We start from the raw sequence: 144,179 nt of genomic DNA, 5'->3' as shown, positions 1-144,179 counted from the left end.
ATGGTGTGTCAATGCTACTACAACTTACTTCCTGGGTCCTAGAAATAATCATGGTGTGAGTAACCCATAAACTAGCTCCTGACACCCCACCCCACCGTCCACCCCCACCAATAATTTGTTTTCCATTTGAACAAATCAACCAAAATCACACAATTAACTCTTTAATCATAAAATACTACACTGTGCAAAGAAAAAAAAATAATCATATTACAAGCCATAAACCTGAATTGACTCTCTAACAAATGCACACAGCAACCATGGAAAAGAGTGGGCACAAACTTACATAAACCTAGCAAGGAGACATATGAGTAAGGACACCCATGTGTTACTTGGTAATTCATGACTCTAGCCTTCCGACCTTGATCTTATTGGTCTACTTAGGGTCTACTTATTACATGCCAGAAATTACCTGCTGGGTAGGGCCACTTACCTACCTGGCTACTCTACTTAAACTATTTTTTGGCCAGGCTCTAAATAGTATTACATTCTTTTAGCAAAAGCGGTTCCTCTGTGCTTAAGACCTGTTATTCAGGTCAGTTCTCTTGTCTGGTTTCTGGGATTTTTTCCCCCCTCTCAAGCCACAGATATCAGCAAAGTGCAAGACATATAGTTCTCTGAGGTATTTTTCCTCTCTCAGGCAATACATGGAAGAATAGGGCAAAGCAGTCACCTCTCCTTTTTCCCATACAGCTCTGTTAAGCAGCAGAGGATTCTTGTTCCTCTAATAACTTTAGGTGTCAGGAACAGAAGCAAAGTTTGCCTTCCTATAGTCTGATCAACAAAAAAGAAATTCAAGCTCTGGTATAGGGATTCTTAACATTTCGTGTAATGGACCCCTTTAAATATCTGGTTAAGCCTATAGATCCCTTCTCAGAATAATATTTTAAATGGATAAAATAAAGTACATAGGATTAGAAAGGAAACAAAATTATATTGAAAAACAAGTCAGCTTCTATATCTCTATATAATAAGGCTTTATGGGCTCTTTTCAGCTCTCAGTTTGTCTGCTTTTGCATGAACCATCTGCTAAGATCATAGAAGTGACTCACTTCTATTTTAGGAGAAGAAACCAAAATTCATGTTTCTGTCATACATAAGTAATATATAATTTTCACATAATCATCAAATAGTTATAATTATCAGGATTTCCCAGCTATCAACCTCAAAGTTCTCATAATACTCATATGTAACTCACATTCTAGGAAATCATTCACTCTGGCAATCTTTGCCTCCATTATATTCATTTCTCTACGGGCTTTCTTTTTTTCATTTCCTTTCAGAACTGTCTGTGTTTCTCCACAAGCACTTTTCCCTGAGGGGTTGCTTTTTCTCAAGTCATCTCATATTGTCTGTATTTCTACATCTTTTTTAAAAAATTAAAATTGTACAAATCAGAATGGAGCAGGCCCTCATATGGATATTTATGGACATTCTTGGCCAAAATCATACTCTGACTAATTATAACATCAAAGGAACTCTGAGTTCTCAAGTCTCTACCGGTAGAAATCACACGCTAACAAAATGAAATGATTTCAAGTATAGTTTGAGTAACAGGTTCTACATTTTTTGTCTGAAAACTACACTAAGTTTAGAGAGGATCACAGGAAGGTAGTCACACCATGATGTTTTATTTCAGCTCTAGCAATTCACACAGATTAAGCATGAGAGAGGGTTGCAATCTGTTTAGGAAAGAATACCTACACAGAAAAACAACTGATTCTTTAAAAAAAAAAGACATGTTTGCATTATAAAGATAGTAGTTGGAACTGTTTCATTCCATGATTAACAATAAAATGAGAAAGAATATGTCCTAGGTGATTTGCTGTCAACCTCAGAAATTCTCTAATTTAAATCCATTGTGGGGAATAATCTAGTTGAGAGTGTTTTTGAAAATGTAAATGGTAAAGGGTCATAGTAGAATTCTCCACTTTACAACCAGAAGAGTATTAATATGAAGGAAGACACATAGTATCAGCAACACCTATATTCTCAGTATCAGAAAAAAAAGTGATTAAAAGTATCATTGAAAGCTACTGGAAGTCAAGGAGAGCTTCCTAATTTGGGTCTGCTCTATTTGCAAGTAGGATAAGTTAAGGAAACCAGGTACACTTGAGTACAATTTCTATATTCTCATTAACTCATAAAAGGATATCTACAATATGCAAAATAATTTCTATACTAATTTGGTCTACAAAGTAAGAAAGTTCTACTCTTACACTATAAAACCTAGTAATCAGATCCATCAGAAGCAATACTAGTTATACAGTTACACAGTGATAATTGAAATAAAGTTAGTGAAAAATGTGCTATTATTTATCTTCAACCCAATTCTAATACTGATAGAATTAATTCAATTTCATAAACATTGATGAGATGCCAGCTTTGTCCAAAGCACTGTATTAGGTAATCAGCATCCAGAGACAAAAAGAAATTACCTACCCTGAAGAAGCTTTCATTTTCCTGGGGGTATGCAACTTTTAGAAAAATAATTGGAAAAGGAAGAGAACAGTAATAATGAGGGGCATCTAAAATGCCTTCACATAAAAGGTGGAACCTAAGATGACCTGCGAAGGAAGATTTCTAAGAGGCATAGTAAAGAAAGCAGTGTATTTCAATGACAGGAGTCAACTTCTGCAAAGATGAAGAGAAAGCACAGCTAACCAACCATTCACTGGCCAATTCAAGTGGGGCACAGAGCATACAAAGGGGATTAACATAAAATAAGGAAAGACAGTGGGATATAATGGAGAGAGGTATCAGTTTGCTATCAGAAGACCTAGGGTTCAAGTCCTGGCTCAGATTTCCTACCTGTGTGAACTTAGGCAATTCATTTAACATCTCTGGGCTTTACTTTGCTAAACTATGAAATAAAGATATTGAACTACATGATCCCTGAGACTCTATCAAGTTATAAATCTATGATCCTAAGTCTCTTTGAAAGTATTCTTTGTTATATGGGATGACTCTTTGGGAGAGGGAAAATGAGAGTGATACTAGAAGTTAAATGATATAAAAACAATTAAATATATTATGAAAGACACATTTTAAAAAAGATATCATTAATTAACTTTGGCAAGAATAGTTTCAGTTGAATGATGAAGTTGGATGCCAGAATCCAAAGGGTTAAGAATGGAAAGAGAATAGAGGAAAGGGAGACAGCACTTGACATTTTTGAGGTGGCTGTAGTACCAATGAAAAAAAAAAGTTATGAAAAGTAGCTTGCTCAGTATTCTCTTTCTGACCTTTTCTTTAAGTAGGCAGAGTTCATTTCAGATTTCCTAAAAGTGCCCGCACTACTTTAGGCTTTTTTTATATAAGCTCATAGGATCATTCATTTCAAGTTGTTTTAGTCCAATTTACCAATTTAACAGATAAGAAAACTGAAACCAAGAGAGATTACATAACCTGCCCATGATCTCTTAGCTAGTAAGTGACAGAACTGAGTTCTCCAAATCCGTTATCAGTGTTTCTCTTCACTCTGTCATGCTGCTTTCCCGACTTCAATTTCTGTTAAGCACATATTCTCCAAATTATCTTACTGACTTTTAGCCATCTACATTTTGCTAGTACAAAATGCATTGTGTTCAATGTTCAGCAAATTAGCAAACCTATGTAGGAAGACAGAGAAAAGTGAGGCTTTTATGGTTTTCTGAATGTTTATCCACAGAATTCAGTTTCAGCTTACAAACAGTTTTGTGAATGTGCTTATTGAACCAAAGTTCACTGTTCTTTTTATATTTCAAAATCAAGTTTACATTTTGTATATGACCATGCAATCAGGCAAGCCACAGTAATTTTCTTTCAAAAAATAATTTCAACCAACTCCATAGGGCTCTGGAAATAACTTCTGAGTCACTTAAAATGGGAATTGAATGAAGACAAAATAAAAGTTTCATTCTAACTCTTTATACTTACATAGCACTATTATAAGAGACACTAAAAAAGAGAGAGAGAGAGAGAGAGAGAGAGACACTTCCAGTATAGTGTTGCTGTTTGTTGTTGTCTTTGTTGCTGCTTCTACCTCTGTTGTTGTTATTGTTTTTTCTAAGCCATGATCCTAAATTATTGTACATGTAGTAGCTAAAATCAGGGGTAGGGCAGCTGATATTTGGAACTGGAACCTGTGAGTGTCATCTCATGGAACATGTAGGGAAATGGTTCTATGCACTGACTCCCTCTGGGGGCCCACATGTTCTCTGACTTGGCTGTAAAAAACTTGTACTTTGGGATTACTAGAGATACCCCAGGGAATATGCATGGGGATGGGCCTGAATGAAGGGTGTGCTGAAGCCAGCACCAACAGACTTACTAAAGCCAGTTGTCAAATTTTCACTGTACACATTTACACCTAGGACATCACTAAACATATAAACATTTAAGGGCTTAATTTATTGTTTTGTTGATTTTCTAGACTTTCAAAAGTGATGAAGAAAATGTTAATAATGAAAATTAAATTTAAAAGTGCTTCATGGGCACAATTTTTTTTTCAGAGAGTTAAATATTTACTTGACTATCAGTGGAATGTATTATGGTCTCTTGATAAAGGACATACATTATCAGATATTCTTGGTTGTTGCCTTGGTCACTGTGCCAGTGGAAGGGATTCAGTGGAAGGGTATGTATTATTCCCAATATTCACTGACTACAAACACTATTAAAGTGACTGACACAGGCACCACAGCATGCTATGCTTAGAACTTGGTCAGATATCAAAGACACAAAGGTCATCCAGTGCATCCCTGGCTATCAGCAGTCATTCTGATTTTTGTCTTGCTCCTGAACTTTGATGTCTCTGGAAGAAAGAGTGAGACTGGGAACTCTGACTCACTTGAATCTAATTCATGAGTCAAGACATCATTCTGTGATGTCATTGGCCCCCTTCTAAATGAAGGACAAACAACACTACTGAGTGTTGCCTTCTTTTGTAAACTCTGCCAATTTGCTGCATATGAGGCAAAACTTCAGATTTGTTTTACATTTGTGGTGTTCTCAGTATTATTGATACCTAGCAAGCTTTCATATTTGATTCATCATAATTATTTTTGCAATATTTTTTCATATCCTCTGACGACTTATATATTAGTTGTTCAGTTATTTTTAGTCATTTCTGACTGACTCTTCATGACCCCATTTGGGGTTTTCTCGATAATGATATTGGAATTGTTTGCTATTTCCTGCCCCAGCTCATTTTACAGATGAGGAAATTGAGGCAAATTGGGTTAAATGACTTGCCCAGGGTGACAGAGCTAGTAAGAGTCTGAGGCCAGATTTGAACTCAGAAAGATGAATCTTCCTTTTTAGAAAATTCCAAGAAACTTGTCTTTGATGTAGGGGCACTAGCCAATGCATAATCCTGCTAAGTCTGAAAGTAATAATAAAATCAGCCAGTGAGTTCAAAAACCATTTCTTAAGGCCAAGCTAGAGTCTGAGATAGTTGAGTTGGAAGTTAGATGGTGAGACAAATTTTTACAGGTCAGTCTCAGTGTCTATATCCTTAGTAGTTCAGTTTATACCCATCATCATGTATCTCATTGTATACAACCATTTTAGAATGTGCAGATGTCCACTATATTGCTCTTGACATTTCCTGCTCTACATTAGAACAGAAGAAGGTTCGAGTTAGTTGGGTAAGGGGTAAAGAGGAAGAAGCTATTTCTAAGTATCCTCATGGGGTCAGTGGTGGCCCTTTCCACCCAGTTATTAGTGACCATGGGAGAGTACTCATCTTCATCTTCTTTTAGGTCATATGTATTTCATTCAACTAATCAATATGTGGGGGCAGCTAGATGGCACAGTGGATAGAGCACTGGCCCTGGAGTCAGGAGTACCTGAGTTCAAATCCAGCCTCAGACACATAACACTTACTAGCTGTGTGACCCTGGGCAAGTCACTTAACCTCATCGCCTAACAAAAAACAACAACAAAAAACAATTAATCAATACACATTTGTTAATATCCTATTAAGATATGCCAAATACTATTTTAAATTATAAAGCTACAAACACAAATGTGGAAGAGTCTCAGTCTAAAAGGAGCTTATATTCAATCGTGTAAAGTCATCACCATATTCTTTACTGATTCTTGCAATTTGGAGGCTTATCTACCCTCTTTTTTTTAGGGTTAAAAAAATTAGCATTAGGTGAAAACTTTTAGAGAACCCTGGCAGTGTTCCATATGGTTATACTATCTAGGCTGTACTAGCTTTCTCAGATTCAAACCACTAAGGCTTCACTGAAATATTAAAATATCACTATGTATCCATTTTTATATGGGAGTAGGAAAAATATATTTCATGTGTATTTAAAAAAAGCTTTTAAGTTCCAATACCACTTAAAACATTGATGATCTTTCCATTTCTCTTCCAATTAGGGAAAGGGTGCAGACATGGATGACTGCCCATGTAAGATAGCAGGTATGGCAAAACCAGCATGGTTGTAGCTGAGGGAAACTCAGAGCTCCACATTTGTTAGGGTAATAGAGAAAAATTATATATACATATATAAACATATAAACATATTTTATTTCTCAGATAAAGTGAAAACTGATTCAACATACAGATGTTTGATTCTTTGATGCCTAAACAGCCCTAGGTAAACAGATTTAACAGGCCTCAGCTGCATGAAGTTAGCTCAGGTAGACAGAAGATTTTATGATCTCATGAAGTTGAAAGAACAATTGAGTTTTTGTAGTAATTGCTCTATGAGAATCCTTGCAAAATGAAGAGGAGTCTGTAGTAAAGGTTTACTTTGCTTGAGCATAAGTTCTACCAAGTTCCATAATAGGAATTCCATCTCCCTCTTCTCTATTTCAGAAGTTGTCCAGGAAGAGAAGTTGGGTGATAACCCTAACATGGTGTCTTTTTGAAACTTTTAAGTCAGATAGCATGCAGTCTGCCAGATTGGCTGTTTTCCATGAGCTAGGTTGTGTTTAAAAAAAAAAAATCTTAGACTTTATCGAGAAACCACAGATAGCTATAATTTGTGTGGCTTTTATAGATAATTTATGACTTTTGCACTCAAATTAATGGCCCGTAAAAAACTGAAAACAGCAGGGTTAGGGCCAGCGCCTGAAGGGAGGGTTCCCTCTCCCAGCAGTCAAGAGTGTGCTCAGTACTGACTGGGGTTTCAGCAAGGGCTTTCATGTCACCATGTAAAGTTTCCTTTGCACTAAGAGCTTTTGTTGGTTGGGAGATAAATCATCTGCCTCAGAGTCACACCCTAGCTAATCATATTCTTCCCAGGATAACTGGGAATTTTAGTAGAGGAAAAGAGTGGGGTGTGTATGTGAGTGTGTGTGTAGAGTGAGATTCCTAATTTTGTCCCTCTTTTACTCTATGGACTGGAAATAGTACTAGAATCCTTCACTCAAAACACCCACACACATTCATGCAAAACAAATTAGGACACTTCAATAAAACAGGAATACATGTGTAATTTTCACTTGACCAACATGCCCCTCTCCCACTCCTCCCCGTACCCCCTCCCGCACCTTTTATGGCTTTTAAACAGTTAATATCACTTGCTTCTGTTTGCAACGAAACCCCACAGGAAATGAACAGCCAAAGTCCAAGATGAAAAGAGAAAGCAATTTTCTGGGAGGAGAACAAGAGTAATTGTGAGGTGAAAGGGTAAGAAACCAAAAGGTGTGTGAGAAATCACATATGAAACTGGAAGTCAGAAAGTGAAAGGAAAAGAAGCAAATGGAGAAAAGAAGAAAAGAGGAGAGACAAAATGAAAAGTGAGAAGAAGCTATAGGAACAGAGACAAGAGAAATTGGAAGAAGAGAAAAGACAAATGCTATATATTTAGTGTTCAAAGAACAAATGGTGGTCAAAGTGGTTAAAATTTCATGCTAAGAAAAAAGGACACAAACCTAATTAGAATATTGTTTTAAGAACACCTTATTTATGAAGAAGCAAATACATAAAAATATGCATATCAGAATATGATGGTTTTCATTACTTCCCTTTAAATCAGATATTTTTAAACTGGTCTGTATTATACACTTAAGGAATATCTGAACTTGGATTGAGGGGGACAAATGACATCTTTTTTTTTAAATAAACTCCAACAATTTTTTTTAAAAATTCAGTCTTTCTAAAATTGTGTTGATTTAAAAAATAGCTTATTTTTTTCTAATTGAATGTAAATTTTTTTAACATTCTTTTAAAAATTTTTTGAGTTCCAAATTTTGCTCCTCCTACCCCTCCATTGAGAATGCAAGCAATTTGATATGTTAAACCTGTGTAGTAACGCAAAACATATTTCCATATTATTCATACTGTAAAAGAAAATAGAACAACAAAAAAAGAAAAATAAAGTAAAAAGAAGTATGCTTCAATTGTCATTCAGACTCCATCAATTCTTTCTCTGGAGATGGACAGCATTTTCATCATAAATCCTTTGAGATTGTCTTATATAATTGTATTACTGAGATTAGCTAAGTTATTGACAATTGGTCATTTTATAATACAGTTGTTATTGTGTACAATGTTCTCCTGGTTCTGCTCACTTTATTTTGCATCAGTTCACATAAGTCTTTTCAGGTTTTTTTTTTTTTCTGAAATCTAACTGCTTATTATTTCTTATAGCACAATAGTATTACATTGCAACCATACAGCACAACTTGTTAAGTCATTCACCAATTGATGGACATCTCAGTTTCTATTTCTTTGCCACCAAAAAAAAAGTGCTGCTATAAATATCATTGTATAATTATGTCCTTTCTCCTTTTTGTTTTTATCTCTTTGGGATACAGATCTAGCAGTGGTATTTCTGGATCCAAGGTTATGCACAGTTTTATAGCCTTTTGTATATAATTCCAAATTGCTCTCCAATGGAGTTGGATCAGGTGAATCACTCCACCAACAGTGCATTAGTTTTCCAATTTTCCCACATCCCCTCCAACATTTTCATTTTCCTTTTCTGTCATATGAGCCAACTTGATAGGTATTAGGTAGTACCTCAAAGTATTTTTTTAATGTATATTTCTCTAATCAATAGAGATTTAAAGCAATTTTACATGACTATAGATAGCTTCAATTTTTTTCTTCCGAAAACTGCCTGTTCATATCCTTTGACCATTTGTCAACTGGGGAATGATTTATATTCATATACATTTGATTCAGTTGTTTACATATTTGAGAAATGAGGCCTTTATTAGGGCAACTAGCTGTAAAATTTTCCCCTAGTTTTCTGCTTTCCTCCTAATCTTGACTGCATTGGTTTTGTTTATGGAAAATCCTTTTAATTTACTGTAATCAAAATGATCTATTTTACATCCTATAATGCTCTCTCTCTTATTTGATCATACATTCTTCCTTTATCCATAGATCTGAAAGGCAAACTATTCTATGATTCCTTATTTTGCTTATGGTATCACCCTTTAGTCTAAATCATGTAACCATTTTGACCTTATCTTGGTATATGCTATCAGATGTGGGTCTATACCTAATTTCTGCCAAACTGCTTTCCAGTTTTCCAGCCAATCTTTGTCAAATAGTGATTTCTTGTCCCAAATGTTTGGACCTTTGGTTTATCAAACACTAGATTACTATGGCCATTTGCTTCTGTGTATCATGTACCTAATCTATGCCATTGATCCACCATTCTATTTCCTAGACAGTACCAGATTGTTTTGAAGATTACCACTTTATAATACAGTTTGAGATCTGGTTTAGCTAAGCCACCTCCTTTTATTTATTTATTTTATTAATTCCCTTGATATGCTTGACTTTTTGTTCTTCCAGAATATTGTTATTATTTTTCTAGTTTTATAAAATAATTTTGGTAAATTGATTGGAACGGTATTGAATAAGTAAATTAATTTAGGTAGAATGGTCATTTTTATTATATTTAGACTTAGACTACCCATGAGAAATTATTATGTTTTCAATAGTTTAGATATGACTTAATTTGTGTGAAAAATGTAATTGTGTTCATATAGTTCCTGGATTTGTCTTGGCAGGTAGATTCCCAAATCTTTTATATTGTCTATAGTTATTTTAAGCAGAATTTCTATATCTGTCTCTTGCTGCTGGACTCATTTTTTCAATTATTTAAAAATCATTATTCTGAGAAAGGAACTCTAGGTTTCACTAGACTACCAAAGGGTTCCATGACACAAAAGAGGTTAAGAACTTTGGATTAAAGAAAAAAATCAAGTCAGGAATCCTTCAAATATCAAGCAACTTTATAGTACCTCAACATTCACTTAAAGCTCATTAACTACTTGAAAGAAAGGCAGACAGAGGATCTCAAAAAGAAATATATGAAAATTGTAAAATGTGATTCATTTTGCAAAGAACTTGTGAGGAAGATACATATTGTTAAAAATGTATGGCTTTTGGCCAAATGCTATGATAAAATTTCCAAAGTAAAAGAGAGGGATAATTCTTCAGAAAATGTTAGAAGATTTTCTTCAGAATAGAATTTAAAAAAAGTTTTTATATATGGAAATTTAGTAAATTTGGAGAGAGGGTTTGTGAAGAGAGTCATTGAATAAATAAATTTTTGGATACTGCCTAAAATGCCTTAAAAATTGAAATTGTTTTCCTAAAGAGTTACTAGAAAAGAAAACATAGAATTAAATGTCTCATTTCCAGAAAGTATGAAGAGAACAGGGTTTATAGTTGCCTACATAAAGTTAGGGGGAAAGAATCTAATACATTAAAATGTCTATAATCTTAACTAGTTGCCAAATAGAAATACATTTTGATATATATTAACTTAGAAAGCCACAATTTAACATTATCTATGTTGTATTCAGTTATGTATTTTGTTAAACATTTCCCAATATCATTTTAATCTGTTTTGGCCATATTGGGAGTTTTGCAGTCTTCATGCTATCTGCAGAGAATTTGTCACCTCCAATAAGCTAAAGCATGCAGTTGGATGTGTCAAAAATATGTATCAGCATACACATACATGCATAGATTTATAGATTATTAATAAATCACAGAGGAATAAATCAACATGCATTTCACCTATTTTGAGGGAGGCAGTGGCATCTACAAATGGGGGATAATGAAAGGCTTCATGTAGGAAAGGGCATTTGGGCTAGTCTTTGAAAACAGCTAAAGATTATAAGAGGTAGGGGTTTTCCTCTAGTAAATGAACTCAAATCAAAGGATCAAGCTGTGCAAAGATAAATGGAATGCTATCTGTGAGGAATGAGAAGGCCAATTTAAGTGAACTATGGAGTTTGTTAGAGATAATGAAATATTGGTAAATTTGAAAATTTGAGCCAGGTTGGGAAAGACTATGAGAGAGAGACAGAGAGAGAGACAGAGACAGAGACAGAGAGACACACAGTGAGAGACACAGAGACACAGAGAGACAGAGACAGACAGAGACAGAGAAAAAGTTACTATTTTATTCTAGAGATAATATAGAGAGGCCTTTGCTAATGTTGCTTGTCACTCCCTCTATTCTGTACGTAGCTTTTGTATACATAATTACTTATATGTCCTCCCAAGTAGAATGTGAGCTCCCTTATGGACTTTTTTTTTCCTTTGCCTTTCTTTGTATCCTGGCATTTAGCACAATGACTGGCACAGAGTGACGAATAAATAAATTCTTGTTGAATAATTACTGAGCAAAAAGTTGACATGAACTTGGGGGATGTCACCTTAGAAGGTGCATGGAGGATGGATTGGAGAAGAGAGAGACCTGAGGCTGAAGTCCAACATGGAGGCTGTCATCATAGACCAGGTAAAAGGAAATACTAGGGTACCCATATTGCACATTAAGAGAATGGAGACAGATATGAGAAATGTTATGGAGGTAAAATAAACAAGACATGAACATTGATTGAATATAAGAGGTAAGGGAAGATGGCTACAAAGTTACAAGCTTGCATGACTAGAAGGATGGTAGTATACTCAATGGAAGTTGAGATTAGAAGAGAGGTAGGCTTAGGGAAAGATAAGTGAAGTTTTGAACAAATTGAATTTGAGATTCCATTGGAACAACCAATTCCAAAATGCTCATAAATATTTGGTGATGAGAAACAAGATCTAGCAGTCATCTGCATAGAGATGATAGTTGAAACCACTGGAGCTAATGAGATCACCAAGAAAAAATATAAAGAGAGAAGAGAAAGGAATCTAAGACAGAGATTTGAAGTATACCCACATTTATGAAAAGGATATGGATGAATAAAGATAGCTAGATGGTACCTTAGATAGAAATCTGGGCCCTGAGGCAGAAAGATCTAACTTCAAATGTAGCTTCAGAAGCTAGCTGTGTGACCCCAGGCAAGTCACTTTGCCTTTGTTTGCCTTAGTTTCCTTATCTCTAAAATGGGGATAATAATAACACCTACTTCTCAAAGTTATTGTGGGGCTCAAATGAGAAAAGATTGGTAAAGTGCTTACTTAGCACAGTGCCTGGCACATAATAAGTGCTATATCAGTATTAGCTATGATGGTGATAATGATAATGGTGATGATGATGATGATGATGATCCAAGTAAGATTAGGAATATATGTATATATATATTGATATATATTATGTGTATTTATATATGTATATATATATATATATATATATATATACACACAAATAGCTAAGAAGAGAATTGAGAGCAGTGTCATGAAAACCCCGTGAAGAGAAAGCATTCAGGAAGTCAATGTAATGAGGCAGTACTGGGACTTAGAAGAGGCTATTTATTTGGCACTTAAGTAATGGATGATAACCTTAAAAGGAACAGTTTCTGTTGAGTGATAATAGCTAACATTTTATATAGCACTTTAAGATTTGTAAAGTGTTATACATATACTATCTCAATTGATCCTTGTAGCAACCTGTAAAGGAAGTGTTACTAGTACCTACTTTTTATGGATAAGGAAACTGAGGCTAAGGGAGGTTAAATGGCTGGCCCAGGATCACACAGCTAGTAAGTGTCAAATTCAGTTCTTCCTGAATACAAGGCCACCACTTCATACATTGTGCAATCCAACAGCCAGATTATAAGGCATTGAGAAGCAAATGAGAGTAAAGGAAGCAAAGCCCATGAAAAGAAGGAGAAATATAATACAGTAGCTTCAAAAGAAGACAGGGTCAAGTGAAGAGATTTTTTTAAGGATGGTAGAGATCTGGTTGTGTTGTTAGGCATCAGGGAATAAACCAGTAGATTGAGGGAATGGGAGATTGAAAATTAGAAAGAGAGGAAAGGATGATTGGGGGCAACTGCTAGAGGATATGGGAGAGGTTGTGATCAAGGACATGGTGAGGAGAAGGGCCACTTCAACAAAAACTGGTTTAAAAGAAAAGAGCATGGAGGTAATGTCAAAGGGCTTTGAGGTATGGAGTAGGGGAAGAGATAGAATTTGCTAATTAAATAGACCTGAATTTCAACACAAAGTGGAGCACCTGGCATACCTCAATGTCTAAGAATTGTTGAGAATAAGAGTAAGAATAAGAATAAGAATTGTTAAGAATAAGTTGATTCCAATTTAAGACATCCTATATTACATAAACACCTTTGGTGAGTGTTGATTAACCTGTTTTATGTCTTGATTGAAGTTAATAATCAAAAGAGAATGTAACAAAGTTATCTCTGGGGTTGCATTTGTTAAACAATCACATATGAGAATAAGCAAGTGTTAGATGAATTATTAAAAAATAAGGAATCACGGCTGAATTTTTACCTTCAAATGTTTTTGCTAAAAGCTTAGAAATAAAATTTGAACTTGGATTCTCTATACATTCTTCTGTAATGCCTCCTCTACTTGCATTTTGCATATATAAATGTTCTTGGAATGTTTAATATTGGAGAAATAGACCAGAAATCATTATGGCAGGCACCATCAGTCTGTCCCTCTGTCTCCATTCCTCCCAGTTACTATATTAATAGGAGGGGGAAAAAATCTGAGAATTGGTTTTGTTAATATTTATTTAAAACTATTTCCCATGAGGCAGAGCCAAGATGGCAGAGCAAAAGCAGTGATGTCCTGGAGTTCTCCCCCAAATCCCTTGGAATACCTGTAACTACCTGTAAAAGATCTAGAGCAGCAGAAACCACAAAAAGACAGAGTGAAACAAATTTCCAGCCAAATACAACCTGGATGGTTGATGGGAAAGGTCTGTTGTGCCAGGTTAAGAGAAAAGCTCAGTTCAGTGTGGGCCATGCAGGCAAACACTGGGCCACAGAAAATCTAGATCAGGCCTCAAGGGACTGAATCACTGGCAACTGTTGCAGTTTCCAGACTTCTCAACCAACAAATGACAAAGACAACTTAGAAGGTCAATGAGAAAGGTCTGTCTGACCTGGGTGAGAGAGAAGCTTGGTGTGGCTCTGGTCCTGGAGCAGCCCCAGGGTGGTGGAGGCTGTGGCTGCTTACAGAGCTCCCAGATCACAGACAGTGGTGGGGATTGAGCGGTGGATCAGTGGGGGATTGCATGGATCTCTTTGCTGGCACCAGGCTAGGAGGAGTGCTGTGCTGGCATGGCAGAACTAGCAGCAGCAGTGGAGAGGGAATCCTTCTCACAGTTCCAAGGTGGAAAAGAGTGCTTTGGTCACTCATAGACAAGAGCACAGGGCAGGAAAGAAGGAACACCTCTCCTCTGATCATACCAACTTGGAAGAACTGAGAATTTGCAGATCCCTAGAAGTATCTCTAAAAACAGCTGCACAAAACTCCTAAAGCTTGGGACACTACACCCTCCACACTGGAAACAAAGCCCTACCTTAATAAAAATTTTAAAAATCAAGTAATTGGCTGGGAACATGAGCAAACAACAGAAAAAAACTGAGACTATAGAACTTTACTTTGGTGACAAAGAACATCAAAACATGCAACCAAAAGATAACAAAGTCAAAGCTCCTACATCCAAAGCCTCTAAGAAAAACATGAATTGGTCTGAGACTATGGAAGAGCTCAAAAGGAATTTTGAAAAGAAAGTAAGAGTAGTAGAAGAAAAATTGGGAAGAAAAATGAGAGAGATGAAAAAAATGATGAAAAATGAGTGAACAACTTGCTAAAGGAGATTCAGAAAAATAGTGAAGAAAATAACACTTTAAAAAATAGGCTAACCCAAATGGCAAAAGAGGCCCAAAAAGCCAATGAGGAGAAGAATGCCTTTAAGAGCAGAATTGGACAAATGGAAAAGGAGGCCCAAAGCTCAATGAAGAAAATAATTCCTTAAAAATTAGAATGGAGCAAATGGAAGCTAATGACTATATGAGAAATTCAGAAATTATAAAACAAAATATAAAGAATGAAAAAATAGAAGACAATGTGAAATATCTCATTGGAAAAACAACTGACCTGGAAAATAGATCCAGGAGAGATAATTTAAAAATTATTGGACTATCTGAAAGCCATGATCAAAAAAGAGCCTAGACATCATCTTTCAAGAAATTATCAAGGAAAACTACCCTGATATTCTAGAACCAGAGGGTAAAAGAGAAATGAAAAGAATCTATCAATCACCTCCTTAAAGAGATCCCAAAAAGAAACCTCTTAGGAATATTATAACCAAATTACAGAATTCCCGGGTCAAGGAGAAAATATTGCAAGCAGACAGAAAGAAACAATTCAAGTATTGTGGAAACAAAATCAGGATAACACAAGATTTAGCAGCTTCTACATTAAGGAATCAGGGAGCATGGAATATGATATTGTGGAGGTCAAAGGAGCTAGGATTACAACCAAGAATCACCTACCCAGCAAAACTAAGTATAATCCTTCAGGTGAAAAAATGGAAATTTAATGAAATAGAGAACTTTCAAGCATTTTTGATTAAAATAGAAGAGCTGAAGAGAAAATTTGACTTTCAAATACAAGACTCAAGAGAAACATGAAAAGGTAAAAAGGAAAGAGAAATCATAAGGGACTTATTAAAGTTGGACTGTTTATACTCTCACATTGAAGGATGATATTTGTAACTCATGAGATCTTTCTCAGTATTAGGGTAGTTGGAGGGAATATAAATACATATACATATGCATATACATATACATACACTTATATACTATATATATGTGTGGGGGGGTATACACACACACACACATACACAGAGGGCACAGGGTGAGTTGAATATGAAGGGATGACATCTAAAAAAAATTAAGGGGCAAGAGAGGATTGTACTGGGAGGAAAAAGGGAGAGGTAGAATGGGGTAAATTATCTCACATAAAAGATACAAGAAAAAGCTCTTATACTAGAGGGGAAAGGGAGGAGGTGAGAAGAAATGAGTGAATCTTATTCTCATCAAATTTGGCTTAAGGAGGAAATAACATACACACTCAATTGGGTATAGAAATCTATCGTACCCTACAGGAAAATGGGGAGGAAAGGGATAAGAGAGGGGGATGGCAGAAAGGAGGGCAGATTGGGTGAGGGGGTAATCAGAATCAAACACTTTTGAGGAGGCACAGGGTCAAAGGAGAGAATAGAATGAACAGGAGGGAGTGGGATAGGATGGAGGGAAATATATCTAGTCTTTCACAACATGATTATTATGGAAATGTTTTGCATGACTACACATGTATGATCTATATCGAATTGCTTGTTTTCTCAATGAAGGTGATTGGGGAGGGAAGAAGGGAGATAATTTGGAACTCAAAGTTTTAAAAACAAACGTTAAAATTGTTTTTACATGCACCTGGGAAATAAGATATACAAGCAATGGGGTTTAGAAATCTATCCCGCCCTACAGAAAAGTAGAAGGGGAAGGGGAATGGGAATAAGAGAAGGGGGCAGTGATAGAAGGAAGGGCAGATTGGGGGAAGGAGTATTCAGAATGCACACTGTCTTGGAGCAGGGGCAGTGGAAAGATGGGAAGAAAATCTGGAACTCAAAATCTTGTGAAAGTGAATGTTGAAAACTAAAAATAACCTAAATTAAATTAAAAAATATTTCACTTTTACTTGTTCGTATCAAAAACACCTTAGAGTTATGTGGGTTTTTCCCTCCTATTTTTTTGATTACTTGATTTTTCATAATAGGCAGAGTAGCCTAGTGGAAAGAATGTTGTATTTGGCCTGAGAAGATTTGGTTTTAAAATCCAAACTTGAGCACTTTTTAATTCTTAAGATACTGGGCAAGTCATTTGATCTATTCCTCACAGGGTTTTAGGAAGCATTTTGTGCAATGTAAAGCACTTTAAATTTTGAGTTATTTGTTATAAGTTCTTATTATAAAGAGTCAAAATATGTCTTTAATACATGAAAACATTTCAGAGTTTCTAAGATCTTAACTATCAATTTGCAAATATTAGTTGAAAGTTACTAAAATTAGTATAAAGCCAAATTTATTTAAAAGTTAGATTACTACCAATTTGAAACATTTGTATTTTACCGAGTAAGATTTATTCCTAATCTTCTTCATAGAATAAATTTCTATGACAATTTATCCCCCATCTGAAGTTAGAACCCTTGGAACATTAATTTTACTGTTATCTACTCAGATTATAGATTTCTTTGAAGAAAACCTCACCAATTTAATAATGAAATTTGATAAGATTTAATCAAAGAAAATCCAATAGAAGTAAATATGAATTTACTAAATATTAAAAGGAAATAGAAGATTCATTTAAATAATAAGCATTATTGTGTATTTTAAATGTTGTTTGATTTATTCATAATTTCTTATGAACATATTTATTGTGTAAAATAAAGCACCCCTGTTAATCTGGATCACATATCTGATATGTAATTAATCTTCTATTTAGGAATCCTAAAAGTGATCAACATAAAACATGGAAAGCAACTTTAAATCATTAATGAAGAAGAGAATAAGTATCCAATCTGCACTGTAACTCTTTTCTCTATAACATTATTTTAGTTATTATATCAATAATATATCTTTGAATTCTATTCTTACAAATAAACTTTCTTTTAAGTACATATCACAGAATTCTTACTAGAGAAAGCTATTCTGGGCTCTTTTCATGTTTGCTCTCCTCCTTTGAACCTGTTTTCCTTTTTTGATACAATTGCAAATAATGCTAGCCCAATCCCCCCAGAGATATAATCTACAGACATTAAAAATGAAATGAGCTAGAGTTTTAAGAATAAGTCTGTGAAAAATCCAATAAGAAAATAAAAGCTATAAGTAAGTCTATCATAAAAATCTAGGAAAAGTTGTTTCAGAAAAAGTAAGTGTGGGGGGAGGGAGAGGAGGAAGAAGGGATTTCAGAGATTCTCTGCCATATTTACAGTATAGCTTTAATTGATAGCTAGAAGCACTTCTCATTGGGTTAAAAAATGAACAACAAAAAGATATTCAGTATTATGCAGCTTCGACCTTTAATTCAACTGTGAAACAGTTTCCCACTGCAAACTTCCACTCCATTTATGAATTTGGGGTATGTGTATGTGTGATATGTGTATGTGTGTGCTTACAGAATAAAAGTAAGCAAATAATTTGTAAAATACATTTGAGATTATAAGTAAGAGTGAGGCAGCTAATAACAGCTCATTCAAACATAATAATCAAAATAGCTAGCATCAAAGGGCTAACTCAATATTACCGCATACTATGTAACAGCAGCATTTTACAGGCAGCACAGTGATATCATGATCAAGAGCTCAAGAGAAAGATTTCAATTAAAGGCAGCATAGCAGCATGCTACTAAACACACACAGCACCATGCTAATTAAAGTGCAATAAGCCAACAAAGACCATCAAACATTATTCTACCAAAGGCAAAATAGAAAGCTGACGGACCAACGCAATTGTTTTCTAATAAAAACAAAGAGCCAATACATGACTGACTAACACAATCAGAAAGAATGAGGGTTTTTAAGATCATAGAATAAGGCTAAATATTGAAATTTAAAACCCACCCCTGATATGGGGTGGGCAGAAGTAAACAGAAGAAAAAAAAAACTTATCCCTAAGTTTCCCCAACAATAAGACCAGTATAAAAGCAAGTTTTGTTTGTTCCACTGAAGTTCAATGCATTAGTGAGGTATCTAGATCTTATACTCCTTCTACATCTCTAGTAAATTAATATAGTTGAAATATAAAATTCTTAATTTCCCCTTTCCATTTTCATTGTTCTTTAAATCACTCATTTTGAGTTCTTTTCATTTAAAATACCAAAATAGTCTGAAACCTGCATCCTGAAGTAAGTGACTGCCAGATAAACAGAAAATTCAGATCAGTGAACAAAATAGGACAATCTTAGAAATGTTGTTGTTTGTCCTTCATTCTCAAAGAGGGCCATGACCTCAGGTAGGTGATGCCATGACTTGCAAGTGAATTGGATTTAAGTGAGGGAGGGTTATGCAAAATTCCCAGCCTCACTTTTTCCTCTGGAGCTATCTGGGTCCAGTGGCAAGATATAGATCAGGATGACTGAAGATGGCCCTAGATGCAGTGGGAGACCTTGGCTTAAAAGAGCCAAGGTCTTTCCCAGTTCTCAGTTTGACTGAGGCAATGCCCAACCATTGATTAAGGCTAGGTAAGAAACAAACCAAAGAATGGCCTCTTTTACCTAGTCAAAAAAAAATCATGGCATGATATAGATCAGGACAACTGGAGATGGCTCCCGCCACAAACTTAGAGAAGGTTACTAAAGAAGTAGATTTAACATGCGCATTTGCCATCCTTTAAAAATGAAACTAGAAATAAATTTTTGTGGCAAAAGTTGAAGTTACTGAATAGATTTTAACCAATGGAGCAAATTAGTGTATAGATATAATGATCATTTTAACTTTACAGTGCTATAATCTGGTGGTTGTAGGGCACTGTTGGCATCAAAGCACCTAGTGACATTCTAGAGCAACTAGAAAAATGGAAACATAAGAATTTATTTAGAAATATCATGATGGTTGCTTGAAAAGAAATTCCTAGTTAGATCCTGAAAACAAAATAGGACATTAATAAAACTGAAAAAAAACCTGTCAATGGGGGTGAAGATCCTCAGATGTGCAGTATGCATTGTAAAAACAATTAATTCAATCTATGAAACTAGTTAGTGTCTATGTACTGTCCATATATTCCACAATTAATGGTTGACAAATATAGATAACAATCACCATGATGTTAAAAATGGAATTCTTTTCTTTCATATTTGAATGACCAAGTAGATGAACTTAGCTCTCTGAGCCTGCATTTGATCTCCAAAAGTTTGAAACCACAGAAACTTAGGCAATTATGACATCTTAAAATACAAACAAATTACATACTCTCACATGTTACATAGTACTCTAGGGAAGTAAGCATTTCCTAGTAATCTAAAATTACTTTATTTTGTATGAACTGGTCCAGGATGAAGTAAATAGTACAAGAGAAGAATCAGCACAATGGATAAAGTAATATAAATGAAAACAAAACTGAAAGGGAGGCCAACTCATAATTTTCAATAACTAGTCTTTGACCTGGAGAACAGATGATGAATGAATAAATGAATGAATAAAGTATTTATTAATCACTTACTACATGTGGATACAAATACAAAAGTAACATAGTCTCTACTGTCAAAGAGTTTACATTTTAATAGGGGCAGAAAACAAATGCAAAGGACTGGTGCCTGAGGTATGGCATTCTGGTCAGGAAATTATGGTGCCTGAAGTCATAGGGATGGGAGTTGATATGCCCTTTTCAAGAATCTATGGTAGTACTAATTTGATTATTGTTCCTAAACCATGTTGTGAAAAGAGGGTGCTAACAGTATTGCAATAAGATGGCCTAGAATATGATAAATGGTCTGCTCTGACCTAGAGTCAGTTAGATATAGTGGGATTTGTGAATTTGCACCTCTTTCTTTCTAGATGAGAGGTTATTAAGTGTTTTTTTGATCTTATTTAAAAATATTTTGCTAATGATTACAATACAACTTCTTTTATATCCCTATGTATGTTATTGTATGTGTTAAAATATTATTTTGAGAAAAGATCCATAAGCTTCATTAGACTGCCAAAGCGCACATATACAAAAAAAGTTCAGAACTCTGTCTTTATAGCAGCAAGAAGGGTGAATATTGGTCATATCAGATTACTTTCATTTTAAATCACTATTATTACATTAATACACATATATAGTCTTAGAATTTCTGACAACTATATCAGCTGACTAGTTTGCAGCAATTTCGATCACATGAATGAAAATACAAAAGAAAAAAAGTTTTGTCTTTCTGGTGTTTCTGCAATGCTGTAATATCTTCAAGTTGAAATGAGTTCACAAATAACTATGAAGCAGCAATAAAAGAATACCACACCAACATAAGGAATACATATCTATATGTTTGCTTTAAGAAAAAAAAAATGAGTTTGAAAGTCAGGATTCAAAGGAGGTGGTTTCCTTAGCAACAGAAAATAGGTGAAAGCTCTCAGGAATGAGCCTTCCACCCATGCTTCTTTTGGGTTTGGTGATATTCCTAAGCTCATATGGGAAATATAGGGTGAATTCATCTAGAAGAAACAATACTATTAGTTAGTGAGCATCTGCAGCATTTCTGAGCTGGCAAAAGTTTTCCGGTTTTTTTTTTTCCCTGTTGTGACAGTAGTATTAATACTAGAAAATGGGAAAGAGCTTTCTTTGTAAATCTCCCATCTTTTGTCTGCTTGTACAATCTCAAGTCTAAATAAACAAAAAAACAAAAACAAAAAACTCTACATAGAATTTAGCATAGCCTGGAAAGCTCACCCCAAATAATGTAATTCCCCCAAAAAGGGACAAGGGTGGGTAGGGGTGGGGTAGATTTTGCTTAAGGTAACCAGATAGGTTAACTGTAAATCTGACTGAACTAGATAGTTCTGAATTTGCTTGACTCTATGGTAGACCTCTCTGTTGCTCAGTCTGATACTCAGAGATACACAAGACATGGAGTTAAACTGTGTTAAAAGATCTGATCTATGACAGAGAGAATTGTCTTCTCTTATAATACATTCTTTCATCCATGCATCCATCCAAAAACTATGTATCGATTATCCATTATACCAGTATGGTATAATGGAAAGGGTCTTGGAGTCAGAAGAAATGGTTTAAAATTCCAGTTCTGCCATTTACTACCTCTTTTATTTCATGAAAGTCAATTCTTTTTAGGAGACTTTCTCATGTGGAAAATGTGAACTTGGATAACTTAATCTCTAATTTCCCCTATGATCATGAAACATGGATGTAAGGATGGAGGGATGAGGAGAGGGAACATGATGGACTTGGAATCAGAGGAGTATGGATTCAAATCCTGACTTTGGTACTTACTACCTTTGTGACTATATCACAAACTCTTTGAGCCTCAGTTTCTTCATCCTGTAAAATGACAGCAGACTATATCAAAGCTATCAAACTTGATCCACAGGTAGGCAAGCAGTTCTCAAAATTTCTGAGTCTGTGGAATCAGAATAAAATGCAATTAGGAAATGTTTAACAAAACAAATAAAAATACAATAAAACATAAAAAATGTAAAGTTGCGGTTTTCTAAAATGATATGCAGCCCACAAGAAACTATTTCTATTTGATTTTGACCCTACTGGGTTAGATACCATCTAAGTTTCCTTCTAGTTCAGAATCTATGTTTTTATGTTCCTATTATAGACACTTGAAAAGGTACTGGACTGAGGGAAAAGAAGCTATAAAATGTGTGATTCCTTCCTTTGGGAATCTGAGATCTGCTTGGGAACTCCATCAGTAAAGATAAATAATCAATAAAAAGAAAAGTATACCACAATTTAAAAAAAATATAATGTAAAATCTAAAGGGGAAGGAGAGACAGAGTAAAAACAATGTTGAAAACTAGATGGAATCATTCAAGTAAATCTTATCGGAATAAGAAAGTTCTGAGTTTGATTTTGCCAGACACTGATTTTTTAGAGGATAGGGGGAGAATAAGCATGGTACTATGGGTGAGGGGAACATAAGAAGAGACAGAAAGGCATCCCTGAAAAATGAGCAAATTGTAGTCATTTGATTAACCTGACAGTATTGAAGTAAAGTTGGTAAGAACAACAGGCTAGAATGATGTCAAAAAAGATGATTTTTCTTCAAAAACTCTTAGTTTCACTTATCTTCTTTTCTAGTAATTTTTCCAATGAAGATTTTGAATCAGTTCATCTTTTAAACTGTTATGTTATCATCAACCCATGTCATGGATAATATTTTGGGAATGAGACCATGGGGCTGAAAAATATAACACAGAATTATAAACATAATTCTAGGCATTATTTAATTAAATTCAAATTAACACTGAGGGTTTCACTCTGTGCTAGGCACTAATATTTAAACTCAAAAGCAATAATTAAGTGAAAACTATGAACCAGAAAGTTGTTAGTGTCCTATTACGAATGTTGCACAGTAATAGAGTACTGGATTTTGGAGGCAAAAGATCTGAGTTCAAATCCTGGTTCTTTTATTTACTACTTTGGGCAATTTTTTTTAACCTCCAAAGGGCTGTTTCTTTTCTGTAAAATGAGTGGCTGTACTGGAGGGTCTCTAATCTGGTAGTAATCTCTAATAGTTATACCAAAGCCTAAATATTTTGACTTTCTTTTTCATTTAATTTTTTTTCAGCCCTTTCATTAAAGGATGTCTGGTAAAATTCAGCAGTTGGAGCAAGGAAGACCTGGGTTTGAATCTACCTCTGACGGTAATTAGTTGTGTTCTGCACAAATTGTTTGACTTCTTTAAGCCTCTGTTTTCTTTTCCGAAAATGTAGGAATTAGACTCAATGATCCCTAAAGCCTTTGCCCACTTTAAACCTATACTCTATTCATCAAGGCTTATTTAGTCTTCACGGGAAACATATCAAAATTAGATATGTGAATGCTATTGTATTAATTATCTTAGATGGGATTTTTTCTTTAAAAAATTGAGTAGTATTATTTAGTTTTTTTTCCAGAGATTTAATATGCAAGACAAATGTCTGTTTGTAATAGAAAGACAGTTCCACATAGTATTGCATTAATTCCAGCAACTTCTTGGCTTGTCCCAGATAGTCTTACTTTGAACAAACTTTCTAACTTTTGACTGAATGAATCTTAGCTATAAGGTATAACTGATGAAATAATTGCTTCTATCTTCTCAGCACCAAGCACAAGGTTTTGCATATACAGGCGCTTACTATATAGTGGTTGTATATGTGTTTCATGCTTTAATACACATGGTGGGAAAAGAAAAAAAGAAAGTCAAGACACTTGGGATGTCATTGCAGATATGGAGACTGTAAAGGTCCAGGAAAGACAGAGGAACAAAGATCATACTCTGAATACACAGTGGAAAGTATTGCCAAACCCAAATAAAAATATCTCAATTTTTGGATAATTTCTGGTTTGTTTGTTTTGCTCTGTAAAACACAGGTGATCTTACTTTCTTCCTAATACTTGTCCTCTCCCCCCTTACTTTTCATTCTTTACCCATTTAGGAAGCTGAAATTGACTTAAACATGGCACAGGGAGAAAAGGCCAATAAGGAATGTTCTACATCTCTCTTCTTTCCTCCCTCCCCTCCAACCTCATCTTGCCCCAGGAGGATGATCTTGAATACAGGTGTGGGTAATCAAATATATAGTCATCTAAAGAGGAGAAACTTCTCCCAGAAGGAAAGAAGAACTGATTTTGCCCTGGGACTTCCTCAGACCTGATAGAATAAACTTACTCTCCTCTGAGGTGACCTCTCCCTGGTGTTATTGAGATTATGGAAGTTTTGAGAATCATTTTCCTTATATATCTTTGTGCTTCTGCATAGGTAAAACAAAGACTTCAGTATATACTAAAGTGGTAAGTGTTCCATTATATATATATACATATATATGTGTGTGTGTGTGTGTGCATGTATATGTATATGCATATGTATATGTATACATATATATATATGCATCTATATATAGATATAGATATATTTTAGTCTGCCCAAAACATCCACCTTTGAAATTCCTACACAGTTTTTAATCCATTGTTATAAGCCTTCTGGATCAAAGATGTTTATATGGTTATTTGAAACTAGAAGTTTAATGAGGTAGGTAGAAGTAGTGGTAATAGCAGCAGCAGCAGTAGTAGTAGTACATATTTATGTGAAGTTTTATCATTTATTAAACACTTTTACCACAACAACCCTATGACATACATAGTACAAATGTTATTATCACCAGAAGGGGAAAGACCACTGTGTTTAAGGAAAGGTCTGGAAGTGATGATGAAAAACCAGGAGTTTTAGCACTGCTTGATTCTGACATCTTGATTTGAAGGCTGGGAGAAAAGGTCTGGCTATCAGCAGTGAGTGTTACAAGGGATGTAGTGTCACTAAGGAAATCCAGGTTACTGTTAAAATGAGGAGTTAAAAGGGCAGGTAGGTGGTGCAATGGATAGATCACAGGAGGACCTGAGTTCAAATCTGGCATGACACATAATACTTACTAGCTGTGTGACTCTGGGCAAGTCACTTAACCCAAATTGCATCACAAAAAAATTTAAAAAAAGACTTAAAAGAAGGCCATTTGAAAAGTTTGAGCATGTTAGAAATTATGTTAACAGTACAATGCAAGTTTCTAAATTCCCACTGGAAAAGTCAGATGATGAATGAATCTGACTAATCAGGGAGTGAAGAATAGGACCAGAATTGAGAAGGTATACAATTGAAGATTCAGGAGATGATAATATGGCCATTTCACTTAAACTTGAATAACTGGGATTGGGTGTCCATCACATCAAGAGGTAGATATAAGGGTTAATCCATGCCAGAATCTGAGGTACACATAAGAATCTTGAAGTTTTGGCATATACCTCTCAAGGTTTCATCCCAGGCATGCTTCATATCCTTGATTCTAAGAGCAAGTCTTTAAGTTCTTGGCATGTTATCCTTCTTCATTTTATCATACCTTCACCATGTCTTAGATTTTCAAAATTCACAGCTTAATTTACATTAATTAATAAATTTTTTGACTTAGCTTGTGTTAGCAATATATTGGTGACTTTAATCAGTGTACTGTAGTGGAAAGAAAGCTGGCCTGGGAATGAAACCTGGCTGCGTAATTTTGGGCTAGCAGTGTAATCTATGTTCCTCAATTTTGTCACCTGAGGAAGCCAATATTGTACTATATGATCTCCCAATGTTATTTTTAGATCCCGGAGTTTATATTCATTTGATTAAAGAGGGTAGCCTTTTTCTAGCAGTATTGTGTTTTGTCTCCCAGATTTTCATATCCCTATTAATTTTGGACTTGGAAAAATCTACTGTCTAAATACTGACAGGGTCTCTCTCATCACACTCTATGCCATTTGCACTTATCTTCATCTTTCTATATTTAAAAAAAATGATTCAGTTATAGAATCAGAATTTTGAGTGTAAAAAGATTTTAGCACTCATGTAATCTCCCCTACAATTCCTACTTACAAAAACAACATTTAAGGGCACAGTGTAATTCAAATAGACTATTTGCTGATAAGACTAACTTATTAAGAGATTCTCACATTATTAACAATTTTATGAAATAGAATAGTAGTTCACTGAAGTTTAGAACACCGAAAGGGGAGTCATCATCTTACACCTTTTTATTGAGACAAAATCATGCAATAGGCAGGATTCCGTAAGACCATAGGATTTAGAGTTGGATGAAAACTTAAGGATCAATATCTGGTCCTACCCACTCATTTTTCAGTCAGAAACTGAGGCCCATATGACTTAAATGATTTGTTTAAGTTGTAATGGTATCAAAACTATTCTAAAAGAATGAAGAGCATAAATTCTTTGAGGAGAGAGACTATTTACTATTTGTTTTTATATTTCCAGCACTTAATATAGTGCCTTAGTCATAATAGGTATTTACTACATTTTTTTTCTTTTAATTTAATTGAATTGAGTTGGACTTTGTAGGAAGAGAGGGCATGGTAAGGGGAGTTAAAAAATAGAGAATGAGAATATTGAACAAAACAGTCAATGTTGGCACATCAAAATCAACTTTATGTCCTATGATTCAACCTAGTGACCCTAGATACAACAAACTCTCTCCAAAATCCTCATTTGTAAAGATTAACATAGCCCAGGAGTTATGCCTGGATATTGAATAAATATAGCTCAAAAACTAAATGATAGATCTGTTGTTGAGGTGAATGACAGGAATCACTCACTCACAGTATATCAAAATCTCTTATTAGCTGATAGGACACTTATGAAAGACCTAAGTAAATGGATAATGCACATTAAGTTAAGTATGTCCATTTTCTATATGCCAGTGTTCACTCTGGATTTTTTAATATATGACTTGCCAAGCCCCTGGCATCTTACAATGAGCTCTGGTGAGGTAATCCACCTTCAATTTTTTTTAAAAGTCTATCTAGGTAAGACTCTCGAATGTGGATTGAGCCCCTGCCAGCCACAGCAGTAATCTTAGCTTTCCACAGTGGCCTCACCTCCCCATCTCATGCTCTAATGAAGATAAGAGGAATTTCAGGAAGATGGAGTCACAGTGGTTGGTAATATCAGGTTACAGAATAGCATCTTGCATGGGGATTTGTAGTTTATGACACTCACCAAAGACTGAAAAAGCTAAAAAGGGAGATGAGGGGAAATAAGACTGAAACACTAGAAGAAATGCAATAAGGATAGCACAATTAAGGTAGATAGCTGAAGGAGAAAAAAGACCACAGGATGGGAGAAATTATGGGGTTAGGGCCCTGGAATAGAATAAGTTCAAGATAGCTGAAGAATGAATAATAACAATGACAATAATAATGGTAATGATAATAAATACACAATTATAAATGCTTTAAAGTTCACAAACAACTTGATATTATATTGTTTTGATTTATTTTTTCCACAAGCTAAAGAAAGGGAGAACCTGAATGTGAATGAGATAATGGGTAAAAACTATAAGGTACACCATAGGACATTCTGATGGATTTGTTGTACTGGAATTTCTTAGGTTGAATATGCTACTAGAAATCACATTCCTCACCTACAGGACTCAGAGATCAAGCCCCATCTCTCTGTAATGAAGTAGCAAGTGGTGCTTTTGTTGGAAATGTAGTTCAATTTTGATTAGGGGGTTGGGATGCTTGAAGTGGGACATGGTAAATGACATTGAAGGATAAGAGCCATTTTTGTCACAACAAGAAAACTAACAAGACTTCAGCTACAATCCTCATCTTTAAACCTAAACAACAGACAAGCATCAAGTCATTCTATTATAGCTTCTGAATGGACATCAGAAGAAAAATAGCCTTAAGGAATTTTTAATTGAAAGGCACCTTAAAGATCATCTAGTCCATTCCCTTATTTTTCAGATAAGGAAAGTGAGTTCTAGAGAGGTTAAATGACTTGCCAAAAGTCACACAGATAGGAAGGAGCATAGTCACTGCTTCTGTAGCTGAAGAAGATGTGCAAGTGATTTGAATCTGAGAACATTAACTCCAGCTTCAGTTTTCTGAAAAATATTATTTATTGAATAGCACTTACTATATCCTGAAAATACTGCTTCAAATAGACTTTTGGCTGAAATTCTGCCTCTGATGTGTACCTCCTGTGTGACCTTGGGTAAATCACATCCTCCATGGAGCTTATGCTTTTATCCGTATACTAAGTAGACAAAATGTATGGCCTTTGAGTTCCCTTGTGGCTGCAAATCTGTGATCATGAGAAAAGGGATTATACAGAACATATCCTTGTATGGACATTGATTTTAACTTTATACTACAAATGTTAACTTTTTGTTTAATCTGAAAAGAAAAAAATATTATCAAAATGAGAGAAGTCCATAGATTCTTTGGTCATGTCTACTTAAAGGAAATCCATTAGATTTCCTTTAGATCACTGCATGCTGGATCAAGATGACTTTGGTCATTCTAGATCCCTCTAATTTGAGTCAAACCAATTAAACAAGACTTTATTAAGTGTCTACTAGGTAGCCAACATGAGGAAGTAGATAAAAAGAAAAAAAAAAGATGTGGTCTCTACTCTCAAGGGAGGAAGAAACAAGGAAAAGTCAGAATTTAGAGGAAATTATCTTCTCCAAAGCAATGTAACACAACAGCACCAGACAAAGTAGACTTCACTGGGGAGAACACCCAGCCTAGGACAGGTAGTTTAAATTCAATTGAACACCAGAATCCTTCTCAGGTCAGCTTTAGCTGATGATATGCCAACAGCAAGGCAAGGAGAATAAAGAATATGATGTAAAACAGAAAAAAATAGAGAATTTCTCAGGGCTTAGATACAGTAGAGATATGAAAGATGCTATGAAGGAAGAGAAAAAAGGCTGTCAAATTATTTGGCAGTGAAATGTTCCTAGATTGCTTCTGTTTGTCAGCAGTGTTACAGACAACCCCTCAATCTCATTCCTTTTATAAAATGCTACTGTTAAAGCCCTCCACATAGAAAAGCTCTCTTTCCCTGTGGCATTGGTGCAATGTTTATTTCACTGATTTCCTGTGAGCTTCAGGAAATTCTTTCATCCAAAATGAACTGTATTTTTCTCTTTGTCATTTTCTCTTTTGGCCTTCTCATACTTTATGTTTAATTATTTTTCTATAGACAACTCAGTTTTCATTAGTATATCTGAAATTTAGATCAGGTGACTTTGAAAAATAAATTTTATTTTACTTTTATGTTGATGAATCTAGCATGTGATTGGCCACCCACATAGAAAATATGGTATACAAGGAGACCCAATTTTTGACCAAAGCTCATATTCCTTAGTCACTTTTTCCCAACACATTTTATTCTCAAAGATTTTTGAATAAAAAGGTTGATTGGAATAACCTCACTAACCCTGAAGATATTTGAGAGAGAGACTGTGTGATCTAAAGACAACTTTGAGTTTTCTGAACTGATAGAACAAGGTATTGCTATAGATATGGCTTATCTACATTTTAGCAAGACATCTTCTGAAATATCCTAGGCTATTCTTCTGGAAAAGCTAGAAAGATGCTATTTTTAGTTCAAGTCCAAATGCTTGAATGACTACATTCAAAGAATTTTCAATACAGGCTCTATGTTAACTTAGAAAAGGTCTCCAATTGGGTGCCTCAATGACCTGTTCTTGACCTTATACTGTTTAAGATCATTATTAATGACCGAGATAAAGGCATAAATGATGTCCTTATCAAACTTGTAGGTGATAAAAAGTGGGGAGGGATAAATAATATATTAGTATATACAATCAGGATCCAAAAAGATCTTGACAAGTTAGAATGTAAAGATATGAAATTTTAACAGTGAAAAAATGTTAATTCTTGCACTTGGGTTTAAAAAAGTAACACAAGTACAAGATGGGGAATGTTCTTGTGTCTTTCCTGTCATTCACTTCAGGACTAGTATTCTGCCTTGTTCTCATCAGTCTACACAGGGTTTGGAATCATAGCCCCCACAGCTGAATCTTATCATTTCCTTACAGAACTTTGTCACTGCTTCTCTTCAGTCTCCTTGACTACCTTCCTAGTGTAAATGGTGGATTTCTCTGGAATCCTTCCAAACTACTGGCAAACTCCTGCCCAATCCTGGGCACCACTAATTTTGACCACCTACTTGCCTAGATTTCTAAATACTGTAGCTTCAGTACTCCTTCTTCTGCTACCTTGCCTTCCACCTATCCTACTGTCCTCTATTGGGCACTTCCTCTACCCACCCTCACAGACCTATATGTCTAGTCTTTGGTTTTCAGCCATTCACAATTTGACCTGGTCAGATGCCTCCCAAGCCTTAGGGCAACTGTCTGTCTCTGTCTGTCTGGCTTTATTTGTTTCTGTCCCCACCCGCTTTAATCTCTATCTCTCTGCCTCTTTTTTTCAGTATGTATCTCTGTCTCCATCTGCCTGTCCCTGTCTCTGTCTTTGTTTCTGTCTCTGTCTCTGTCTTCCTCTTTTCTCTCTCCTCCTTCTGCAGAATTTTTCTTTAGCTCATTTCTTTCTTTTTGTGTGTGTGTGTGTGTTTTCCTCTTTTTTTTTTCCTTTTCTAGTTAGGTTGATTCACTCCCAAATGGTCCAGAGAAGCAATAAAGGTAAGCTACACATTAGTATTTATTGAAAAAAACATAAGATTTTTAAAAGGGTGCTGAATATTTATTATTCACTATAATTTTTAAAAAGTGTTAACTACCACCAAAAACAACCCCAAGCTATATGGATCAATGTCTTTTGATGAGAAAAGTGAAAAAAAAAATTCCTTGGAGCCTGATACAGAACAACTGGCAGTTTATATAATTTTTATTCTCTTTTTTATCTTAAATTATTATTGGCACATATTTTCCTGTACTTGATTAATTCATTTTGGAACAGAATCATAACAGACTATTTGACTTTCAAAAGTACCCCATCCTTTAGAGCCTGGCTCTCCATTTGACAATACTTTCAACAACTGAAAAATTTAACACAAGATTTAATTTGCACACCTGAGGCTGAAAATGCAGTTCAGTCATTGAAGCATGTGTTTTTTTTTTTAAATCTCATTCAAAATATATAGCTGAATCAAATATTGGATCAAGTTGTCAACTTCTTATGATCCATGTATAATTCAAACTCAAATTTTGCTAAGTTTAGATCACTGTGCTAATTTTCTTGCTCTGTACTTACAAGATCACAAGATGTAACTAGTAATTTTATACCTGGGATCATTACTGTAAATCATATTTGGAGTTAGCCCCTAAGACATCCTCATTTTGGGGGGATGTGAAGGGTCACCACCCCTTAGGGTAAAATAGAAAAGAATACCTACTGATGAGGATGCTTCCCATTACTGCCCTCAGTATTTGACCCATTTTATAGCTCCCTACTTAAAATAAGAATTACTGATATCAAAGGCCAATGGAGAAGTACATGGTGGCAATAAACAGGGCATAATATATAACCAAGGTAGAACTCTAAAGAACAAGAGCATAAAACATCATTAGGGACATGTATGATAGAGAGAAAAAGATCAGTTCGTCATCAGGCAAAGGCAGAGAATGACAGATGAATAGTCAAGAGTCCTCCGATGATATCAATGACATGTCAGGAAATAAATGAGGAAGGCATCCAGTATCTTAAATAGACCAAATTGTGGCAAATGTATGGGAGAACATGGACAAGAATAACACAGGATAGGCAAAAATGGAAGTTTCAATCTATACTGTTGAAAGGCTCATTCAAATGAATAATTCCCAAATCCAGTTGAGAGTTTCAGTATTCTTGATAACTAGTTTTAAAGTCAGTTTATTTCTTTACATTTGGTACCCAAGCTGGTTATAAGGTGATAGAAGAGTGTAGGGGTAAACCTTATAGTGGATGATTATATGTTTTTAGGGTGGGGAATAAAATGACAAGTCAATTATCCTCCCCCAATTCCTCAAAAATATCATATGAGTGATAAAAGGGACTACAAATAACCTAATCCAACAACTTAATTATAGAAGAAGAAATTGAAGTTCCAGTGAGATGAAAGGACTTGTTCAAGGTAAAAGAGGAAGATTCATTCAACTCTTCTTGAAACTGAAGTTGGGATAAGGTAGATTGAAATGACATTGAGCTCAAATCTTGAAAACCCACATATAATTAGAGTTGAAAGGAACCTAAGATGCCATTTTTTCCCCAACAATGGAAACTCAACTTTAGTGTCATGGCAAAAACTAGATTTTTCAAACTCATGGTCAATTCTCTTATTCAGGTTATTGAAGTTTGTCATCCTTTAGAAGAATACAGGCAAGGGTCCCTTCTAGAGCAATGGCTTCTGATATCATGACTCAGAACATGCAAAAATTCATGTGGCCAGGCTTTGGTGTTTCAAGACACATTGTAGACTTTCATGCTTTGTTCAGCAGGGAAGTTTAATGTTAAGTTTCCTTCTCCTTGGTGGAGAAGGAAAGAAGTGTTCTATGGATAGGGTAGGCAGAGATTTACAGGAAATAATGTCTTTCCAATATGATTTTGGTGGAATGCTGGTAAATATTTTAAAACCAACACTCTGTAAAAATAATTGTGCATGTAAGACGTTTAAGTTTAATTTTCATTATTAAATTTTTATCCATTGCTAGATTATATCAATAAATTAAGCCCTGATCTGCAGCATTTTCTAATATCCAAGGTATAAATGCTCACTTGAACCAGTATTGGCTGGTCCCAGCACACCCCTTCCTACTTATAAATCTTTCCCTCACATACTTGCACCTGAAGGGCCCCACATTCTAGCCCCTTACTATCCATAGGTCAATCATGAATGGGGATAATATTCCTTCACTGGATCATCTTCCCAGGTTACTGTGATAAGGCTTTTAGGCCATCTTTGGCAGTAATGGAATGGGGCAAATGGGTGAAAGGATAGATTCCATGGGTTGTGGCCAGGCCTCCCTGCCCATCCCCCCTTCTTCTAGGTTAGAGTTTAGGTTCTGCCACCTTTTTCCTCTTCCCAGGAATCTACCCATTCTATAAAGTAGTCCTTTCACTGGGACCCTGATCTTTCTGTTCCTCTCATTATGTTTCATCTGTTATTTCTGCAATGACTCCATCCTCATCTGATACCAATATTTAGCCTATCCTGAACACAAGACCACTAAGAACCATACCACCACCAGTTCCCACCCATGACCTCTTCGTTAGAAGAATACAATCATTTGTCAACAGCCTTTTAAATTTCTCACACTGGGTCAAAGCCCTAAATGTTCTAACCTAGTGATAATTTTAACTAAACCATGAGTGGGGAACCCGCAGCTTCAACATCACATGTGGCCCTCTAGGTTCTCAAGAGTGGCTCTTTGACTGAATCCAAACTTCATAGAACAAATCCCCTTAATAAAAAAAAGTGTTCTGTAAAACTTGGACTTGGTCAAAAGGCTGCACTCAAGGACCTAGAAGGCCACACCTGGCCTTGAGGACATAGGTTCCCCACCCTTGAACTAGACCATAACACTTGGTCTCTTATATATGTTGCTCCTTCTGGTCTTTGGCTGTAATCTTATTCTTCTAAGTTTGAGCTGATGTTCTCATAGTCAATAATAATTATATATTTGCATAATCAATGAAGCTAGAGAATTTTAATAAGTCGTACTCTCTAATAGATTTTTACTGCCTAAACTACTTTTTGGGGGAATTGTTCCACTAATGAAATTAATCAAGTCATTACCCAAATTGTGTTTCCTTCTTCTCCTGAAGAGATAAATTTAACCTTTTAAACTTTGTTCAAGGATTTTTTTTCAGAATGCATAGAACTATGCCATATTTTTTTCCTTAACAAAATTTGCCCCAGTTATTCAGATGCTAGAAAAATAATATGATTTCTGCTCCTGCATTCTGTGTATCAGCTGTAAAGGACCTGTCAATTTCAAAGATGGGACACTGACTCTTTGTTATGTCTGAAGAAGGTAGGTGGGTATATTTCATTTTTCTTGTGAATTGCTGACATCATCATGATGTTGATAGACAACTAGCTCCCCTAATTTCAAGGTCCATTAGCAACACAGGGGAATATTATTTTGCTTGCATTTGTCGAATTTAAAAACAAGTCAAGAAATAGGAATTCTTAAACATATAAAAGCAAAATATAAAAACAATACAATCTATTTTCATAATTATGCTTACTTTATTATGTTCCATCATATTTTATGAAAATTAGCTATATAAAGATTTTAAAGAGTATTTGCACAATCTCTTTGAGTAATAAATATTTGTTGAATGAAGACCACACAAATCAAAACTTCTCACTCTCTGTGTTCACAGTGTAAGTAATTGCTTCTTTCCTTAGAACATAAATAATTTAAATTCACCCTTACAAATTAGAAAAATGAATTAAAAATTTCCAAGAACAGTGTCATATGAGGGTCAATTGAAGTACCTGGAGAAGAGAAAGCTCATGAAGGAGGTTGGGAAAAGTAGAGCATGAAAGCTATATTCAAATATTTGAAGAGCAATTTGGTGGGAGAGGAACTAGTCTTGGTTTGATTGACTCCTAGGGGAAAAGTGGAAGCAATGGATAGAATTTACAAAGAGGTAAACTTAGGTTTGATTTTAGAGGATAAAACAACTTCACAACAATTAGAACATCTATTTTTTACAAATTATTTTTAATTTATCAACTAAAACAAGAATTTCCATAACATAGTATAATAAAAATAGATGATTGCACATGAAACTGTAAATCTACTATGTATAATATGCTATTCCTTTCAAATATATAACAAACTGGGGGCAGCTAGGTGGCACAGTGGGTAGAGAACCGGCCCTGAAGTCAGGTGGACCTAAGTTCAAATCTGGCCTCAGACCAAACACTAGACACTTACTAGCTATGTGACTCTGGACAAGTCACTTAATCCCAATTGCCTAAAAAAACATATACAACAAACATCATTTAAATTTCTTTTTTTTTCTTTTTCCCTCCCACATGCCCTAAAGATGGTCACCATTAGACATAAATAGGTATATGTATGTAAAATTATTCTATACATAATTCTATTTATCAGTTCTTTCTCTGGATGCAGATAGATTATTTCTTCATATGTCCTTTAGATTTAATTTGGGTATTTGTAATAGTCAAAGTTATTCTTAAAACAACATCGATGTTAAAGTATAAAATGTTTTTAGTTCTGCTCATTTCATTTTTCATTATTCTGTACAAGTCTTTCCATGTTTTTCTTAGATCTTTGAGCTTGTCATATCTTATAGCATAGTAGTATTCCATCACAATCATAGTAGGTTGGGATGGTTCAGGATATTTTAGTTTCCTGTTCAGTGGATGTCTTCAAGCAGAAGTTATAGGGATGGCTCCTTTTGATATTTTAGTAGGGATTCTTTTCTAGTATAGAATGACCAAGACAGAATCTGGGATCTCTGAGCTTTAAAAATCCATTTTTCTATGATTATTTCAAGTGGTCTGTACATAGATAAGATCTCACTTTTTAAAAAAAATAATGAATGTTGAAACAATTTAAGGTTAAAAATATATTTTAAGTACTATATTTTATAGCATCATGAGTCCTTCAGAGTTGCTTTGGATCACTGTTAGCAATAGTAATTGTGAGAAAAAATTTTGAAAGAAATTTCTCTGATAAAGGCCTCATTTCTCAAACATATAGAGAATGAAGTCAAATTTATGAGAGCCATTCCCTAATTGATAAATGCTCAAAAGATATTAATGGTTTTCAGATGAAGTAATCAAAGCTATCAATAGCCATATGAAAAAAAATGCTCTAACTCACTATTGATTGGAAAATGCAAATTAAAACAATTCTGAGGTACTACCTCATACTTACTAGATTGGCTAATAGGACAGAAAAGGAAAATGACAAATATGAGGGGATGTGGGAACAAATAGACATTAATGCTCTATTGGTGTAGTTATAAACTGATTCAACCATTCTATAGAGCAATTTGGAACTATGCCCAAAGAGCTATAAAACCATGTATACCCTTTGACCTAACAATACTACTACTAGGTCTGTATCCAAAAAGAGATAAAAACAAGAAAGGAAAGGACCCATATTTACAAAAATATTCATAACAGCTTTTTTCTGGGGGCAAAAAAATCAGAAATTAAGAAGATGCCCATCAATTGGGGAATGGCTGAAAAAATTATAGTATGTGATTACGATGGAATACTACTGTGCTATAAGAAATGATGAACAGGGTGCTCTGAGAAAAACCTGGAAAGACTTCCATGAGCTGATGCAAAATGAAATGTACTGTGTACAAAATAACAGCAGTATTTTAAGATGATCAGCTGTGAATGACTTAGCTATTCGCACCAATACAGTGATCCAAAACAACTCTGAAGGACTCATGATGAAAAATGCTATCCATACCCAAGAAAGAACTGATGGTGTCTGAATACAGATTGAAGCACATTGTTTTACTTTCTTTTTTGTGAGTTTTTTGTTTATGTTTTCTTTCACAACATGACTATTATGGAAATATTTTGCCTGACTACACACGTATACCCTATATCAAATTACTTGCCTTCTCAATGAGGGGGGTTAGGGATGGAGTAAGAGAGAGAATTTGTAACTCAAAGTTCTAAAAGCACATGTTAAAAAATTGTTTTTAGATGTAACAGGGGAAAATCAAATACTAAATAAATTTTTAAAACTACTTTCCAATAAGAAATCATGAAACTAAAGAGAAAGATGATGTATGTTTGAAGCTATTTTCATGTCTAGCCTAGTCGAGAGGTTGTAATGGGTCCTTGAACCCTTCTACTTGAAAGCAAAGTAGAGTGGAGGGAAATATAGATCAGTAGAAAATGAAAACAAAGTGAGAACTCAGGGGAGGGGGCAAGAGAAAAGATTGGATTGTAATGTCAGACTTTTAGTGGCTAAGATGACCAGAGTATTACCCATAGCTCCTTTTCTTCTCTTACATCCTGGAACACTGTCAGGGACTGAAAAGGAAACTCCCCACAAAGTATTATATAACCTGTTATACCTTGCTTTAATGTTTATCAGTGTTTCTATACTTTATTATACTATTAAAGCATATTGTACATCTCATAAAAGCAGCATGGCCTAATATATAGAGACCCTACCTCAAATATAAGAAGACCTAGATGACAACTTTCACCTGATTGCAGAAATCATCAAGCCTACAAATCAGAGCTTTATTTATAATTTTTTAATTTTCTAGTGACATGGAAAATGTTAATAATGTAGATTAAATTTAAAAGTGTGCCATGCATACAGTTTTTTTCAGAGAGCCAATTGTTAAACATTTACTATAACATCCCTCCATAGATTCATATTTCATTGCTGACAAAAACTGATTATGTCACCCGGGACAAGACTTTTAATGCTCTAGGCAATTCTCTAAGACTTATAAGTTGCAGGGAAAGTGTGAAAGGGCATTGGTAAAGAAAGTTTCCTTACCTTAGGAATTCCATATAATAATGAAATCACTGATCTCACCCCTAAGACTATTCTTATACTTGGGCATTAATAATAATTTGTTCTAGGCTATAGTGTAGTTTGAGGGTCTAGCCTAGAAGGAGAAGGAATCTTTCCCAGATCACACTGGGGCAATAGTAACAAATCAGAATGAGTTTTCGTACATATTTTTGGTAATTTTTGAGCAATCCATGCCTATTACACTGCTTTTGAATCTGGAGAAAATTTAATAAGTTAATCAGGCTAAAAGTTGAGAGGTATAGGAGTTTATTTGGTTCAATCCAAGTGAATCTTTTGACATTGCTTTCACCTCTTAGTCTTGGTTGGCAATGATTAGATGATCCATTACACCCATATAGAATCGTTCCATATATGGAATTACCCCCTTGACAAATATTTGTAATGGAGGAACTGACCAATAAAGGCCTAGTCCTTACAACATGTACAATATACCTTTTACTGCTTATGGATGCTATCTGAGACTCTTTCCAGGAATTCATAATGGAAAGGCCTTTTCCCTCCTCTTTAAGAACAGATATAGATATTCTCTATTTCTTGCCAATTCCTTTATAGGCTGGGTCAAATAGGGGACTCTTTAGGTCTAATTCCTCATTGGAGTCAGATATCAAAGGTAATGGCAAATTCTCTTTCTGACTATTATTCTAGTTTTTGGACTTCTGAAGTTTCTTCTGATTTTTTGAAGCTTATGGTCCCTTCTGATACTCATTCATCTAAGACAAGAAAAAAATAAACATATACAAGCAAAAGTAAGAGCAGTGTCACGGGTCTGTGTTCACATGGTGACATGAGTTGGCTGTAGCAATTCTTATCTCACTAGCCACCAGGAAGGAAACATTTTATTCATGGGAACCTTTTAAAATACATTCAGCTTGGGCTCAGCTGCCAATTTAAGAGACTTTTCATCACCATTTGGTAAGTCAACAGATTCCTGATCCAAAGAGGAGAATGACAGGGACCTTTACCCTTCCCCCACCACATTACACATTTCCAGAAGTAAGCTCACTATATTCTTACATGGATTGGTATCAGACAGATGATAGTGTGCATGATCTAAAAACTGGGCTACCATGGGAGAATGCTCCCTCATTCCCATTACATATATAAATGAAGGAGGCTATGTAGTATAGTGAATAAAATGATGAATTTGGAGGCAAGAAGAATTGGGTGACATCCTTTTACTGATGTTTATTATCTATGTGACTATGGGCAAGTAACTTACCTCCCTGGGTCTCAGACAATTCTCTAAGACAATAGTTGCAGATAAGCTGTTATTTGCTTGGTCTGGCACATAGTAGACACTTAATGAATGCCCCCCCACACACACACCCTTAGTAATGTTCTGGATGTAATGTTCATATGAGTCTATAATCTCACTGACGTGATTATCCCCTGCAGCAATGCAGGTTATAGCCCATCCATGTTTCATTATCCTGTGTGACCATTAGCTATGTCTTCCCATAAGTTTAACATAGAGGGCCTATTCTAAGTGCTAGGGGCTAGCCTGATTATCTTTTGATTGCTCACGGATTCTAACGGAGCACATATGCTATACATTTGGTTATTTTAATCTTGATATGAAATCAAGTTACCTTCTGTTCTGCTCATACATATCAGAGACATCATCCTTTATTCTGTCCACTTTGGCCATCCTGACATTTACCCTGATGCTGATGTGCTTCTCCCTACTTGAATCAGAATTTATGAAAAGAATTCCTCCTACTCCCCCCCCAAAAAAAACAACAAATCCCCTTACTCCCTAAAGGAGTTAATTCACTCAGCTTTGGAGCTCCTGCCATGGGGCTCTCTTGCCTTGATTGTAAAAGCAAATTCAAATAGTGCTATATTTCTAGCTCACCCTTTACTATCAGACCAGACCCTTCTTCATATCTCATTCATCCTTCAATCAGTTTACCCTATTTTCTTTTTCTTGCCCCAGTCTTAGTAACCAAATTAATACTACCACACTATCATTGTTCCTAGAAAGGCTAAATCAGTTAACTGCCTTTTCATTCAACTCACCATCCCTATGACTCTCCACACCCTCCCTTCAATGAAATCAAATAATATAATATTTATAAAATGATTAACAGTGCCTGACACACAATTGATATTTAATAAAGGTTTATTTTCTTCTTTGTTCCTCCTCCTCCCTCCCTGGCCATCATCTCCTAGCCATTTATTACAATAGAAGTTCCTTGAAGATAAGGACTTTATCGTGTACTTGTCTCTTCAGCATGTACTGCAATGGCTGATACATAATAAGTGTTTCATATGGTTTTCCATGCATTTATTTATACTCCACAATTTCCACTTTTTAATATTTTATAGCCAACTCAAAGTGACAATGTACCTTTCCATTTATACTTGATTGATACCAATTTTCAGGTTTTGAGGGGGCAATTTTAGAGTTCTATGGGTTATCACACAATAATGAAGGAAGAATATTGGTATTAAGATGGATCCTATTGTCAGAGAGAAACTTGGTGTCATTAAAAGAACACTGTCATGGACTACAGACAAGTTATCCGATGTCCTTCTCCTGTTCAATTCTAATTTTGATTGGTTATTCTTTTGTAGTGCGTATAAATGATATATGATTCTATACATGTGTATTTACATATATGTATATGTAATATGTTTATATATCATGGCATGTATGTGTGTTGTGTATCTGTCTATCTTGGTACTTTATGAAAATAGTTTTGACCTTGGTGACCCCCTGAAAATTTCTTGGGGACCCCAAGGGGATGATGAAATTCAGTAGAAAGAAACAAAGTCTTATCCTTGGGTAAAAAAAAATGAGCTTTAATAAGTACAAGACGGGGGAGGTATCAATTTGATAGCATATTGTCAGGAAAAATGATCCAGGGGTCTGAGTGAACTCCGAGCTTAAGATGACTCAGTCAATGCATTCATTGGGAGAGGCACACTCAAATTCTCAAAGCCACTGAAAGATTTTTGTGTAGTAAATAGGAAGAGGGGTTTGTCTTGGGTATATCAGTTGGGAAACTAATTGCAAAGTCTAGGTTAGGGTTAATAAAGACCTGAACTAGGGTAGAGGGCCTGGTGTACCCTTGGAGGTGATGTGAGGACAGAGAAGGGGCTGGATGGGGGAGAGGTTGTGGAGGCAGAGTGGTCCAGATTGCAAGCCAGATTTGAGGGCAGAGGCTGTCTTTTGCAACTTTTTGCAAATTCAACCCTTAGCATCATGGTGCCTAATAAGTGTTGATTAAAAAAGCTTGAGAGAAGGCAGAGTCAAGGGTAGGTAAATGGAAGGGAAGGAGAGACTGAAGATGAGGCAGCAGGCCAGGAGAAGGAAGTGCCCCACCACCGCCCTTTTCCATATGATGGCTTGATTGACTGATCAATAGAAAAAGGGAGTCAGCCTGTGAAATGTTTGAGCATGAGAGATTATTGCATGGGACAGCCCTGGAACTAAAGATGTTTAGGTGAATTAGTGACCTCAGGAACAAGTGAATGAATGAACGGCGCTCACCCTGGCATTTTCCACAGGTGCAGGCACAGGAGGCCCCATCTGATCTGCTACTCCCCACTCCTGGAAGGGCAGGGGCCAGGCCTGTACCAAAGAAGAGGCCCACTCTGAGTGGTTCCAGGCAGAGGAGGAGTGCCATCCTTTCCCAGATGCTCCAGCTCAGCATCCCTACCCTCTGGGCAGCACAGCATTAAGGCAGTGATCTGTGCAGTATAAGCAACAAGTTCCATTGCACCTTCAAATTACGCATGGAGGGTGGCCACAAGGCATTATGGTCACTGTAGTTGCAGCATTCTTGGAAGCCTGGGGAAGGTCTCCAAATAGGTCTTCTTTATTCTTTGGTGGAAAAATTACCCAAACACCCAAGAGGTTATAGATCTCATCCAGGATACCCTTTCATCTTCATCTATTTAATGTCATCATCATAACACTAACCACAAATAGGAGAATATGGAGGCCCTTGCCTTCAATAGACTATCTATTCTCTGGGTACACTCTATACTGGATCTCATCCATGAGAATAGCAAATGCCTTTGGTGAGCAGATGTCACCTTACCTCATATTTCATCTGACATTGATTAGAGGGCCATCAAACTAGTTTATGGATGTTGATATGTCTTGCAATAACTCTTACACAATTTTGATATGAATCTTTTCAGAGGAGAATTTTTAAGTCTTTATGATAATTAAAATACTGATTCTTTTATTTATTCTGCATCATCAAATTTCTTTTCTTTAATTATTAAAGGCATTATTATTTTTGTTGTTGCTATTTTTGTGGGTAAAGTTCCTTGAACATATTAGAGTTCTATCGAAATGTAAGTTATTAGTATTCTTTTCTATTAAATGAGTACAAAATTAATACAATAATCATTAACTAATAACCTTTGGTTAAACATTTTCATCATTTCTTACCCACCCTAACCACTTAATAGCATTTATTTTTTCCCTAGTTTTCAACATTCACTTTTATAAGATTCTGACTTCCAATTGTTTTTTTTCTCCCTCCCCTCCCCTTCACTCTCCCCAAGATGACTCTATATGTACAATCATATTAACCATATAAACCACAAGAAAACAAACAAACAACAACAACAAAAAGAGAAAATAGTATGCTTCACTCTGAATTCAGACTCCATAGTTCTTTCTCCGGATGTGGATCACATTTTCCATCATGGGTGTTCTGGAATTTTCTTAGATCACCATATTGCTGAGAAGAGGTAAGTCTATCAAAGTTGAACATTGGACAATGTTGCTGTTACTTTGTACAATGTTCTTCTGGTTCTGCTCACTTCACTCAGCATTAGTTCATGAAAATCTTTCCAGGGTTTTTCTGAAATCCACCTTGCATCATCCAATTTCAAAATATATTTCTCCATCCTAGAGAGTTATCCTTTAAAACAAAAATTAAAACACTGGAAAAATATATCAGCAAAATTATTCAACACATTAATCTGTAGCATTCCATTCCCATAGCCTTCCTACTCATCTCCACCACCAACTCAGCAAACAAGGGAGAGAGCCGCATTCTCAGATGAGTGCATGATTGAAAAATAATTTATTAAGTGCTCACTATTTGCCAAAAGTACAACTAGGTATCCCAATAGATAGGGCACTGGGCTTGGAATTTGGAAGACTCATCTTCATGAGTTCAAATCCAACCTTAGACAGTTACTAGCTGTGTGACTCTGGGCAAGTCACTTAACCATGTTTGCCTCAGTTTACCATCTATAAAATGACCTGGAGAAAGAATTGGCAAGCCAATACAGTACCTTTAGCAAGAAAACCCCAAAACAGGTCATGGAGGCCCATGGGACACAACTGAAATGGCTGAACAACAATAGCAACAACAACAATTTTCCAAGAACTATCCAAGGGGCTAGAGATACAAATATTTCTTATTTGGAGTTAAGCTTGATACTTCATTTTCATAGAAAGCAATTTCAATTGTTTTGCTATTCTTTACACTTACGTTATTATAAAAGTTTTATATTTTATATTTATGGTTCTTCACTTTATGTCAGTTCTTAAGTTCTTCTGTGTATCTTTGTTTATTATATCAATCATTTCCTATAATACATTAAAACTAGATTACATTAATGTAGCAAAATTTGTTAAACCATTGAAGGACTCTTTAAGGTAGTGTTTTATTCTACTGAATCAAATAATCCCCCCACCACAATGATCAAAGTAGAACATTGTTATTTTCTACACCTTTTATTACTATGCATATTGGTAAAAATTCAGTACTATTTATATATAGCTTGTGAATTCTTGCCAGTTCCAGGCTTTTACCTAAATTGCATTATGAATAGATGATATGAAAAAATAAAAATAATGGGAAAATAGTCACGTTGATATTGGTTGATGTTATTTCACTTCTCTTTTTTTGGTAGTAATAGATTTTGTTTTTTCTATACCTCCTCTTCTCCTTTAGATGTTTTGAGAATTGATTTTTCAATACTTCACAATTGACTTCCTTTATGTACACTTGTTCCATACCAGTTGTTTTGACCACTGTTGCTCTTTTCAGTGATATTTTTAAATTTTACGTAAGCATATTAGGGAGTTGATGCTTGAATCCAAGTATCATGCCTCAGTGTCCTTAAAATGGAAAAAAAAGCTTGATAATTAAAAAAAATCACATACTTTGTGGATTCTTTCCATCATTTGTAAACTATTCTCCCCCTAGTTTCCTTTTTTAAATACTTATTTATTTAAAAGTAATAACTTTGATTGGGTGAATCTCTTGCCAAACTTTCTTTAAACACCAGTATTATCTTCTAACTGCTTCTCTCTTTTTTATGAGCCAATCCTGCCTACTTTCTTTTACAATCCTTTGCTGTAATATTTTACAAGAGTTTATAACATTAACTGGTATTGCCATTGACTCATAGTTCTCTACCTGGTAAATGAGTCAAGTACTTTTTGAGTAAAGCAATTGTTAGGCTCTTTTGGCAGGCAACAAGTTTTTATTAAATGCTTATATATGCCAGGCACTGTGCTAAGGTAACACACCTGTAGAAAAGAAAGAATATGCTATGCCTTTAAGGAGCTTATACTCTAATGGAGGAAAGTAAAACTGTAAATGCAGCTGAAAAGGGGCATAGGAGTACATAGCACAAAGTAAAATGAATGATGCCCAGTCTGGCACACATACACACAAACACATACACACACATACCCCTATGTATGTATATGTGTGTATTTATGCATAGGTATGTATAGATACATCTATATGCACACACATATGTACATGCACATACACACATATATACATAAAACTTAATTTCTTTGGTATTTTTTTCTTTTAATGCATCCTCTGTAACAGAAGTTGCATCAACTATAATTATTTTCTTAATGTCTTGTTACAAATTCATAAAGCACTATAACATAAAATGACCAAATATCACTTGAAAAAAATTCTTCTTGTTCCTTTTGGAAGCACAATAAAACCAACTCAGTCATCTCCTATATTTGCTTTTCCAAAAAGTGCCTGTGCATCATTGTTCCATTTACAAGCAGCTTCCTTCTGTCTCTAGGTGTTCATTAGTCCTTTTCTGACCTACTTCTCACTCTCTGGACTTCTCTACTATGCCCCCAGCAGACAGTTTACCCTGGAAGATGTTTCTATTCCTGTGAACTTCTCATCCTGGAATATCTCTCCACCCTGTATTCCTGACTTTAACAAGTGAGTTACTCAGAGATACTCCATTTTAAGAAGTGCCAAGTCCAACCCTATTCACTCTCTCACTCCTCTCCCAAATGACTTTCTAGATTTCTAGAAGTGTGCATTAGCTCCTCATCCCAACTCCCTGCTTTTCTGTTTCTTTTTATGTATTGTCTTGCCCCATTAGAATACAAGTTCTATGAGCTTTTGTTTTTTGTTTGTTTTGTTTTATGAGCCAAGTGGGATTAAGTGACTTGCCCAGGGTCACACAGCTATTAAGTGTCAAGTGTCTGAAGGCACATTTGAACTCAGATCTTCCTGACTACAGGGCTAGTGCCCTATCTACTGTGCCACTTTGCTGCCCCTTTTTAATTTTAAATTTTATTTTTTTTCTTTTAAACTTGATGATATGTTTATTAGAATAAGAGGTTAGATTTGTTAAACATTTGGAAATAAAATGATTAAAAAGATCTCCATACATTTTTAGGCACTATACATATCCTTATATTTACATTATTACAATGCTTGCCAAATATTTACATTATTCAACATTTTAGGCAGTAAAGTTAAGACTATGTTTCTTACAAGGCATCAAGCTCTATTCTAGTTTAGACCATGGCTGAGAGTGTAAGAATATTATTGCACCATTTTGAATACTATATCTCTACTTGTATTCCTATTTCCAGTACTTAGTTCATAGACTAGAATATAGAAAGTGATTAACACATAAATGCTTACTGTCTTAAGAATACCAATATTAATATAGTTCCATTTTTCCCATACTGTGATCTCTTACTAGTCATTGGATAAGGTCTAAAATTTAGAATACCAATAACAAAGTTAACAATTACATGCTCTAAACTGAATGATTTGCTAGTCTGGGGCACAACCAAGAAAACAAAGTAGAGGAAGCAATCAGTTAAACTATCCCAACTTTCCCCTCCAAACAACTGTCAAATAGCACTTCAAATTGAATTCTGGATGACTGAGCTGACATAAGGCCAGGGTGAAACATTATATCAGCTCAAGAAAACTAAGAAGGTCTGAAGGAGAGATCTGTGACATGGAGGTATAAGCTAACCTGATGCAGATGCAATGTCAGTGATGGGACTAAGCGGTAGCAACAGAAGCAGCAGCAGATTTGGGAGCTCTTAAGACAGAGATGACAAGAAAACCTAGCAAGTGGGCAAAAAGACATTATCAGGGACCCCAGTGCTAGCACTGAACACAGGACCAGATGCTGTATGGAAACTCCATTGCCCATACTTACATCTAAATCATAGGACATAGAGGAGTACTTTTGGTCAAGAAGAAGCAGGGGTCCTAAAGAGCAGTATCACTTCCAATCCCAAGGAAGTAGGGGCCAGAGGATCAGTATCACTTCCCATATCAAGGAAGAAGGTACCCCAAGAAGCAGAGTCAATTTGAAACCCAAGGAATCAGGGGCCCTTCCTGGATAAGAAACAGTGCAAAATAGGAAAGCAATGACTGTACCTTTCTCCAGAACACACAACTTAGAAGCATGGGAAAGCTTCCCAGAACAAGCTCTGAAAACAGTAGTGCACAATAGTCTGAAGTTTGGGATAGTTTCATTCCTCATCCCATCCCACCTCCATGTGAGTAACAGAGTCCAACTTTAACATAAAGTGTAAAGTAAAAAAAAAATAGGTTGGAAAAAGTAAACAAACAACAAAAGAGAGCCTTACCATAAAAAGTTAGTATGGTGACAGGCAAGATCAAGACACAAACTCAAAAAAACACAATGATGTCAAAATAGCTACAAACAAAACCCCAAAAAAGAGCAACAAAAAACCTTGTAAATTGTACTCAAGGCAAACAAGAATTCTTAGAAGAGCTAAAAATGATTTTAAAAATCAAATAAGAGTGGTAAAGAAAAAAAATTAAGAAGGAAATGAGAGCAAGGGAAAACATTATGAAAAGAAAATTTACATCGTGGTAAAAGAGGAACAAAAATACTACAGAAAATAACATTAAAAATAGAATTGACTAAATGGAAAAAAAGTTCAAAAGCTTACTGAAAAAAATAATTCCTTAAAAATTAGAATTGGACAAGTGAAAGCTAATGAAATATGACACCAAGAAATAATAAAACAAAGTCAAAAGAATGAAAAAAAGATAGAAAATGTGAGATATTTCATTGGGAAAATAACCAACTGTCAAAATAGATTGAGGGCTGATCATTTAAGAATCATTGGACTACCATACAGCCATGATCAAAGAAAGAGGATAGACATATTTTAAGAAATTATCAAGGAAAACTGCCCTAGAGCCTGAGGATAAAATAGAAACTGAAAGAATCCCTTGATCACCTCCTGAGATTCCTAAATGAAAACTCCAAAGAATATTATAGCCACATTTTGGTGCTCCCAGATAAGGGAAAATACTTCAACCAGCCAAGAAGAAACCATTAAATAAGGTAGAGTCACAATCAAGTTCACACAAGATTTAACACCCACCACTATAAGGGAGCAGAGACTTGCAATATGATATTCTGGAAGTCAAAAGTTCTAAGATTACAACTAAGAATAACATATCCAGCAAAACTGAATATAGTTTTTTTAAGGGAAAAAATGGATATTTAAGGAAATAGAAGACTTTCATGCATTGCTGATGAAAAGACTAGAGCCGAATAGACAATCAGACTTTCAAATACAAGACTTAAGAGAAACATAAAGAGATGAATATGAAAGAAAAATAATAAGGGCTCAATGAAAACTAGAAAAAGAACAAATTAAAAATCCCAAATTAAATACTAAATTGGAAATCCCAGAAAATAAAATAATATATTAATATAATTAAAAGAAATTTTAAAAAATTGGAGTAATAAATAAATCTAGGAGGTAGTTTTGTGAAAAAAATCAATAAAAAGGTAAATGATTGGTTAATCTGTCTTTTTTAATTGGTTTTTTTGGTTAATTTGAAGTTCCAAACTGTCTTCCTCCCACCCCCCTCACCCCACACTAAAGAAGGCCACCATTTGACACAGATTTATACATACATGTAAAATCATAATATGCATACTTCTATTTATCGGCTCTTTCTCTGAAGGTAGATAGCATCTTCCTTCACAGGTACTTTATAGTTGATTTGAGTATTTATAGTATTCAGAATAACTTAATTGTTCAAAATTTTTCTTTGAATAATACTGTGGCTACTGTATACAACATTCTCTTGGTTCTGCTCACTTCACTTTTCACTATTGCATGCAAAGCTTTCCATATTTTTCTAAAAATCAACCAGTTCATCATTTCTTACAGCATAGTAGTATTCCATCATAATCATATGCCACAACTTGTTCAGTCATTGCCCAGTTGATGGGGATCCCTTCAATTTGTAGTCCTTTGACACCACAAAGAAAACTGCTACAAATATTTTAGAACGTATAAGTTCTTTTCTTTTTCTCTGATCACCTTGGGAAACAGACTTAGCAGAGGTATTGCTGGGTTAAAGTGTATACAGAGTTTCATAACTCTTTGGGCATAATTCCAGATTACTCTCCAAAATGGTTGGATCAGTTCACAGGTCCACTAACAGTGTATTTGTGTCCCACTTTTTCCACATACTGTCCAAACATTTGTCATTTTCCCTTTTTATCATTTTAGCCAATCCAATATTATGTGATGACATCTCAAAGTTGTTTTAATTTGCATTTCTCCAATCAATAATGATGTAGCACATTTTTTTTTCATATCACTATATGTGGTTTTGATTTCTTCATCAAAAACTGCCTGTTCATATCCTTTGATCATTCATCCATTGGGGAATGAATCCTATTCTTATAAATTTGACAAAGGTCTCTATATATTTCAATTTTCTGCTTTCCTTCTAATCTTGTCTATATTGGTTTAATCTGTACTTTTTAAAATTTAATATAATCAAAATTATCCATTTTACCTCTCACAATGTTGTCTCTTGTTTATTCATAAATTCCTCTTCTATCCATAAGTCTGATAGATACTATGTTCCATGTTCTTCTAGTTTTCTTATGATATTGGAATTAGTTGTTCTTTAAATGTTGGGTAGAATTCACTTGTAAATCCATCTGGTCCTGTTGCTTTTTTCTTAGGAAGCTCATTTAGGCCTGATCAATTTCTTTTTTTAAAATAAGTGTATTTAATTATTCTATTTCCTCTTCTGTTAATCTGAGAAGTTTATATTTTTGTAAATACTCTTCTATTTAACTTAAATTATTAAATTTATTGGCATATAATTGAACAAAATAACTCCTAGCAATTGCTTTGATTTCCTCTCATTATTGATATATTTATCCTTTTCTTTTTTAACACTAGTAATTTGGTTTTCTTCTCTTTTTATCATATTAACCAATAATTTATCTATTTTATTGATTTTTCATAAAAACAACTTCTAATTTTATTTACTAATTCAATGGTTTTCTTACATTCAGTTTTATTAATTTCACCTTTATTTTTAATATTTCCAATTTGGTATTTAATAGGGGATGTTGGGGTGGTGGGACCTAGACCCCAAAAAGTCCTAAGACCATATCTAAGTAACCCAGCCCTCCCCTCAATGGTGAGAAAATTCTCTCCTTGTTACAGGCACAGACAGAGTTGACCCTGTAATTCCACAGAATAAAGCTAGCAGTGCAGGGTGCTGACCTAAGGACTCTTTCCCAGGGTGCCAGTCCAAGAATCCTGTCTCTGATGCCTGCCCAAGGTCATGCCTCTGGCAGCTAAACAGAAACTGTCTTTTCTCCCTCAATGTTTGGTATCAACAAAGTTGTCTCTGCTGACTCCCTGAATTTTCCCATTCATAGATCATGACTCCTTCTCCCAAAGATACCTGGATCCTTTGCATTACCTAATTAGCATCCTTAACATTCCTGTCCATGCCCCTTTTCTATATAAGCTTTATATTGACCCCCTATTAAGTTGTAAGTTCCTTAAAGGAACTTCATCCACTACTACTGGCATTACAATAAACCTTGCCACCTGACTGAAAGAAGACTTGAGTGTGCGAATTCATTCCAGGCAACTCTGCCCTGTACCCTGACATTTTGTGGGCCCAACACCCCTAAACCACAGCAGTATCCCTGAAACCATGTCAGGTATTTGTAATTTGTTCCTTTTCTAGGTATTTTTAAGTTGTATACACAATTCATTAGTCTGTTCTTTCTCTATTTTGTTGATATAAACATTTAGAAATATATTTTTCCTCTTATTACTGCTTTTGATGCATCCCATAGTTTTGACATTTTTCATTATTATCATTCTCTTCAATAAAATTAATTATTGTTTCTATGACTTGTTCTTTTACCCATTCATTCTTAATTCAGCACCATTGGTTAATTTGATTAAAAAAGAAAGAAGAAAACCAAAATATCAGTATCAAAAATAAAAAGGATGAAATCACTACCAATGAAGAAGAATTTTTTTTTAAATATTAGAATTATTTTGCTTAACATTATGCCAATAAATCTAAGTGAAATGGATTAATGTTTACAAAAATACACATTGCCCAGATTAACAGAAGAAGAAATAGAATGCTTAAATAAAGCTATTTCAGAAAAAGAAATGGAACAAGCTATAAATGAGCTCACTAAGAAAAAGTCCCCAGGAAGGCAGAGCTATGATGGGGGTTTAAGGACAGTCACCCTGCTGAACTCACCCAATACTCCTCATCAAACAACTTAAAAATAATACTTCAAATCGAATTTTGGTGTGGCAAAGAAAACAAAAGGTTAGGATAAGAGATTTTTCTGGTCTAAGAAAACTGAAGAGGTCAGCAGGATCAGAACTGAATGGAAAATTTGATCTACAAGAATCAGAAGAAACATAAAAAGGTAAACATGAAAGATCAGTTATAAGGAATTTAATAAGGCCAAACTACTTACTTCTTAAATGGAAAAACACTATCTGTAACTCTTAAAAATGTTATCATTACTTGGGTAGTTGGAAAGAGCATACATAGAGAGAAGGTGATTTGAGCACAATAGGGTGATCTTAAAAAAATAAAACTGGGTAAGGAGGTTAAAAGAGAGTAATTATCTTATACAAATGGGGCGTGAATGGAAGAACTGTTATAGTGAAGGGCAGGAGGTGGATAGAGGGCTGATAGTACTCGAACTTTATTCTCCTCAGAACTGGGTTAAAGAGAGAAAAACATATATTTAGAAGGGTATACAAGTCAACTTACAGAGAAATAGGAGAGTGAACAGGTAAAATGAAGGAGGGACTTTTAGAAGGTTGTACAGATTAAGAAATAAGAGAGCAAGAAGAAAGGATGAGGGAGGAAATCTTAAAAGGGGTATGGATTAAGGAGGCAGTGGTCAGAAGTAACTTAGATTTCTGAGGAGGAACAGGGTAAAAAGAGAGGGAGAGAAAGCTAAAAGTGAGGAAAAATAGATTAGAGGGATATATACAACTCGTCATTATAACTTTGAATGTGAATGGGATGCAATCACATAAAACATAAAACAGAAATGGATAGCAGAATGGATTAAAAACCAGAATCCAACAGTATGTTTTTTGCAAGAAACATATTTAAAAATGAGAGCTATGCATAGAGTAAAAACAAAGGGCTGGAGTAGAATTTATTATGCTTTATCTGATGCAAAAATAAAAAGAAAGAAAGAAGGGATAGCAATTATGATCTCAGACAAAGTTAAAGCTAAAATAGATTTAATGAAAATATATAAAACTGGGAAATCGCATTATGTTTAAAAGTACCATAGATAATAAAATAATATTAATTCTAAACCTATATGCACCAAATGCTATAGCATCCATATTTTTAAAGGAAAAGCTAAATGAATTATAGATGACAATAGATAGCAAAACTATAATAGTAGGTGACTTCAACCACCCACTCTCAGAACTAGATAAATCTAACAAAAAAAAAATTAAAAAGAAGTCAAGGAGATGAATAGAATCTAAGATAAAATATGAGACAAACCAAGAAAATTGAATGGCAATAGAAAGGAATATATCATTTTCTCAGTGGCATATGGTATCTTTAAAAATTTGATCATATATTAGGGCATAAAACTTTATAATTAAATGCAGAAAAGCAGAAATATTAAGTGCACCCTTTTCATATCATAATGTAACAAAATTATATTTAATAAGGGACCATGAAACACAGATTAAAAATAATTGGAGCCTAAATAACCTAATTTTAAACAATGAGTGGATTAAAGAACAAATAAAAAACTAATAATTTTATTAAAAAGAAGGATAATAATGAAAAAAACCAAAGCCTTTGAAATGTAACAAAAGCAGCAATAAGAGGAAAATATGTATCTTCATATGTTTACATCAACAAAATAGAGAAAGAGCAGATTAATGAATTGGATATGAAATTTAAAAAAACTAGAAAAAGAACAAATTAAAAATCCTCAACTAAACAAGGATTCCAAATTGGAAATCCTAAAAATTAAAGGTGAGATTAATAAAATTGAATGTAAGAAAACCATTGAATTAATAAATAAAACTATGTGTTGGTTTTTATGAAAAAATAATAAAACAGGTAAACCATTGGTTAATATGATTTCTAAAAAAGAGAAAAGAAAACCAAATTACTAGTATTAAATATGGAAAAGTGGCAAATATACCACTAATGAAGTGAAATAAAAAGAATTATTAGGAATTATTTTCCCAATTATATGCCAGTAAGTTTAACAACATAAGTGAAATAAAAACAAAAATACGAACTACCTAGATTAACAGAAGAGGAAATAGAATATCTAAATAAACCCATTTTATAAAAAAAAAAGTAATTGCCATAAATGAGCTTCCTAAGAAAAAAACATCAGGACCAGATGGATTTACAAGTGAATTCTACCAAACATTTAAACATCAAATAATTCTAATATCAAATAAATTATTTGGAATAGTAGCCAAAGAAGGAGTTCTGCCAAACTCTTTTTATGAAACAAATATGATATCGATACCTAAACCAGGAATAACAAAAACAGAGAAGCAATATAGACCAATTTCACTAATGAGCATGGATGCAAAACCCCTAAATAAAATACTAGCTAGGAAACTACACCAATATGTCACAAAGATTATACATTGTGACCAAGTGGTATGTATACCAGGAAATCAGGGGCAGTTTAACATAAGGAAAACTATAACATATTCAATTATATCAATAACAATAGTAACAAAATTCATACAATTATATCAATCGATGTAAAAACAGTTTTTTAACAAAATACAACACTCATTCCTTAAAAACACTTGAAAGCATAGTTATGAATGGATTTTTCCTTAAAATAATAAGATATATCTATCTAACATCATCAGCAAGTGCTATTTGTAATGGGGATGAGGTAGAAGCCTTCCCAATAATATCAGAAATGAAACAAGAATGCCCATTATCACTAATATTATTCAACATTTTTAAAAATTATTTTATTTTTAATTCAGGGAATAAAAGAAGCAGTTCCATAGAGTATTACTACACACGAAACTGGAAATCTACCATGTACAACTTGCTGTTCCCTCCAAATGTAAATTTCTTTTTTTCCTATTTTCCTTTCCTCTCTTTCTCCCTCCCTAGAGATAGCTATAATTAGACATAAATAGATGTGTAGGTGTGTTTGTGTGTGTGTGTATACACACATATACACATATATATGTAAAATAATTCTATACATAGTTTTATTTATCAGTCCTTTTTCTGGCTGCATATAGCATCTCTCTTCATATATCTTACATAACAGAATTCACCTAGAAACACAAAAGCTCAAAAATCAAGAATAATTAAAAAACTGGGAAGGAAAGGAAAGGGGGGAGTGCTAGCATCTCAATCTATACTACAAAGTAGTAATCATCAAAACAATTTGTAACTGCTTAAAAATATGAAGATCAATTAATGGAATATATTGAGTACATGACATACAGAAACAAGTGGACATAATAATGTGATGTTTATTAAACCCAAAGAACCCAATTCTTTGGACCACTTCTCACTGTATGTAGTACTTTGTGACATTGCTGGAAAATTTGAAAGCAATCTGATAACCATATATGAAAATAAGATCTAAATAAACATTAACTTTTGTATGAAATCCATATCTTAAACTATTTAGAGGACAAGGAAGAAAATAACTTTTACAGCTATAGATAGGGAATGAATTCAAGATCAAACAAGGGATAAGAGAGTACAAAGAACATAAAATGAACATTTTTTATTACATAAAAGTAAAAAAGTTTTGTACAAATGAAACTAATGCAGTTAAAATTATAAGGGAAATAATTAACTGAGAAAAAACTGCCTAATGTTTTTAAGGTCTCATATCTAAAGTACATATGGAACTGATTCAAATTTATAACAAAGGACTTTCTGCAACAACTAAGTGGCCAAAAGATATGAACACACAATTTTTTTCTTTTTAATATGCTAAAAATGTTTTTTAACATTCATATTAAATTTTAAGTTCCAAATTCTTCCCTTCCCTTCCACTTCCTCCCATACCCACTTAGAAAGCAAGCAATATGATATCAATTATGCATGTGAAATCACACAAAACATATTTCCATATTAGTCATATTAAAAAAAGAAAAAGAAAGTGAGAAAATTATACTTCAAATTGAATTCATATTTCATCAGTTCTCTCTGGAGTTGGATAACATTTTTTCATCATGAGTCCTTTGGAACTGTCTTGGATAATTGTATTGATCACAGTGGCCAAGTCTTTCACAGTTGATCATCATTACAACATTGCTCTTACTGTGCACAATGATCTCTTGGCTCTTCTCATTTCATTTTGCATTAATTCATATATTCCTTCTATCATTTTCTGAAACTAGCCCCTCATCATTTCTTATAGCACAATAGTATTCCATCAAAATCATATGTCACAAATTGGTCAGCCATTCCCCAACTGATTAGAAATCCCTTAATTTCCAATTCTTTGCCATTACAAAAAGAATTGCTATAAATATTTTTGTACATATAGGTCCTTTTCCTTTTCCTCTCCCTCTGTTCTTTCTGGGATACAGACTTCGCAGTACTATTTCTTAGTCAAAGATTACCTCAGAGTTGTGTTAATTTGCATTTCTCTAATAAACAGTGATTTAGAGCAATTTAAAAACATGACTAAAGATAGCTTGGATTTCTTCTTTCAAAAATGGAACAAGCAATTTTCTAATGATAAAATCCAAGATATCAATGGCCATATGGAAAAAAAATAGTTTGCATCACTAATAATGAGTGAAATGTTAATTTAAAAGATTCTAAAATTCTATCTCACATCTATCAATCTGCCAATGAATAAAAGGGAAAATAAAAATTAGAGGGATTACTTAGCTTTCTTGTTAAAGCTGTGATTTAGTTCAACCATTTTGGAAAATAGTATCAAACTATACCCCCAAAGTCACCAAACTTTAACTCCGTGAATCCATCACAAGGCCAATACTCCTAAAGAGACTAAAAAAAAGAAGAAAAAATATAACCACGGAGATATTTGGAGCAACTCTTTTTATAGCAAAGTACTAGAAACTAAGGCCATGTGCTTCTTTAGGAGAGGGGGACATGGTTATGATTGTACTGATGCAATTGAGTTTGCAATAACAGGAATAAAGTCTAAAGTGAGCGAATGTGAATACGATCTAAATAAATGAGCTAAAAGGAAGTACTAGGTTCCGATGCTCTACAACTAGTTCCTCATAATGTTTTAGGCAAGTTACACTTTCAGTGGATTTTGTGTTTGAAAAAGACCAAGCTTTAGAACACAGTGAAATATCTCTAACTCATACCCCATGCTTGGAGGAAATGAGTCTGAACTCAAGCCTTTAGGGCTTCCAGGTATTTCAAATGGATGCTAGCTTCATTTAGGTCAGTCAATTAGAGGTGAAATCCATTCCACTTTTAGAAATTTAAGCATCCCTGGACTTTTTCTTCATTTTTTTAGCCAAATGATACCTTTCTTTCTAGGCATGCTGGGCATGGGAAAGGGGTAGGGTAAATACTTTGTCTTTTAATTTTAACTGGTTCTGTGTTAATTATATTTTCTCCCTCTATATCAAGCTGCAATATTCTCTGTAAATCAGATAAAGAACTGTATCATTATGCTATCATTTTTGAAGACTACATAATTGTACCTTTTTTTTAACTAATTCATTGAAATAGAATGACCATTTCCATGCTAAATATTAACTTGTTTTCCCTAGTAGTTATTATATTATTTACTCAGGCAACAATGGCTCCAGTTATCTGGGGTGACTCTGCGTTATCTACCTTGATCATCTGAGGTATTTTTGTTGTTGTTTTTGTTACTGTTATTGAACTTCTTAAGATAAGTAGTTACTTATTCAGATCATCCTTATTCATCAAAGACACCATCACTAAATGTTCTTTTCTGAAGAAATAAAAATACTGTTTCTGGTTTTTTTTTCTGTTTTTGTTTTAATTTTTAGGCGCATGTGTAGATTTGTCAACATTAGTGAAAAGAGAGAATTGAAGGAGCAGATGTTTAATATCACTTCTAATTCAAAATTCTTTAATACCTATGAGAATCCATCAGGGGTGGGGAACCTGCAGCCTCAATGCCACATGTGGCCCTCTGGGCCCTCAGGTGTAGCCTTTTGACTGAATCTAAACTTCACAGAACAAATCCCCTTCATAAAAGGATTAGTTTCCTAAAACTTGGACTCATTCGAAAGGCTGCACCCAAGGACCTAGAAGGCCACATGTGGCCTTGAGGATGCAGGTTCCCACCCCTGCCTTAGATCATCAGTTATCACCAGAAGAATAAAACATGAAGGGTAAAAACAAGATAATAGTAATAACATTTATATAGCTATTACTCTGTGTCAGGCACTGTGCTAAGGACATTATAATTATTATCTCATTAGATTTACATAATCCTGGAAGGTAAGTGATATTATCCCTATTTGACAGATGAGGAAACTGAGGCAAACAGAGGTTATGTGACTTGCCCAGGGTCACACAACTAGTACACATCTGAGACTGGATTTGAAGTCGGGTCTTCCAGACTGCAGGTCAGGACTGCACCATCTAGATGTTTCACCTTTTGGGGAGATGAAAGAATAAAATAATTGAAGTGATAAAAAACCAGAACCGTATTATCTTAGCCCTTTTACTTTTAACACTCCCTAATTGAATGCTGTAGCAAATTTCAAAACAAGTATTTCCTTCAACCCTTCAACAGATCTATGATCTCATCAATTTGGGTATTTCCTTCAGTCATGCAGATAACAAGTCATCTAAAGCATCTCATACTTTGTCACTCTTGTCTATACCTGAAAGTGTAAGCATGGAAGCTTACCTCCTTTCCATGTAATAGACATTGGAAGAAACTAGTCACTAAAGCATAGCTCATAACAAGTGATGTAGCTTTAGGTGTACCTCACTTTATTCAATGGAAAAGGTTTGAATTTTTGTAATAATATCAATTATGAGGCATTTTAATTCCATAAAAGAACTCAGTAGTGAATCATTCTGTGAAGAAAGTATTTTTTGTGCAATGTGAACAGTGACTCAAAACTTTGTCTTTTCTTTTAAAATATTGCTTTCTTCAAATAATACATAAATGTATTCTTTATTGGTTATATTACATATGCCACTGTAGATGTCAAAATAATCTGAATACAATTTTTGGTGGAAATTGCTAGAGAATACAGACTTTACATAATCAATCAATTAATCAGCAAGTATTTATTAAGTATCTAATATATGCCAGGAATAGTGCTAGGTGCCAGGGATACAAATACAGAGTTTAAAATGATCTTTGTATGCAAAGGGGTTCCACTGAAGTGGGGAAGACAATGAACACATATAAAAGCTGTATAGAGAATAAATATAAAGAGAATAAATCTACAATTAAATACAGTGTAGTTTAGAAGGGAGAACACTAGCAATGGGGAGGATCAGGAAAAGTTTTGTGTGGAAAACAGTATTTGAACTATATGCATCTTGAAGAAAGAGAGATTTTATAAGACAGAAATGAGGTGTGAGTGAATTCTAGGAATGAGGAATGGACAGAGCAAAAGAACAGAAAAAATGGAAGATGTTGTCTGAGGGACATAGAGAAGGGCAGTGTGGCTGGATCCCAGAGGACCAAAGGGGAAATAATGTCCAATGTGGCAGGAAAGATAGGTTAAGCCCAGGTTACCAAGGGATTTCAAAGCTAAACAGAGAAATTAATATTTTATCCTAGAAGCAATAAGGAACCACTGGACTTAGAGAAGGGATATATCACTGGCCCCATCAGTGCTTAAGGAAGATCGCTATGGCAGCAATGTGGTATACAGACTGTAATGGAGAGTTGAGGTAAAGAGAATAATTAGAAGGATATTGTAAAAATCTGATAGAAAGATATGAAAGCTCACACTAAGGTGGTAGTTGGATGAGTAAAGAGGATGGATAGAAGGGGTTAGATGTGAGAGATGTGGTGGTAGTAACAGCAAAATTTTGCAACATGTTAGAAATATGAGAGGGTGAATAAAGAGTTAAGGACAATGCCAAGGTTTTGTGCTCAGGAGATTAGAAGGATGGTGTTGATGTCCACAGAAATAGTGGCTTAAAAGTGGATTTTAGGGAATGATAGTGAATTTGGTTTTGGAAACACTGCACTCAAGATTTCTCTTTTTTTTTCCTTTTGGTCTATTATCCTGGACTTTCTCTACTTGTGTCTTTATTGATTCTATCTTGATGATTCATTTCATCAGCTCCCATGGATTCAACTATCACCTCTTTATGGATAACTGTCAAATCTATATTTCAAGACTTCATTTCTTTCCTGAGTTTCAGTAATTCATTTTCAACAGGCTGCTAGTTATTTCCACTTGTAGATATTTCAAATATATAGATATTTCAGACCCAAATTCCAAAATAAAATTCATTATCTTTCAGCTTAAACTCACTCTTTCATATAACTTTTTTATTTTGGTCAAAGATGCATCCATTTTCCCCCAGATGCCTGGCTTTGTTACTTATGAGTTATCCATTATTCTTCATTCTTTCTTTCCATTTCTCCACATTACATTTGATTTCCTGTCTCCAAATGTTGGTGCTCTACTTCTTACATGACTTAAATTCCTTTTCTCCTTAACTCTACCTCATTCAATTCTTTTGTTCTTCAAGACACAGCTTAAGCATCACCTTCCATATGAATTGTTTCCTGATGCCCACAATTGTTAATTTACCCCTTCCCAAACAACTTTGCTTTCACTACTTTGCATTTATTGTCATTTGTTTTTTATATTAATTCTGAAAATTCTGACATGTGTGTATATATATATACATATATATATGTACATACATGCATATGTATGTGTATTTCTTTTCTTCTTCAAGGAATTCCTAGAGAATAAAGATTATCTTACTTTCTGTATGTAATATGCAATGCTAACCCTTATTCTAATCAGTTGGCAAATCTTGTTTTTTCTACTTTCTCAATATATCTTCTGTCCACCTTCTTATTTTTACTCACACCACACCCATTTAAGTCAAGGCTCTAATTACTTTTTACCTAGATTACTTCAATGTTCTCATACCTGGTCTCCCTATATTAAGTTTCTCCTCTCTCCAACCATTCATATCTGCCAACCTGAAATTCTTAAAGCAAAAGTGTGACGATATCACTCTGATCAAGAAGTTTCAGGATCTCCCCAGTGTTATAAAATGCAAACTACTCCATTTATCCTTTAAAGCCCTTCACAATCTGACTCCAGCCTATACTTCCAGGCTGATTTCACTTTAGAGTCTGTCATGATCCCTGAGCTTCAAACAAACTGACCTGACCTGACAAAATAGGATCTCCCATCTCTGGGCTTCACAAAGCTTATCCTCCACACCTTGAATACTCTTCCTCCTCACCTTTGCTTCTTAGAATTCAAAGCTTCCTTCAAGGCTCTGATGCAAGGCCTCTTGATTCCCCAGTTAAATGTCTTTTTTTCCCAAATTACTGATTATTTTATCCTATAGATAGTTTTCTATGAGCGTATTCTATCCACCCAGTAGAATGCAATTGTCTTAAGGACAGGGACTGTCTGTCTTATGCATATGTATCCTCAGCACTTAAAATAATACCTGGCACATAGCAGGTGCTTAATAAACATGTGTTGATTGGTTTATTGATTCAATACATTTCATGACATGATGGAAAAGCATAATCACTGTCTTAAAACTAGATTATATCATGAACTGGAATTATTTCATGTTCTCTTTATAATCTGTCAAGCATTTCACAGACCAAATATTTGATCAATGAATCATAGAGCTTACATGCTCTGATGTGGCCCCCACCCTGAAGGAGGGTCAAACATTATTCTTTTGACCTGCTATAATCATACATGCTCTGAAAAGTTCTCCCTTTGTGCTTAGGGAAAGAGATGCATTCTCCATCGTGATATGCTACTTCTGAGGATCTGAAAAATGTGGGTATTCCTTAAGGGCTACTGAATGCAGATGCCTTCATTGTTGGAAATACCCCAAAAAAAGTCACTCTCTAAACATCTAGAATATGATTGCAAAGAGAACCAAGAAGGTTAGAAGTTTTAATATTAAAGTCAATGGACCCTGCTGAGCAAAACCTCTTGCTTTCATTTTTGTTGGAGTTATTAGGGGAAGTAGCCAGATTAACATACTTATCTTCCATAATTTATTCTCCTGAAGCTGGCCAAATGATTATAGCCCTTTAAACGAAATCATGAGCTCAGTAACTGGCAGCATCATGCATACATATCAGGATTAACTTAATTGTATTACTAGGAATTACTGAAGCATTTGAGCCAGCCAAAGGATCAGGATTTTTTTTTTTAAAGAGGGTTAAAACACTTATATGTTCAGATTGTGGCAGCTTCAGCCTAAGAAGGATGAGGAAATCAATGAGGAATAAAGTACCATGTACCATGCAAAAATCATACAACCTTGCCAACATAATGCTAAATGCTCTAAAATTGTCAAAGATGGATATAGTTTTACCCTATGACAAACTGAATTATCCAAACACAGAAGTTCAGTAATGAAGAAGAAAATTCCTATGATTTCACTGCTTAGTTTTCTTAAAAAATGTGTTATATTTGGGATGGTGATAGTGATGATAGTCATTGACAATTATACCACCAGGGTTTGGGAGATTCAATGAGGCAAGGCCACAGGAACAGCTTCTACAGAAGAAAGGAAATACACTAGACCCTCAATTATGACTCAAGAAACTTCCTTTTTAGCATTCAAATTATTGGTCTAATCTGAAGATAATATATTACGTTGGCACTTATGAGACTGATTTCTTAATGATTCCCTCAATACATCATTGCATTGGCAAAAATTCTTTCAGTAATCAATAACCGAGTTTTCCCAACTCCAAAATACAGGCAATTCTGCTTTCAGATGATATCTGTCATCTATGGGACTAAAAGCGAAGAGTTATCCAGCTTTACTTTTGCCCTTCTTTCAGGTAGCAACTTACTCAGTGACAGTAACTCAGTGACAGTCAGCTCTACCCTTCTGTTTCATTATCCCTAAAACTAGGGAGAAAAAATGTATTCTTAGAATATATTCTTAGAATAGAATAGAATATATAGAAAATAATAAGGGTTAGCGAGATGATTTAAAATGTTTTCAGTTATTTGGTTAAACAGAGTGAATATAAATACAAAGTCTGATTATAAATGACGGGAAAAAAAACTGGGAGAAGGTTGAAGAATTAGGAATTATTTGGTGAATCATGGACAAAAACACCTACCAGATGTAAAAGCAGTTGCAAATTAGCTGAAGGAGAGCTACGAGCTGAAGAGGAGACAGAAACATCAGAAAGAATTTTTAGTCACAGTTTAGTATTTATGGTTTTTACAGCGGGGTGAGGCAGGGTGAGATTAGTCAAACTTGCCTAAATTCACTTAAAAGTAATACCATGTGGCCTAAAATAAGCTCTGGAACAATGATGCTCTAAAATTGTTAAATGGAAATAATTGCCTCAAAGATATTTATGTGGATCTATGATCTTATTGATGAGAGAATTAACTTTAACCACCTAGATTACAACCCAACTACATTCATCTATCCTTTGTGGTTCTTGTTTGTAAGGTAGCAAAACAAACATTTTTGGTGTTTTTGTGGGTATACACATGTACATGAAGTCCATACATATATGTAACATTGCTGGCATACAATGAGCTGTAAACACAAGTGTGTATGTATGCATTTATGTATGTATATATGTGTGTATATGCATGTATGTATGCTTATATATGCCCATATATTGGTGTGCATGTAATTGTTTATACTCAAATAGATCTTACATCTCACAGATTCGAGTTCACTCCAATGATGCAAATTGAAACCTAGTCATGCCTGTTCATCCTGTGTGACTCTAGCCTATATTCTCCCAAGGGTTCAGCACAAGGGGTCCACACAAAATTCTAGAAGCCTTCTGCTCTTTCTACTGACATCATATGCATACCAGTGAAGCATTCTGGCCATCAATATGTATTTGCATAATACACACTTATTTGCATATATACATGCATATGCTGAATACCCTGTATATAAATAAATATATATGTTAAAAAATAAATGTAAAGACACTGAAAATCAATTAATGTATTAAATTTTTTCACAGTTCTTAAGCTGTGAAAAAATTTAATACATTAATTGATTTTATTATTTCACATTTACATAGCACGTTAAAGTTTGTATAGTGCTTTATATATACTTTATCATTTAAGCATTAAAGCCACTCTATTTCTGTCCATTTATTCTAAAATTAAATAAATTAAAAATCAGACAATTTAAAGATCACAGAGCCAACAAGTTTCAGAGATAAAATTTCAGTTCAGCTGGACCTGATATATTATTCCTTTCTTTATTCCTTCCTTCTTTCCTTCTTTCCTTCCTTCCTTCCATATAAAACCCATTGATCTACCTATCAACTTAATTAATACAACTCTTTCTCCCAGTGTATACACACACACACACAGACACACACACACACACATGTGTATTTAGTAAAATATTGGTCAGATTTAAAACTTGTATTCTCTGCAATTAATTCTGATAGATATTCCATTTAATTTTCAAGAGGTATAACATTTGAATTCATGTCTCATCTATATGCAATACTGGCAGCAGACTTGAAAACTTAGAGAAGAAAAAAACCTTTCAACTCAGAACATACATTCACTGAGACACGTGTAAATTTCATGTGTGTATATATATGCATATATACCATAAGTATACATGTGAATAAACTAGATATGTATATATAACATAAGTATGTATTATGATTATATATGTGATTACTGTTTTTAAAACCTAATATTCAATGTTATAGAAAAGGGAAACCCACTTATGCCAATGATTGCATGAGTTCTTTAGCAGGTGGTATTAAAAACCAGCATTACCATAGCAGAGTGGTCACAATAAAGTATAATATATATTCAAAGATAATATTTTTTAAAAGATTGTGTGTAGTATCTAAAAGTTTAAAAGGCTTAAGAAAATAAAAGTAATTATGAATATGGTTTCATAGAAATCATTCCCTGTCTCTAAATATCAGGAAATCCAAACAGGCTTGTCAGCAGTACTCATTTGGATGCGACACATACTTGCATTAAATGCACTTTCTACAACAGACCTGACGGATGTGCGTGAAGCTGAGGATTTTACACTGATGGGAAAAAGGCAACTCTGCACAGCAGGTAGGAAGATCCACATTAACTGTTCACTAAGCAGCTCTTGATCAGGAAGGATCATGGCTAAGTGGCTCTCAAAGAGGAGAGATCATCACTGTCTTTCTCCAAGAGGGCGCAGCTGCACAGCTACTGTAGCAGCTTGTTAAGCAGAGCTTCCTAACCCAAAATCTAAGCTAGGGAAATCTGAAAGCAGTCAGTGTAACAAGTAATTGAGGAGGTTGCTAACGCATATCAAATAGGTAGATTGGTGTCAACAAAGGAAAGCAAAAGAAATGCCACTAAGATAATTCATGCATCCAGTAACAAGGAATTAGATTAATTTAAGAATGGATACTCCTTAACCATATTTCTATCTTGCTATTATCTTGACCTCTATGTGGGTATCAATAATTATGGAGAAACTGTATTACATAAAAAATAGATTGACTCTTCAGCATGAATGAATGAGAAAGGGAGTACACAATGTGCACTCTATCTCTATGTGTCTGTCTGTCTGCTCTATCTCTCCCACCTCACAGGGAACCTTCTGTAGGTAGTCACCTAGCCTTTGATTAAAGAGAAAAACATAAGCTCCCAAGCTAGCCTTTCCCAGTTGGTATAGCAATAAATGGGGAGAAGTTTTCCTCACAAGAAAGCTAAATCTATTTTTCTGTAACTTCTACCCGTTGCTCCTAATATTGTCTTTTGGGGCCAAGCAACATACCTAATACATCTTCAAATACATAAAAATAGCTGTCCTTTCTCATTTACCCCCTTCCTCAGTTCTACAGGCTGCATATCATCAGCCCCTTCAACTGATCCTCTTATACCATGGTCTCCATCATTCTCCATCTCCGCACCATTCAGCTTGGCTTCCTCTCCAGCTTATCAATGTCTTTCCAAAGGTATGGTTCTCAAACTAAACACAGTAATTCTGAAGTCTGAACGGGGTAGAGCATAGTCCTCTCATAATTAACCCTGAGATCACATTTGCTTTTTTTGCCTGCCATACTGTGATACTGACTCATACTAATTTTGCAGAGCAATAAACCCATAAGTCTTTTTCAGAGGAACTGCTGTCTAGTCATGCTTTTCTCATTTTGTTAAATGAATATGTATATATTCATTTAACAAAATGTACATATATACACATATGTGTATGTATTAACACACATAAATATATACATATGCATATACATAACATGGTCAAGTTACTCTAAGGTCCCAACTTGGAAAATCCCAAACTTATAGGTAAAGGTTAGCTCTCAACCTAAATTGACATTTTTATCTATTTTGAGTTAACCTTGGGTATCTTTCCAATTGAGGCAAAAATCAAGTTGCTAGAAACATTCGGGTAACAAAACAATGAATTACGTTACAGGGATTGTGAATGTATAGGATCCAGGAGTAAAAGCTAGGGAAAGAAGAGATCTCATCTTTAGATTTCCTTCATTCCCAGAGTAGGTGGGTGCCTTGGTGGCATCACCTTGAGCAGGGGTGGGGAAACTACAGCCTTGAGGCCACATATGGCCTTCTAGGTCTTTGGGTATGGTCTTTTAATTGAGTCCAAGTTTCACAGAACAAATCATTTTATTAAAGGGATTTGTTCTGTGAAGTTTGGATTCAGTCAAAGGACCTCACTTGAGGACCTAGAGGGCCACGTGTGGCCTTGAGGACTCAGGTCCCCCACCCTTGACCTTGGGTCTTTTGCTCAGTGATGTATGTAGAGCTAAAGGAAATCTTCATTATCTCCCTCTTTGGGAGGGAGTCAGTCTCTCAGGCTCTCAGTAAACAGTGCTTAGTGTGTGACAGGCACTGTGCTAAGCGTTGGAGATACTAAAAAAGGCAAAAACAATCCTTGCTCTCAAGGGGTTCAAACTCTAATGGAGGCCACAACAGGCAAACTAGATAGATGAATAGATAGATAGATAGATATAGATATATACACATGCACACATATATACACACACATATATGCATGCATACACATATACGTGTGCGTGTAGATATAGATATGCAGAGAGAAAGAATGAGAATTGGAATTAATTTCAGAAGGAAGGCACTATCAGTGGGGAGGTCTAGGAAAGGTCTCTTTCAGAAGGTGGGTTTTGAGCTGAGTCTTGAATGAAGCCAGGGAAGACAAGAGGTACAAAGGAAGAGGAAGAAGAGATGTGGTTGTAAAGGACTTTAAAAGTCAGACAGAAGATTTGATATTTGATCCTGGAGGCAACAGGAAGCCAATGGAGTTGATTGAGTGGGAGAGTAGCATGGTCCTGGTGCTGGTTCTTGGTTTAATTCTGTGTGAACTCATTCCTTCCTCTATTCTTCCAGATCCCCTGAAATCTTTATATTGTTCTGAGATACCACTTTCTTTTTATAGAAATTCTTCAATATGTGAGTTAAGTCTCTCAGTAATGACTTTGTTTGATTCAAGAAGGTATACAGGCCCTGTTCACAAAAATTCTGATTGACTGATTCAGTCAAGAAGTGTTTTTATCTAACAAGGGTAATTTCTTTGAAATAGATTGAGATACTCACTGTATATGAAGTCCTTTACTTATGAAGTTGATATTGTATCTGTATATAATATACGAAACATATTTATTTCATGTATTATGAAGTAAAATTAGAAAAGAGGAGACAAGTGTGTAATCCATTAAAAAAAGAACAGATTAGCAACCCAAAGAAAACCCTGTAATGCACAATATATTAAAGTAATCCAAAATACAAGTAATCCACAATATACTAAAGAAATACAAAGTAAGGCATATGGCATGTCTGCTGAATATCCTTTAAAGGAAGATACAGCGGATGTCCAAAGATGAAAAGTTAAGGATCCATTGCAATCTATTTTAATGAAAAACAATTTAAATATTGACATACTTCCAAAATTATTCAATTTAATTTGCATTTTAAAGTACCTATTATGTACAATTTACTTTCTAGGTACTAGGGATAAAAGGACAAAAGCAAAATTGTTTTTGTCCCCAGAGTTTACAAACCTCTAGAGGAGCTCTGACATCTGCTTGCTTCTCTCCATTCATATGGCCACTACTTCAGAATTAAAATACTATTGACACAGGGCCTAACATGTAACTCTTCAGCTCCAAAACCTATACCTGCTCCCATTATTTTTGCCCTTTCAAATTCCTAGCTTTCTCTCAGGCTCAGCTCAGATGTCCCTCTTATGAGACCTGTTTCTAACTTTGTCCTCTGACCCTCCCCTCTCCAGTTTCTGGTGTTCTTTCTTTCTTGAAATTACTTTGCATTCATTTCTCTGCACGATGTTATATGCTCCATTAGAATATAAGTGTCTTGATTATTATCCTCATTTTACAATTGATAAAATGGAGGCAGAGATAAGGTAACTAATTTGCACAGGACCATATACCTAGTAAATGTCGAAGGGCCAAATTTGAACTCTAGACTTTCTGACTCCAGGTCCAGTGCTCTAGCCATTATGCTACCAGCTCTTGCTGTCCTGATTCATATTTTGCCACTGGACCCAGATTGCTCCAGAGGAGAAAGTGAAGCTGGTGACTTTGCACAGCCCTGCTTCACTTAAATCCAATTCACTTGCATGTCATGGCAACACCTTTTTGATGTCATAGTCCTCTTCAAGAACAAAGGAAAAACAGCAAGAAGTTTCTTGAGGATAAGGACTACTTCATTTTAATCTTTCTTCTCCCAATGTGGAGAACAATGAATTGCACATAGTAATTAACTAATAAATCTTTGTTGATTTAAATGAAATAGTTAAAATACAAATTTATTAAAGAGCAGAACCAACAATAGATTCATGCTCTGATTTTTTTCTAGTGCTGTAGAGAAGACTCGAATCTCAGAGGCTTGTCTAGTGGATAGCAAAGTCTGTCGGGAACAATCTTCCAAACTGAAATGGCTTTGATTACAGGATTAGCAGAGAACAGGTAGCAAATATCTAAGAGTTTGTGGAATTACACGTGCTTTTTTTTGGTCTCATATTAAACTTTTTTGATTCCCTCTATACCTGTTTTTCATCATTGTTATGGTTCTTTCCCTCTAGAAATTATCTATTTACTTGTCTGTGAACATGTTTCTTTTTTGTGTTTGGATCACCAGTTCCTACTACATTATGTCCATCATTCAAGGACCATGTTAGAAGTGTGAAAAGGCTGACCAAATCATTTGCTCAGACCATGAAAATTATAAAACTATCTACTAAGATATAAGTGGATTGTAATCCAGATTTATGAAGGGAGTGCCCAGGGTTGATGAAATGGTTTCTCTTTTGAAGTCATAGTATTAAAGAAGAATTAAGAAGGAAAAGTTAAAGAAATGGGACATGAGTTACCTTGAAGGCAGTAAATCTGTAACTTTTTTTCCAAGAAGATGATGAAGCTTCTTTTTTAGAATCAGAGGAAAACATATTTGAAAAAAAAATGAGAGGTGCTTAGGATGCATGACAGGGAGAAGAGGTTAGAAAAACAGAGACATCCTCGTTTGGAGTATAGTATAATAAGAAAAATAGCCTGATTGTTGTGGTATCTGCTTTTTTTAAAAACCTCACCTACTAAGAGTAGTACAATTACCCCTTGGCCCAGGATGACTTAGTTGCAATCATCTAGAGAGTAAACAACATAAGCACTACTGTTGTATTTTTCTCTTGTGATACCAGTTGAACACTGAATAACATACGGACCATAGGTATTACTGAGTGCAATAGAGTGCGGCTTGTGGGGTTGAATTCTCAAAGACAAATGATTTTTTAAAAGTCTTCTAATGGCCTATAGCCCTTAATGCATTAATGTGTGTACTGCAACAGTATAATGTAAAAGCAGGAAAAGCTTTGTTAAGTTGTTTTTCTTTGAGATAGTAGGATAAGTTAGGCACCCCATTTATTCAGAGTTGTTGCTGTGGCAACCGTGTATATCCTGTAGAACAGTAAACAATTGTGTAAGATGGATACATAGAGCATAGACTTACAGAGGCACTAGCTCAGTTAAAATGTACATATACTTAAGTCTGTATTTTTTTCCACAAAGTAATATTTATTCATTGCAGATGGATGTTCAGAACCTTCCAGAAGATTATGTCTATTTGTGTGTGGAAACATGATGTGTAATAGGGGTGAAAGCTGGGGAGGGGGATTTTTTTTTCTTTTTACACTTCAAAACATAAAATGAGGTGATTATAATACAGACAACTAGGACCCGCAGTTCTTCCATATAATTATTATGAGTAGTCTATGAAAACATGCCAAAACCTTTTCTAAGAATTAGGCCCTCAGGTTGAAAGATTAGCATGGTTAAATTGACTGCTGGCAATTTAAACAACCTCCAAAGGCTCTGTATAAAATCCACTGACAATGAAAATTTTCATTAGAAAAAGGGACTGCCATGGGCAATCCATGCTAGCCAATTTATAGTCTCTATTTTTATAGGCACTTTAGAGGAAAATGCTTTTAAATCAGCCAAACAAAACTCCCTAAATTTGTTATAGATTAATAGATGACAACTTTGCTATCATAAAAATAAGTCATAAATTACAGGATGTCAGAGGGTATGAATACAGGATATTGCTTACAAGTTGGGATCTGTACAACAATACAGAGATGTTGTTAGAGGGTAACATTTATTAAACGTTCCAAATGAACGTTTCCTGTTCTGTGAAGAACAGGTAGGTGCGGAGGTTTTGATTTTTTTTTTGTATTTGCTGCTCTGTTTTGTTATTACTTTCCCCTGCTCTGTGGTCACTTACATTCTAAAGAAACATCTGTCAACCCTCAAATTTATTTATATACTATGTCGTAAGTACTTATTAAATGTATACTATCTATAAAATACTTTGATACTGTAGGTAGTAGGGATACAGAAAGAAAATGAAAAACAAAATAAACCAACCACAGATATAATTGTGCAAACTCTGTGACAGTTGATTACTATAGGCATTTATGTATTAGAATTGAAGGTCCTTGAGGGCAAGGGTTGTTTTTCTTGCTTGTATTTGTACCCCTAATACTTAGCACAGCACTTGGTCCCTAGTAAGTTCTTGAAAAAACATTTTTTTCAATCATTTCTTCATTCAGAAGTTCATTTTCCTATCTATACCTATATCTACCTGATATCTATCCACTTGGAAGTACCACTTGCTTCCTTAAGTCCTCTATTCTTACATACATAAGTCCTTCAACACTGATGCTGAATTCTTGTTCCTGGCAGTAGCAGTATCATTCATTCATTCCTATATTGCATGATAAAAATATGATGTTCCTCTTTCCCCTCCCACATATCTGTTAGTCAATCAGCTACCAATCCCACTTGATTCTACCTCTGACAAATGTTTTGTATCATCCACCTTTCCAACATCCTCATTTTTGCCACCCTAGTATAAACTCTTATTATCATCCATGCGCTTAAATTATAACTGCCTACAAGTAGTTCTTCTCATCTCCATTCTCCCCATCCAAATTAATTCTTCACATTGCTGCTAGACTTCTCTTCCTTATTTATAAATCTGATGCTATCACTTGTCAGCTAAAAATGTTCAGCGTTTCGCTGCTTCTTCATGAGTAAAATTCAAATACTGTAGTGTGGTTTTCAAAACATTTAAAATCTGGCAACATTCTACCTTACCAGCTTCGAGACTGTTCTCCCCAATATACGCTTTAATATTTTGATAAAGTTTTACTTTGGTGGACTTCTAAGATAATCAAAAACATGGGCATATACAATGATGTGGATCGTATTTTAAAATGTTCTAAAATCATATATGTGTGTGTGTGTGTGCTTATATACATATAACACAGTTAAAGAGAATAACCTTTGTTTTTGAATATATTCCTTTTCCTTCTCATATCCAGACATCCATTGTAACAAGGCAAAAAAAAAAAGAAAAAAATTTAGCAAAATTACCAACAAATCAGCTGAATATGAAAGTTTATTCAGTATTCCATATCCACAATCCCTTACTTCCAAAAAGAAGAGAAGATGTGTTTTCTTATCATTTCTTTAGGTTCAACCTTGGTCATCAAAATTACAATGCTTTCATTTTTGAAAACCTTTTTTAAGCTACCGTGTAACATACTCTATTGAACCTTTCAGAGAAATTTTTGTGCTACATCATTTCTCATTTAATTATATGTTTTTCATCCTCCTTTGCCCAACTAGATTTTAAACTCCATGAAGGTAGACATTCTGTCTTACCCAAATTTGGTATCTTCTTTAGTTATTAGTTTAGTTCTGTGCTCAAAAATCGTGCTTAGTATATATTTGTCGAATTCAATTGATTTACCTAGATATTTCTACTTCAATTCTTCACATTTTTTTTATGTATAGGCACAGGCTAAATTACAGTCATTACTCTCTTGTGGAAGATGATTTTTCATTCATTCCCTCCTACCAAAAATTATTTTTTCTCACTTCAGATAGACATCAAACACTAATTAGCATAAGGAGCACTGAAATGCAGAGGCAAATTTAAGAGAGAATTGCTATCATGAAAATTGCAACTCTATCAGCTAGTTAGTTAGTGACTGAATAGAAATCTTCACAACTTTTCCAAAGGAGAAAGGGTAGCTGGTAATTACCACAAGGCAGTGCAATAATAGAACAACTATTAAGAGATAAAAATCTGTAAACATCTTCTGAATAATGGAAACATAAGCAATAAGCAGCAGAATCTTATGAAGAATAATTCATACCAGGAAAAGTTGATTGCATTTTTAATAGAATTATGAGATTAGTAGATGAAGTGAAATGCATTAAACATAATATATCTTGAGTTTAATAAAGCATATGATGCTGTGTTTCATAAAATTTTACTAGTGAAATTAATTCAATTTGGCAGGCAGGGATAGGAGTTCTGTCACATGGCCTGAAGACTATGGGAAGGGATGCAAATGAAGCTTATGACAAGTGACATTTTTTCTACCTGTAAGGAGTTTTCCGGAGTAAACAGAGATTGGTAACCATTTTAGTGTTACTTGACTACTTCATGTGACCTGAAAAGAGAGTAATTCATGCACTAATGGGATTTGTTATGACTTGGGAGATGATACAAATAATGATGAGGAAGAGAAATGACTAGAAGGTACAGAGGGTGTATGATTCAGCTACTGTATGTTGACTGTAGGAAAAAAAAATATTTACTTCAAAAGAGTAAAATGCCACACTAAAGTTTCTACTCCAATAAGGTGTCTTACATATTTTGGCTATTAATACAACATTACTTACACATGCAAAAATAAATGTCAAAAATTCAAGAGATGTCATGAGTGTTTTTGATAATGTGCTGATTATTTTTAGCTGAGACAGAAAATATGTACACATATGCTTGCCAAGGTGTTTGCCATGATCATGAAGAATGCCCACTACAGTGTCCTTTTGAAGAAAGTATCTGTCAATCTGAATAACATCACCATAAATACACCAATTATGGAACACTGTAGAACCTTCTTGAGATTTAAACTTTTGAAAAGAATTTCATCAAAAGAAAATAGGCACAGAAAATCCTTACTTAATTAGAAATTCAAACAACTATTGCCCGGATTATAATAAGCAGTTGAATACAGATTCCTGAGTTCCAGAAAAGTTGGCATATAAGAAGATGCTTTGACCAGAGCTTTGAGGAAAAAAAGAAACAAACAAATAAACAAACAACTAGGGATTCTATGAGAAGAATGTATGGCAGAAAGGAATGATAGCTAGGCTACTCAGAGGGATAGATGGGGGAGATGTAATATCATGAAGAACTGCAAGAAGGCTGGTTTAACAGTACCAAAATGTCCATGAATCAGAGTGCATGTAACAAACCTGTAAAGTCAGCCAGAATGTGAATTGGTTTAAATGACAGAGGAGTTTCAGTTTTATCCTGGAGGTAACAAGGAACTGATAGATTTTATCAAACAAGAAAGTGGCATGGCCAGACCTACAATGTGTACCCACAAATACAGTTCACAAACCATTTTCTTCCAAATAATCATGAGAATGATAATATGAGGTTTTTTTAACCCTTTTCCAAGTGAATGAAATAAGGCTCAGAAGGCTTAAATAACTTGCCCAAGGTAAAAATATATAGCAAATGATGAAGTCCAGGCTTTCAAACTCAAAGATTAAGTTATGACATCTACTGCAACTAGGAATTGTACTCCATTTTATTTACTCCCTATGACATTCTCAACAGTAGCTTTCCAAACCTCCACTCCCCTAAGTCCCAAACTCTATCCCCAATCCTAGTCATTTTAAATATGTGTTTGTCTTCTGTTTTACCATCAGTGGAGCAACAGCTACAATAGGTTCAATAAAAGTGCAACAGCTAATACTCTTCCTAGAATATACAATATTCTTACCTGATTCCTCATTATGTTATGAATGTGACCCTAGCTTCTCAAAGGTTATTCCAGTAGAACATAAGTTCTCATATGCTAGTACTTGAAAGTGTACCAGTAATGGACAATGACTGATTTCTGAAGACAGGCTGACATAAGTCTAGAGAAGTTGAACACCAGTAACATGGCCAGAATGTGATGCGCTACATTCTGAAAAATGCAAAAGAGTTGTCACTCCCATGGGATCCATTTGCATTACTATAATGATGGTGATGGATTTATGGAAAGAGGAAAGTTTTTAAAATGTCTAAAAATATTAAGTGAAGGAATTCTACAGGTGATATTTTTGTCCAGTGACTAATGACTTGTTATGCTATTATAAGAATTGACCAACATCAATATTCACATTCACAAATTAATTATAATCTGATAATTAAAGAAATGTGCAATCAAATGGAAGTGTGATTCAGTTTCTCCTTGGAGGGACAAACACAGGGGTTGGGAGGAATGGATTTCATATGATGCCTAAAGGCAAGAAGAAATATAATCTCATGGATATTTTGTCATCATGTGGTACTCATGATCATCATAAGGTAAAAGATGACTATGAAAATTGCTGAGTCTTATATTTCAACATCCATTTCAGGGGATGAAGAGGATGTCAAATGTCATCACATTTGACAAAGAACTTGATGAGATTTTCAAAACCCATTCAAGTATTTTAATACTTGATAACTTCAATATAAAGGTCAGCACAGGAGAGATAGAGGAAGTATGTTGGAAGATATCCTTATCTGAGAAATAAAAGAACAAAAGGGTTCATAGACTACTCAGAACCGTCACATATATATATTTCCAGAATATTTTCTCCCAGAAAAGAATCAGAAGATTTTGTATGTGTAGAAAACAAAACAGTATCATAAAAAAGTAATTGTCAATGTCTCAAGAAATGGGAAATGGTTCATTTCACATCTCAGTGTCATTTCCAAATAAATTCTTTCTATAATATTAAATAATTTTGAAATTACATCAGAGGTAAAAAAATAAAATTAGATCAGAAGAAATGTCACAGATAAAAATAAACAAAAAAACAACTCCAACATGCCCTATTCAACTGAATTATTGATGCTTAAAAACAGGAAATTTTAAAGGTAAAGATAATTTACTTTGATTGTCAACATTTCCTGCAAAAGTCTAAACTACATAAAATATTTCCTTTTACATGAAGACCAAAAGAGCTGAGAAACTATCTTATTCCATAACCTTTGGTCTTGACAAATGAAAAGTGACAACCATCAAAATCAATACCTTTTTATAATATAATTTTGATCTATAAAATAATAGCTAATATTGCTGGAGGTCTTTAAGTTTGGAAAGCCCTTTACACATATTATGTATTTGGTGCTCGAAATAAGCTTATGAGGTTGGTTCTATTAATCCCATTTCACAATGAAAAACTAAGGTAGAAACATTGTGACTTGTCCAAGGTCACATAGCTAGCGTGAATCTGAAGTAGAATTTAAACTCATTTCTTCCTTATCCCATATCCAGCAATATCCATTTTGCCACCTAGCTGCCTAAAATATGATGGAAGAGAATGTTTGAAGGTTATGAATAGTATCTCTATACAAAATAATAAAAAATTGTAGCTGTGCAAAAAAAACTCTAAAGAAAATTCAACCTGAACCTCAATGGACCCAATGAAATCATATTATCCCTAAGAACTTATATAGATGAAACTGTCACAAGGACAAGAAATAGACAAAATGAAACAAATTGTCCATTGTTTCTATAATGACTGACTTGCATCATTGGTGACAGAGGAACAACCACATTAGAGCCCTAACATTGATTTCCTTTATGTGCCTTATGAGGGAGATGAAATGGCACTTGAGAAGACAGACGAGGTGCTGTACAACTACATTACATACCTAGGAAATTTGTACTGCAGGCAACACAATCATAAAAGCATGGAAAAATTTTTAATAGAGAAAATACCAAAAGCAATTTAAATAACGGATAGCAATACTACCTACAAAAGTCAATCAGGGGAGGATGTTGATAATTTTCAAACATATGACTACTTTTTCATTATTATAAAATCTTTATGAGATTAAGGTGCCTGCCTATCAAGGCTGTCTATGATAAAAGTACAAGAAGGGAAAAATTATGCTTTTGCAAACAATATTCCTCAGTAGACAACATTTTTTTAGTCATAGAAAAAACAACTTAAAAGTATCGTGAAGACAAGATCCACTCTATTGTTTATGATAAAATAGCATTTGACTTGGAATAAAACTCAACCTTATCAGCTCTTGTTCAATAAAGATTCTTTTATACATATACTAGGATCCTAAAAGGTTCCTTGATAAATTCAAACACAGAGATGAGACACTTCAACAACACTGCCATTTATATAGAATAAAGTAAGGACATGAATATCCAACAAAAATGTTTATCACTGTCATGGGAAAATGTACAATATAAGATCCAAATGAAAGAAGCGTTCCATGTAGAGGACAGATTCCATCATATCCTTCAAGTTGCAGATAACAATGGACTGATTTCATTAAGCCTCAAAACATTACAAGGCCTTCTCAATGGGGACTATAATTACTCCAGAGTTTAGTCTAAGTGTTCATGCAGGAAAAAGAAAAAATAAACTAAATGAATTTAAATGCCTATTATTCATAATCTATCCTGCAATTAGTTTACCAGTCCATTGAGTTAGTGTGTATATGTATATACACACATATATATACACATGCATATATGATACAGGTACTACAAATGGAGTATGAGTGGAACTCAGATTTCAGTAAGGGAAAGGTAGCAAGATGGATTTCATATGAAAATTACACAGTGCTGAAAATTATCCCAAAGTGTTCTTTGGCACAAAGAATCATCTTTTTAACATGAATATTTTTTCTAGAATTCTTATGTGACCACAAATCTTGGAAAACTATAGTCACCAAAGCATAGGGATGGCAAATGAGTCAAAAATTAAAAAACAAAAACAAAAACACAAGCAAAAAAAAAAAAAACTTGAGAAACATAGGTTGGGTATAAGAATGTATTTCTAATGTTGACTTAAAACCAGTATTTTCCCATGTTGACCTTCAGACATAGGGCATATCACTCAGGAATGCATGCTTGGAAATAGAACTATATAATCATTGCTATAGATCAAGGCAAAACAGATCCATTCCTATGCTCCAATGATAACTATAAAATCTAAGAGACTCAGAGAAGACCTTCAGCATGTTGACTAAACCTGATGAAGAAAATCTATGTAAAAACATGGATAATAATCAAACAGTATTATGAAAGGGTATACATGAATTGAAATTTGCACCAATAGAGCAGCATGAAATAGTTAATAGAGCTCTGGAAAAAGGATAAGGAAGGCCTAGATTTATGCTTCAAACATTAGTTCTTATAAAAATGGGCAATTCAGTTTACCTTTCTGACATTCAGTGCCCTTTTTTGAAAAATAGAGATGAAGACGGTAACTTCTTCATTGATTGTTATGAAGATTAAATGAAACAAAATAGACAAATCATTTTGCAACAATTAAAGTCCTATGTAAATGTGAGTTACTATGTTATTGCTTTTACTATAAAGCAAGCAATTGAATTATTGAATTATCATTTCCTATCTGAGATTATCATGTTTTTTTTTCCTTTTCTTGGACTATCCATTACTGCCTCCATATAGACCAATCCATCCATCACAGCCCTGCTACAGTAATTTCCTTAATGAGCAAATTTGACATAACATTTTAGTATTCAAAATCCTTCAGTGATGTTCCAATGACTAACAAATAATCAATTTTACAATATCCAGTCTAATTTCACAGTCTTCTCCTCCCAACAGTCCAGTAAAATTTGTCTTTTCACTGTTGTGTATCATCATTCCATCTCTAGCCTCTGTGCATACTTTAGCCCATAGCCACACTTGTAATGGACTGCTTCATGTTGAAAACCTATTTCAAGGTACAGCCATAATGTCATTTCCATGAAGACTTCTAAGAATCCTCAAAATTATTAGTAATCATTCCTTCTTTAAATCCTTTATATTACTCTGCTTGAATCTCCCTCTACACTGATTATATTCAAACATATTATCACCACTTGCATTCAAGGCTTATACCCATTACTTGAGTGTAAACTCCTTGAATATTTAAACAATCTTATTTGCAATTGAAATGTTACAGATTGAAATCTTTACGTCTTCTTGCTCTGTGCAGTACTTATCCATGTTCTCCTAAATATTCTCCAGACAGGATGTGCCCAAAGTTGTTTTACTCTTTTGGTAACTAAGACATGAACATGAACTATTCAGACAATTCATCTGCTCTCTTGCACTCCTGTTATATGACTGGGTCACTTCCCTTTCATGTCATAACTATTTACCATCATATCTTCACATGTAAAATTAATAACTGGTAAAATGCCACAGATTTCTCGCATTAAATGAGCCTCTTTTCCACATAAATATATAGGTTCCTTAAAGACAAGGAAAAATTCCTATTTGCATTAGCAAGGTGTCTTTAATACACATTTGTTGAATTCAATTATTGAATTTTTATTTCCTTTTGGATTATCTGTGTTAACTTTTTAAAGGATTTTCTTTAAAAATAATGATTTATTGATTTCTTAGCACCAAAAGTTTCCCCAGTATCCCTCTTCCTTCTTCTCCCAAATAGACAACTCATATAGTAAACAATACGTTTAAAGAAAAAAAGAAAAAAAATTAGCAAAACCAATCACAAAAGTCTTCAAATATGCGCAGTGCATCACATTCATAGACCAACTTCTCGTATCTCTTCTTTGGAGTTAACTCTTCTTTGCAATTTTGTGTTATGTATTTTCGATTTGTTTGTGATTGTTCTTTAAAATACTATTTTCATGACCAACTGGCCAACGGGCCTGCAGCTACCCCGGGGCTCGCCCAGGCTGAGCAAAAGCAGCTTGTTCCTTGCAGCTGGAGGTGGAAACTCAAGGGCAGCGGGGAGGAGGATTCTCACCAGCCTCCAGCAGCAGAAGCAGTATCCAAATCTCTGCAAGCCAGGCATTCCAGCATAATTGAAATACAGAAAAATGTGGAATACAGATTACCATTCACAGTAAACAACCTTACAATTAACATTAACAATCTTTCTTCCTCCTCACTTTTCTCAGGAAAAACCAGTGATCATTGTTTACCCTTCAATATAACATCATTCAATGGACAAACATGGGATGTAAAGTTACCTGTCTATTAATAAACAATTTTACAATGCACTCAGACCTTGGAAAAATCATTCAAAGTCTCTTGGATGAGTTTAGAAGAATCCTCCAGGTTTGGCTCCCAGTTCAATATTTCCATATCTGTAAAGTAGTAGCCCAGGTGGGATGCCTCCTTATGCAGCTCAGGGTTTTCTATTCTTCTCTCATCCTCCGCAAGAAGCAAACAGATCTACTGCTTCCATCTCAATTGCTGACACAGTTTCTCAGGACTCAAGTTATTCCACACCCAAAGCTGATACTCCCACTTTTGGTTTCCCTTCCAGTCTGCCATTACCTGTTCCGACCACAGATGCCCCAGTGGGTGACAGGCCAAAACGTGTCTCCAGAACTCTCAAAACTCAGTCTGAAGCAATTAATTGATATCAATGAACAAGATGAAGCATTCCTAGAGCAGTTCTAGACTTTGTCCCAGCTGATGAATGTCATACTGACAAGAACAACTTGGCAAAGATCATCAAAGATCTTGCTGGAAAAAAAAAAAATCTCCTAGATCCCAACCTAAAAGTCAAAAGGCAAAGGGTATTAGGCAAATATGAACTGCAGAAGATGCAAAGGCAGCATAAACTTAGCTAGAGCTGCAGTGGGAGTTTCCGCCGGGTGAAGCTGAAGGTGGAGGCCCACGAGGCTGAGGAGGAATCCGATACCCTCCTGAGGGGATTTCCTCCAGGGGAAAATGGAAATAGACGATTGTCTCATCAGCTTTATGGAAAAGAGAACTATCTGCCACTGTTGCAGAGTCAAAGAGGAGAAGCTTCAGTAGCTTCAGCACATACACACACCCAGTTCAGTGCTCCCCTCTAGATTTTCATGAGCAGGTGAACTGACAACAGAAGATTGAACAGTCTCAATTAAGCACATTTTAGATGTGGTTTGCAAACAGGCATTTTATCCTAATGGTAGTATTGTGTAGTAGAGATTATCCATTGCACAGAGCTGGGCCTGCTTCTGTACAAATTAGGATGCCTTTTATTATCTTTGAGAAATCTTTCTTGCACTCTTTGCACTAAAAATATCCTTTGTATTTATTGTTGATAAAGTCTTTTTTTTTTTTTACCATATTTAAGTTTCTGCTGCTACTCCCTGATTATTAGAAACTAAATACCCATGCATGTGATTTTGGATAAATTTGAGTATTTTATAAATTCATTTTCTTTTAAATTCATGTTTTTACCTGAAAAAAAATTTCTTGGTTCTCTTTACTTCACTCTTCATCAGTTGACATGTATCTTTCCATGCTTCTCTGTATTCAACATATATGTCATTTCTCACAGTCCAGTAATAATTCACTGCATTTATGTACCACAATTTCTTTAGTCAACCCCAATCAATAGGTGTCTGTTTTGTTTCTAATTTTTTGCTGTCACAAAAATGTTTTGCTGTGAATATCATGGTGTATATGGAGCCATTCTTTTCATCAGTGGCTCCCTTGGAATATAAAGTGAGTAGTGGTATCTCTGGTTCAACAGGGAAGAATATTTTAGACTAAATGTTAACTCTTCTGCAATTATGGTATCCCATGATTTCCACCAATATAATATTACTAGAATACCAGGATGTTTTATAAAAATGAGCTTTAAAGTAGATCTATTTTCACAAATGCCACCCAGTCAAATTCCCTCTTTTTGCTTAATTCTAGGCCCAGCTCATCATCCAATAATAGTACTTGTCTAAGATACACATATCGCAATATTTATTTAATGGGATTTTTATCCAGTTGTATATTGTAATATAAGCAATATGTATTCATCTATCACTTTGTTTTTATTTTTCCCTCCAATTTGGATGGTTAAATGGGTCTCTTTCTCAATGAAATTGATTTCACTGACACTTTACAGTTTCCTGGGGCTTGAAGTAATGGACATGAAGGGCCTTTGGAAAACATCTTCATGAATAGGATATCATTTTTTGTCCAAGTCTTATGCAGAGCACCTTTCATGAAACAGAAAAACATATCTCCCTGTTTAATGCCTTGCTTCACCAAAGTTATCTCTATAGTCACATCTGTCATAGTCTTGTGTAATACTGAACTATGTATGGAAGATATCTTGTTTGTTTCCATTCTCCATTTCACTTTACTGAATCAAATATTTTATTTTAAATCAGTAAACAATAAACACAGTAGGAGCTTATATGCCCTATACCTCATATAGAGGCAACTGTGGGCTGCTGTAGAAAATTACCTACAAATGTCTGCCAGTTCCTTTTTGTATATTTTCATCTAAGATTCTCTATTATATACATAGATCATACTCACAAGGAGTATACATAGTTGATGAAAAATAAATGTTCCTTGAATTGAATTGAATGGATCCTAGAGCAGAAACAAGAGTATTTTTTAAATCAGATCTTGGATCTTTGTATACTTCTAATGTGTAAAATATGCATGTGTCGGTTAGACTGCACTGTACATGTTGTAGAAGAAAACAGTAAACATTGATGCTGTTTATGATACTGAGAGCCAACAGCGAAAGAAGAGAAAAGGGCCATAAAAATTTAATTTTACTGCAAAAATTAATACAAATTGCAGTTACTTATGTGAACCACTTACCATTTATGTCCATTTTAAATGTGGTACAATAGCAGGAAAGCATACCATTTAGTGTGTGTCAGATTGAATTTTTGCAAATATTACTTGGTGACAACACTAAGTTGCATATGTACTATTATTTAAAAGATTGATATTCAATCAGCAAAAAGTTCCAGATTTTATATACACTATGTATTTATGTATGTATATATGTATATGTATAATGTAATATAATTATTTGTAATATGTAGTTAATATATATGATTATTAAGAAAAATTATGCTATATCAGATTGTGTGCCATCTTGGGGAAGGAGGTGAGGAGGGAGGGGAAGAAAAATTTAAAACTCAAAAGCTTATGGGAGTGATTGTTGATAAATCAAAATAAATTAATTTTAAAAAATAAAGAAAAATTATGGAAAGCATGCTTTGGTGATTGGTATGAAAAATTCAAGGGTGGGGGCAGAAAAGAAAATAAGCATTTGTATAGTACCTCATGTACCAGCCCTTATGCTAAGCTCTTTTACAAATGTCGTCTCATAACAACCCTATGAGGTAGGTGTTATTTTTATCCCCATTTTTCTTTGAGGAAACTGAGGCAACAGAAGTAAGTGACTTTTCCAGGGTCAAATAGCTACTAAGTATCTGAGGCCTGATTTGAACTCAGTTCTTCCTGATGCCAGCCCCAGTGCTTTATTCACTGTACAACCATATTCCTCTAGAAATCTAGGGCTTGGGAATCATTTTAAAAGAATATCTGGCCCTTCACGAATAACTTGACATGCATCACACATTATTATGTTTCTGTACATTATATTCTCTCTGTTCCGTAGTCAATTAATCATTCAGTCAATCAACATACATTAATTAATTAAGGTTGTGTATGCTTGTGGTTGTGGTTTTGTCCTTCTTTCTCAAAGAGGACCATGTCATCAGAAAGATGATGACATGACTTACAATTGACTTTCATCTGAGTGAGGGAGGGCTGGGTAAAGTCACCAGCCTCACTGTCTCCTCCAGAATCACCTGGATCCAGTGGCCAGATATTGATCAGAAGGACTGGAGATGATACAAGATGCAAAGGGAGACCTTGGCCCTTTAAAGATAAGGTCTTTTTAGGTTCTCACTTTTGGTGAGGCAATACCCATTCAGCGAATAGACCTCTTTAAGAAGTGAGTCAAGGTGGGACGGCTAGGTGGCACAATGAATAGAGCACTGGTCCTGAAGCCCGGAGGACCTGAGTTCAAATCACAGCTAGCTGTGTGACCCTGGGTGAGAACCTGAAAAGACCTTCTCTTTAAAGGGCCAAGGTCTCCCTTTGTGGGTTCAACTACATAACACTTATAACTCCCTTACTCAGTAAACCCCAGTGCCACCCAACTTTCTCTAGTATAAAATATAAAGTTCATAACTTTGCTCCATTCTATCTTTTAAGCCTCATTTGATACTCCTCCCTCACACACTCTAAAATCTAACCAAACTAACCTCCCCAACTGGAAGAGTAGGGTTTGTTCCATTTCTTATATTTTTGCTCCCAGCACCTACCCAATTCACTCTTGATCTCTTGGTTTAGACAATAATAGGTCTCTGCCCAAGCACCATTTAAAAATTATTTTTTGGGCCTTCCAGGCTCAGAATGAATGTAAATAGTAACTGTTTCTCTTTCAGCCTGCCACTCTGAGGGTTTTCCCTCCCAGTTTATTAATTCATTAATTCATTTATTTATTTATTTTATTAAAGGGGCCATCTCTTGACTCACTTTTTTTTTAAGACAATTGGAGTTAAGTGACTTGCCCACAATTAAAGAAAATCAACTTAGCTATGTAATGAATGGGCTAGAGTGCAAAGAGATGACATGAAGTAACCAATTTAGGAAGCTGTTACAATAATCTATATGAAAGATGATATGCCCCTGAACTAAGATTACACTAGTATAAGTAGACAGATGGGGGTCAGTCAAAAGATATCACAGAGGTAGAATAGAAAGATTTGGAAATGATTGGTTGTTTGAGATGAGTGAGGGTGAGGAGTCAAGGAACTAGTGCTATGAATCTGAAAGAAGTGGATATTTATGGTTACTTCAACAAAATAAGGAATTTGCATTGAGGGAAAGACAAAGCAAGATAACAATTATTTATTAAGTACTTACGTACCAGATAACATGCTAAACACAGGGGACACAAGTGCGTGCAAAAAACAAGACTGTCCCAAACATTTAAAAAAATCAGAAAAGATGTGGCTAGGAGTATCTACATGGAAGCATGATATTAGAATCTGGGAAGTCAGAAGCAGAGCAAGAAGAATGATAAAGTTTGGATCAAGCCAGCATGGGGGCCCCAGGAAGAACTCACCAATGGGAGAACGGGGCTGGCATAGTGGAGAGATGTTCCAGAGTGAAAATGTCATAGGCACAGATCGATAAGGAAGACCCAAATGCCAAGGGAAGTTCTAGTATAAAAACAAAACAAAACAAAACAAAACAACAGTTTAGGCATGGTGGCAAATTACAAAACGTCAGAAGCAGAGTCGAGAAGGTAAAGATAATCAATTTTCTTTTAGAGATTGAGGTGACTCTGTGATATTCATTTTGAAATATCCAAAATTTAATTGGTGAAACAATATTGAAGCTCAAAGGAAAGCTTGGAGCTAAATATGTGTCTGTGTGTGTGTGTGTGTGCATACATATATGTATATACACTCACATATACACACATATATGTGTATATATGGCAAATATATGAATCATCTGCATAGAGATGATAATTATAATTTTAATTTATTTTTTCAATTGACAAAAACATTCTATTGCTCCCAGCTTTCCCTCCCCCTCTCCACTGGGAGGGAATAAAAATGTAATAAATATGCATTGTCAAGCAAAGTAAATGCCATCAATGGCCATATCCAAAAATGTATGCCTCATTGTCCATTTTGAGTCCATCACTCTTTGTTAGAAAATGGGTTGTATGCTTTATCATCAGTTCTCTGGAATAATAATTCGTTATTGCCCAGATCCAAGTTCTTGAGTATTTCATAACTGTTTATCTTTAAAATGTTATTATTGTAGAATTTTTTTTCTGGCTCTGTTCATTTCAATCTGTAGCAGGTCATATAAATAAGGTTTCTCTGAAACTATCCCTTTTGTGACTTCTTACACCATATGTGTATTACATTGTATGCATACGTTATTTTTTCAGCCATTCTCCTATTATTAGGTGTCCTTACTTTCCAGTAGACACACTCATTAAATTTATGGGAGCTGATGATATCACCAAGAGAGAAGACACAGAGAGAAGAGTACTTAAGACAGAAGTTTGAGGAATACCCATGCTTGGGGGAGGTGTAATATAAATGATGAACCAGTAAAGGAAACTGAAAAAAGTAGTGAGGCAGATAGCAGAAAAACCTTGAGAGAGCAGTGTCACAGAACCAAGAATAGAGAGATTATCCTGGAAAAAAGTAGTTAACAGTTTGAAATGAAGCAGAAAGTTCAAGAAACATGACCAAGGGGAAAAAAAAACCACTACAATATTTTACAAATCTAAGATTGTTCATTTTGAATACAACAGTTTCAGTTGAATGATGAGCTTGAAAGTCAAATTGCAAAGGATGGGGAATGAGTGAGAGGAAGTGGAAATAACAAGTGTGGAATTCATGGATTTAGTTGCGAAAGGGAGGAGAGAAATAGCATAACAGTTTCAGAAGAGTGTATGGCCTAAGGAAAGGTTTTTTTTTCAATAATTGGCAAAACTGGAGTGAGTTTGAAAACAGTAAAGAAGTAAGCACTAGATAGAGAGAGGGTAAAGATTATAAAAAGAGGCAGTGATAGAGGGGACAATTTTCTGAGTAATAGAGGAGGCACTGGGATCAACCACATGTGCAGAGAAATTGGCTTTTTAAAACAACAGGACCACCTAATTGTAACTGATAGGGAAAAAAGAAGAGAGTGGGGTATGACGTCAATGAGTTTTGAGGTGATGAAATGTAAAGAAGAGAAAGCTCGTTGTAAATGGCCTAGTTTTCTTTATAAAATAAGAGACAAAGTCCTCAACTGTGGTAGAAGTGGATAATTGTGGAAAGCTGAGGAGAAAAGGGAAGGTTTGGAATAGCTGCTTTGGGGAGTGAGACGGGAAATCATGTATGGAGGATAGAAGGATTGCATTGCTTTAATATTGTTTGTTTTTTGGTGTTGTTGTTCATCCTTCATTCTTGAGGAGGACCAATGACATCAGCAGGGTAATGTCTTGACTTGCAAGTGAACTCGATTTAAGTGAGGCAGGGCTGTACAGAGTCATCAGCCTCATTCTGACCTCCAGAGTCATCGGAGTCCAGTGGCAAGGCATAGGTTAGGATGACTGCTGATGTCCTCAGATGCAGTGGGAGACCTTGGCCTTTTTAAGCTAAGGGCTTTCCCTGGTCTCAGTTTGTCTGAGGCAATGCCCATTTAGTAGTTAAAGGCTAGTTAACAATTGAGGGAAAAGATGACCTAGTTTGCTCTCACAAAAAGAATTGATCTGGGAGGGAAAGGTCTATTTGAAATTGGAGACTATAAAATTGTGATCTCCTTGAGGAAAGGGACTGTCTTTGGTCTCTCTCTTTTCTTTATCACCATGACTTAACAGATGACCTGACTTATATTAGGGCCTAATAAATCCTTATTGACTGGTGAGTGAGTGCCCAGTCAGAATGTTTGTGTGACTTCCCTCTGATCAGCTCAGCTGTAAGGAAGTAAGAGCAAAGGGGGTGGATAGTGAGAGTAATCCACGTTTGACAAAGCATGGGACAAAGAGGCAAGGGATTTGAGAGTAAAGGAAAGTATTGAGTTGAACTGGTTAACTATAGGGTTAAGATTATATAAATAATGGATAGATGGATGAGTGAAAATAAATTAATTTTACTCTTACTACGTGTTAGCCACTTAGGAAAGGAGAAAAGTTAAGTTAGATAAGGGGTAACGATCTGAGAAATGACTGTGGGGAAGAGGGATTTGAGGTAACTGATGAGGGTGAAAATAGGATTAGGAAGTTCAGGTATAAAGATAGAATTATAGACTATGATCAGGAAGGGGAATGATAAATATATTTTATTTAAATGTATAAATATAAAATGTATATTTATATATATTTGAATAAATAAATATTTATATATGAATATATTTAAACATGTAAATATTTATATATAAATTATATATATTTAAATATATACATATAAAATACATATTTTATATGTATATATTTAAAGACGTGAATAGTGAAATACAAGGTGTGATTATCCTCATATTTAGCTGAGGTAGACCAAAGGAGTAAATCATAGAATTTAAGATTGAAGAATTGAGAGATTTGGGGTTTTGAAGAAACAGTAACATGGATGTTGAAGGCTTCAAGTGTTAAGGTAAGACTTCAGGAAAGAAACATGTTAAGCCAGGTTCTGAACTTCCTGAAAATGATCTGGGGGCTGGTTTATTGACAGTATTTATAAACTCAGCTTCACAAATGGTTAAATTTTATTCTACAAGCTACCATTACACAAACAATTTGTGAATGCATAAGGGTAAAAACATTCCCACTGGTGGGAAAAAATGAATAAGAAAGATATTTTGCATGTGTAAAGGATAAGACTTGTTGAGCTATTTTGTTATTCTATTACAATACAACTGTTGGAGAAATAGTTTCAAAAGATTAATATTTGTAAGGAAAAGAGCTCTAGTCTTTGAGTTAGATGATTTTACTTTCTCTGGGCCTTAGTTTTCACATACATGAAATGAAGTCCCTGGATTAAATGATCTCCCAGGCCCTTTCCAACTTAAAGCCTATGATTTTGTCATTTTCAGACCTGTTTTGGAGAACTGGATCTGCTACTTACAAGCTGTATGCCCTACAACAAGTTAACAGAGTCTCTGAGCTTCACTTTCTTCAACTATAAAATAGACATAATGTTACTTATTATTTTGGATAAATTTATGTTATATCATATGCCATGTTATGTGTTATATAAATACAATATGAGACATATTATATTTATATAATGTTATTTTTGGGAAAAGTATATTCTAATTCTTAAAGTCAATTAAATGTGAGTTATTAAGTCTTCATGTTAGATTTACCTATCACAATTAGTCAACCTCAAAAACTCTGCTCCTTTCAGGTAGAATTTACTGTACTGTAATATTAAAATAATTTCAATATTGTCTTACATTTCATTTTTAGGTAAATCTTTATAAGATAGGTTTATTTCTATTATTTATTTTCTATTTTAAATATAAATTCAAAATGAATATTAAATTTCACATTATGTCACTGAATTCAAATGCTTAGGTAAATATTTGAATATTTTAACACTTCAGTAATCTTTCTGACTGTCTCTTTCTCTGTTATTCTCTCACACACATACACACACATTCAATGTAAAATATATGAAGTTAAAAAAATTGGAAAATATTGCCTTCCTCAAGAAATAAAATTCCTCACACTGTTTTTTTTTTTAAAGATTACATTTTTCTCTCCATTTCAGAAAATTCAGAGTATACACAGTATGAAAGAAAAAAAAAATCTACAATAATTAACTCCTTGACCTCAGGAGGTCTGCAAATCCATTGCTGGTATTAATCTTTTTCGAATAAATGTGTTTATAGCCTTTCTGGAAATCCTAATTCTTGCTATCACAGCAAATAGAGAGGGAGAAAAAATGGTGTTTATCCTCTTAATAAGAGGATGTCCCCATACAAATTGTTTAAGTCAGTGATTTTGATAGTATTTTCACTAGGAAGTGATTAAAGACCAAGTTATTATGTCAGTAAGACTAAGTTATATGATGCATATGAAATATTACATGGAAGACTTAAAGGAGTAAAACTCTTTGGTGGTAAAGTAGCAAAATGGGGTAACAGGGAAAACCAAATACTGAGAACCAGAAATAGTACTTATAACATGGCTAACCTGAGCTCCAATTCTCTATACAATGCAACCACAAGGCAATAATGCCTTGTAAAAGTATGAAATGAACTACAAGTGGCTGAACTGCAAATCTGAAGTGGAAGGAATGACCTGAGACTGATGACTGGCCCTACATTGGCTCTGGTTGAATGAACTCTAATTTGACCCTCAAGTGACAATTTCACTGAGGAACAACAATGAGAAATACAGGAAGATGGGCATTTCAACACAGGGCTTTTGGAGGTAGGCTGACCCAATGTCAAAGCCAAAAGAAGGGAAAAAAAAATTGAATGCACTTTCTAAAGGTGTAAATCCAGAAACATTTCAGATTGTGTTTGTGAGCAGCTGGTTAAAATTTTTCAGTGGAGAAAAAAGAAATTATCAGTGTGAAAAAGGTCTTGTAGTTATCAAAACAACCTCCATGGCTACTTATATGTTGTATTATCTACTCCAATCACATTGAAATTTATTTTCTTGCTTTTAAAAAATTTATTAATTTAATAATGTTTAAATTTTGTTTTTGTTTTATATAATCTTTATTCCTGAATATCTCCTATCCACTCCCTCTCCCTAGGAAGCCATCCAAAAAACAAAAAACAAAAAACAAAACAAAACAAAACAGCTCTGCAAAACTAACCAACACATTGAGTTAGATACTATGTGCAACATTATGCACTCATAGTCCTCCACCTCTTTAAAAAGGGAAGCAGTCACATTTATTCTTCTCTTCTCAAGGACCAAATGTGGTCATTATGTTTATACAGCATTCACTTTCATTTCTTTTTTTCTAATTTTCATTAACATAAAATTCAATAAATACTTATTAACACACCTATTAATACTGAGCACCATGCTAGGCACTAGGCAAGAAAAAACAAACAAGCAAGAAGATATGTTCTCTGACCTTATAGAGATCACTATAGAGGGGAGGCACATAAACAAATTTTACAAGTACTTTATTTGAGTGGTGCCAGATTATGAAGAATTTTGAATGTCAGTCTAAGGAATCTGCATATTATGAAATATGCAAGAAGAAACCAGCCAACAATTTAATCAGTAAGAACCTACTATGTACCAGAGACCATGCTAAACTCTGGGAAATATGAAAAAAGGCAAAATACAGTCCTTTCAAAATACTAGAGCTCACAGTCTAATATGGGAGACAATATGAAAGATACAAATGTAAAAATAAAATACATTCAAGAAAATTTAATTAATTTAATACCTTGAGAGGATTAATAGAGAAAAAATGGCATTAAAGGGAATCAAGAAAGGTTCTCATAGAAGATGGGACTTTAGCTGGGTCTTAAAGAAAGCCAGGGAAGCCAAGTAGTAGAGATGAAAAAGGTGAGTATTCCAGTCAAGAGATAGAGCTAATGAAAATGCCTAGTCTGGAGATGGAGTGTCTGGTGTGGAAAATAGTGAAGAGGCCAATGTTACTGGATTGTAGAATTTCTGAGGGGGAGTAAAGGTGGAAGAAGACTGGAAACATAGGAAGGGGAAAGTTGTAAAAAGTTTTGAATGCTAAATAGAGGATTTTATATTTGATCCTGGAGATGACAGGAAGCCAATACAGTTTGTTGAACAGGGGAGTGGCATATCTTTCATAGAAATATTTTGAATTGATAACTGGCATGATCAAACTTGTGAATAAGAAAAATTAATTTGGTAACAGGATGAAAGATGGATCGGAGTGAGAAAAATGAAATGGAAAACCTTTTTGGAGTCTATTATACTTTTACTAAAGAGTGTACTGGGATGGCTTCAATGGAGATAAAGCAGACTGCACAGATGTAAGTAATACTACTCAGACAGAAATGATGATCAAATGTAGAGGTTCAGGGAACAAGTTTATGTTTAGGCTCTCTTCATTTACATGACATATTTTGAGGGCAGAGAAAACATCTTTATTAAATGTGTGTGTGTGTGTGTCTATGTATGTGTGATTACATATTTGGAGCTGAAAAGAATTCTAGATATCATCTAGTTCAACTTCCACATTTTATAGATGAGTAACTAAGTTCCAGAGGTTTTAAGTGACTTCTTCAAGTTTACACTGGTACTATATGTCAAAGTCAGGATTTGAATCCAGGCCTTCTGACTCAAAATCCAGCCTTCATTTTATGGGACCATAATGAACCTTGTACATCACAGACACTCAAGAAATGATTGTTAAATGCTTAATTTCATGGAATGTTAAAAGAGATTCTGTTTTAGCTTATTGATTATAATGAGGTAGAATAAAGATCTCTGTAGGTTTTAATCAATCAATAAAACAAACATTTATAGAGTCTCCCTGTTTCCTTAAGTAGGCATAAAAGACTATGGTGTATATACAACCAATCAAGACTTTTGTAGTCTCTGAAATATCATATGGTTAAATAACTACATATATTTAAATATATAAACACACACATAGGTATATTGATATATTGACATAAGAAGTAGAATTGTTCTGGAATTCCAGAAATTTCTAAATGGAGGTTGAATACTGTTCCATGAACTTGAACAATGTTATAAGTCATGAAAGATTAAGAAAAGGAGTTGAAAATAAACATGCATCAATGACCTAGTAACTCTCTAGATTTAAACTTTTTGAAAACTTATGAGATATGAGCCAGATTGGTATTGGAAAAGTAGACTGTTCATCAAAGGTACAGTTAATTTCTGCTGTAAATTAAAGTGTTGTTTCATAATGCGAAATTTCAAAGTACATGTCAGAATTTAATGAATCCAATGGCAAGTCATATAAAGCCAGAAATTGCAAAGAACAGGAAATAGTTGTATACTAAAAGCTTAAAACCAACAATGTTGTAAGGCTCATTATTTGTCAAAATTTTCAATTAGCTTATTTTGCTCCAGCTAATTTGCACACCACTGTAAATGAGCTATATCTATCTATATATCATCTATCTATATCTACACACATGCATATATATACATATATACACATATGTGTGTGTATATGTATATATACACATATATGTATATGTACATATCTGTAAAGAATCCCAGAATCATAGAGATCATAGAATCTCAGAGTTGATGGGGACCTCAAAGATAATTTAACTAAATATGTTTGAATGTATAAACATGAATATACTCTGTAAAATTCCTAAAAAGTGATTCTTAAGCTTTTTCTTAAAGGTAGACTTTATATTATAAATGAAATATATTTTAAGAATCTTAAAATAATCATAAAATCATAAAATCTTTCCATAGAAACATTGATAGGCACAATGGCCAAGTTGGTAAGTCTATCCATGAGACCATATTTTTAATAGCATCATAAATTTAAAGCTGGGTAACTAACACCTTACAGATCATCTAATACAAACTTCTCAATTTATAAATGAGGAAACAAATTCAGAGTGGTGAAGTGATTGCTCCAGCATTCTAATTCAAAAACCCAGCTCTCTTTTCACTACATCATGACATTATATTATTGTGCCAACTAGTTTTATAGTGCTTAATCATTATGGATAAATATTTTGGTGGGAAAATACATTCAGAATTGCAAATGAAGATGCTAGGAATATGATCATTCTCTGCTTTAGCCCTACCTCCTCTCAAGAGAAGAGAGTCTCCTCAGCTCCAAAACACTACTTGTGGCTAATTGGCCTATGGCAGGAGCTCCAGTAAGGCAGAGACTGAAGGAAATCAGGAAAAGGCATCCCAGTTGGGAAAAGTCACTATGGAAGTATGAGTCAGTTGTCAATTTTAAGTCTATTTCCTCCCTCACTCTCTCCTAAAACTGTTTCTGCCCAGGCTGGTTGGTTCAGTAACTCCTTTTCTTCTTTGCTCAGGCCTATTTTTTCTATGGCCACCATGCCATTTCTTCTAACCAGGGTTTCTTTTCTTCTCTGAATGACTGAAGAATTACTCTAGGATCTAACAATTTCTCCATAATCTCTTCCAGAAAAAAAATGAGATTTTTCTACCAATATTTACTGTGCTGCAACAGAAAATGGACAAGATTAAGGCAATTTTCATCTTTAAATTGTTTTCTTGACAAGGTCAAGAAAAGGTCAAAATGGGTTATGTGATTTAGATATGAGGGAGATACCATAAACAAATTAGGAGAGCAAGGAATAGTTGACTTATCAGATCTATGAAGAAGGGAAGAATGTATGACCAAACAGGAGATGAAGAACATTATGAAATGCAAAATGGATAATTTTGATTATATTAAATTAAAAAGGTTTTGCACAAACAAAAGCAATGCAACCAAGATTAGAAGGAAAGCAGAAAGCTGAGAATTATTTTTTATAGCCAATGTTTCTGACGAAGGCCTCACTCCTAAAATATATAGATAATTGAGTCAAATTTATAAGAAGACAAATCATTCCCTAATTGCTAAATGTTAGATGTGAACAGGTAATTTTGAGAGGAAGAAATTAAAGCTATCTATAATCATATAAAATGCTCTAAATCACTATTGATTAGAGAAATGCAAATTAAAATAACTCTGAAGTATCATCTCACACCTACCCAATTGGCTAATATGACAGAAAAGGAAAATGATAAATGTTAGAGGAGATGTGGGAAAATTAGAACACTAATGCATTGTTGGGAGAGTTGTGAACTGATCTAACCATTCTGGAGAGCAATTTGAAACTATACCCAAAGTGCTATAGAACTGTGCATACCCTTTGATCCAGCAATACCACTACTAGGTCTGTAGTCCAAAGATACCATAAAAAAGGAAAACGAACCCACATGTACAAAAATATTTACAGCAGCTATTTTTTTTTGTGGTGGCAAAGATTTGGAAAATGAAGGGATGCCTATCAATTAGGGAATGGATGAACAAAATATAATATGTGAATGTAATGGAATACTATTTTGCTATAAGAAATGATGAGCAGGATGCTCAAAGTAAAATCTGGAAAGACATGAGTTGACACAAAAGTGAAATGTACAATGTAACAGCAATATTGTAAGATGATGACATCTAAATAAATGATTAGCGATTCTCAGTAACACAATGATACAAGACAACTCTGTAGGGTTTATGATGAAAAATGCTATCCATCTCCAAAGAAAGAATTGATGGTGTCTGAATACAGATTGAAGCATACTTTTCTTAAAATTTTCTTTATTTTTTACTTGAGGTTTTCTTTGCTCCACTTTGTTCTATTTTTTTTCTTTCACAACATGACTATTATGTAAATGTTTTGCATAATTACACATTTATAACCTATGTCAAATTGCTTGCTTCCTCAATGAGGGGAAGTGGGGAGGGAGGAAGAAAATTTGGAACTCAGAGTTATAAAAATGAATGTTTTTTTTACATGCAACTAGAGAAAAATAAAATTCTAAATAAATAAATTTTAAAATTTGAGGAGACTCATTCAAGATTACATAGGTAGGTTCTCCTTCTGGGAGCCAAGATTGTGAAGTGAGAATTAAGTTGCTCTCGCTCTCCCTTTTTGACCTCTGAAAACCCAGAAAATATCACTCCAGGAAAAACCTTGGAATAGCTGAGCTAGCAGAAAGATGGAGTGCAGCAGTCTTGTAGCCCAGGAAGTTTGGGGGATTAACAGGAAAGGCCCCTCTTGATCTGGGGGAAGGGAGCAGTATAGGAAGGAGGGTGTGCCAGCAAGTCAGCAGCAAGCCCCACCTCAGCATGCCAGGGAAGATCCAGAGCCCCAGGGTATTGGAGCAGGCAAGCACCAATACCAGGACCCCCTGAATACCTCAGTACAGGCAGGGGAACCAGTAGACAGCAGCTCTGAACACCACCATGTGCGACAGCCTTCTCCCGCAGCCAAATCTCCCAGTGCCTAAGCACAATTCCAAGAAGCACACCTCCAGGAGGCAAAGCTCTAAGCTAACAGATATCCTCCAGCAGCAAAACATCCCTGTGCAAGGCCCAGGTGAGCAGGAGCCAAAGAAAGGAGTGTAAGGCCTTGGTGATGAGGAGACAAAGAAAGGAGTGCAAGACCCAGGTGAACAGGTATCCGCCAGGGACCAGACTCCCCACCCCCACCTGGAAAGCTCCAGTGTTGCTGACCCTAGTCTAGCACCAGGTAAGCTGCCAGACCCCTACTGAGGCCCCAGCACTCAAAGCCAGTGACCAGGTCCAGAGCTCCCAGCACAAGAAGCTTGTGAAGAAACACAATCAACTAGGTATAGAAATCTAACTTATCCTATAGGAAGTAAGAGGAGAGAGGGAAAAGAAAAGGGAGAAGTGGATAGAAGGAAGGACAGATTTAAGGAAGAAAGAAAGGGAGAAAGGAGAGAAAAAAGCATAACCAGGTTGGGGGGGGATAGGATGGAGAGAAAGACACAGATTGTAATCATAACTGTGGATGTGAATGTGATGAACTCTCCCATAAAAAGGAAACAGATAGCAGTGTGGATTAAAAACCATAATTCTATAATATGCTATTTACAAGAAACACATCTGAAGCAGAGGGATACACACAGAGTAAAGGTAAAAGGCTGGAGTAGAATATATTATGCTTCACCTGAAGTAAAAAAAAAAAAGCAGAGATAGCAATCCTCATCTCAGACAAAGCAAAAGCAAAAATAGATCTAATTAAAAGAGATAAGGAAGGAAACTACATCCTGCTAAAAGGTACCATAGAGAATGAAGTAATATCATTACTAAACATATATGCACCGAGTGGTGTAGCATCCAAATACTTAGAGGAGAAGTTAAAGGAGTTACAGGAAGAAATAGACAACAAAACTGTACTAGTGAGGGACCTCAACCTCCCCCTCTCTGAACTAGATAAATCTAACCATAAAATAAACAAGAAACAAGTTAAGGAGATCAATAGAAACTTAGAAAAGTTAAATATGGTTGACCTCTGGAGAAAACTGAATGGGGACAGAAAGGAAAACACCTTTTTCTCAGTGGTATGTGACACCTACACAAAAATTGACCATGTACTAGAACATAAAAACCTCACAATCCAATGCAGGAAGGTATAAATATTAAATGAACCCTTTTCAGATAATGATGCAATAAAAATTACATGTAATAAAGGGCCATGGAAAGATAGACTAAAAATTAATTGGATACTAAATAATCTAATTTTAAAGAATGGCTGGGTCAAACAACAAATCATAAAAACAAGCAATAACTTCGTCCAAGAGAATGGCAGTAATGAGAAAACATACAAAAACTTATGGGATACAGTGAAAGCAGTTCTTAGGAGTTTTATATCTCTCAATGCTTACATGAATAAAATGGAGAAAGAAGAGATTGGGAATGCAATTAAAAAGCTAGAAAAAGAACAAATTTAAAATCCCCAATTAAATACCAAATTAGAAATTCTGAAAAACAAAGAAGAGATTAATAAAATTGAAATTAAGAAAACTATTGAACTAATAAATAAAACTAAGAACTGATTTTATGGAAAAAAAATAACAAAATAGATAAACCTTTGGTCAATTTAATTTAAAAAAAAAAAGAAAGAAAGAAACCAAATTACCAGCATCAAAAATGAAAAGGGTGAATTCACCACCAATGAAGAGGAAATCAAAATAGTAATTATGAGTTATTTTGCCAAACTGTATGTCAATAAATTTGACAATCTTAATGAAATGGATAAATATTTACAAATAAATATATACATTTCTCAGATTAAGAGAAGAGGAAATAAAATACTTAAATAACCCCACTTCAGAAAAAGAAATTGAACAAGTCATAAATCAACTCCCTAAGAAAAAATCTCCAGGTCCAGATGGACTTACAATTGAATTCTATCAAACATTTAAAGAACAGTTAATTTCAATGCTACATAAACTATTTGGGAAAATAGGTGAAGGAGTTCCACCAAATTTTTTTATGATACAAATATGGTGTTGATCCCTAATCCAGGAAGAGCCAAAACAGAGAAAGAAAATTATAGACAAATTTCCCTAATGAATATAAATCCAAAATTTTTAAATAAAATAATAGCAAAGAGATTATAGCAACTAATCTCAAGGATAACACACTGTGACCAGGTAAGATCTATACTAGGAATGCAGATCTGGTTCAATATTAGGAAAACTATCGGCATAACTGAACATATCAACCACAAAATAATAATCATATGATTATCTCAATAGATGCAGAAAAAGCTTTTGACAAAATACAACAATCATTCCTATTAAAAACACTAGAGAGCATAGGAATAAATGGAATCTTCCTTAAAATGATAGGTAACATCTATTTACAACCATCAGCAAGCATTATATGTAATGGGAATAATCTAGAAGCATTTCCAACAAAATCAAGGGTGAAACAAGAATGTCCATTATCACCGCTGTCATTCAATTTTGTACTAGAAATGTTAACTTTAGCAATAAGAGAAGAAAAATAAATTGAAGGAATTAGAAAAGGCAAAGAAGAAACAAAGCTATTACTCTTTGCAGATGTAAGATGATATACGTAGAGAATCCTATAGAATCAAGTAAAAAATTACTTGAAATAATAAACAAATTTAGCAAAGTTGCAAGATATAAAATAAACCTACATAAATCATTTGCATTGCTATACATTACTAACAAACCCCAACAGCAAGAGCTAGAAAGAGAAATTCCTTTTAAAATTACTGTAGACATTATAAAATATTTGGGAGTCTACCTCCCAAAACAAACTCAGGAACTATATGAACACAATTACAAAACATTTTTCACTCAAATAAAGTCAGACCTACATAACTGGAAAAATATCAGTTGCTCATGGGTAGGTTGATCTAATATAATAAAAATGACAATTATACCTAAATTAATTTACTTATTCAGTGCCATTCCAAGCAAATTACCAAAAACATATTTTATGGAGCAAGAAAAAACAAAAACAAAATGCATCTGGAAGAACAAAAGGTCCAGAATATCAAGTGAACAAATAAAAAAAATGCAAGGGAAGGTGGGCTAGCTGTACTATATCTTAAATTATATTATAAAGCAGCAATCATCAAAACAACTTGGTACTGGCTAAGAAAGGTGGATCAGTGGAATAGGTTAGGTATACAAGACACAACAGTCAATGATTATAGTACTCTACTATTTGATAAATCCAAAAACTTCAGCTTCTGAATAAGAATTCACTATTTAGCAAAAACTTCTGGGAAAACTGGAAAACAGTATGGCAGAAACTAGGCCTAGACCAACATCTTACACACTGTACCAAGATAAAGTCAAAATGGTACATGATTTAGATATAAAGACTGATACAATAAGCAAATACTAGGAGAGCAAGGAATAATTTACCTGTCAGGGCTATGGAGAAGGGAAGAATTTATAACCAAACAAGAGATAGAGAACATTGTAAAATGTAAAACAGATAACTTTGATTACATTTAATTGAAAATTTTTTGTACAAACAAAGCCAATGTAACCAAAATTGGAAGGGAAACAGAAAGCTGGGAAACATTTTTTTTTAACAACCAGGGTCTCTGATAAAGGCCTCATTTCTAAAATATATAGAGAATTGAATTAAATTTATAAGAATACAAGTCATTCCCCAATTGATAAATGGTAACAGGTTATGAATAGGCAGTTTTCAGAAGAAGAAATTAAAGCTATCTATAGCCATATGAAAAAATGCTCTAAATCACTATTCATTAGAGAAATGCAAATCAAAACAACCCTGAGGTAGCACATCACACCTATCCAATTGGTTAAAATGACAAAACAGGAAAGTGGTAAATGTTGGAGAAGGTGTGGGAAATTGGAACACTAAAGTATTGTTGGTAGAGTTATGCACTGATCTCACAATTCTGGAGAGCAATTTGGAACTATGCCCAAAGGGCATACCCTTTGCCCAGCAATATCACTTCTGTCCCAAAAAGATCATAAAAAAAAAGGAAAAGGACCCACATGTACAAAAATATTTATAGCAGCTCTTGCTGTGGTGGCAAAGAATTGGAAATGGGGATGGTCATCAATTGGAGAATGGCTGAACAAGTTGTGGTGTATGAATGTAATGGAATACTATATAACAAATGATGAGCAGGCAGACTTTAGAAAAACCTGGAAAGACTTGTATGAACTGATGCTAAGTGAAATGACCAGAACCAGGAGAACCTTTTACACAGTAACAGCTGCATTGTGCAATAACTGACTTTGATAGACTTAACTCTTCTCAGCAATGCCAGGATCTAAGACAACTCCAAAGACTCATGATGGAAACTGCTGTCCACACCCAGAAAAAGAACCATGGATGCTGAAAGCGTATAGAAGCACACTATTTGCTCTCTTTTTCTTTTGTTGTTTTATTTCTTCTTTCTCATGGTTCCTCCCATTAGTTCTAATTCTTCTATACATCATGACTAATGTGAAAATATGCTTAATATGAATGTATAAGTAGAGACTATATCAGATTACACAGCTTCTTGGGGAGGTGGGAAGAGAAGGAGGGGGAGAAAATAATCCTATAGAAGTGAATGTTGAAAACTAAAAATAAATAAATAATTTTTAAAAAATAAAAATTGAGGGTAAAAAATGAATTGATGAGCAGGTAGATTTCTGAAAAACCTGGAAAGACATATGAATTGATGCTGAGTGAAGTGAGCAGAATGAGAACATTGTACACAGCAACAGCAACATCATGTAATGATTAACTATGATAGATTTAGCTCTTCTCAGCAAAGCAATGATCCAAGACAATTCCAAAAGACTTGTGATGGAAAATACTAACTATATCCAGAGAAAAAACTATGGAATCTGAATGTAGATTGAAGCATACAATTTTCACTTTTTTATTTTTTGTTTTTTTTTCTTTCTTGTAGTTTTTTCCCTTTTGTTCTGATTCTTCTTTCACAACATGACTAATGTGGGAATAAGTTTAACATGATTATATATGTATAACATATATCAGATTGCTTGCTGTCTTGGAGAGTGGAGAGGGAAGGAGAAACATTTGGAACTCAAAATTTTGCAAAAATGAATGTTGCAAACTATCTTACACATAATCAGAAAAAGTAAAATATTATTCAGAAACAAATAAAAATAAAATAAAGAAGTGTAAAAAAAATTGCTCCTTGAGGTCAAGGATTGTATGTTTCCTCATTGTGTATCATCAGTGCTTCAAAGTAAAGTGCCTGGCACATAGAAGATGCTTAATAAATGTTTACTGACTGAACTTCTCATGTCCTTCACCTGTTTTCACTCAAGTTTAAAAAAAACACATGTGAATATGACTTGTTATGAAGTATAAGTATAAAAAGGTATAAAGAAAGATCCATCTATCTTTCAGATTCAATGACCTTCTTGGATATTTCCTTTCAAGAGCAGGTTAGAACCATTTTGGTAGGGAGAGCATACACTATGTTATGGCAAAGCTTTGACTGCAAATTGAATAGGGAGGGGGAGAAAAGCAAAAATTGGGCTACTTTCTCCTGCCTTGTACCTACCTTAAACTAACTTCTATTAAACACACATAATATTTAGGCAGTATATATGTTTTTTTGTGAGAGATATGCTCTCTCTCTAATTACACATGTACATAAATGCTTGGCAACCTCATAGGAAAATAACAAGTTAATGATTTACATTTCTGTTTATAATGTTATCCTCAAAACTCTGTTTCTGCTGAGATGTCTGTCTGGCTTAAAAATGTGTTGGCTGAATCTGGCTTTCTTGTTTTGAAATGCATGTCTCAGAGACATAAAATCAGAGAGATGGCTTGTGAAGTTAGAACTTACCTATGAAAAAAACACTATTTCAACAAGGGCTGTTATCAAGTTAGGAGCTTTTAATAAAATAATTGGCCAAGGGAATAAAAGTGTAAACAGAAACATTATTCATAAATTGCTAATTAGTCTTTCCTGCCTCATCTGTGACACAGACAAAACCGTAATTTTCCATTAAATGGCCAATAAAGATAGAACTCACAGAGGTTTCAAATTATGTAGAAATGAAAGGGCATAGGAACTGAAGGGGAACAAAAGGCTCACCATTCTAGAGTCTATATTTTAGCTTTTGTATAAATTATAAAATATGTTGTTCCACAGAAATTTCAGGATTGAAGTCTACTCATTTTTTAGCATTTTATTTAACCGCTTTCACTCTCAATAAAAACAACATTACAAAGAAATTGAATTATGTCCTTGCCTCTACACTGCAAATTTCTGCTTTCTTTCTTAGTAAAAAAGAGAACTTGCATTTAGAGATGTGTATTTATTTCTACTCTTCCATAATTCCACAAAAGGAAACAAGATAGGTACAATAGAGAAACATGCTCTTTTGAATTTTCAGGAAGTGAAATAAGAGATAATAATTGAGATAGAAGAAGAATATCACTAACCAATTCTGAAAGATATTTAAAATATCATAAGGATGCTAACTTTGTTTAATAGATAAAATGGTACCTTTAATAGTGTATTTTTAATGGGAAGTTAATATTTACTTGCCAATCTGTGAGCCTCCTATTAAAATACAATTACTCACCTTCAAGGTTTACTAATGATAGTATAGGGGTTGAATGTATGTTATGTATACAAACCATACATCAGACTAAATTGTTGTGGCAAGAAAGGAATAGTAAATGTGTTTTATTAACAGAACAATACAACATTCTACTGGAAATACTTCACCTAATTTCTTTAATTTTTCACACAATTTATTAGGTGCCCACCACGTTCAAAGCACTGTGGCAGTCACTAAAAATAATCAATATATGGATGCTACACTTATAGAATATACAATCTAATGGAGATATAATGCACATACAAATGTGGGCTAATCGTATGTTAAATATGTAACCTCAAAACAATGATATAAAAATAGAAGAAAAGAAAAAAGAGATCAGGAAGGAAAAATCATTTTCAAGTACACAGATGTCTAACAACTTCATTGAGTCACTTAAGCTGGTCCTTGAAAAAGTTAAAGTGATATACTTTGTATTGTGGGAGCGAAAAATAATAATTCAGCAAGTAAGGAATAACATAAGCAAAGTTGTGAAATCATGGCTTGTAAAGTGGACAATAGGTAATTAGGTTTGATTAGCATGTAGTGGACAAAAAGAAATTAGAAATAAAACTACAAAGACAAGGAGAAACCTAGCTGAGAAGAACTTTGAGTGACAGGTTAAAGATTTTGTGATTTATTTAGAAGGAAATATGAAATTACTAAAAGGCTCTGAGTAGACAGATGAAACAATTATATCAGTAAGTGTGAGAGTTGGCTTAATTGAGTAAATCTAATCACCCTATTCCATTTAAAGTGAATGATCCTTTAAGGAGGAGAGAATATGTCTCAATACATCAGTCAATATTTTAAACCGGGTTTTTTTTTTTTTAATCTTCTGTGTAATGCACCTCTTTTTTCAGTTTGATGAAGTCTGTGGACCACTTCTCAGGGGAAAAATGGTTTTTATTATTATTATTATAATTATAAGAAATGTTAAATTTGAGTTAGGAGTAAATGAAACTTTTCAGAATGTTATTTTCCCTCATCTAAGTTCATATACCCTTTAAAATCTGTCCACAGAGCAGGGGTCTATGGTTAAGAACCCTTCCTTTCAACTAAATGTAATTTAAAAAAATGATCAAAAGAGACCTGTTGGGATTAGACAAAGGTACTTGGTCCTACTTTAGAAGTCATTTATGAAATATCAAGTCAATTTGGGCCTAAGAGATTTGGATTCAATTCAACTTAATGAACAGTTACTAAGTTCCTAAGTTCCAGGCACTGTGCTAAAAGGTGAGGATATAAAGGAGAAAAATAAAGATAATTACTGCACTCAAGGAGTTTACAATCTAATAGGGGAAAATAATATATAACAAGAAGCTGGAAAAAGTGGGAGAGGGGCACTAGAGGGCCCTGGGCATCAGGGTAAGATGGTCCATGGAGTTGAAACCAAGCTAAGAAGCTGATAGAAAATGGAGAGTTACCTGTAAATCCTGAAAGGTCACATCCCATCCCTAAATAAGAGATGACTTCAGGAAGAGTTTACTACTCTTCCCTTCAGCACTCCAATCAAAGTGGGGGGAGGCAACTGAGGGAGCTGAGAAGGTGTTCAGCATCAAAAACTGAGTCAATCAGCATGATGATGAGATTTCAGGTGATCAGGTTTTTCTGAGGAAGACATGGTTCTCCTTGGAGTCAAAACCAAACAGCTATTGGTGGAAAACGGAGAGTTAATTTTTAAGGGATTCCTCTTAGTGGTAAATGAGTGAAAAGCTTGCCAAATATATTATCTGAAAATAAGTCTGTTGAGGGAGGGAAGCACTTTGACCTCAGCCCTGATCTTATCTACCTTCTCCTGTGCCCTGAGAAATTTTAACTTCCAAACAGAGTTTATATTTGATCTTAGAGATAATAGATATCCACTGAAATTCACTAAACTGAGGCTTGATGTCACTAGATCTATGCTTTAGAAAAATCATCTTAGAAATTTACTGGAGAACGAATTTTAGTGGGAAGAGACTTGAGGTAGGGTGAACAATTTCAAGGTTATTACAAAAGTCTAGGTAAGAAGAGGTAAGAGCCTGCACTAGGTGATGGCTGTGTGAGTGGATTAAAGAGTCAATATACAAGAAATGTTTCCAGGGTAGAAATAACAAGATTTAGCAAGAGATTGGCTATGTAAAGTAAGTTGAAGTAAAGAGTCCAGTTAAGGAGAATGAGATTGAGAGCATGGATAATTGGAAGACTGGTAGTTCCCTTGAAAAGATGGAGGAAAGGAAGAAGCACTCAGGCAAACTCTCCCAACATTTGCCTGCAAAGAACTTTAAAATAATGCCTCAAATCAAATTATGGAGTGGCAGAGAAAACAAAAGGTCAGTGTGAGACATTCTTCCAGTCCAAGACAACTTAGAAGGTCAAATAGAGAGATCTGTGACACAGGGATGGAGTTTAGCCCAGAGCCCACATGAATGATATGCCATTGGTAGGAGCAGGTGGTGGCAACAGAAGCAACTGCAGGTTTAGGAGCCCTTAAGCCAGAAGTTGTGAGGGGATCTGGCAACTGGTCAGAAAGAGGCTACAGGTTGGAACCCCTGTGCTAGCACTAGACACAGGAATAGACACCACTAGGCAACTCCATTTGTCATAGTCTGTGAGTGGAGAGGAGCACTTTCAGTCAAATCCAATTCATGTGTAACAGCATCCAAATTAAAAAAAGTTGTTTTGTCTAACAGTACTTCTATTACAGTGGTCTCTCAAATTTCACAACATAGGAGAATTTTAAAATGCTATAGTAGCACAAATAATAAACTTCAGATGACATCAATTGCATTTCCAAATTATCACATATAAAAATCATATCTTATTACCTTTGGCATTTTGAAACCACTTTAGAGTTATCAGGTATAGAATAATCACATTCAATTAAAGAAATAATAATAATGTAGTGCTTACTGTATGCCAGTCCTTGTGTTAAGCACTTTACAATCATTATATTATTTTGATCTGCACAACAACCCTGGAAGGTGGGTACCATTATTATTTTTCTCTTTACAGATCAGGAAACTGGGATAAACAGAGATAAAATAACTTGCCTAAGATTACACAACTAATAAATTTCTGCAACTAGAACAGAAAAGATTGGGTTCACCAATGGCAGAGGCTGGCTGCCTCCCTTCACCTCATGCTGCTACATTAGGTCAGCCAGTGCCACCAGGACCTTCTCAGGCAGCAGCTTGGAAGGGCCTGCCAAGGGTTGAGTCTGCACTGACTAGGTTTTGGGGGGCGCAGTAGATGGTGGTTTCTGCATAATGGGAATCACAGGGGCTAGAGTGGCTGGTGCCAGGACCTTCCTAATGGTGGTAGCTCCTGGTGACAGGGCAAAGTAGTTGCTCACCATGGGGCCTGACTCTCTGACAGTTACAACTTTGGGGGTAGGCATTACTGGGCCTGGGTCCACTTGCAGCTGCTGTGGCAGAGTGGACAGGTTGTACTGCACCTGATGCCTCCAGGCTTGCCTAGAGGGGTCAGCTGCAGGATGCCCAGGGGCACAGAGCTATTGGGGCCACTGCCAGTGGGAGGACCCACTACATCTACTGCCCTCCACCCCACCAGGTAGGCCCTGAGTTGTGAATTACACGGTTGGAAGGCAGAACATAATTTAAGTTTCCCTACATATTTTTCAACATTTTTAGCACCTTTATTTGGGAATCTGATTTAGGATGTTCATTACTCTTTCCCAGTATTCTAAACTCTTTGGCTATATCCCTTAGAAGTTTAATCTGACTGGCTACATTTTAAATCTTTCAAGGTAACCGAATCTAGCTCATAACACAAACATGACACAGACATTTTACATTTTACAAAGACACAAATACAGACAAAACAAGACAGATACAGACAGAGAGAATTCTAACAAAGTACACAATTACAATTCTAATTTTAACTGTTTCAGCTGAGGCACACAAGTTACTGAGGCATGCAGTTAGGTACATAATTGCAATTTTACAGAGGTGTGCAGAGAGGCCAATTAACAGAGCTATACAATTAAAAGAAGTGTGTCCTTACCAGAGTGATCCAGAACAAACTGGATCATGGGAGGGACCCTGGAGTTTTCCTCACAAAGAACACCCAGCTCAACCAAAGCAAAGCTCAGAGGATTGGGGAAGATAAAAGGGCAGAAGACTCACCAGGTGGGGATAGGACTCCAGAGAAATAAATCTCTGGTGGTGTCTAGTCCATTACCATTGGTACTGGAGAATCCAATGACCCAATTCTATGACTAATCCCACTTCTGACACCAATTAATGCCAGCTGGACAGAACCAGCCTCTAGCCTGTAGGTGGCTGGAGTCAAACAAAGCAGACTAGAGACAGGAGAGTTAGGGATCAAACAGAAGTTTAATTTCAAAGTAAGGGAAACAGCTTGCAAGCAAGAACACATGTGCCAAAGCCCCATCCCAAGTAGAAGATCTCAATACTTATATCAGTGGCTACACAGCAAGCTATAGCCCTGACAATGAGGGGTAACAGCAACAATGAGACAAGTTTGATTCATAGCAGGGCTACACAAGCAGAAACAATTCTGGGATTTTTCTGTGGCTGAGATCATCCAGAGGTTGAGGCCAAATGATTATTGTTTTTTTATTTGTTTGTTTTGTTTTGTTTTGTTTTGTTTAGGCAATTGGAGTTAAGTGGCTTGCCCAGGGTCACACAGTTAGTAAGTGTCAAATGTTTGGTCTGAGGCTAAATTTGAACTCAGGTCCTTCTGACTTCAGGGTCAGTGTTCTATCCACTGTGTCACCTAGCTGCCCCCACAAATGATTATTGTTATGTCAAACGCAGAGCACAACCTGATTGATGGGTCTTAGCTCTGGAAAACAGGGTGTCTTCTAATATCTTGATATTTTCGACATCAAATAAGAGTGGTAAAGGAAAAATTAGATGAAGAAATAAGAGTAAAGGAAGAAAGATATGAAAAAAATTTAATAGTTTGGGAAAAGAAGCACAAAAATATTGAAGGGAATATTACCTTAAAAATAGAATTGGCCAAATGGAAACGGAAGTACAAAAATTCACCAGTGAAAATAATTATTTAAAAATTAGAATTAAGCAAGTGGAAGCTAATGACTAAAAAAAAACAATAAAACAGTTCAAAGCATAAAAATAAAATAGAAGCAAAAGTTCAATACCTCATCAGAAAAACAATCGAGCTGAAAAACAGATCAAGGAGAGATAATTAAAGAATTATTGGAATATCTGACAACCAGATCTGACAGATCAAAGAAAGAGCCTAATCATATTTCAAGAAATTATCAAGAAAAAAATGCCCCCAAATCCTCGAATCAGAGTGTCAAATAGAAATTTAAAGAGTCACCAGCTGAAAGAGATCTCAAAATGAAAACTCCCCAAAATATTATAACCAGAACTACTAGGTCAGAGACAAAACATTTCAAGAAGTCCGAAAGGAACCATTCAAATAATGTGAAGCCATAGTCAGGATTACAGAAGATTTAACAGTGACCATTTTAAAGGAGTGGAGGTATATAATATTCTAGAGGGCAAAAGACCTAGGACTGCAACCAAGATATAACCTACCCAGAAAAACTGAGCATAATCTCTTATTATTATAATTATGCTTATTATAATCTTAACTGGATACTTAATGAAATTTAATTTAATTTAATGAAATAGAGGACTTCAAGAATTCCTGATGAAAAGACCAGAGCTGAATGGAAAATTTGACTTTTAATTACAAGACTCAGATACTAGCATAAAAAGTTAAACATGAAAGAGATATCATGAAACTCAATAAAGTTAAACTGTTTACATTTCTATATGACCCTGTGGTAAATGTAACTTATAAGAACTTTATAATTTTCATGGGAGTTAGGAGGATACTACATAGAAAGATGGCATAAGAGTGAGTTGATTACATTGAGATGATGTAAAAAAATGAATAGATGAGAAAGAGGAATGCCTTGGGAGAAGGGGGAAGAGAGAAGAAGAATGGGAAAAATTATCTGTGAGATATCACTCACACCTGTCAGATTGGCTAATGTGACAGAAAAGAAAAATGACAAATGCTGGAGGAAATGCAAAAAAATTGGGACACTAAATGCACTGTTGGTGGAGTTGTGAAATAGTCCAACCATTCTGGAGACAATTTGGAACTATGCCCAAAGAGCTATAAAATTGTTCATACCTTTTGACCCGGAAATATCACTGCCAGATACGTATCCCAAAGAGATCAAAGAAAATGGAAAAGGACCTATTTACAAGAATATTTGTAGCAGCTCTTTTTATGGTGGCAGAGAATTGGAAATCAAAGAGATGGCTATCAATTGGGGAATGGCTGAATAAGTTATGGCACATTATTATGATGGAATACTATTAGGATATAAGAGATGCTTTCAGAAAAGCCTGGAAAGACTTATATGAACTGATGAGAAGTAAAGTGATCAGAACCAGAACATTATACACAGGAACAGCAATATTGTAACAATGATCAATTGTCAAAGACTTAACTACTCTGATCAAAACAATGAGGCAATTCAATTCCAAAGGACCCATGATGAAAAATACTATTCACCTCCAGAGTGAGAACTAATGAACTCTGAATGCAAATCACTGCATACTTTTTTGCCTTACTTGTTTTTATTTTTTTTTTGCAACGTGGCTAGTATGGAAATGTATTTTGCCTGACTTCACATGTATAATCCATATCAAATTATTTATCTTCTCAAGAAGAAGGGAAAGTTAAAAAGGAGGTAGAGTATGTAAATTGCAAAACTTTTTAAAATGAATGTCAAAATCTTTTCCATATAATTGGGAAATATTTAACAAAATAAATGAAATATATTTAAAAAGAAAAAAAAGAAATTTGGAAGAAGGAAGAATTTTAGAGGAAATATATTTTGTTATGTTCTGGGCATGTTTAGTTTGAGATATATGTGGGAAATCCAGTGCAATATATCTAGGAGGCAGTTAATGATGTATGACTGTAACTCTGTAGAGAAACATTAACTAGATATGTATGTAATGGGAGTGACTTGTCTACCCAATAATCCCACCTTTTATTGAGCATACACACTATGCATGACTGGTACAATGCTCACATGAACTTTGGGGTATATGCAAACATTCTGTAAATGGTTTTCATCTGCCTTCCATGTGATGAAAATACAGAGTTTGGATGGACTGATGATCTAGAACTGAGATGCATTCAAAGGCATTGCTAGTCAAAGTAAGCTTCTTGGTCAGTGTTGCCTACCTCTGTTCAAGTGAGAAGACAAAGACTGCTATAAACTCTCTGTAGAGGAAGATACCATAGATCTTTATCTCCCCACCAGAACTGCCATCCAATGGCCTGTGAACACATTGTTTTGCTCTTAATAGTGTCTTTACTGTATCTATTCTTCCCTGTTTTTAGCTAATGGAGTAATGGTGATAGCTTTGAACTTCAAAAGGTAAAAATAACAAGTGAGAGAAATGATAAAGCTGAACTCCATACAAAGATTTGCTAGTGGCTAAGCATAGGTGAAACAAATGCTAAGGTTCTGAAGGTTGATCTAATTGATCCAGCTTAATGGTAGAGGAGAAAAGAACTCATCAGTTGATTTTGTAGAACTAGTAGGACAGAGTCAAGATGATGGAATGAGGACTTAGCAACTTTGCTGTAGCTCCCCAAAAGTTTCTACCACAATAACATAAAGAATGCTCCAAATATATTGAGTGGAGAAGCCAAGAAATATTTCTTAGTGAGTCAATTTACACCTAAAGATAACTTACAAATATATAGAGAACTTTGCTGACATTGGGCTGATGGCTGTCCAGGAGCTCAGTGCAGCAAAAGAGGCTCTGAGCCATGGTGATAGCAGCAACAGTGAGAAGCAGTCTAGCACTAAAGGATGGTGAGGAGACTGAAATCCTGGGCAGAAAGAAATTCCACAAAACCCTTATAGGAGCAGTATGTACAGGATCATGTGCCACTTGTCAGCTCTGTCCCCATTACCCAGTTCTAGGGATGAGAGTGGCAGTCTGGGTCTAACAGCTCTGTTGCTCATTACCCAGTTGCAGATTATAATTCCATTGAAGAGAGGGACTGTTTTAGTTGTGAACAAATGCCTGATCCATGAAAGACCAGAGAGAAGACTAGGAGAGTAGCAAGGAGACCTCTCCCCTGATCATACCAGTTAAGAATCACTGAAAACTAATAGTACCCCAGACCAAGCTGTGAAAGCAAGAGAAGGATATAAAAGACAGAAACTTAAGTTAGTAAACCCTCCCCTACAGAAGTGAGCCAAACCCAACTCTGACATGAAGTCCAAAGTCAAGAAATAGGCAAGAAAAATGAACAAACAATAGTGAAAAAAAACCTGACCATAAAACTCTACCTTGCGTAGGGAAACGAGTCGAAAAATCAAAAGTCAGACTTCAAAACTTGATTTCCACAAAAAGGGTGATATCATATGCAAATTAGTGGAACATGAAATAAGTTTCTTTTCAAATCTATAGATAGTAGAAGAATTCATAATCAAATAATAAAGAGGTTCATGGAAGTTAAAATGGAAATTTTGATTTATACATAAAATATAAAAGTTTTTCACCAAAACAAACAATGATGCCAAAGGACAACAGCAGAAAATTGGTGGGCAGGATCTTTGCAACAAGTTTCTCAGATAAAGATCTCATTTCTCAAATATATAGAAAATTGAGGCAAATTTATAAGAATATGAGCCATTTTCCAATTGATAAATGGCCAAGGGATATGAACACACAGTTTTCAGAGGAAGAAATCAAAGTTGCCAATAATCACATGACAAATGCTTTTAAGTCACTCATAATTAAACAAATTGAAATGAAAACTACTCAGGTATCACCTCACATCTATCAGATTAATTAAGATGCCAGAAAAGGAAAATACAAATACTAGAGGGGATAAGGGATAAAAGGTGCACAAATGTTCTATTGGTATAGCTCTGAACTAGTCTGATCATTCTGGAGAACAATTTGAAACCATGCTCAAGGAACTATAAAGTTGTATATACTCTTTGACCATGTAATTCCACTGTGAGGTCAGTAGTCCCAAAGAAATAAAAGAAAAAGCAAAATGTACAAATTATGTACAAAAATATTTGTATTCATTCTTTTTGTAGTGGCAAATAATTGCAAATGGAAGGAATGCCTATCAATTAGGGAATGACTCAACAAGTTATGTTATAGGAGTGTGATGGAATACTATTGTGCTCTAAGAAATGATGAAATAAATGGTTTCAGAAAAACATTGGAAAACTGGTACTAACAACTGATACAAAGTGAAATAAGCAGAACTAGGGAAATAATTTACACAGTAACATAAATATCTTAAACATAGTCAACTTGGAAAGACTTAGTAACTGATCAACACAATGACCAAGCACTATTCAAAAAGATTCATGATGAAAAATGCTATCTACCTATAGACAGAGAAATGAGGATCCTAGAATACAGATTGAAGCATATATTGTTTCTCTTTCTTTTTTTCTTCAGAATATGGCTAATGTGGAAATATTTTTCATGTGATTTCACTTGTGAAATGAACAATATATTTTTGCCTTCTTAATGGGAAGAGGAGATGGAGGGAAAGAATTTGGAACTTAAAATAAAATTAAATTCATCTTTTAAAAAAGGACCTGGTGGGGAAAATGCTCTGCAGAAACTGCTTTATATTTCATGCATCACTTTTCAAGGACTAAAATGAAAGATGAGATAAAGGTGCCACTCCAGTTTGGTGGAGGAATCTTTCTGATTTCTTGATATACCTGCTCAATAAAATTATTGTGGATTAGTTAAATTATACTAGGGTATTAATCATTATTAATCATTGGCAGTTAACATCAAGGACAAGTACGCCTGTATGGAGGCTTGAGCTGTCATATTTGAAGATATATGGACAAGCAGGATGCCTTTAGAGACCTGAGAGGTAAGTGTAGCTTTCTTTGGAGACACAACAATGTGGGTGTAAGCTGGGCAAAAGATTCTCAGAGTTTTGTAAGAGTTTCATGTAGAAATGGAAAGTGTCTCCATAGAGATGACACTTGAACTTGTGGGAGCTGATGAGATCACCAAGTGAAATAATATGCAGAGAAATGAGAAGTTATCTAAGATCTTCAATGCCTCTAATTATCAAGTTCGATGATTTTTGTTATTATTTGCTTGCTTTGTTGCTCAGCTGTTTTGGCCCCATTTTCTTTGTTCTCTCTGCACCTGTCAAAATAGTTGGCCACCAGTTTCTACTAGATACTTCATCCTCCCTCAATATCAGACACAGCACATTATCCTGGTTTTCATCCTACCACTTTAGCAACACATTTTTGTCTCTTTCAGTAACCCATTAAACTGAGGAGTTATGAGTCAATTTAAGTCTTTCAACAGTTGCTAATTACTATTTCTCATTAGGTGAACTTTGCTATAGATGTGCTTAAACTACTTCAAGCATTTATGCTTTTGGAGGGAGGTGATAGGAACCCTACACAATACCTGGAAAGCAGAACTTTGAGGAGATCCCATTAGAGATTCACCTGTACTTTGGAAATCTCAGGTGAAGGATGTCTGGCCTCTGTAGTTTAGTTGTGAGAATGGTGAGCATTTTCATCTTAAAAATCAATGGTTGGGGGGTGGAGCCAAGATGGGGGAGTAAAAGCAGTGACTTGCTTGAGTTCTCCCCCAAATCCCTCCAAATACCTATAAAAATGGCTCTAAACAAATTCTAAAGCAGCAGAATCCACAAAAAGACAGAGTGAAACAAATCTCCAGTCAAAGACAGCCTGGATGGTTGATTAGAAAGGTATATCGCAACAGGTGGGGAGAGGAGCGCAGTTTGGCACAGGCACGCAGGCCTTAAAAAACCTGGAGCAGGCCTCAGAGGACTGAATTGCAGGCAGCTGTGGCAGCTTCCAGACTTCTCAACCCACGAACGCCAAAGACAACTTAGAAGGTCAGTAGGAAAAGTCTGTGACTGCGGTGGTGAGAGGAACGCAGGATCCCAGCCCCATTCCTTGGGGCAGTGGCTGCTTTCTGAGCTTCTGGCCCACAGACTGAGGGGAATCGAGTGGCTGATCAAAGGGGGATTGCAGAGATCTCTCTGCTGGTGGAGGATTCTCTTGCTTTGCTCATGCTTAGACCTGGGCCACAGTTCTGGGTATTGGTACTGGGGTGAGGAGGAGCTCTGACGTGATGGAGCTTGTAGTGGCTGTGGAAAGGAAACCCTCCTCACAGTTCCAAGACAGAAAAGAGTGCTCACAGACCAGAGCACAGGCCAGGAAAAGAGTAAACACCTTGCCCTCGATCATAGCACCTTGGAAGAACTGAAAATTTACAGGTCCCTAAAAGTATCTCTGAAAACAGCTGCACAAAACCCCTGAAGCTTGGGACAACACATTTTTCACACCGGAAACAGACTCCTACCTTAACAAAGAGTCTATAACTCAAGTAATTGGCTGAGATCATGAGCAAGCAGCACAAAAAAAGTCAGACTATATTATCTTACTTTGATGACAAAGAAGATCAAAACATACAACCAGAAGAAGACAACAAAGCCGAAGCTCCTACATCCAAAGCCTCCAAGAAAAATATGAATTGGTCCCAGGCCATGGAAGAGCTCAAAAAGGATTTTGAGAAGCAAGTAAGAAAAGTAGAGGAAAAGCTGAGAGTGATGCTAAAGGAGACCCAAAAAAATACTGAAGAAAATAACACCCTAAAAAATAGCCTAAACCAAATGGCAAAAGAGGTTCAAAAAGCCAATGAAAAGAAGAATGCCCTAAAAAGCAAAATTGGCCAAATGGAAAAGGAAGTCCAAAAGCTTACTGAAGAAAATACTTCCTTAAAAATTAGAATGGAGAAATTGGAAACTAGGGACAATTTGAGAAATCAAAGCACTGTACCACTAATCCAAAGGAATGAAAAAATAAAAGAGAATGTGAAATATCTCAATGGAAAAACAACTGACCTGGAAAATAGATCCAGGAAAGAGAACTTAAAAATTATTGGACTATCTGAAAGCCATGATCTAAAAAGAGAGCCTAGACATCATTTTTCAAGAAATTATCAAGAAAAACTGCCCTGATATTTTAGAACCAGAGGGCAAAATAGAAACTGAAAGAATCCACTGATTACCTCCTGAAAGAGATCCCCAAAGGAAAACTCCTAGGAATGTTGTAGCCAAATTCCAGAATTTCCAGGTCAAGGAGAAGATATTGCAAGCAGCCAGAAGGAAACAATTCAAGTACTGTGGAAACACAATCAGGATAACACAAGATTTAGCAGCTTCTACATTAAGGGTCAGGAGGGCATGGAGTACGATATTCCAAAGGGCAAAGGAGTTAGGACTACAACCTAGAATCACCTACCCAGCAAAACTGAATATAATCCTTCAGGGGAAAAATCGCCATTCAGTGAAGTAGGGGACTTTCAAGCATTCCTGTGGAAAAGACCATAGCTGAATATAAAATTTGACCTTCAAATATAAGACTCAAGTGAAACATGGAAGAGGCAAACAGGAAAGAGAAATCATAAGAGATTTATTAAGGTTGAACTGTTTACATTCCTGCAGGGAAAGATGATATTTGTAACTCATGAGTCCTTTGTCAGTATTAGGGTAGTAGGAGGGGAAAAAATTATATGTATATATGGATTGATAGATAGAGGGCACAGGTTGAAGATGAAGTTGAAGAGTTGAGTTGAAGATGAAAGGGTGATATCTGGAAAATAAAATTAAGGGGTGAGAGAGGATTGTACTGGGAGAAGGAGAAAGGGAGAAGTAGAATGAAGTAAAATATCTCACATGAAACAGACAACAAAAGGTTTTTACAATGGAGGGGAAATGGGGGAAGGTGAGAGAGAATGAGTGAATCTCATTCTCATAGGATTTGGCTTAGGGAAGGAATAACATACACAATAGGGTATGGAAATCTCTTACCCTACAGGAAAATAGGGAGGAAGGGAACAAGAGAGCAGGGGGTTGAGGGGAGGGCAGATTGGGGGAGGGGATAATCAGAAGCAAATACTTCTAAGGAGGGACAAGGTCAAAAGAGAAAGTGGAATAAATGGGGGGCGAGATAGGATGAAGGGAAATACTTAGTTTTTCACAACAGGACTACTATGGAAGTGTTTTGCATGACTACACATCTATAACCTGTACCATGATGCTTGCCTTTTCAAAGAGGGTGGGTGGGGAGGGAGGAAGGGAGAAAATTTGTAACCCAAAGCTTTAAAAACACATGTTAAAAATGTTTTAAAAATTAATAAAACAATGGTATTTCTTCTAACATTGACAAATTTCAGTGTCTCTAACTGCTCTGAGCATAGAAAGAAAAGAAAACTGATTGGAAAGGTGTCTGTACACAGACACACATACAAACACACATGCGTGCACATACACATACACACACTCACACTCACATGCACACACAAACTCATAATAAAAATGAAGTAAAGATTGGGGTAGTTACCTGATTAGTTCATGCCATGAGAAAAAAAATCCCTAAAATATTCAAATCCTAATATTCTGTGATTCTCTCTCAATAATTAGAATCTTAGTCTGCCATCTTAAGCATGTTCCTTTTAACTAACACTTGTAAGGTCAAGTGGAATAAAATAAATGGTCCAGAAGGCATACATTTGGAAGCATGCTATAATTAACCACTCTTTTATTTCCCCCACAATAGGGGACAGCAGTTTTGTAAGTGGAGAAGAAAAAAAAATGCCTCCTCTCCTGAGGGTCCCCTCAGCTCAGCTCTGCTGATGATAACATTTAAAAAGTTTAAAAAAGAATGGGTTACTTAGGCTTAGAGGTAGCCTTGAAACTACTCATACCATACAGGTCAGATTGAATGGGTAATTAGAAAGAAAAGAAAAAAGCTAGTGGACTATAATTTTGTGCTTTCCCATTTTATCATACATGATTGTGTTATTTCAATGCAGTTTAGCTTTTTAAAAATTAATTAACAATAATTTATTCTCTCTCCAACTCTCTCCCAACTAAAAAAAATTTTTTGTAGCAAACATGCATAGTCAAATAAAGCAAATTCCTTCATCAGCTGTGCCCAAAAACTATATGTTCCATTTTGTATCTCTCTGTCAGGAAGCAATTAGTGTGCTGCATCTTCAGTCCTTTAGAATCATGGATTATCTTTGCATTGATCAGAGTTCTAAAGTTTTTTAAGTTTTTTTTTCTGTTTATAATTTTATCAGCAGTGTACAAATCATTCTCTTGGTTCTTCTGATCATTTAACTTAGCATTAGTCCATATAGTTTTTTTTTCTGTTTTCTCTTCATGTCTCATGGTACAATAATATTCCATTACATTCCTATACCATTATTTCTTTACCCATTCTCCAGTAAGTGGGCATCAGATTTTTGGCTACTATGAAAATAGCTGCTGTAATATATTTTGTGCATATGGGTCCTTTTTCCTCTTTGATATGTTTGAGGTATGGTCATAGAAATGCTACCCATGGGTAAATGGATATGCAAAATTTAGTGCCTGTTGAGGTATGGGTCAAAATTGCTTTTCAGAATGACTTGACTAGATTACAGGTCCACTAACAGTGCATTAACGCTAATAAAAAAAAACCTACTTGTACATATTTTTGACCATTTAGCTATTGGTGAATGATTCTTAATATCATAAATTTAAATCACTTCTTATCTATCTTGGATATAAAACATTTATCACAGAACCTTGATACAAAAGCTTTCTCTTTCCATTAAACTGTTGCTTTTCTATTTTTAACTGCATTACAACCCATTTTATATGTGAACTTGATTTGGAAAGTTCAATGGTGCTTATATTTATGTGAACCACTTTCCAGCTGTGAGTTCCCCATCCATTCAGCATGCCAAAAAATATAACCAGTTCCCCTATACTTGTAGCATAGGCAATTGAGTTCTTTCTGGAAAATAATGAAAGGAAAAAAAACCTTTCATGCATATGGCAGGTTCTTCAATTCAAAATAATTAAAAAATAAGTACAAAAATAGTATTTCTCTAATTGCTTCCAACTGAATAGCATTAAATTGCTTATTAACAAAACCAACATTCCACATATTTTTAAAAATATAATTAGTTGTGATATAGGGACTTCCTATCCACTTTGGGAGTTTCCAGTCTATAAAGCCACACTTTCCATACCTCTTTTTTTCATTGGTAAGAACAGAAAATATTAAAATAGTAAAGTGAAAAGGATGAAAACTAAATTAATCAATTTGACCATAGCATCAGCTTTTATAAAGGATTTAGTAATATAGATTAAAACTTTTAAATTTGTAGGGAGATAGTCTATATTGTTTTTATTTAAGAGTGCTATCTTTGTCTCACATTATCACAAAAAGTTTTCTACTGATCTTTTCCTATTCTATTTTTTCTAATCCTGTTTTCAGGACACATCTAGAATCACTAGAATCTGAGTTACAAGGGACCTCTGAATTCATATAATCATTCCCTTCTCCAGCATACACACAAGTGGCAATCAATCATGCCCAGGGATGGGAGACTCACTACCTCCTGAAGTATTTGATTATACCTTTAGACAGTTCTTATTGAAATGTTTCCAATATACTGAGACAGTATCTGCCTTTCTACAGGGTTTATCTATTATTTCTAATTCTTTATTTTGGTTTAAAGCAAAAATTTGGTTAGCTTTTATTAAGTACAAACCCATGCAAATATACATACATATGTACATAAAAACACAAGAATCTATTAAGCTCTTAACAGTTGACTAATACTTGGTCATTTCAAGAACTTTTCTAGGTGCTAGAGATACAAAACAAAACAAACAAACAAACAAAAAAGAAATACTACATCTAGCATTCTAGCATTGGCTAAAGCACACCAATGGATTGAAGACTGACTGTTTTCTGAGTCATATCATTCCACTATTGGACTCATCTAATTGAAATTACCTCTTTTTCCAAATAAATATTTTTCTTTAGACAATTCATTACTGTTAGTTTAGATCCTTCCTGCAGTCACCATTAAATATTCTCATCTCTGGGTTAAATGTTTTTCTATCAACCCTATTATATTTTGATTTTGAGTGCCTTCCCCTGTGATATATTATGAATTGTAGCAAATAGAAATCATACCTGTTCATGTGTTATCATCATTATGAGGCTGAAATCCCTTTCATGCCAGCCACTTCTTCATCCTAAAAACACCTGGTTCTTTCAATCTATATTCCTATGATATGGTTTCAAATCCTTCATTATCTAATGCCTTCATCATCATAAGATTGCATTGTATCTATCTATCAATTTATTCTATCTATGTATATATGTATCTTTCTCCATATATACATATATGTATATATGTATATGTATGTATGCATGTATGTATGCATGTGTGTCTTATCACTCAACCAGACTATAAACCCCAGGAGGACAAAGTTCATGTCACAGTTACAATTCTTTAAGCACAGTGCTGTAGATACAACAGACACATAATAAATGATTAACTAAATATATTGAGCTGAATCCTATTTACTCTCAATAATAATAATCTGATTTGCCAACATCCATCCTAAAATATGGTGCCCAAAAATGAACACAGTATTTCATACACGGTTTAAAGAAGCTAGCACTATAATGTACAATACCCTGGACATTATAGTTATATGAATTCAGTGTAAAACTGAATTAGCTTGGGAGGAGGTGACAAGAAGAAAGGCAACTCTTTGAGAGTGATGGTATTGACACATTTACATCCAAAAATTCACTTAAAAGAAGCATCATTTTCATCAAAACGATTATCTAGCTACATCTGTGCTTGACTTAAGTACTTAGTATTTTTTTTTAATCCAAATGCAGGATTTGCCTGCTAAAAGAGCTTATGAAATGGCTAAGTTCCAAGATTGAAATAAAAAATCTTTCAATGGATGATGGCCAAATGGACCCAACCAGAAATATGTTGATAAAGAAATAAATGTCAGACAAACACCTGAGTCATATGTATTCATTTGTAGATATAAAGGGCTTTATGTTAGCAATGCAAGACCAAGTCATTATCATCAGAAATTATAGAAGTGTTATTCTTAAGTAGCCCAGATTTAGTGATTCTTAGAGATAATGATAATCAATTGCACATATTGTAAAAAAAAATCACAATAGTTTGTAAAAAAATGTATCACCTACCAAATTCTCTGTGCTTTAGTTTTTGCACCTATAAAATGAGGGCATTTGAATCAAGAGCTGCTAAGGTCCTGTCAAGCTCCATATATATAATCCTATGATTTAGAAAGATATGGCCTGTTAGCAAGATTTATACATGAAAAGCTTACAATCTGTCACGGACTACAAAACAACAAACTTCCATATGACAATACAGATTTCAAAATACCCTGTAAAATTCAACCAATAAACTATTAGAACTAGATCATTACCAGATTAAATATTGCCTATAATATCTTGGACAAAATTCATGGACAAAAATTTTAATGGATATCACTATGCCAAATACTTATAATCTCCAAGATATATGGAACAAAATGCACGTCATTCCAATCATATGCAGGTACTATTATTATCCCCATTTAACAGATGTGGAAATTAAGACTTAGAGATGTGAAAAGACTTGTCAAAGGTCATAAAACTAATAATGTTGAGGCTACATTTGAACACGTCTTCCTAACTGTAAGTTCAGTTCTCTGTCCTCTACAGCACACTGTCTCAATAGGTATGCTATGTCTAAGGCATGAAATATTGGTTAGGGATTTTGTCATCATTATAAAAGCTTCTGTGATATATGTGAAAAAATTGGTTTCTATCCAGATATAAAGAAAATGAAACTGGACTTGGAATAATCTTACCAGGCTTACATTGTTTAAAAAGTAAATAAAGCAAAAAATACATACCAGTATTCATTTATCCTATAAAATATATAGTTTTATAAATAGTTTTTTAAATAGATGTGCTACTTAGAAGAGAATGCATAATGTTCTTCAAATACACATGAATATTCTTTAAAAAGGAGAGCCTGAATCTCAAAGTTGCAGAGGTGAATTTCTGAATATGGAACAAAGGAAAATTAACTCTGATCTTAATTTAATTTGATAACACACCAAGGTTCATAATATTGCCCATACCAGAAAGAAAAGAAGTATGCATTGGGGATTTAGGAGGGGAAAATGGAAAACCTTAATATTTGAGACCTAAGATATTTGCATACTTTTCACAACCGTTTTGAGAATAACAGGGCTTTGCACATGTTTTTTATATTAAAAAACAATCTCATTTGCCGATAGGAATGTTTGTAATTCCCATACCCTCATAGGTAATGTAAAGCTTCTTGGAAGAGACCGAGGTAATCTCATTGTGTTTTTTAATCATTACAAAGTCATATTATACAGTTAGTTTTCTGCAGCATTTTACCAGACTATATTCTTCCTAATATAAGGTCAGTAATAGTGATTGAATAGAGAAATAGACAGTGCAATGGGCTAACTTTTCTTCCTCCAGAAATTTCAGAAGTGTACACATCTCAGATTCTTGGAACTGTTTGTGATACTAGAAAGCCCCTATTTAGTATAATACAATGAAAATAGAAAACCTTTTCATCAACTCTAGCTGATACATAACTTATAACTAATGGTTCTCTTTAATAGAAGTTATCACCCATCAAAACACATTCACCTTGGTCTAGCAAAGGAAAAAAAAACATTTTTTCAAACAAAATACTTTCTGATATTTGTGCTTGCAATCACACCTCATGGGGACACCTTATGGGGACAATAAAAATTGTACTATACACTCTGGTTCTCTAATAAGTGTTTCAGTTTTAAGTTATCCTCTGAAAAAAAAATTAAGTTGCCTTAGTGTATCTGTTCCTTTGAAGAGCCAGCATCTTGGAGGATTTTTTGTGACTGTTACTAATACTAGGCCAAGAGATCCTTTTACTATTCATTGAGATATAAAGGATGAAGCTAGAATTGGAGAGGAGAAAATTCCATCACCTAGGATCCAAAGAACTGAGATAGTTGTTTGTTGTTCTGGTTGCTGTGACCTATTAAAATAAAAACACACAGATTTAAAAGAAAGTCACAAGCAGTGCAAAGATTGTTCCAAGGCTGCTGAGATGGCTTCACCCTAATGGATTCAAGTTCACAAAAATAAAATTCTAACAAACATTTAATCTAAAAGAATCTCATTAACCAATATTGGGGTCAGGGTTCAGAGTGATATTGTCTTCTGGGTTTGTGTGACCCAGAAGGCAGGTTGCCATAGTTTGTACTGAGTGAAATTTGTGTGGCTTTATGAGAATGTAAAAAATGTCATTTAGTGAAGTTGCATCTTGTTTTGTTTAATAAGTTCTCAAAAGCTGTCTGTACTGGAAGCTCGGCCAAAGACAAAATGAAGAGACTTGTGACCTCAAATATGTGATGTGACCAACAGACTTTTAGTGAAAATACAAATAAGATACTGAGAATCTGTCTCTAATTAGAACAAGGAAAGGAGTTCTAGACAACCATTTGTTAATCTGCGCAGACTGTTCAGTGTTGAAAATGTAGAAGAAATAAGAGATGTAGTGGAGAGTTCAGTTATCTTTTCATTAAGAAAATGATAATAACAATTTGCATTATCCTGAGCATCATGATATTCAAATAATGTTTATTAAGCATAGGTTGCTAGTAACATATTGAATAAGGCGAACTCACTAATTGAGTTGTTGCCCTCTGTGAGTTTATGTTTCATGATAGGTAATGATAAAACTATTGCTAAATGTGATATGGAATACTAATGATTCTAACCCATTTGCAATCACTCTAAGTAATCTCATTTGGAATCAAGGCTTGGAAGGGGAAAGAAGAAGAGAAGTATAAAAGTCTAGAAAAGGATGATTACAATAAAACAGATATATCTAGTTCTGCCTTCTTAAATTTGTAAACACAAGGTCCCTGGGTCCCCCCCAAAAAAATCCAAAGGATGTGGAGATCAAATTCAGTTCATTTAAATGAAGAAAATTCTGCTGTTATATTATCTGGGCCTTAAATTTCCCTGAAACCAGATATTTGAATGCTAGGTTTCATTCATTGAAAACCTTCAATTGGTTATCACATGGCTACAATGGCAGCCTGGTCAGAGAAACTAAAAGAGGTGAGAGTTTCCTGCCATCCCCACGACTAAGGAGAGTAGAAAGTTTTCTCTCTGAAGGCAAAATGTGTCAATGAGACCCATTAATTTATGAAATTTTGTAGTCTAAATTTAGAAATATTTTGCATAGAAACATTGAAATACCTTGAGAGTCACAACTTTTACCTGTACCAATTTTTTTAAAAGTGATATTAACATTCACTTTTTTAATTATGTCTAATCATCACATGCCTTGGATATAATGTGAACTCGACAAATGTTTATTAAATTGAATTTTAAATTCAAGCATATTGATCATTTCATCAAATTACATTCTTGCTAAATCAAATTCTCAATGAATAACAACCATAATTATATCAATAAAAATAAAACATGAAATTTGTATAGCATATGACAAGTTATAAATTACTTTCGCATAAATCTCATTTGATTTCCCCAACAAACTTGCAAGCCAGTTAAGGTATTCCAATGACACAGCCCATATTTTTCAAGTGATTATTTTTTTTTCCCCAACCACATCTACCCTACAAATTTCCCCATTATTACACATGCTATAATCATCTTTCTAGTCACCTAGGTTGACCGTTTCAAGACCGTTGTCTTGAAATAATTTATTTTTTACTCTTCTTTCTCTCACAAGTAATATATCTCAAAAGTGGCCAAGTCTTGTTTATCCTACCTCTGCAATGTTTCTCCCATTTTTCTGCCTTTCTCTATTCATACAACCTCTATCTAGTTTGGGTCCTCATTGTTTCTCACCTGGTCAATTACAAAAGCCTCTTACTTTGTCACCTTACTTTCATTTGCTCTCTTCTCCAATTTATCCTCCATATAGCTGCTGAATCAATATTTCCCCCCATCTCAAGGCATCTCTATGTCTTTACCCACCCTTACCTGAATTTGGTAAGCTAAAAGGTGAAGAGGCCCACCTTTTTTTGCAAAGTTAACTCTTCCCTTCGTGTGAGTGATACCATACCATCCCACCCCATCACATTCCATCTTCTCTAGAAATTTTCTCTATAAATCAGAGAATGATTGAATCTCATTAGGAGAGAATATTTCCTCTCTCATATTCAATCTGTTTTCTTTTCTACTGGCTCTTTCTCCATTGCCTACAAATATAGTATTCCCATATCCTTAAGAAATTTCCTGCCTCTTCCATAACCTCAAAATATCATTCTATATTCTTCTCCCCTGTATTACTAAGCTTCAAGGAAGAACTGTCCATACACTTTGCCTACCCTTGCTCACCACTGACACAATACAACAACAAAAAAATAAACTGTATACCACTCAATACAATATTATAGTGCCTTGGACATAGAAATATAAAAGGGAAAATAATTCCTGTTATAAAAGAACTATATTCAATTGGGGGAGAATAACATGCAAGCAAATATATACATGATAATTTGAGGAAGGAGCAAGCACTAAAAACTAAAGGCATCAGGAAAATCTTCTTATTTGAAATGGAAAATAAGTTAAACCTTAAAGGAAACTAGATATTCTGAGAAGGGAAATTTAGAAAGCAGTATGTTCCAGTTATGGGAAGTGTGTTTCAGTTATGGGAATGGCAAATGCCAAGGCACAATGGTAGGAGATGTAGCAACCCATTCAGGGAACAAAAAGTAGGGGAGTAAATAAAAAGTAATGTCTAGAGGGCAGTATTCTGGAAGCACAGACTGAAGTTATACTGTGAAAGGATTTAAATGTGTAAGTGTGGAGTACATCGAATGAATTGATCAACCCATCTCACTTAAAGTAACTATCATTCTCAGATGAGTTAATCAATCAGAGGAATAAACTAAGTATAAACTAGGCCTAGACATCTCTGTTAATCAATCAAGTATTTGATGGCATTAAATTAGATGCTATCAGCCTTGTTAATCAGTTTAGAAAGAGTGAAAGCTATTAGATGAAATGAAATGACTGTACAGAAAGTATATTTGAATTGGCTAAAAAAAATTTGGTCATGCCATGCGAATTTTGTATAAAATAGAAAAATAGTTTATATTTGATCATACAAGTGTTTGGCAGCTGAGAGATCAGTGCTGAGGCCCTGAGAGGAAATTGCTTGGGATAGAGTAAAAGCCTCCCTCTCACCTTTGACCTTGTGAACTTCAGATGGTTAGAAAATTTAGCCCTGTCATTGCCATACAAACAGAATCACAGGAACAGCAAAGATTGGTAGCAATGTCTGTATTGGTAGCCAAGGAAAAGCTAAACGCACTGAGGAAAGATATCTTCAGGTCTCTATAACGGTCATAACAGAAAGCTACACCTGCAAGGAATATCTTGAAAACTAAAACAAAGAAAGAGACTTTCAGGCACTCTGAATGAATTCTAAACTTGAGTAGACTCTGTTAGTACTTATGAGAGAGTGTACCCCCTGGTTTGAGTAGATGTTTATGTCAATCATTCTTAACATAGCACCTTAGTAAATAGCCCTTCCTAAAAGTTAACTAAATGTGGCTGACTAATTGTTATTAATGAATTATCAAAGGGAGAAGCATGAAGATGATTTAGACTTATGGGCAATAATAAGACATCATCAAATTCTCAGGGTCATCTGGATCCCTGAGGGAAGAAGTAGCAACTGAATAGAAAACCAATATGCTAATGAAAATGAAAAGAATTAGGAGAACAACTCAGGAGCCCATCCTACAAATGCCAACCTGAATTGTTTGTATTTTATCTTAGGGAAAAACCAAGGAAGGTTCTTCAGAAGAATTATGATGTGGATATGCTTGTACTTTGGAAGTAATATCTGTTTAGCTATGTGAAAGCTGAATTATAGATGAGAGACTAGAATCTATGAGTCTTGCAATAAAACAGATAAGAGGCTATGAAAACCTTAACTAGGGTCATAGTCATGTGTAGAAAGAGCAGAGGATGGATTCAGAAGATACATATAAAGAGGCAATATGGAATAAAGGACAGAGGTATTCATAGCATCACTAAAGCCTGGTTTTAAGTCCCACTTCTGACACCTACTATGTGATATGGCAAGTCACTTAAACTTTTGGTGACCCATGCAAATCTCCAATATTCCAAGTTGCAAAAGAAACATATTTCTACATTGATTGAGGGTCTTTACTCATCTGGAGTTTTGTATATACAAATGAAATCAAGGTCCAATTGAGGAGGGGATAAGGAGAGAGAGAGAGAGAGAGAGAGAGAGAGAGAGAGAGAGAGAGAGAGAGAGGGAGGGAAGGAAAGGATATGTAGAGTTAAAAATTGAAAAGCTTGAGTATTGTTTCAATGGCAGTCATGGAAGGCATAATCATGGGGGTATAATTAATAGGAACAAATTAAAGATGATTGAGATTTCAGACTTTGGTGACTAGATAGATGATTGTACTTTCAACAAAAATGAGAAAATTTATTATAGGTATGGGTTTAGGGGAGGGGATGACAATTTCAGTTTTGGACAGGCTGTTTTTGAGATGCCTGTAGTATGTCCAGATACAGATAACCAACAAGAGTTTGGTGGGGTTTAACTGGAACTCTGGAGAAACATGAAAATTGGCTATATCTGGGAATCATCTATGTAGACATAATACATCAATGAATGGGAGCTAATGACACCACCAAGAGAAGGTGCAAACAGAAAAGAACAGGTCACAAAACAGAGTCTTAGAAAAACACCTGTGGTTAAGGATTGAGACAGGGACAATTAATCAGCAAAGGAAAGCAAGAAATAGTGGTCAGAGAGTTTGGAGAAGAATAATTTAAAAATCATGATGAAGAAAATATTACAGAAGGCAGGAGATCAAGGTTGTCAACGAAGAGAGATCATGAAGAATGAGGACTGAGAATGGAACATAGGCTTTAACAATTAAGAGATTACTGGTAATCCTGAATTTAAAGAACTTCTGTAGAGGTGTGAGGACAGAAGCCATGTTTCAAGCAATAGAGAAATGAGTAGGAGGAAAGAAAAGGGTGGCAACAAGCAATAATGGCTTTTGCTAGGAATTTAGCTGTAAAAAGGAAGACATTTTGAAAGAAAGGCAGGGTCAAATAGAGGATTGTTGATATTATTGCATCAGGGTGGAAGAGACTCAGTCATAATAGAGTACCAGAGACAAGTCAATAATATGAAGATATTGAAAATTAATGAGAGGAGATAATGGAAACTGCTAGCTATTGGAAGAAATGGGAAGGAATGAATCAGGGACTCAAATGGAGGGACTGACTTTGGTTAGGAGAAAGGCAACCTGTTCAACAGAGACTGAAGATAATGTATGTTTAATGATTTTAAAGTATAGAATGAGGAGAAAAAATTCACAAAGAATGGCCTTATGATTGCATGTGTGTCAGTATAACACATGAAGTAAAGTCCTCTGCTGAAATTGTGGCAGAAAAGTGGTCCAGGGATATTTTAGGAGATAAGAAAATGCTTAGAAGAGCTTGTGGAGTTCAGTAGCAGATCAGGCAGAGAAACATTGTCGTGCAGTAAAGAAGGTCTTGTTGAAATTATAATAACATTTATGTTATCTTTATATGTCTTATCAACACATACACAATTGTTTATATATGTGTGTATGTGTCTTTTACACTTGACCAGTAGGTACAGTTGTATAACATTCTCCAGTGCTGTTCAGCACCATCTTATTAAAGGAAAAGAAGATAGGTGCCGGGAGCATTCCAGAGATGAGATTTTTGTAAGTCACAGATGACAATAAGGCAAAGGGGAAATGGAATCCCAGAATTGAAAACAGCATATAATTAAAGCAGTTATTTATGGGATCAAGATTATGAAAGTAGAAAAATGATACCAGGACAGTATTGATGATCTGGGGGAATTAGGGAGGCATAGGGGGACTGAAGTAGGTGGTGAGGATAAAGAATAAATTTAGAAAGGACTAGTTGCTGAAAGATACAAAAAGCATAGGAAATTATGGTCATAAATAAGAATTTCAGAGTGCTAGTTTGGAGGAAGGACACTTATGCTAATGAAGAAACTGGAGATACAGCCATCTTTGAGAATGAATGAAGCAGAGTAAAGGTGTACATACTAGAAATTGAAGTGATTGGTGAATTGTAAAGCCAGGGATGTTTCAGAAAATATCAACACTCATATATAGTCAACAAGTATAACTCAAGTATTGAAATGTATAGGAAACTATCGACCAGGTCATTAAATCCCTTGAAGAAAGAAAGAAAAATCATCTGCTGGTTAGTAAACAATTATCAGAATATGGATATGATAGAATAATATGTCTAGATTGAAAAAAAAATCAAAGAAGTAGTGGATTAATGGGAGGAGGGTGGAGTGAGTGGGGAGAGGAGGGCATTGAAATGTAAGAGATGACCTATGAGTATGCCTAGTTCTCCTCTTGGCTGTAGGGATTCAGTCTTTTCTGAGAGGAGTTGAATTTCCATGAGTGCTTGAAGATACATAGCGTGATAGAAAAATATTTGAGGAAGTGATATTTGTTGTAATAGAATGGATGCTCCAGAAAGAAGTGAGAGAACAGGAAAGGAACACAAAAGAAGGGTTTTTCTTGCTTGGTTGTTTTTATTTTATTTCAGTTTATTTTATTTGTGAGTTTTTTGTTGTTTATTTGTTTTATTGTATTTTTTCCTATGTGGTGGGAATTTACAGAGAAGAGGAGACTCTCTCCTCTACCCACTTCCCACCATTACATTCTGAGAAAATGTCTCATATTAGTTCTTATGGTGAGTAACTGCCCTCGTGAAGGAGGATCTGTCCTAGGACAACACACAGAAGCTAGGTATCCAGAGGCATTAGGGAAATGACAATATCAAATGTACATCTAAAATCTCTTTCAGAGGATACTGATAATATTTAGTTGCATGATTAAGTGGCATTTGTCCTTTCTTCAGATTCCAGTACCATTGAATCATCCCTCCTGAATATTTTCTTATCTTTCCTCTGCTCACGCTTATTTTACATATCTGAGAATCTCCTCCATATAGTCCAATTCAAACCTGAACAAGAACATTTCTGGCAAAATTTATGTATGAAACTTTCTACCCCTAAATAACAAATTATTTGGATATTTGTATGTTGAGTTCTCTGAGAGAGTCCTATTTCACTAATTGGCAAGCATTTTTTTTTTTTAGGCAATTGGGGTTAAGTGACTTGCCCAGGATCACACAGCTAATAAGTGCCAAGTGTTTGGTCTGAGGTCGGATTTCAACTCAGGTCCTCCTGACTTCAAGGCCGGTGCTCTGTCCACTGAGCCACCTAGGTGCCCCAACAAGCATTTTTTAAAGCACTTACTATGTTCCAGGCCAAATATATAAAGACAAAAGCAAAATGGTCCCTGCCCTTAAGGAGTTTACACCTTACTGGAGTAATCCAACACATAACCTTAGAAGTAAATATAAAATATGTACAAAGGTAATGCAAAGTAATTTTTGAGGGGCTACTAGCAATTGAAGGAAGACAGAAATCAGGAAATGCCCATTTAAGTGGGGACACATGAGATGAGCTTTGAAGGAAGGCAGATAATCTAAGAAGACGAGGCAGAAAGACAATGAAGAAACACATTTCAGCATGTGAGTACAGCCTATACAAATGTATGGAATTGGGAGAAGGAATGTTGTACAGGAAGAAGAGCAAGGAGACCAATTTGACTGGAATGTAGAGTGAGTAAAGGAGAGAGTAACATGTAATAAACACGGAAAGGGAGACTGGAACCAGGCCCAACTGCCAAGGGCTTTAATCTGGCAGCAACCATAGACTTACTGGTAAAACAGGCCTCCCAGGAAACATCTATCCTTAAAAGGGGGAAATAACTGCAGCTTCGCCAAGGGGCTTGGCCCCTGCAGAAACTATGAAAGTAGCAGAGATAGGATCCCTTAGGGAATTTCTGAAATGGATATACTCTTAGGGTAGAAAGAAGTGATACCATTTGCTCAGGTCTCTTCCCCTCCTTGTAGTCAATAGTCAAGAGAGGAATTACAAAGATCATAGGAGAAACCAGGTAGACTTAAAGACCATGACATTTATGGAACCTATATTTTATCCTAGGCAAATGTGAATATGGTGGGGAAAACCAAATAGTCTATTATATAATTACTTCTGACATAGATGAATATTACCTGAAAAGTTCTAAAAGCCTGGAGGGAGAAGGGCTGGTTAATTCCCAATGGAGATGAAAAGCCAGTGTGACAAGGTAGTAAAAAAAAAAGGTCCATGAAGGCATGAAAACTCTTCTAAATTTGATATTAAATTACATGAACATTTCAGTAGTACTGCTAGGTGTTGATTTCTGAAGGAAATTAGTCTAATGACTTGGGGCAAAAGAGTCCCCAGAGAGTGGAGGTGTGAGAGCTGTACTCAATGTGGTTCCATTATAGATGTCTGTATAACTTGCTTTCGATGGGAGCCAAATGGATGTGGAGTTTGTATTCCAGAAGGGTCCATGTGACTGCACAGTTGACTATGGTAAGATAGACAATTAGGAATAATGAAAGCAATCGTTAGCCCCATTTTCTATAAAGCACATTTAAAATTTCATTCTCAATAGTTTAGTAAAATCCAGGCTTTAATCATATGTTGTAGGAGTATTATAATTGTACATCATTATTACCAAAAATGTCCTCACAAAATACTAGCTAGAAAACAGTATCTGTTTCCTATGTGCTTGGTGATCAAGCGTGACAAATTTCCCAAGCACTGAAGAAATGTGAAACCCTTAGTCTTCAGGGTTGTTAGGGTCTTGACAAACCATAATGCTTCCCTGATTTCTCAGCCTGCATCTATGGGGCAAAATAAAGTGGAACATTAAAGCAATTATACAAAAAATTGAAATAATATATATAAATATACTTTGATAAAATATAAAAGAAAGGAACAATGAAAGTATTATACTTATAAACTGCCAAGGTCAAGGGAAGGAGACGAAACACAAATACTTGTCTCTGAAATATCCTGATGATTTGGGGGCTCAAATTATTTGACTTGATTTTTCACTTACTACACACATTTCACACCTTGTACTTAGAAAGTTTAAACATTTAAAATAGCAGCAACTTTATACCAACACTAATTTGTAATGCATTTATTTTCATGCAGTTAACTTAGGCATATTAGTTTTAAGTTCATTAAGGGCAAGGACTGTTTTCCATTTAGCAAGGCGTGTGAGTATGTGTTTGTGTGTGTGTGTGTGTGTGTGTGTGTGTGTGCGCGCGCGCATGTGTACTGGGATAATGCTGCCCTTTAATTTCATGAGTTCAAAGATCTCTTGGTTTAGAAATGATTCCAAAGATGGAGGTCAGCACCTTTTCTGCAACTTATAATCTCCAAGGGTTTCCTGAATACATTGATGAGTTAAATAACTTGCATCATAAACTAATTTAGTTATAAAACTTTTATGTCTCAGTAAAGACTTAAGCCTAGGTCTTCCTGACTCCAGGCCAAACTTCTCTACAAGGCACTATGCTGTCCTCTGTTTGCTCATTTATAAACTCTTTATGAATATTATTTAAATTGAATTAAATTGAATTGAGGTGTGGACAAAAGCTTGAGAGTCATACTGTAGGAAAGAAACTTGTTTTTTAGAGAATTTCAGTAAAGTCTTTTCTTCATTCTTTAGTTCCTTCTGGCCTCAGAACAGCAACTATTTGAATTTCACTGAATTCTTTTTGCTTCCCCAAATTTCCTACAATTTTGGCAGATAAATGTTCACTTTATAATAGTTTTAACATAGCAGCAAGCTTCTCAGCTGTTAAAACAATCAACATATTATTTGGTAGAATAATAGTTTAAATCTCTCTTTAGAATTCCTATACCATTACATTCTGAGAAAATGTCTTATGTTAGTTCTCATGTTGAGCAACTGCCCTTGTGAAGGAGGACCAGTCCTAGGACAACACATAGAAGCTAGGCATCCAGAAGTGTGAGGGAAATGTCAGCTTGTGCAACCAAGAATTTAGACAAAAGACTGGGCCTGCTTGCTTCAGCTCTTATGGTCTTTTTTGGCCTTTCCTGAAGGGCTAAGCCCTACTTTGTCAGGGTTAGATACTGCGCAATTCAACAGGGTCTGAAATCTCTAGCACCTGTGTTTACCTGCTGATTTGCAATATCCCAAGCAAGTTATTGATGACGTTGGAAAAGGGAGTATATCCATTTCGACAAAAAAAAAAAACCTCAACTTTTTTAACTCTCTTGATTCTTTGGGAAACTGTCCATTTATCATACCATGAACTAGAAATGGGGTGGGGGGAAACCATGGAGAGGTAGATAAAAAAAGAAACACGGGGTAAGTTGAAAAGTGCTCTTATGAATGGTTTAATTGTTTGAGGCCATAGGAAATGAAATCAGATTTTTTTTAAAGGCCCCAATTTTACTCACTTTTCTTCTTTGATCCACTGATTAACATTTGTAACCACTAACTCACTTTCCTGATGGAGGCAACTGTCAGTTCGTGCTGCTTCCAGAGACTGGCGCAAAGTTTCCAGCTGTGGATGCAGACAGATCAAAGCATGTGATGGACTCCCTAGAACACAGTCTATCTGGAATACTAATAATAGTCTGGACTACTTGTAAAGAATCAAGTCATTTTTCTCCACTCCTTCAAATAATCAGGGTTTCCTTGTACATGCTATTAATTGATTCAATATGCTAGAAGGAATGTCTGAACTTTTCCCACGCCTTACATTTACCGTTTATTATAATATACATTAGTCTACCTCCAGAGGTTGTTTTAATTCAAATCAGGTTTACTTTATAAAAATGGAATGGCTTCAACTTGTTATGCTTTACTTTAATAACTATGTTCATTTTTTATATTTAATATTGCCTATGTGTCTGCTAGCCCATCGTGTAATGCCACTTAAAACTGCCTGGTCTTCTTTACAGTAGAATTTTAATTATCTTTCCTAATATATGAAAAGGCCCTATCTGTCAGTGCAGTAGTGGGGCTACTGTCTCCTACTATGCCCCTGAGATGGTTCTGACCTGACTCGCACCAATTAACAAATTGTAAGGCACTAAGTTACTCCATATAATGAATGAGTTTTTTTGTATGTTAACATACTTCTTACTCTATCATTTAATAAATTAGGAGAAATTTTGATAAACAGTTTTCTTCCTCTTTGTCCAAAATCAATTAGCAACAAGAGTTTGTTTACTTTGAAAATGCTCTTTTCAACTAACTTCAGGCCCTTTGAGGAGCATTTGAGTAAAAATATCCTTCAGATTTAAGAGTCCAGAATGCTTAAAATGCAATGTAATTGTTATCATGATAAGAATACCATAGCTAGTAAAATAACTTATTTTTAGTACAATTCAACTAAGCAAATATAGTAGGGAAAAATGACTCAGAGAATGAGTGTCATGACTCAAATTGAATTTAAGATGGTTTAAAGCATACTTGCCAGATAAACAGTTTGAACGAACTCTGGTTCAAAGACCAGACTAAAGCTCTGAATGTTTTCAGCTTTAAATACTGTGTTTGGGTTATTTTCATAATTTTGTGACAATAGATTATTATCTCTAAGATGCTTTAGTGCTCCTATACTATCTTCAACCCTTCCATCTTCAGTAAGATCTCATCTTCTCCTTGGTTAAAAAAACAAACAAACAAACAAACATCTGCTTTTCTATATCTCATCTCCTCTCTACACCATTCCCTATTTTTGACAAAAAGGTTTGCTTTCTCTCTGCCAGGACCAGTCTATCTATTCTTTTTCTGTTTGTGAGGCAATCAAGGTCAAGTGACTTGCCCAGGGTCACACAGCTAGTAAGCGTCAAATATTTGAGACCATATTTGAACTCAGGTCCTCATGACTCCAGGGCCAGTGCTCCTTCCACTGTACCACCTCACTGCCTCTTTATTTTTTATCCCATCTTTTCCCTTCAGTAGGATACTATCTTCTTTTCAAAGTCACCTTACTTATTGGTTCTCTCTCTTTTATCTACAAACATGCCCATGTCTCTCATCTTAAAAAAATAAAATAAAACAAATCAATAACAGCAATAGGAAACTCATTTAACTCTACTATTTCTCAAGTGGGCCATCACTGTGGCAAAATATTCCTTCTATGCTTTCCTAATCAATTCCCTGTTTCACTCACCACAGGAGCTTTTCTAAACCTTTTCATCCCTCTTCAGACTAAGAGCTTTCCCTGCCTTTACCCTCTCAGCTGAGAACATTGCCTCATATTTCAATGAAATACTCAGTTCCATTCACAGAGAGCTCCCTGTTCTACCCTGTTCCTTATCTCAAATCATTCAGATATCTTTGGCAATTATCTCCTCCTTCATCTCAGTATCATATAAAGAAGTAATACTTCTCCTTATCAAAACAAATTGATCTCATTGGATCACAAATCCTCCACAAGATTGTTCCCTCTACCATCCCAGTGTCCCACATATCTTCAATCATTCCCTGTCTACTGGATGCTTTCCTTTCTACAAATATATCCATTTTCCCCCAGTCTTCAAAAGCACTCACTTGTTCCATATATCCCTTCTAGCTACCATCCTATCTTTCCACTACTTTTTATTGCTAAACTCCTTGAGAAGGCCACCTAAAAATCAGTCATACTAGTTCTCATTCCCTTTTTAACCCTTTGCAGTCTGGCTTCAAAACTTATCATTCAATCAAAATACTTCTTTCTAAAGTTGCTAATGATCTCTTATTTGGCAAATATGAAGGTCCTTTCTTATTAACCTGGATCCTTCTTGACCTCTTTAAAGCCTGGGACACTGTAGTTCATTCTTTTCTTTAGGTTATTTTTAGGATATATTCAGAGGAAAATGATGAAAAGAGAGGCCTAATTAAAAAAAAACATTTATAGCCATACTTTTTGTAGTAGTAATGAACAAAAAAACAAAGTAGATGTCTGTCCATCAGGCTATGATCAAACAAGATGAAGTACAAGAATTTGGTGGAGCATTACTATGCTGTGCAAAATAATGAATATGATGGGAATCATTTGAAAGCTTATATCAACTGATGCAAAATGAAGTGAGCAGAATCAAGAATGGCTACAACATCATCAGTAGAAATAATAGCAACAGCAACAAAAACAAGTGAATATTGTGTAATTATGATGACCAAGCTTGGCACCAAAGAAGAAATGAGGTACTTTCTTCTTTACAGATGAAGGGAACTATGTGTGGAATACTGCAAAAACTGAGACTTTTTCAATGTCTTATTTAATTTTGCGGAACTGTGTTTTTATACTTTATTATTCTTTATGGTGAGGATGAGTCAGTAGGAGATGGATGGCAATGATGAATACAATGGGAAAAGTAGATGATACAAAACTAACACAGCAATGACATTATTTAAAATCACATTTATGGGGGCAGTTAGGTGGCACAGTGGATAGAGCACTGACCCTGGAGTTATGAGGACCTGAGTTCAAATGCGGCCTCAGACACACAACACTTACTAGCTGTGTGACCCTGGGCAAGTCACTTAACCCCACTGCCTAACAACAAACAAAAAAAAATCACATATATGATATATATGCATGTATAATCATACATATTTATGAACACATATAAAAGCCAAATCAATAAAGAGGTCAACAAAGGGCATTGGATATAAACTTAGATGACCTGGTTCCAAGACCCAGATCTGTCATATGCTACATCTGTGAGTAAAACCAAGACACTTTTTTTTTCTTTTTACTAATTTGGGTCTCAGTTTCATTGACTATAAAATGATGGTGCTGTTCTAAATGATTTCTAAGGTTTTTTTTTTAATTAAAAAATAATCATTTGAACTCGTGACTTTAAGACATCATGTTGACTTGAATTCATAGGAAATGATGAAAAGTCCCAATTCTTACAATGAATCAAATTCAAGTGGAAGTAATAATTATAATATCAAGCATATAAAAAGAATGGGGGTCCTCACAACTATTCTCTCTCTCCCACCTTTTTAGAGCTTTAGGAATAATACATGTATTCATATATTTTTCATACAACAAAGTAGTCTTAAAACTAGTGATTCTTTTAACAAAGAATTCCATTTAATTATTTCTGAAACAACAAAAAATTCAAAACACTTAAAAATGTCTTTCCCCAAATTTGCATACTTCATATCATTGTTCAAATTATAGTGCCATTGACATCTAAAAATTTAGGTTGTAATAAATCTTTGAATATTATACGTGGAAACCCATTATAGTAGTAGTGCCGGTAATATATGATACAAGATGTAATATATATATACTTAAAATTAAATCAAAAGAATATCTCCTTACTCTTCAGAGAACCATATATAATGCATATTAATATTATAAAATAAATGAACCTAATAATGCTAAAACAATTTACCTTTTACAGAAATAACTTTTAAACATAAAAATTCACTACTAGTTTGGAAACAATATGTACCTTTTTTTTCCCTTTTATGAATATGTGAACTTCATTAAAGGGGTCTTTAACACTATGATATTTGATACAATGCCAATGTACATATGGTGAGTGATATTGTTTGTACAATTATTTTCTATGAGTGAGAACTGTCACAAGTATAAACATTTTGTAGATACTCTATAAAAATAAAAATTCAAAATAGCAGAGTACAGAAAGGACTAATTCTAATTCTGAAGTCTAGAGGATATGGGTTCAAGTCAAGCCTCTGACATGTACTAGCCATCCGACTATGAACAAGTCACTCAGTTTCTCAGAGCCCCAGGACAACTCTCTAAACCTTTTAAATATTAGTTGTTGATTGACATTGATAAAGTGAATTTCCAGTTAAAGAGATTTTCCTACACAAAGGAAATCTCAGGTCCAGTCTACTTCTTGTCTATATTCCTGCCAAAAATAAAAAAAAACTTAATATTTTAAGTCTATTGAGTCACTTGGTTGCTTTTTTGGTGGCATTTCTTATAAACTCAGTGTCTAGTTATATTTCTGTGAATTACTTATATTAAAATATAGATTAAAAATGCCAAATTTCCACATGGAAAAGGCTAGCATGAGAACTAATTGTACAGCAAGAGTGGGATTAGTCATTTTCCACAACCTTATAAACCTTCAATAACTGAGAAAAATAATGAAATCACTGGTGGAATATTTTTTCCCTAAATCCAGAGGAGAAGACATGACCCTCAACAAAGTAAAATCCTTATGAAAAATAGCACTAGACTCATGTTAATATTCCAAACAACCATTTAGCATCCTCTATAGGCTCATGATAATGAACACAAGGGTACTCAGGCTTGTGCTGAGGACTCTATTTTAGGATTGTATGTTTCTGGAATGACTCTTCCTGAACACTCACTATCTTCTCCACCCCACAAGAAGTCAGATATTGATGATGACCTTAAAAGTAAAAGAAAATAGGAAAGCAGAATAGGTGGGCGGACTAATAACTTTTGACTGAAGCTTATCTCTAGAATTAAAATCTCTTGAAGCTGCAATAACTTTGCTCAAACATCCCTGTGCCCTCCCTCCACACCCAGACAAGAACAGGTAAATACTGATTATTCCCAGTCAAGAGAAGAAAGGGAAGAGGACAGAGAGAGGACCTGGGTCAGATTCCAAGATAGGCTACTGTGTAGGGCCTGAAGGAAAAGAGATTGACAGCTAACTGGTGCCAGCCGTATATCCCACAAAGTTACTCATGGCAGCAATCCAGATAAATTAACCCTATATAACTCAACACATGGAAGCAGAGGAAGCATTAAAATCCAAGTTTAAAGCACTATCTCAGGGATCTGCTTGCCAGCAATGGAGGAGGAGACAGAAAGAAATTGATGGGGAAGCAAATAAAAAAAGTTATTACTCTAAAGATAATGAGATAAACTCAAAAAATAAAAAGGATGAGCACATGAGCAGGTAAGTCAATAGAAATGATCCCCAAAACCAAAGGAAGGATAAAGAAAAATTCAAAGATAATGCAATACTCTTGTCATATATATATGAAGTAAAAAGAGCAAGTAGTGCCTAATGAAATCAGAATCTTTTAGACTTTCCAAAGAAATCCAAGGACAGTTTAAAAAAAATCTAGGGGACAGCTAGGTGGTGCAGTGGATAGAACACTAGCCCTGGATTCAGGAGGACCTGAGTTCAAATACGGACTCAGACACATAACACTTACTAGCTGTGTGACCCTGGGCAAGTCACTTAACCCCATTGCCCGCCCCCCCCAAAAATCTGTTTTTTAAATAATAAATAAAATCAATAAAATAAGATCTAAGCAGTGACTATCAGGCAATTAAAAACTGCTTGTACAAAATTTTAAAACACATTTAGCAGATTCAGAAAAAAACATGATTTCATGAAATATAATTATTTAAAGAAGAAAAAAAAGAAATTAACCAATTTGGACAACAAAAATGCTGATGTGGAAGAAAACTCATCAGAAGGATACACATTTTTTTTAAATCTACAGGTTAAATGTGAAAACAGAAGTATAAAATGTAAGATAAAATGGATAATTGAATAAGAAAAGGAAAGGGGGGAAAGGGGAAAAATACAGAAAGAAAAAGAATAATTAAAATTCAAGAATTTGAAAAGAATGTATAGGAATAGATTTTGAATATACTACTTCATCAATGTAGTTTAAAGAAAACTAATCATAGAGACAAGATACTAACTCAAAAGTAGGGGATTCTTAAAAGTGGTATTAAAGAAACAAAAGAAGGAAAATAATCATAACCTATAATTTGAATATATTAAAAAATCCAATAAAATGAATGGGAGTGACAGAATGGGAAAAAAAAAGATAAGCCAATGATCTATTCTTTTCAAATGTTATTCGGGATTCACTTTGTCCTAGAGACATTAATCATAGCAAGCTGAAACACTAGAAATGCCTGTCCTTACAACAGGTATTTGCCCAATGTTCCTCAAGTACCCATGACTTATTTTTTAAAATGTTTTCCAAAAAAGAAGCTGGAAGACGGTCACACCTTGAGAGTCTCCAAAAAGCCTAAGAGAAAAAAGCAGCAGCAGCAATGAAGTCAATAAGATACTGAGGAAAGTCTAGAAAGAGCAAATTCCAGAGATACTTGCTGATGATCTAAAACTTAGGTGGGATAATGGCGAAACAGAGGTAATGAGAGGAAATGGACAATGACTGGTAGGTAGCCTGGATTCACTTTGTAGCTTTTTCATGCCTCTCTTCCATCTAGTACTAAGGAAAAATTATTTTTAACCTGGCCACCATTCATTTCCTTTTTTTCCGCTTGCTTCTTGTCTGTCTTCAGGTGCCAGACAAAGTAGACACTATTGGAAGCATTGTTTTCCTGAATATTTTTTAAACCTACGTTATTATATAGATTTAAAAAAAAAAGTTTTGACAAAGTGTCATCTATTCTATTAAAAAAAAAGCTCTTCCAAGCATAAACCTACAAGGATCTTTTTAAATATGGTAAAGCGTATCAATGTAAAACATAATGCTGCACATTTACAATGGGAAAACAATGTGAGTTTTCCCAAGAAATGCCACAGTAAAAGAAGAATGCCCACTTTTCCTCCTGTTATATGATATACTATAGTTCTAGGAATTAAAGAAATACCTGTAAGCAAGAAATAAAAATTAAAGGTATGAAGATAAACAAAGAGTAGAGAAACCTATTAGTTGTCAACATGATGGCATACTTAGAAAATAATAATCAGCAAGGAAACTAATTGAGACAAGCCTCATCTTTTGCAGAAGGCTTTTACTGAAAACCTCCCACAACCGTCCCACTGGAAGTGCCTTCTTTATGAGAAGACCTTTCTTCTACTCAATACATATCCTGTTTGCACACAGTCGTTTGCATGTTGTATTCCCTTTTAGACTGTGAACTCCTTGAAGGTAGGACAATGTTTTTATTATTTTTGTTATTTGTTTTTGTTATGCTTCATTTTGCTTTGTTCATTTTCCCCTTTCTTTGTATCCCCAGCACTTGGCAAAGTATCTGGGATACAATAAGAACTTAATATATGCTTGTTGATTGACTAACATAATTAGCAGCTTCAGTAAGTAGCAGAATAGAAAATAAAACCACACACATCAGCAGCAATTCTATATAACGATATCAAAGTTCATGTGGAAATGAAATCCTTTTCACAGTAACTACAAATTTGAGAGCAGTATGGTAGAAATATTTCTTAAAAACAGCTCATAAGAATGAACTTTCATGTCTACTTGTTTGTGTTTTGAGTCTGATTATAGCTCAGGTGTTTGAATATAAATTATCTTTCTTGTCCACTAGTTTTGTAGTTACTTAAGTTGCTTAAAAAGTACCAGTATAGAGGTGTATAGTTACTCAATATTGGCCCATACTAGGAATTTTTAAACTTTTTTTTTAATTTAATGGAATTTTTTGGCAACCTAGTGAATCCTATGACTACTTAAAAATGTTTTTCAATGCATAAGATATAATTTAGAGGCTCATAGCAGAAACTAATTATTGCAAATTAAAATAGTTTTAAAAATAGTAAAGAAAATATTCACGGACTTTAGGTTAAGGCTTCCTCACGTACAAAGAAGTACTTTGGCCCCAAGTTCTGAATATGGAGTAATTTGTTATTGAATTTTATCTTAAGTTTTTGTTATTGTTGTTATTTCTACTGTTCAGTCCTGTCTGACTCTTTGTGACCCAGTTTTGGGTTTTCTTGTTGAAGATACTAAAGTGGTTTGCCATTTCTTTCTCCAGCTCATTTTACAGATGAGGGAACTGAGGCAAATGGGGTAAGTGACTTGCCTAGGGTCACACAGCTAGTAAAGTTTCTGAGGCCAGATGATTAACTCAGGAAGATGAGTTTTCTCAACTTCAGGCCCACACCTTGTTAGTTTTAGAGGTGGTTGCCTTAAACTTAGTGGTTTTTTTTTTAACTCAAATTTTAATACAAATCAACCTGAGTTATATTTTTTAAGCTAAACACTAATGAAATTTTAGAATACATTACTAGAACTGTATTACTAGAATATTATTAGCTCTTTCCAAGTTTTATATCACAGAGATGATGAATGGCAAACATAGCAAGAACCAGTCCAATTGCATTCTGCACGAGGCAGGGCAACCCCAGAGTGCCGTATTCAGTTCTGGGGGCCGCATATCAGGAGGGAAGTTTAAAAGGTGAGGGAAATACCCAGAATGCTGAAGGTTCTGGAAACCATGTCATATATGGGGAAGGCATTTACTATGTAGAATGGTTAGAGGATATTTTAACTTGGAGGAAGAGATAAAGAATGTCAGTCATTTTTTTCTGATATTTGAAAACTGCAAAGTAGAATAGGAATTTAATTGACTTTGTGTGGCCACAGAGAACAGTGGTATAACAATAGAGTAGAAGTTACACAAAGGCAGTTATCACCTCAATACAAGGAAGACTGTTCTTATAATTAGAACATTTAAAATACTTATGAGAAATATATATACACCTACATGCATACATACATATATGATTTGTTATTCAGTCATTCAGTTCTGTCTGACTCTCCATGAGCCCATGGATCATACTGTCCATGGATTTTTCTTGGAAAAAATATTAGAGTGACTTGCCATTCTCTTCCCTGAGGAATTAAGACAAACAGAGGTTAAATGACTTGTCCAGGGTCACATAGCTAAAAAGTGTCTGAGACTGGATTTGAACTCAGGTCTTCCTGATTCCAGGCCCAATGCTCTATGCATTGAGCCATCTGGCTGCCTCACATACATAATACATACCTATATACACACACACACACACACATATATTTGCCTACATAGCTCTTTCCAAGTTTTATACCACAGAGATAAGTTAGCAAGTAGGTCATTTGAACTGAGTTAAAAATCTAACCTTAGTCATTTACTAGCTATATTATCCTGGGCAAGTCACTTAACCTCAGTTTTGTAATCTGTAAAATAAGCTGGAGAAGGAAATGGCAAGCCATTACAGTATCTTTGCCAAGAAAATGACAAATGGGGCCGCAAAGAGCAGGGCATAACTGAAGCAATAAGAACAACATTTAGCAACTACAACATAGGAAAATAGGAATCAATTAAAATACCTATGGTCTCCACTATCCATATATGTAGGAACTTAGACATCCTACAGAAAGGAAGTGGGGGCAACTAGATGGTGCAGGGGAGAGAGCACCGGCCCTGGATTCAGGAAGACCTGAGTTCAAATCTGGCCTCAGACACTTGACACTTACTAGCTATGTGACCATAGGCAAGTAACTTCACCTCATTGCCTTGCAAAAAAAAAGAAAAAAAGAAAAAAAAAAGAAAAGGAGATAAACTTGGTGTTATAAACTTCTTGGTGAAATAGAGTTCATGATATATCTTCAGAAGTATAAAATTAATTTCAAAGCAACAGAAAAACAGGTATGGATGGGCCAAGTTGTGAGTGTATCAGACAGATTAGCATTCTATATCCAACTCCCTGGCAGAAGTTACAGTAGTCATTACTTAGGGGAGTTCAATTATCTGCTACTATAGTTCTCTTTGCAAAAGCAAAGAATTTGATAAATTCTTGATTTGTTTAAATATTACTTTCTCCATTTAACCTGGGACAAAATAATGGAGAACTGCTTTCTGGTTTTCTAGATCTGATTCTGTTCACCAAAAAGGAATCAATGGTAGGAACAGAGAAAGTGAGAACCCTGGAGGAAAAGGGTATAATGACTTCAACTTATAATAATGATGGAAGAGATGAGGAAAACTACATATAGAATGATATAGACTCTAAATTTTGAGAGAATAGTTTTATAGTGTTCACAAAAAGGGTAGATAGGATCTAGCAGTGTGTTGATTAATGTCTAACAACTGGCTTTCTGAAAAGGAAAATAATGTAAGCATGACATACTTGTAAATTTAATCTGTATTATTAACATTTATTCATCACTTTCTCAAGTCTAGACAATCAACAAAACCATGAAGCAAATATGGTGTTGATATTATAATCCAACAAAAATGCACTAACAAATAAAATCATTTCTATGGTGAATAAAGAAGGAAACAATACTTAATAAAATATTATCAACATATTAATAAAAATTATTCATCATGAACAAGTTGAGCTTATGTAAGGTATGTAATACTAATTCAACTTCAAAAATATTATGGACATGATACAGTATATGAAGAGCAAAGCATTCATCATATGGTTATACTAATATACATAGGGGAAAAAAACCTTTGACAAAAACTAAAATTCTTGTTAAAAATACTAAAGAAGCACAACAGAAAGATATCTTTTTTTTTTACCCTAAGTGATACAGTATATAGAACAGTGGACCTGAATCAAGAAGACTTCAGTTCAAATCTGGTCTCAGACCCTTACTTGGTGTGTGACCCTGGGAAAGTCAATCAACCTCTGCTTGACTCAATTTCTTCATCTGTACAATGAAGACAGTAATAGATCCTAGCTTCTAGGGTTACTGTAAGCATAAAATGAAATAAGATTTATAAATCTCATACGACTATATAAATGTTATTGTCATTATTATTAATAAAAGTATCTAACAAGCCATAGCCAACAAAATAAGCAATAGAGAAGCTTTAGAATCATTCCCCCTGAAAACAGGTACAAACCAGGATGCCCACCCTCAGCTCATACTGCAATTTCAAAAGAAAAGAAAAATAAAGGAATTAACATTGGAGATGAAAAGGTGAAAATCTCTTGTATGTGTACTTTTAAAATATATATTTTGCTATTGTTCAGCTATTTTCGTCATGTTAAACTCTTTGTGACCCCATTTGGGGTTTCCTGAGAAGCAAGGAAGGAAGGAAAGAAGGAAGGAAAGAAGGAAAGAAAGAAGGGAGGAGGGAGGGAGGGAAGAAGGAAGAAAGGAAGGAAAAAGGAGCATGGACCTCAAGAGTTGAGACAGGACAATAGGTGAAAGGAGAAAACAAAAATGATGTTCAGATGGGACAGAGAAGGGAGGGATCTCTAAGGACAGTCAGATTAAAGGTATCTCAGAGCAGATTTAGGATAAAATCACCAACTGTTCCCACATCGTTAAGGACTGAGGGAAGTTGTAAAAAAAAAAAAAATTCTTTTCCCAGTTTATCTTCTCAGACACTAACATAATCAGGCCAGTTCTTTACCAAATGTATCTATTCATACCTTGAAAAAAAAATGTTCGAACAGGGCATGGCTTATTTAGAAATAAAGAGGAGTGGTGGGAAGAAGAGGAAGCAATAAGCATTTATTGGGACACTATTATGTGCAAGGCACTGAGTTAAGTGCTTTGCAAATATTATCTCATTGGATCCTCACAATGACCCTGGGAGTAGGTGCTGTTATCATTCTCATTTTACACTTGATAAAAGAGAGACAGACAGAGGTTGTTATTTGCCCAGGGTCACATAGCTAGTGAGTGTGTGAAAAGACACTTGAACTCAGACCTTCCCAACTCCAGGTCCAGCACTCTAACTACTGAATCACCTAGCTGCCCTTAGGAAAGAGAAGAAGATGAAGGCTATTAGCTATCTAAGGCCAACTAAACCCTCCACAGCAACCCTCACAAACACCGTATCCAACAGTGTTATACATGAGCTGTTCTCCATCCATCCCTCTCCAATCTTGTACTTAATTAAATTTCTTTTTGGATCCCAAGTATAGGAATTCATCTATATTACATTTCTTATTATATTCAGTCCATTGATATAGCCTGTTGACATAAGCTCAAGAGAAGAAAAAGGACTTTAGAAAATATCCCACTTCTTCATTTTATGATGAGATAATTGAGGACCTGAGGAATAAATTGTTTTTGCCCAAGGTCAGGCTGGTAATAGAACCAAGGGTTAAAACCAGGTGTTCTGACATTATAATTCAATGAAGTTTCAATTATAGCAAGCAATACTGCTTCTTTTATACAATCAAATCTATCAAAACACATTTGTTAAGTATGTACTGTGTACCCAGGTACTTTATAAGTGCTAGGAATCCAAGGACAAATGTGAAGTCTCTCCAACCTTGAGAATCTTGCCACCCAGCTAGAGGAAACAACATGTCCATATATATGCATATACAAAAGTAGGCACAAAATAATTGTGAAGGGTAAAGCATTAGCAACTGGAGAGAGATATTAGGAAAGACATTATATAAATGGCAACATTTAATCAACTGAGACTTGAAGGAAGCTAGGGAGGCTAAGAAGTTGAAGGAAGTAAATTTATTATCAGCATGTGGGACATCCAGTGCAAAGGTATGGAGATTGGAGTCAGAGTATTCTAGGTAAGGAACGTTATGACTAGTTTGGCCAGACTATAATGTGGATGGACTGATACTGACTATTCAAAAGAAATTAGCGTTCAGTAAGACTGAAAAGATGAAATGGGACCACCCTAAATGGTTTTAAAAGCTAAACAGAGGAGTTTATACTCAGTCATGAGAGAAATGACTATTTCTGTCTTATATTAATAATCAATTATTGATTTAGGGAGGGCATTGTTGATGGATGAAATTACCGAAATCCCTGGGGTACATGCCTTTAGATCCTGGAACAGGAGACCCCACCCAACTGGAGAACCTTAGAAAGAATTTAATCCAAAGTAAATTCTAGCCCATTGTTTTTCACTCAGCCAGGTCCACAGAGGTGGACCCCCTTTTGTCTAGATTGCACTAGGTGGGGTTAGCCTGGATAAGAGATGTCTCTCTGTCCTGCACTGAGTGATAAGCCACATCCTCCAGCCCCTCATTAGAATAGGTCCACCTCTCATAATACTTATTCTTTTCATTAATTGTTAACCAACCAGAATCGATTTCTACATTCTTCCAGTGGCATAGAAGCATTGAATGGATTTCATGAAGGGTCTTTGGCATTTGAGAGTGTCAATGACCCCTTTTATTAATTATTGCTAGAATAATTAATAAAATGATTAATTACCCCAAAATTGTCTCTTGAACTTTTTATATATCATAGTTATATTGGTAATAGGGAGCTACTGTAATTTATGAAGTGGGTAACCTAGATCTACTATTTAGGAAAATTGCTTTGGAAGCTTTAAGATGAATCAAAGTGGGAAGAAACTGGAGGCAGGAAGTACAATTAGGATACTCTTACACTAGGTAAGCCAAGTAGTATGAAGGCCTGTTATATGATGTGAATTTGGAGAAGGACACATAAGAGATGTTGTGGAGAAAGAAATGTCAGGGTGTAGTAACTGGTTATATATGTGAAGTGGTTGAAAGTTAAATGTTTAATATGATGGCAATTTTGTGAAACTGAGTTGTGGTGCAGTGGTGGTGCCTTCCAGAGAAATAAGGTTGGAATAGGAGAACAAATATCACAGAAACTATTCTCCTCAGAGTTCTCAGTGTCTTGCAACATGGCCTGCTCTAAGATGTTTTTGAGGCATCACTAGCTGGACTCCTCCTCCCTGGTGTGTTTTGCTGAACAAACTTGCTTGTCTCTTCCTGAAAAAGCTGGTTCTTCCTCCTCTGAGTATTGTTGAGGCCCAGGCTGAGTAACAGCCTCTTATTCTAAGTAATGTTGTGGGATGAGAGCTGGGTGGTTTCTTTCCCAAGGTGTACAAAGAATTAGTTATTAGTTTTATCTTCTTGTGCTTTGGAGACTTTTATAAATATTCTATTTCTGTTTTCATGCTAGTCATCAATAAAATATGGTAGAAAATGTTCATTTCTCCTTGACAGAGAGATCAGAAACAATATAAGGGTAGGTAGTTGCTATCACAGTAATCCCATATACCTCAGGAAGGGACCTTCAATTCAGTCCAGCACCTGCCAAGAACTGTGATAGGTTTCTCGGGATAAGGGCAACAATTAAATAGTTCCTGCCCCAAGGAGCTAACATTTTAATGGAGGAGGGGTTGAAACCACTGATTTAATGAAAAAGCATTTAAATACTATGTGCCAAACCTTCTGCTAACTGAAGGGGATATAAATACAAAAGTGAGATAAGTCCTTAACCCCTAAGAAGCTTATATTCTTTTTCTCCCTACTTAATAGTATTTTATTTTGTTTTTCCAATTACATGTAAAGATAGTTTTCAACATTCACTTTTATAAGATTTTGGTTTCCAATTTTTTTTTCTCTTTCCCTCCCTCTTACCCCCTCCCCAAGATGTTAAGCAATCTGAAATAAGTTATACATATACAATCATAGTAAACATGTTTCTACATTAGTCATGTTGTGAAAGAAGAATCAGAATAAAATGGAAAAACCACGAGAAAGAAAAAACAACAACAATAACAAAAAAGAAAATGATATGCTTCTATCTGCATTCAGAC

General features: G+C 34.9%; 1 pseudogene; it reads left to right on the top strand.

The window, feature by feature from the left end:
- The first annotated feature begins 77,747 nt into the window (after positions 1–77,747).
- On the top strand, positions 77,748–78,929 carry LOC114054034 (annotated as a pseudogene).
- The last annotated feature ends 65,250 nt before the right edge of the window (positions 78,930–144,179 follow it).

The sequence above is a fragment of the Vombatus ursinus genome, unplaced genomic scaffold (genome assembly GCF_900497805.2).
Source record: "Vombatus ursinus unplaced genomic scaffold, bare-nosed wombat genome assembly UNPS02014812.1, whole genome shotgun sequence".
NCBI classification, from domain to species: Eukaryota; Metazoa; Chordata; class Mammalia; order Diprotodontia; family Vombatidae; genus Vombatus; species Vombatus ursinus.
Note: the sequence above shows the minus strand (reverse complement) of the source record. Positions and strands in the feature narration are given on the sequence as shown.